The 143150-nt window shown below is 35.1% G+C and overlaps 11 protein-coding genes and 1 long non-coding RNA gene across 15 annotated transcripts in view; 5 read left to right on the plus strand and 7 right to left on the minus strand.

The window, feature by feature from the left end:
- LOC136810133 (uncharacterized) overlaps positions 1 to 2169 on the minus strand; it is a 3751-nt gene extending 1582 nt beyond the window's left edge. The window contains exons 1-2 of the mRNA XM_067066700.1: positions 1348 to 2169; positions 1 to 1098 (exon numbers count right to left, since the gene is read on the minus strand). The exon at positions 1 to 1098 is cut by the window's left edge and continues 1582 nt beyond it. Coding sequence (XP_066922801.1) covers positions 1 to 1098; positions 1348 to 1818 — 1569 coding nt within the window. The 5' untranslated portion in view covers positions 1819 to 2169. The remainder of the gene's footprint in view (positions 1099 to 1347) is intronic.
- A 6552-nt stretch (positions 2170 to 8721) lies between these two features.
- LOC136810142 (pre-mRNA cleavage complex 2 protein Pcf11-like) lies at positions 8722 to 24579 on the minus strand. Of its 3 annotated transcripts, XM_067066710.1 has the most exons (14): positions 24214 to 24565; positions 19431 to 19556; positions 19138 to 19332; positions 18764 to 18838; positions 17852 to 17974; positions 16407 to 16998; positions 14280 to 16364; positions 12449 to 12599; positions 11910 to 12093; positions 11590 to 11635; positions 11269 to 11384; positions 10993 to 11085; positions 10803 to 10835; positions 9263 to 9974 (listed from the first exon to the last, which is right to left on the minus strand). In XM_067066710.1, the coding sequence occupies exons 1-14, from the start codon at positions 24373 to 24375 to the stop codon at positions 9342 to 9344; spliced, it is 4614 nt and encodes a 1537-aa protein (XP_066922811.1). In that variant the 5' UTR covers positions 24376 to 24565; the 3' UTR covers positions 9263 to 9341. The 3 variants fall into 3 exon arrangements, with proteins under 3 accessions (XP_066922810.1, XP_066922812.1, XP_066922811.1); XM_067066709.1 differs by having other exon boundaries at positions 8722 to 9974; positions 14280 to 16998; positions 24214 to 24579; XM_067066711.1 differs by lacking the exon at positions 17852 to 17974 and having other exon boundaries at positions 8722 to 9974; positions 14280 to 16998; positions 24214 to 24550.
- A 1388-nt stretch (positions 24580 to 25967) lies between these two features.
- LOC136810143 (DENN domain-containing protein 5B-like) lies at positions 25968 to 50324 on the plus strand. Of its 2 annotated transcripts, XM_067066712.1 has the most exons (26): positions 25968 to 26074; positions 30705 to 30823; positions 31026 to 31138; positions 31425 to 32079; positions 32437 to 32624; positions 32772 to 33939; positions 34270 to 34350; positions 34788 to 34848; positions 35155 to 35248; positions 35416 to 35457; positions 35851 to 35964; positions 36197 to 36349; positions 37677 to 37730; positions 39215 to 39314; positions 39583 to 39859; positions 40283 to 40411; positions 40642 to 40763; positions 41210 to 41352; positions 41735 to 41786; positions 42243 to 42309; positions 45172 to 45290; positions 45554 to 45640; positions 45974 to 46050; positions 46858 to 46981; positions 47920 to 48088; positions 49816 to 50324. In XM_067066712.1, the coding sequence occupies exons 2-26, from the start codon at positions 30718 to 30720 to the stop codon at positions 49991 to 49993; spliced, it is 4473 nt and encodes a 1490-aa protein (XP_066922813.1). In that variant the 5' UTR covers positions 25968 to 26074; positions 30705 to 30717; the 3' UTR covers positions 49994 to 50324. The 2 variants fall into 2 exon arrangements, with proteins under 2 accessions (XP_066922813.1, XP_066922814.1); XM_067066713.1 differs by lacking the exon at positions 35416 to 35457 and having other exon boundaries at positions 25975 to 26074; positions 45566 to 45640.
- A 1121-nt stretch (positions 50325 to 51445) lies between these two features.
- Positions 51446 to 55120, minus strand: LOC136810134 (E3 ubiquitin-protein ligase MYLIP-like). Its single transcript, XM_067066701.1, has 4 exons — positions 54894 to 55120; positions 54573 to 54766; positions 53612 to 54031; positions 51446 to 53220 (listed from the first exon to the last, which is right to left on the minus strand). The coding sequence occupies exons 1-4, from the start codon at positions 54978 to 54980 to the stop codon at positions 52482 to 52484; spliced, it is 1440 nt and encodes a 479-aa protein (XP_066922802.1). The 5' UTR covers positions 54981 to 55120; the 3' UTR covers positions 51446 to 52481.
- A 2941-nt stretch (positions 55121 to 58061) lies between these two features.
- LOC136810167 (uncharacterized) lies at positions 58062 to 59961 on the minus strand. The gene is made up of 2 exons (XR_010847067.1): positions 59684 to 59961; positions 58062 to 58710 (listed from the first exon to the last, which is right to left on the minus strand). It is a non-coding gene; the product is annotated as an uncharacterized lncRNA (long non-coding RNA).
- An 18759-nt stretch (positions 59962 to 78720) lies between these two features.
- Positions 78721 to 80251, plus strand: LOC136810135 (uncharacterized). Its single transcript, XM_067066702.1, has one exon. The coding sequence runs from the start codon at positions 78738 to 78740 to the stop codon at positions 80172 to 80174; it is 1437 nt and encodes a 478-aa protein (XP_066922803.1). The 5' UTR covers positions 78721 to 78737; the 3' UTR covers positions 80175 to 80251.
- A 729-nt stretch (positions 80252 to 80980) lies between these two features.
- On the minus strand, positions 80981 to 97958 carry LOC136810136 (palmitoyl-protein thioesterase 1-like). Its single transcript, XM_067066703.1, has 8 exons — positions 97751 to 97958; positions 83942 to 84051; positions 83487 to 83614; positions 83140 to 83210; positions 82748 to 82941; positions 82510 to 82608; positions 81837 to 81908; positions 80981 to 81402 (listed from the first exon to the last, which is right to left on the minus strand). The coding sequence occupies exons 1-8, from the start codon at positions 97851 to 97853 to the stop codon at positions 81280 to 81282; spliced, it is 900 nt and encodes a 299-aa protein (XP_066922804.1). The 5' UTR covers positions 97854 to 97958; the 3' UTR covers positions 80981 to 81279.
- A 3500-nt stretch (positions 97959 to 101458) lies between these two features.
- On the plus strand, positions 101459 to 107550 carry LOC136810137 (serine/threonine-protein kinase dyf-5-like). The gene is made up of 12 exons (XM_067066704.1): positions 101459 to 101666; positions 102043 to 102097; positions 102265 to 102386; positions 102646 to 102725; positions 102853 to 102985; positions 104123 to 104294; positions 104562 to 104621; positions 104756 to 105244; positions 105387 to 105424; positions 105595 to 105902; positions 106166 to 106274; positions 106388 to 107550. The coding sequence occupies exons 1-12, from the start codon at positions 101566 to 101568 to the stop codon at positions 106398 to 106400; spliced, it is 1680 nt and encodes a 559-aa protein (XP_066922805.1). The 5' UTR covers positions 101459 to 101565; the 3' UTR covers positions 106401 to 107550.
- A 2551-nt stretch (positions 107551 to 110101) lies between these two features.
- Positions 110102 to 111821, plus strand: LOC136810138 (uncharacterized MFS-type transporter C09D4.1-like). The gene is made up of 2 exons (XM_067066705.1): positions 110102 to 110138; positions 110273 to 111821. The coding sequence occupies exon 2, from the start codon at positions 110284 to 110286 to the stop codon at positions 111724 to 111726; it is 1443 nt and encodes a 480-aa protein (XP_066922806.1). The 5' UTR covers positions 110102 to 110138; positions 110273 to 110283; the 3' UTR covers positions 111727 to 111821.
- A 1250-nt stretch (positions 111822 to 113071) lies between these two features.
- LOC136810140 (uncharacterized) lies at positions 113072 to 114226 on the plus strand. The gene is made up of 2 exons (XM_067066707.1): positions 113072 to 113291; positions 113631 to 114226. Exons 1-2 carry the CDS (start codon positions 113162 to 113164, stop codon positions 114146 to 114148), a joined length of 648 nt encoding a protein of 215 aa, XP_066922808.1. The 5' UTR covers positions 113072 to 113161; the 3' UTR covers positions 114149 to 114226.
- A 261-nt stretch (positions 114227 to 114487) lies between these two features.
- Positions 114488 to 126459, minus strand: LOC136810139 (26S proteasome non-ATPase regulatory subunit 13-like). Its single transcript, XM_067066706.1, has 16 exons — positions 126339 to 126459; positions 126051 to 126129; positions 125661 to 125695; positions 125452 to 125507; positions 124705 to 124748; positions 124357 to 124443; positions 123887 to 123982; positions 123496 to 123571; positions 123195 to 123274; positions 122903 to 122981; positions 118273 to 118319; positions 118043 to 118105; positions 117168 to 117248; positions 116024 to 116069; positions 115597 to 115667; positions 114488 to 114769 (listed from the first exon to the last, which is right to left on the minus strand). The coding sequence occupies exons 1-16, from the start codon at positions 126428 to 126430 to the stop codon at positions 114671 to 114673; spliced, it is 1131 nt and encodes a 376-aa protein (XP_066922807.1). The 5' UTR covers positions 126431 to 126459; the 3' UTR covers positions 114488 to 114670.
- Positions 126460 to 142272: 15813 nt separating this feature from the next.
- The window catches only part of LOC136810141 (uncharacterized), an 8229-nt gene continuing 7351 nt past the window's right edge, over positions 142273 to 143150 (minus strand). Inside the window, exon 6 of the mRNA XM_067066708.1 lies at positions 142273 to 142853. Coding sequence (XP_066922809.1) covers positions 142840 to 142853 — 14 coding nt within the window. The 3' untranslated portion in view covers positions 142273 to 142839. The remainder of the gene's footprint in view (positions 142854 to 143150) is intronic.

The following is a 143150-nucleotide window of genomic DNA, read 5'->3' on the forward strand; positions in this document are numbered from 1 at the left end:
TCTTTCACGGAGGATAACTTGTTTACAGAATACTATCAATGAAAGCGGTTGGTTTAAGCTGAAGTCTTTTGGCATTGGAGGGTTTTTCACTCCTTTGAAGTAGGATATTTTCGGTTGTGTTAATTTAACTTTAGAAATATCCTCTTGTTTCAATCTTGGAATATCAGGTCCGTCAGATTTAGCTTCAAGTTTCTTCTGAGTTTGGGTTACGATAGTAGCCATAGCGTTGGTTTGTTTGATGCCGTTTTGAGTATTAATGCTAGCATTAAAGTTATCTGAGATGGCTTGGATAAGTCCATTGACTGCGCTAAATTGGGACACATTTTTGTTTTGAGCTGCTGCTGAAACTTTGAACCGTCGAGTTTCCTGATAGGTGGAGCATACACCGTAACAGTGAAAATGATCGATTACTTCTCTGCTTTTAGCAACCAAAGATAAACCTACTTGGAGCATGGTAGGCTTTCCGAGAATCGTGCTTGATACAATGCTTCCTATCATAGCTGCAGGCAGTGAATGTTTTAACTTATCTGAAATTTCTGAGAGTAGATCAAGAAGTGTCTCGCTACCGTTAAAAATGTTTTCGTTTATTAGGGTGTATCGGTCGAAAGTTCTTTTCAAAGATTTGGTTTCCTTTACAATTCTTTCCGCGATCGATTTCATTTGAACGTGGTAGTCCTGCTCATCATCGTTTTCGAGTTTCAATATTGTTTCTGCTTTTGTCTTTAGCATAACTATCGTTGCAGTTCCTGGCGATGACAGCAAAAATACTTCGTCTTTCATCTTCTCTTTCAGTTTCAACATAAATCTACTTCTATTCGATTCGGTACCGCCATTATCAATATAAAGATTATGAATCTCAATCGAATTCCAAACCTTTTCAGGGTCACTCTTTAGTGCGGTAATAACATTTTGGAGAGACTTATCTGAGCTTGACTCATTAGCAGACATTCGCCTCGCAGAATCAATGCTTCTTTCATTTGTGAACGATTTGTAGCAGTTTACATGATATCGTCCATTAGCAGCATGCAAGTCTGATGTAGCTCCTTCCAAACGAACTCTTACTGCCTCACTTGTATCGTCTTTCCTCTTATCGCAAATCTGAAAAATCATGAAAGCAAAACTTGCTAAACATCTCTTCCTCTATATTCCCCCTCCTTACCTCACTCCACCTCCCCCTTCCCCCTCACCTCACAATCTCTCCATCCATCCTTATCCTCTCTCTTGGCATCTTTTCCTTGTCAATTTAACGTTCTTTCACTTATTGTCTGAAATTCGAAATTGTATTTCGTATTCGAAAAAAAAATTAATCAGAAAAGCAGAAATGCACATGTTAGAAATATAACATACCTCTAGTAAGGTTTCCTTTACTGTCTTCATTCCAGCTCCTCTGTCTGCTGTTCTACAAAGCATACCTTTATTCTTTTTCCATCGTTTTGGGTTCTTTGGATCACGTTGGACTAAACATGTGCTTCCACAAAATAGACAATGTTCATTAAAATCGAACGCAGTATCAGATCTCCTGGTCCGTTTTGCTGCAGGTTGATGGCTGTCTGAAGTTTTACGTTTATGTCTCTGAATATGGTCTGTAGATGTATACTCTAGAAGACATTCTTTATGAACAAATTTCATTGCTTCTCCACTAAATAAATCGAGGTTATCTTTACGTTTTCGACTTGCCTTTTTGACTATTGATAGTCGATTTTGAGTTAATTCCAATAATAATGCTCTTTCTTCTTTCTTCTTACAATTTTCAAGAACGTTCTTAAAGCAGCAAACTTTTTGAATTTTTCCTTCTTTTCCTTCTGTTTCTTCCTCCATTTTGATCTTTCTACTATTCTATTTTCTTTCTTTTTCACTAAAGATAAAAAACGACAATTTGACATTTGAACTCCATGAAAAACCCTCAACTTCTTTTCAACGTGATAACAAACTCAAATTTAACATTATAAAGGAAAAAAAGACTAAACTACTGGAAAATCTTTACTCACTTTGAGTACGTTTCTAGCTCTCACTACAAATAAAAGAGATTTCATTTCAGATTCCTGTTTCATATGATACACGTCTCGTGTATATGGTTAGAGAAAAACTTAAAACAGTGAAAACGATGACGTCATCATTTTCCATTTTGAGTCACATTGAGTACATTTTCATCGTTTCTCGTAAGCAGAAAAGTTGTTTGGTCTGAAATTTCCTTTCCAACGGTGTGTCACATGCCTATGTTCAAAGAAAAAATGAAAAAATGAAAATGATGACGTCATCGTTTTTGACATTTTTTCTCACTTTGAGTACATTTTTAGTTTTTGATGTAAGCAAAAAAGTTGTCGAGCTTGAAATTTCCTTTCCAACGGTATATAATATGACAATGTTTGAAGAACTTAAAATTTTCACATTTTTGGATTTTTGCAAAAATCCGCCATTTTGAAAAATCTGCCATTTTGAAAAATGCTCAACCTTAGAAAAATGGCACTCTGGCTTAAAATGATCCTAAGGGTCCCAACTATCAATTCCAGCAATAAAATGTTGTTCATACTCCATGTATAGGTTGTGCCAAATATCCTAACTTCAGCCCCTGACTAGACGGAGCCCGATTTTGGGATTTCGCGTTTGGGGGGGGGGCAAATTTGGGCCGGGTTTTTTGGACTTTGTGAAAAATTGGATCATTAATTTTTTTCTGATTTTTTGCATGAAAGTAGGGTAATATCGTAGGTAAAAGATGGCTCAAGCAGATTTTTGCAAAATAATTTTGTTGGCTCAAAAAACGCATGTTTATCTATAATAATCACTATTAATAAGCATACATCAATGTTCTTAGTCAAATTACTCAACTTTTCTATGAGATAGATGTTTTTTTTTGCTCACGAGGGCTTACTTTTGAAAAATATGTGTGTTTAAACATGAAATTTTGGTTGCTTGGCGTGTTTTTATAGAAAAACTGGCCAAATTCGATATTTTTTTATAAGCACATTATCAATTACTTAGGTATTAGCTTTTCTCGAGATTGGCTCTTTCATTTTTTATTATTTTTTGCACAAAGATGCATAATTATAAACCCTCGAATGTGAGGGAGCCTGATTTTTGAGAAAAAAAATGTTTTTGGGCAAATTTGGGCCAAAAAACGGCTAAAAAAGGGTTTTTTGGACTTTGTGAAATATTGGATCATTGTTTTTTTGCATGAAAGTAGGTAAAAGATGGCTCAAGAAGATTTTTGTAAAAAAAGAATTTTTTAGCTCAAAAAACGCATGTATATCTATAAGAATCACTATTAATAAGGATACATCAATGTTCTTAGCCAAATTACTCAATTTTTTGATGAGATAGATGTTTTTTTTGCTCACGAAGTCTTAAATATGAAAGAATGTTTCAAGGGCATGAAATTTTGGTTTCTAAACGTTTTTTATAAGAAACAAACGACTAATTTTAATAGATCGTCACTATTTGTGTTCTGAATGATTGTTTAACGGTCATGCTCACGTAGATACAATTATATATGTGTTAAATGAAAAACCAGGTAGGTCCATAAAAGTATCACTTGTTCTTTTAGAAATGAGGAACGAAGAACCGCCTTTAGAAATCAGTGTCAAACAACATACTTATCAGAATCTTGCGCATGCTTATTGATGGGATATGATTTCTTATCACTATGAAAATACAGTTGTAAATATTTTTGAATCTGATTGTTTATTTTTGTTAAATTTTAATAATATTTTTAGATTTGTGAATGAATGATAGATGTGAAAAATATTTAATGAAATTAACATTGTCATGTCAACAAATTCTCCTTCAAAGTCATGCAATCGTATTTTTTCGTGCGTTTTTTTTATCATCGTACTGTATTAACACTATTCCACAAGAAGTTGATTTTCATTTCTTCGTCATTTTCAATCAGTATTTTTAATCGGATTTTGAATTTTTCATATTATTCCACACTGGAATATCTTTTTAACCACTATCTTATTCGAATTCTATCAAAAGTTACAGCCTATTTTGTCTCCGCTGCACTCTATCTATTGTTATTGAGACAAACTTTAGGCCAAGTTAACCTTACTTAATCTACAAGAGTTTTGAAATTAGCGAAGTTCTAAGTTTTGAAGAAGTCTTATTTATCAGAGCGAGGCTTTTAAACTGTACGAAACAGGGTATTTTAGCAATAGTATGGCAATTTTTTTGGTATAAAACAAATAAAACCGTTTTTATCTATGAGCCGATTTTTGATTACTTCTCAACAAAGCCACCAGATATTTCATGTACCAAATATTCCCTAATTTTATACAGAATGGAAATTTCCATTTTCGTAATAAATATGTCGAATTGTATGGAGTGAGCTGACTTTGGAAATGAAAATTTGAATAAGGTCTGGAATTAAGATTTTTATGCCAACGAGATTCAGTTAGCCTTGTGTCTAATCACTTCGTCAAACTTACTTGAAAGGTTTTAAATACTTTAAGGGCAGAAACTTTCGCGTTTTTCGCGATTTTGATCCTTTTTTGCGAAAGTTTCTGCCAGAGGTAAGAATTTATACCTGAAAAACGCGAAAGTTTTTTTCGCGAAAAATAATTTTTCTTACTCAGTTTTGCACGGTTTGCTAAATTTTTGCGTGTTTTATGAGTTTTTGTTACCAAAAAAGGTTTGCAAAAGTTTTATCTGTGAAATTTCGGCTAAAACCATAATTAGCGAAACTTAAATTCGCTAAATTTCGCGACTTTTTGACTTCGCGAAACTTTCTGCCCTTAAGGGCTCTGACCATAGTGAATTTTTCATAATTGCTGTGTTTAAAATGTGTTTTCTGACTGATGTAACCAACAAAACTATGGCATGTTATACATTTTCTGTTAGACAAACTATTCCTGAATCTGAAAATTCAAAAATTGTATTGAAAAAATTTGATGAAGAAGAAAATAAAGACTTTTGCGAGGAAGAGTATTTCAACTTTGAAGAGCTTAGTTTCGGCGAAGAAAAAACATTTTGAAAATTTTTTCGCAGTAGATGGTGTATCTTTTACCGAACAATAAAAAATTTTGCGGAAAATTTTGTAAATGCTTTTTGTCTCAAAAATCTTCAAAATAGTGGATTTTCATTCAATTTTTCATCTGGATTTTGCTTAAAAAAACAGTCATAACTTTTGACACATCTTTTTAGAAAAATTTTCCGCAAAATTTAAAATAGTTCAATTCTTTGCGGACAGTTTGAAAAAACTTCGAAACAAAAAGGTTAATTACCCATTAAAACTTAGCACTTTTTATAAAAGAAGGTGATGCAACATATTATTAACGTCTTTTTAAAGTTCATAACGTCATTTTTGCAATTAAGTTCTTAATTACTCTTAAGGGATTTGATTAAAAAGCAATTTATAAAGGCAATTCTTTGTTAAAAGTGTTAAATAATCTAAAACATAACTTTCATGTTCAGATACTAAAATCAATTTTCCGACTATGGTCAGAGCCCTTAAAGTAAGTCAAAGCAATGAAATAAAATTGTTCTACTACAAAATAAAGTTAATCTTTATTTCCGTAAAACTACTACCTTATCAGCCCTTTTTATGCCGGCCCTTATTACGCCACAGCCTGATTTTGGGCTTACGCCAATTAGGGCCGTAAATAACGCCAAAATTTGCTAGAATAATTATTGCTATTTATGCTTCAATTTATATTAAAATATCATTGTTCAGTAGTAAACTGTTGAAAATTCCATTGAAAATCACTGATTTTTGCGAAGTTTTAGATATGGATAATTTTTGTCTTTAAATCATACCTAAAATCCTTTAAATTGAGAAATAATGATAAAAGATTAAATTCAATTTTTGGCCCTTATTACGCCAATAGCCTAAAAATAACGCCCATAAGGGCCGGCGTAAAAAAGGTCGATAAAGTAATCAAATTATTCTCGTCTTATTTGTGAAAACAGATACACGCACTCACAAAATTTGGCTTAAAATACTAATTGCAATAATGGGAATTCTTCATATCGGATGATGGATAAGTTGAACAAAAGAATGTTATTGAACAAAAAGAGTCACTTTAGAATGGACTAAGATATTTGTTTTTGGTATTTCAATAACATTTATCCGAAATGTGGACGCTTAGGCCAGTGTCCGAGGTTCAGAAAAGGCCTTAAAAATGGTTTTCGTAGGGCACCCCTTAGATCAGTACAAATCTTTGATATTATGCTCCTAATAGGGTGTAGAATTGACAAAAAAGATTTGCCCTTCGAATCTCCTGCAGTTTTCGAGTGAATCGATTTATTATATTATTTATCATATTATTGCCCCCGCAGGAGCGCAGCGACGAGGAGGCACTCATAGCTTCACGCATAGATATTGGACTGGAATCTCGAAATTTTGTTGTTTGTTGTCGCGCAAGCATCCCCGTAGTTAGTCTCTTCCGTAAAATATTCGGTTTTTTTCCGGGACGGTTGTATAAATATTTTCATATTACGTTATTATATGATATTACCATTATTACATATTACATGTTATTAGTTTTGATTTACCACTGAAAAGCTGAAGCGAGTGTTATAAATGCAAATTATAACAGGTGTATGATATAACACAAATTACAATATTTCTTGTGCAAATCAAAACAAACAAAATGGCAGACTGGTTATAATGAGAATATTCTTATAATGATGAGCTGATTCTTTGACTGGAAAAAGTGTTTGGTATGTCAAATTTAGTTTATTGTCTTTGAAACTGAATACTAACTACTGTAATTTAGTCAGAAGTTCATTTCAGCAATGATTTGAATTCTTTTTCCAGAATCTTTAAAGAAATTTGCTCAAGTTTTCAAATGTACAGTTGATATTTTTGTTCAAACTCTAATTTATTTTTGTCTGTTATTTTATTAATAACTACCTTTATTGTTTATTCTTGAGCTTTAAATACCATCATATGGTCGTAACTCGAGAAAGTCCTTCTTAACTTAGTAAAACAAGATACCGGCAAAGTACAAAAAAGTTGAATGATGTACGCATATGTACGTAAAGTTGAATCCAAATGCCAAACGTGGTTGAATGAATGTTGAATGTCAATCAGTAAACAAACTTTTTCTTTTGCTCTTCAAAATAATTTACCTCACTTAGAGTGTTTTTACTGTCTTTTCAGTGTGGTAAATCTATTTCAAAAACCTGAAAAAAGTTTGTTTACTCGTTTAACTTTACATGCGCACGTTCAACTTTTTCATGCAGTTGTGATAGCCTAAATAACTTACGCTCCAGTGGTTTGGTGAAATAGCTCCAATTCTGGCTTTCCAAGTTAGGAGAGACCTTCCCGAAGGCATTTAACACTGGTTAGACTAGGTACACAGGCAGTCATACAGAAACACCATAAAGTGAAAGTATATAGCTAGCTATAAACTCAAAAAGTCTAGCTTCCTGAAGGCACGTCTCTACATTGTCTGCGCTGCGATCATCTTACTGTCTTAATGGATTCAATCCTTTCAGCTTGGAGAAAAGATTGCATCATGAAAAAGTATAATGCACTTGAAAAGAAATTTAGGTGCATTTTAACTTTTCTCGACTGTACGTCTGAATGAAGCACAATGGCATTCCTTTATTTTTCTTTTTACCAACAACATAGAAGATTTTGCTTGAGAAGTGCAATCACAGCGTACGCAAGTGGAGCCCGGGTCTTAAGATTGGTTTCTATTTCACCCAATTTAAGATGGCGCAGAACTTTTTGATAAATTTTATACGCAGTATCCTCTTGACTATTGTTTATTAGGCAAAGTAGCAACAGAGAAATGTTGAAATATAGCAGCCAATGAAAAAAAAGAAGCTATTTCTGATTGGTTGCCTTGTTGATTTATTCACCGCTATATATTTTGCCTACAATCTAACATGTCTGCGGCATTATCAGAAAAGGTCTATTGTGAATAATAACCATCACATATATTGTTGTAAGAAAGAAACTGGGAGAAAAAAACAAACAGGGGATGTGAAAACCAGTAAGCTAATGATACCATAATTTTTGAAATATATTTTTGAGAAGCTTTTCCTTAAATTTTATCAAATTATCAAGCTGTATAGACCTTTTTTCAAAGAGGACGTCCTGTTGAATAATTATGTAGTCCAGCCATAAAAACAATGATAGAGCCATGCATAATTACTGTACCATGTATATTGTAATAATTATGCATGGTTTTATCATTGTTTTCTGCTGGACTACATAATTATTCAACAGGGTGGCCTCTTTGAAAAAAGGTCTGTTAATGGAATATAATTATTTTTTCAAGCATATGCCTCAATCAATTAATCAATCATTCAATAATTAAATCAATCAATTATTTTTACTACTTTAATCTTTAAAGCATTAAAAGCTTTAAGTGCATGGCATGATCTTCTGCGTGGGCATTTAGTGAAAGCTATGACTAGTATATATTATATTATCCAAAAATGGTATGGTTTGTTAACTTTCGATGTCCAAATCTCGAGATATTTTGGTTTAAATATTGAAAATTATCGATATTTTTTGCTGAGTCAGCAGTTTTTCAGCATATTTACCCACCTTAAAAATGAATTATCTCGAGAGGGGGGGACCTAACTAAAAATCGATTCACTCGAAAACTGCAGGAGATTCGAAGGGGAAATTTTTTTTGTTAATTCTACACCCTATTAGGAGCATAATATCAAAAATTTGCCCTGATCTAAGGGGTGCCCTACGAAGTGACACAATTCACTACCTCGGCCGCTGGTCTAGCTAGGGAGAAATAAAGGTGAGACATAAAGATGTAACTTTTATTAGAAATATATTTCTCTTCTTCTCTCTGTATAATTTCTGATTCCAGTTGCAGCAACAAAAACGCTGACTTTTTATTTCCATTTTCATAAAAAAAATTTAAGATTTTCAATAGTTTTAAAATGTTCCGAAATGTTCCAATTTCAATCCAAGTATGTATTAATCAATTTTCCAAACAAAAAATAATTGGGTTATGTACAAACAAAACAGGTAAAAGCGACATTGCAGTGTAGCCGAAATTCCTCTAAAAAAGGCATACAAAAGTTTCAGATCAACTTTTTGATTTTTTTTTCTCGCCAAAAACGAATTTTTACCTTCAAATAAAAACTGTTTTTAAAAACACTGCGTCGCATGACCAACCAAACTATTCTATACTCCATGTTTTTTACTTCTTTTGCCGAAAACATAAAAATGACCAGATTAGGAAACATAAGGTGAAAAACCATTGTAAAAACACAGATCAAAAACCAAAATCAAGTCAAGACATGAAACACCAGACAATAGGAGAGGCTTTTAATTCTTTAAAAAAGCCTCTCCAACCCCCAACCTCTATTTTTTTTATTCAAAAATCCCAACTTAAAAACATTTTATATAACCGTTGATAGTAGAATTACTACAAATTACGTTCAGTAGTTGGTGCGATGAGTGGATATTCAGGAGAGTCGGCTGGTAAGTCAATATACTCATCATTCTCTATCTTAGCAGAGTCTTTCATTTCTACGTTATTATCAAGAAAGTTCGTCCTTTTCTCTTCATAAGTATCCTTTTTTATTACGTTTTCATTGATGGAGTCTATTTCCATCGTCTCCTGTTCGTCCTCAGTCCCTGGAGGTAACGGCTCTGGCTCCTCGTTCTCCGTCCCAGTAGGGGCCGGTTCGAGCTCGGCAATATCGGGAATCGTTGGTCCTACAATATCGTTTTCTGTTCCTGGGGGAGGAGGTTCGATTTCCGTTTCCGTTGGCGCTGGTTCGATGATGGGTATTGTTGCCAAAGGTTTAATGTCAGAAGGCAGAGGATCCTCCTTCTCTTCGATTGGCTTGACATCAGATTTTTGTGGTGAAAGTTTAGAAATAGTTTTAGCTTTTGGCGGAGTAGGCTCTGTTCCTGGTGGCGCTATATCCGTTTCGGTTCCAGGAGGGAAAATGCCTTCCAAATCGTCTAATGGAGTGGAATCATTAAGTGAAAACGATTTCTCCACATTAGGCGTGGTAATAGTTGGTGTAACCGTCTCGTCAAGCTCTTCATCCTGGAAATAACAAAAGAACCAAATCAACCCCAACCCCTTTACAACATGAGCCTGATTAAAACAAACATGATTAGCCTTGAAAAGTAACTAACGTCCAGTAACGTCAGTATATTTGAATACAATAGGGAAAGAGGCATTGCTACCAACAAGAGATAGTTAAAAGGTTGGGCTATTCTAATGTTTAATCATATTACAAGTCTTTAATTCACTTAGAAGTATTAGGGTATTTAAAAGCAGTTGAGTTTACGTGATCTTGTCCCTAATGGAATACTTACGCTGTATCTAGCTATAAAAAAGAATTATGATATGAATTATTAGTACAGTAAAAAACAAAATTTGATATAAAATTCGACCATTCGACCATTCAACGAAACTATAATCATTGAGTGATACCATTACTGAGCCAGACAAACAAAATGAACTTCAGAAATTATAATTACTTGAAGAGGCGTCGAATCGAGAACGTAACTTTGCAATAGCACAAAAAAAGAAACTATTCATAAATTCATGTCACATTGAAGCGTAACTCCCTTTTTGATTCGTTAGTTGACACCCCAAAGGAAATGTTTACGTGTTGAAGTTAGAAAATTTCTGACCTTCTTTGAGAGTGTTAAACCAACAAATCAAGAAGAGACAAAGGCTTGGGACAAAATCAATTCAAAAATAAAACTAGACAATCAGGAAACTAAGAAAAGGTTAGGGAAGAAATTGAGAGACAATAAAATTGAATGTTGAATAAGTATATTTCGTTGTAAACAAGCGTAACAAATAAACAAACAGTAAAAGAGAAAGATGGATTGGGTAAAGAAAAATAAGAATTTCACTTACATGAACGTAGTCTTGGCATGCAACGTGGTAAGTCTGAACGAGAGAAACAGAAAACAATCACATTAGAACCAAGATTAGAATCAAGTAACAGAAATCGACCTTTATCGACTAGGAGAACACATATATCTTCAGTTTCACCATGATTCTTTCATAATTAATCAAATTTTGAATGTAATGAAATTGGACGAACCTTGTTTTTGATGCGAATGGCATCTTTGTACCTCCATTCTTCAAGGTCTTCGTCCCAGTACTCTTCTAACCGATCCATACAAACACCGCACATCTGAATGTTGAAAAAGAAAGGCTTTGTTAATATGCCAGTCTCACAGAATAATATGCTCAAAAAGAAAAGCAAGGTTAAGCGTGAGGAAGCTATCGGATTAGAGGAACACATTAATTGAAAAATATAGCAAACCCTAAAAATGCAGTAAAATAACATCATGCACCAGTGAAGAATTCTGCTTACCCCGCCATTTTCGTCTCCTTCCACGGGTACTGAAGGGACGAATGAATTCTTTCGTTTTCTCGTTGACAGGTGCAAACTATCTTCACCCTTCTCCGATTCGAAGAACACACTTTGAACTGAATAATGTAAGAAAGTGGTTAAGAGAACCCTAAACATATAGAACACCAACCATATCATTTGACTGCCATTACTTTTAGGTCGTTGTAATACAGTAATAAAGCAATATAATATTTTTTTCAGTTGATGTGTACAGTTAAATCCGCAGAAACACCACGGAAATTGAGTTTTTTAATATAATATATCAATTTTTTAAACTCTAACCTTTGCCATCCTTGCTGATCTTTGTTTCAGTATATTCGACCCAATCCTGTAGGAGAGAAAAAGAAAATCAGATCATTTCGCACTAATTTACCAGAATTATGAGCAGCCAAAAGTAGTAATCAATGTTGCGATCAAATGGAATGATTTAATAATTTTATTCAATGTCTAAACTGTCTGGCGAGGTGAACCTTATTTAATGTCTCAACTACCCACTGCCAAATATAAATTGTAATACTTTTGTCACTTTCCAAATGCCACTCAATTCTGTAGTTTTCAGTGGCATGACAAACAAAGGCAGTAGATAAGTTGGAAATACTTACAGATAAAGCAAGATACCAAGACCTCGACATGACTTTTTTGACACCTTCTTTTTCTTTTTTATTTTCTCTGAAATGCCAATCCAAGTGATCGCTGTATTGTTTTCGATGAGACTTAGGGAATCGTTCGCCACAAGAAGAACACTGCATACCGAGGAAGAGCTGATTCACCACAATATCTTGCCGTCTATGAAAGTCAGTAAGGTAAGCATTTAAGAAACGCCTACAGTACTCAGAGATATGTTATAAATTGTGCATTATAGAACTTGTAGCTGAGATTCATTTCAATTTGTATTTTTAACTGTACTGTTAATGAAGATATTCTCTATAGAGAATCTACAAATTAAATTTGAACATCACGAAGGTTCTGTTATCAACATGTCTCGATGCATATCTAGTAAACCTACCCTCGTATCCATTTCGTTTGAATTTCTTACGTTACAAATACAAAATAACCTACCACCATTCATGGCGCTAAATATTACTAGCACGAACTTTCAAAAAAGTATAGAGATAGAAATACGTAATAAATTTAAAGTTACCTCTTGAGTTCGTCGATACGAAGGGGTATCTCAGGCGCAGGAAGGTCGTCATCGTCAACCATTGGAGGAGTAGGTGACGGATTGCTGGTGTTGCCGATCAAACCAGTTGAAATCAACTGACCAAGTAGACTGTTAACGTCGAGTGCTGGAGCTAAATATGAATATAGAGTTGTATCTATATATTAATACTAATAGCCACAGTTTTTATTCTATTCTGTTTGTTTTTCTGTTTGTCGGTCCGTGTGTTACTTTCGTTTTCGCAATGTTTTTGTTGATAGAGCCTGGTTTAGATCTCGGCCTTTGTTTTGAAATCAAGCCCTATCTACATTAACTAATTTGATTTCTGCCTTTCCTTGTCGCTCTTTTTTTTTGTATATCTTTTCGAACGTAATTAACTACCCTATTTTTTTATTATTGACAGTCGAATTCTTTTCAAACTCAAAACAAAACAAGCTAGATGCTGAATGGACCTACCTGATGATGAAAGTTAGATAGCAATAAGGAGAAAAACGGAAACAATCAGTTTTATTGACAATCGAATCATGCTTGATGGTGGGAATTGCTATCAATAATGTTTTGTTTGTTTTTTGAGAATGTTAGGAAAAAGTCCAATGAAAATCTGCAAAAACGGCGATTTCCGGCATATTTCCGACATTCTCGGCCGGAAAAAAATGTTCTCAAAAAATCAATCTCGGTCATGTTTTCAGTATTGCGAATACGCATCTTTCTGCAAAAAAATCAGAAAAAACTAAGGATGAAAATTATAGAAAATGTCAAAAAACCGGTTTTCCGGCATATTACCGGCATTTTTGGCCGGAAAATAATGTTTTTCGAAAATCGGGCTCCGTCACATTTTAGGTGTTGTCATTTTGCATCAGTGTGCAAAATTTCATAAAAAAATATAAAGTACAGGTCGAGAAATTCAAGAAATACTGTCTTTCTGGCGAAAATAGGTTATTCCGGCGAATTTTAAATAGTTCCGGCTCCAAAAATCAATCTTATTGAAAATTGAAACATGCTTGATGGTGGGCATTGCTATTAATAATGTTTTTGAATGAAAAAACAACCAATTATAAGGAAAAAGTCCAATGAAAATCCAGAAAAACGGCGATTTCCGGCGTATTTCCGGTATCTTCGGCCGGAAAATTTTTTTCTCAAAAATCGGACTCGGCCATGTTTTGGGCATTGTTAATACGCATCTTTGAGCAAAAAATCAGAAAAAACTAATAATAAAATCTCGAGAAAATGCCAAAAAAAGTTTTTCCATCATATTTCCAGCATTTTCGGCCAGAAATTTTTTTTTCGAAAATCGGGCTCCGTCACATTTTGGGAATTGCCATTTTTCATCTTTGTGCCAAAAATCAGAAAAAACTAATGAGCCAATCTCGAGAAAAGCTGGTAACAGACGGACGAACGAACGGACGAACGGACAAAGGTTAATTTATAGGACCCTCCAGGTAGGTCCAAAAATCAAACAGTTATGTTATGACTGGTTGTTTTTACTCATTGCTTGAAGAATCTCATGTAGTGTTTTTTATTTCACTCCTCTATTTTGACATCAAAATTTTTCAACTTATTGAGAGCTCAGGAGAGCTGGACGGCACATTGAAAACGAGCGAAAAGAGAAAAAATTGATCGCACTCGAGTCGTCTCGGGCGACGCTGGAACGGCTATATAATATCCTTCTTTGTTGAAAATGTAATTGAAACTAAAATTACATAGGTTACATTCATAAGTTTTAAGACTTGTTTCAAGGAGTCTCGTTCCGACTTAAACAAATAAATGTAAAGGTAAAAAACGAGCAAGCTATGAGTGTGAAGTGACTACCAACCTTGGGGTGGAGGACCAGGTGGTTGAGGAGCTTCCATTTGATGTGGTATTGGACTATCCCGATGGAGCGGTGCCATTCCATTAGGTGGTGGTTGCATTATGTTTGGAGGAGGTCCTTCCATCATGTTAGGAGGTGGTCCTTCATTCATATTGGGAGGCGGCCCATCCATCATGTGAGGAGGCGGCATCTCTTGCCAGTGTTCAGGAGGTGGACCACCTTCCATCATCATATGCGGAGGGGGGCTGTTTCTCCATTGCTCCATTGGTGGACCATCCCAATGAGGTGGTCGTGGTCCATCCATGAATTGATGAGGAGGAGGCATATTACCATCATGGTCCATTGGTTGGGGTGGTGGCATTCCCTCTTGCATTTGAGGGGGAGGATGCATACCCATTTGATGTGGAGGAGGCCCGTCCATGAAGTGTGGTGGTCGTGGGCCATCCATGAAATGTGGAGGTGGACCACCAAAAGATGGTATTGGTCCTCTCCAATGTGGAGGTGGAAGTCCACGCCAATGTGGAGGAGGAGGTCCTCTCATCATACCAGGTGGTGGGTAAGGACCGTCAGGTCCAAATGGTCTATCAAAAGGTAATCGACGACGAAATTGCATTTCAGGGTTTTGGTTATTTAGGAATCTCTTTTTGTTGGGAGAGTAGGTTTCTTCATATTTCAAACGTTTACCAATCTTGATTTCCTTGCCAGCGATGCGCGAGGCGAGTTTATCAACTCGGTCTGCCAGGGCTTTATAATGATCAGATGACATCATTCGCTTTTTGTATTTTGTGTCAAATTGTCTGAAGACACTTTCCAAAGTGCCAACACTGATTTTATTATTAGGTTTTTCAGAATTACTCTCTAGGGTTTCTATGTGAGCAATATAAGATTCATAAACTTTCTTCTGCTCTTTCGCTTTATTGTCAAGTATTTCTTCATTTTCCGAATCTTTCCTTTTCCGTTGAAGGGTAAGTGCCTTTTCTTTCTCTTCAACAATTTTTTCAGTGTCTGTCTTTTTCTCCAACTGGCAGTAATATCTAGAGGGTGATCTGGCTCGTGATTTTCGTGATCTCTCTGTAGATTCTGCCGGAGTTTCCTTTGTTTTCTTTGAAGGTGGTTCAATTTTGGGATCGGATTGTTTTCGGTCCTTATCTTTATTCCCAATCCTGGTGGTTTTTTCAACGCTACTGTCCTTACTATTACCCTCTCTTGATTTTGGTCTACCTTGACGTTCAACAGAACTACTTGCATTTTTAGAATCAGATTTTTTGACAGCTCCTTGTTTTTCATTGTCTATTTTGGTTTTAGAGTCAGTCTTGGTGATGGGAGGAGATTTAATTTTAAAATTGTCATTTTCTGTTACATCTTTTAACTCCTTTTCTTTTCCTTTTCCTTTAGGAGAAGTAGATTTAACTGTTTCTTTAATTTTAGGAATCTTTTTAGGAGATATATTCAGTTTTATATTTTCAGTTGAGGTTGAGTCTTCAAGTGTGTTGGAAATTTTTAAGTCTACTTTCATTTTTAAATTCGAATTTTCTGGATCCCGTTTAGCTCTTTCAATATCCTTATATCTATTCTCATATCCTCTGTATCTCCTTTCTATCTCTTTCTTTTTAGGTTCGTTATCTTGTGGTTTTTGATCAGATTCACTCTTTACAGGTGGCTCAGTTTTAAGAGGGTCTTCCTTTGAATGATCTGTGTTTTCAGATTGAGTAGAGCCAGCTTCTTTAAGGTTGTCAAGTGGTGTTTCTTGTTTAGTACTATTGATTGTTGATGGTGTATCAACTTTTGTGCTAATTGTTGTTGAAGTTGAATTAGTTGTTTGGGTTGAAGGGAGAGAGACACCTTGGGTAGTAGTTGTGACGACTGCAGCAGTAGAAGTTGATTCTTGAGCACTGCTTGACAACATCTTCACTAATTGTGCAGCAATTTGAGCAGACTGTTCAGGAGCAATCGGCCCGTTAGCAACTGATTGCATTTGGTGCATTGCTGTTGCAATTGCTGCAGCTTGAGCAGCTATCTGCATGTCTCTAGAACTCAAGCCAGAGAAAGCAGCAGAAAATGGTGGAGGAGGTGGCTGGCTTGATGAAGGTTGATTTGCTTGTGCCAAAGGTTGATTTGCTTGTGCCAAAGGTTGATTTGCTTGTGCCAAAGGTTGATTCAGTTGTGCTTGTGGTTGGGCAGTTTGTATTGGTGGTTGACTTTCGACTGGTCCCTGAGAAGTTTGTGATGATTGTACAGGTTGTTCTTTAGATTGAATTTGTGGTTGCTTTGCTGATTGGATAGGACGTATCCTACCTTTGTCATTGCTTGAACGGTCTGTATTTCTTTTCTTTGGTGGTTCTGATTTCATAATTATTGGAGCAGAGATGCCAGCAGGTGTGGTGGTAGATTGAAGAGAGCCTTGCAAAGTTCCATCCCAATTCTTGATGGGGTTGATTGTTGTAGATTTGGAGGAAGGGTGCATATTCAACTGTGTTGCTGATACTGAAGACTTCTTGGCTTTTGGTTTCTTCCCGGCCAAATTGTTGACGATCTTATTAACAACCGATACAGCTGCTTTCTGCTTTTTGCTAGAAACTTTCGGACTCAATTTTACACTGTTGGAGGTGTTTGAGTGGTTGCTGTTATCTGGTTTGGGTGAAACAGTGCGAATACGTGGATCTTTATTGGGTTCTTTTATTGATTGTGGTTTGTTTGTATTGGCCTGTGGAGGTTGTTGCATCTAAAATGAAAGTTTTATTATGAAAATTGAGATCTGTGCTTTACTAAATTTGCGACTCCTGGTTTTTTATGAAATTTCAGTTCTGAATCTAAGGGGAACAGCTTTATTTTGATGTGTCATGTGACTTGTGATGTGACATGTAAAATTTAACCCTTTAACACTTTTTTGAAAATTAGATTGATCTTTTAGATTGATCCATAACTTCCTATCAGTTATATATTTAGTTGTCTTTTATTTTACTTTGATTATATTTTTTCTAAAATTAACAGTAAAAAAATTAGGCCTAGCTTTAAAATTGAGGCTCTCAGGGCTGAAACTTTTTACAAATTAATGTAGACAGAGGTAGCAACTAGTGCAGTCACATCTTAAATATTCTATATAAATATGGGGCCAGTACTAGAATGTCAGACATCATAATGTTTAGTGATGGTATATTTATATCATTTTGGTATTGTTGGCTACTAATATACCAAAGAAGTGGTAAATAGAGTGTCACTAAAATAGTCCTCGGTTAGAACATGAAATCTGAAACATTAAAATCTAGTAAGGCTCTAGCTTTGAATTACCTTAAAGGAAGAAATTTTGGCGGAAAGAAAATTTGGCTGACTGAATCCCGCCAAATTAAACATTTTGAAAATATGATTTCTTTTAAGGTGTTTTTGCTATTTTTTCGCTGTTTTGACGCCATCTTAAGGTTAACTTTTTAAGCGACCGCCAAATTAAATTCCCGCCAAATTTAGTTTTTTCGTCCATCCGCCAAATTAAATTCCCTCTGAAAAAACTTTTTTGGCCATCCGCCAAATTAAATTTCCGCCAAATTAAATTCCCGCCAAAATTTCTTCCTTTAAGGTACCTGTTGCTGTTTTCTCAAAATATCAAGTTGTCTCCTTTGATCAGCAAGAACCTTCTCTCTTTCCATTTGTTTCTGTTTCAGTTGCATTTCATGTTCTTCACGCTCTCTCTTTAGTTTTTCCATCTAAAACAATTATCAAAATTTTAACTTTCAACTTTTTTTAAATTTAGTTTCTTTGGCTGAACAACCAAACATTAAAGATTATCATGCAACTGCATTCAGTATGTTGTAGAGATGAATATAGTAGGCCTGATTTGTAACAAATTCAATAAAATCGTGCAAATTTGGAACAAAGCACCAAATTTGGATGAGACCAGATGAGACACCTGGAGACATGCCTGATACCCTATGCATTGATTAGAAGGGCAGCCCAGAAAAAATTTAAGGGTAGCCCTAATTTCTGGACCTATTTATTGAAAAAACTAGGCTAAAGCCCAAGGGCTCAATTTTTATGGAAATTTCAAACTCATTTTAGGCAAAAACCAACTATATAGAATCTGAAAGCTCTCAAATTTGGTGCTTTGTTCCATATTTGCACGATAATTACACCAATCAGGCCTACTAATAACGAAAACCAAGAGAAAGAAGTGAAGAGTAACATCAAAAGCATTATCATATTTAAAATCCATCAGTGAGAAACATAATAATTATGGCCTGCAAAACAGTCAAAAAGTGTAATTTTCATCTTTTAAAAAGTTTTCTTAATATGGTAAAAGATGTACTCAAAAAACATTTAAATTAGAGCCTTATTATAACCACAAACCTTTCTTTATTGCCCAGCCACAATCTTACAATATATCATACTGTATATGCAATATTTCATTTCCAGAGGGGAAATGGTGGTAGGGAAAAATGTTTGGAGATATTCCTGAGGGCAGTTTGGGAAAGAATTCTCTCCAAATAAGCTTTTACCTTTGCCTGCTCTTTCATTTGAGCTTCATTATTCCGAGAACTAGCATTCCTATCATTTGACATTTCCTGCTTTGGCTAAAATGGAAAATTAAAAGTAGAATTGTAAGATTGGTTTATATGGCACATAAAAATTATGGCTTTTTCATGTATTTCTGCTGATGAAAATATTTTGTATTATATATTCAATCTTTTTTGCAATAATGGACAGTGAAAACTTACCTAAATTAGGCATTGGATAAACATATAATGTTCAACACTAATCATATTCTGTTAAAACTATTATTAGAATATTGGGTGTGGTAAACTAATTAGGAGTAAAAGTGTGAGAAAGTAACCAAATAACCCAATAATTTCCAGAGCTCCAAAAAAATTACCTGCAGAAATTTTGGGTTGATATGAATCTTGTTTTGGTTTTCACCATTTTCAGGGATTGCAGGAGCTAATATAGGCCAATTGGGATCCGTCTTCCTACTTCTCACATCAATCTCATTCAAAGTTTTCACAGGAAAATATTGGGTCCAAGTTTTTCTCAATTTGAACAAAGACATCCTATTCCTCTCATCAGCTGCCTATGGAATTTAAGAAAGAAGCAAAATTTCTAACAAGCTCATTTACATTTTCAGAAAAATATTAAGAGTCAAAAAAGAGATTAACTTTGAGAACTTACAGTTTCAAAAACATGACAAAAAGTCTCCCCAATGACATTACAGATAATGTGGATGTAGTCTTTTCCAACATTCTTCAGGATAGAGTCAAGAAGATAGAGTGAGGGCATCTTTTTACCAATATCAACCTAATTATAAGAATATAAGACTGAAATTAACCTCAGATTGCACCATTTTTACTTTCACTTTCTTCTCTTTAATAATATATCAAATTTGATTCATGTGACATTTTTATTGAAAATAGGGTGCCAGGGCTCGAATTATAAATTTTAGGAGCTTCGCTATTTTTTCGAGCGAAGTGAGGTAAAAAAAGAGCGCCGCAGGCGAATTTTTTTCACTGTCTGCGAAGCATTTTCATTATTTTGCGATGTTGTTTAGAAGAAAATGCGAAAGTATCTTCAATGCATTTCTCGAGAAAAGCGAAGTAAGATTTGAAGTAAGAAATTATAGACAAAGCAAAGAATAGTGAAGTTTTGAAGTAGCAAATAAAGCAATAGATAAACGAATGAATAAAGTAGCGAAGTGGCGAGTAGATAAAGCAATAAATAAACAAGTGAATAAAGTTGCAAAGTGGCAAGTTGATAAACCAATAGATAAACGAGTGAATAAAGTAGCAAGGAGTGAGTTGATAAAGCAATAGATAAACGAATGAATAAAGTAGCGAAGTGGCAAGTTGACAAAGCAATAGATAATAAATAATTGAAAGAAGTAGCAAGATAGGTCAGGTGTTTTCTTATAATTTTTTAACTTCGCATTTTTGAGTTACGAAATCTTTTTCGGTCGCTAAATCTAAAATTCACTTCGCATTTTGCGAAGTGCGAAGCTATAATTCGAACCCTGGGTGCATTATACACTAAACAAGCTACTAGTGCAGTTTTAATGTGCCAAGTCATTAACGTTACACAATAAATGTCTTTGGGTGGTCCTGGAGTTTTTGCTGACATCAGCAATTACGTCTGATTACGTCATTTTTCAAACAAGTTTCCGCAATAGCTTTTTTTGACTTCATTTTCAGATATGGGTTGTGATGTTTTTCTAAACGAGTATGAAAAATGCTTTCCAACAGAATGTAACATGACATACTTGTGAGAAAAAATTTCATTTTAGCCTGGAACCTGTTCTGGTATGTAAAATACACAAACAGGTGCCAATTCTTTTAGACTGAGATTTAAATCCATTTTTGACCCCTAAACTACAATCGTGCATAACCTCATGCTTATACGCCTTTGTGAACAATTTTTACTCAATTATTTACTCAACTATACATGCTAAATGGACCTACCTTAATTCTAGAAGGTCTAAAGACCAATTTAAAATATTGATAGCTACTTGACTATTCCTATCACTGAACCAAGGCTAATCTGATTTTTGAAAACATTAAATTGCTTAGGGAGTTAATTATATTAAACTGGTCCTGGCCACTCCTTTACACCATTTTCGGTCTGGGACCAGTCCAATTGTTGAAATTGCCAATAAAAAAAGTCTATCGAAGCAATACACCTTACAAAACAAAACAAAACAGACGAGGGCACATTATTTTGTTGCTCCCTACCAATTAGTCTCTGGAGGTAAACAAACCAGTTTTTGTCTGGGTTTCCTTAGGAAAAGTTTGTTCTTTTAGCTTTTCTTAAGTTTTGTCGAACAAAAACGAGTATGCAAAATACTCTCTCAAATTTTAGTATGTTCTTTCTATTCATGAAAGGGTGCGCACTCATCAGGATTTTTTGAACAGAACAAGGAAGAATTTACCATAATGAACTTCAAATAACCCTAACAGTCTATGCTTAAACTCTCATATCAAGATTACAGGATTTGGAGTGCGGGCCAATTTTACTTTCATTTTCAATTTCACTTTCGATTTCAAGCCAACATCTTAAGAATGGGGTGCTCACCCATAGTTACAGGGGTTTGTGCAAAAAACAAACATAGAAAGTTTTCCAAATCCTCTATTTCGATTGAACCAATTAAAAATGAAACTTTTCTATGTTTCACTGTTTTTTGCACCAATTCTTCAAAATGAAAATATTTAAGATTTAAAGTTGTTCTATTATTCAATGATCTTTTACGGCACTTTGTTGACAATCTAACTCTCGCATCAAATTCCGCCTTAGGATCACGGATTGAAACAAATATATTAAGGGTGGGATTTTACAGCTGCCTGTCGTGCAAGGCACTGAGAGGCCACAGGTGCCAAAAAGAAGGGCCGTGTGAAATGCAGCAATTTCATTGGTGGAAATTTGATAAACAGCTGCGCTGGAAAGCAATCAGTAGAAGAAACCACTTTTGTTTTTTGTTGCAGATTTCAATATAAGCTTCTTATAGAAGAATTTTGTGTTGTGTCAACTTGTCAGCATTGTATACCTTATTGGAACTAATTTTCGCGGGAACTAATTTTCGCGGTCGAAAAAAAATATCCGGAAAATTGCAATTCGCGGGTTTTAATTTTCGCGGTTTTTTCCATTCTGGAATTTTCGCGGGTTTTAATTTTCGCGGTTTTGGCCTTTTTTGGACAAATTTCTTTCATTTTCCTAGGGATTTTTCAAATTTTTCGTTAAAATTGGAAAAAATTGTATTTCGCGGGAATTAATTTTCGCGGTTTTCAGCTCTCAAAATTTTTCGCGGAATCAAATTTTCGCGATTTTGACGAAAAACCGCGAAAAACGCTAAAATTAAAACCCGCGGAAATTAGTTCCAATAAGGTAGACCTTTTCACCTTTCCATCTGCCATCTTGAATTGTATGCAAAAATAGAGGAACGAAAAAGCCGTGGTTGGATTTAGTTGAAATGAAAAACATATGCAAGTTTACACAAAGATTAAAAAGACAACAAAGCATCTTAAAGAAATATCATAATCATTGGAACAAAAAAAGATGGAATTTCTTAATCCAAAAAGAAATATTTACAGAACAACAAAAGCATCTTAGAAATTTCTTCTTAAAGACATTGCATGTTCTGTTTTCATGCCATTAAAAACTTCCACCATAACGGAGTACACACATCAAAATTTCAAAACACGAAAACATTCAGCGGGTTCAGATCAATGTTTTGATTTGATCATTTGGTGGTTTTATTCCCAGGAGAATAATTTACTGTCAGCCAAATAAGGATTATTTTTGTACATTCCCGGGTGATTTTTCAGCTTAAGTTTATATCTAATGTTATGGTTTTTTGAAGTGCTTGTCAGTTAGTCACACTAATCAAGCTTTCAGAAAAACAACATCAATCATCTACAGGATGTATTTGCAACAACAAGGATGAGAGTTAGGGGTCACTCACATATCGATTTTTCCTGCAACTAACGTCATTGTGACACTATCTGAAGAACCCCCCCACCCCCCTTTCTTAGCGTCATTTACATAAATATACCAAAAATCAATGAAAGTAATTTTTCTTCTCTATTACAGATATTGATATTCCAGCCACATTGATTTTTGTGCTTCGTTTCGCACGGTTTTAAAACAAGTGGTTTTGACTTATGACTTTCACATTTGTTTGTCCCCAGACAAACGGTTGGCAAACGATATCATCCACCAGGATGCATCCTCTCTTATTTTCCCCCTATTTTCTACTTTCCTATCTTCTATCCTGATTTTCTGACTTTCTCTAGTGTTTCTAACTGTTTTCTAAGTATTTTTCTGAAATTTGCCCGTACCGGTGAAATAGGTCTCCAACCCCGGCTCGAACCACCAAATACAAGCAACCTTGGTTTACAAACCCAATGCCTAACCGCTAGCGCCAACGAGACACGGCAGAATGCTGTCATTCACAAATACTTATAGTGTGTAATTTACAGACCTTTATTAAGAAAGCTCCCAACCCTACCGGTGCCCCTACAAGGATCCCTACGGGATCCTAAGTTAGGTCACAGGGTACGGATGCCCCTAAGAAGGCCTTCGGCCTTATATTGTGACTCTCAAGCTCCAACCCTAACCCTAACTGATAATAACCGAACCCCCGTCTAGGTCCGTAGATTGAAAAATTTCACTTGCATCCTGGTGGATGATATCGTCTGCCAACCCAGACAAACGGCTCGTTGTTTTGTCATATTTATGTAGATGGTCCGTCAGCACGGCCCTTGTATATCAAAATACGGCCCATCTATTTTTTATTGTGGTATCTCTGTTTTTATGATTAGGGAGATAATAACATATTCCTACAAACGTAACGAAAGGGTATTGGATATCATCTCTGTTATATTTTATGCGTTTGAATTAAGATGGCAGGTGTAGCGAAGGATGGAATACAAAATGCTACAGAGGTTTGAAAATTGATATTCTGTTGATATTTCTTAGTGTCATAGGCTCTGACCCCCCACCCCCTCGCGTCACAATGACGTTAGTTGCAGGAGACATCAATATGTGGGTGACCCCTTACCTGAATCAAGTTTGCAAGACAATTCATTAAAACTTGAAAGTTTGAAACAAAATAAAATGTGCAGCAGCCAAAATCAACCAACTGTGTCTCTCTAGCTGTGGAGTAATTAGTTGTTCAAAAGACTGTCGCGTTTGCCAAAACAACTATTGATAAATGGATAGACTAGACCTTTTTTCAAAGAGGACGTCCTGTTTAATAATTATGTAGTCCAGCCATAAAAACAATGATAGAGCCATAAATAATTACTGTGTCGTGCACATTGTAATAATTATGCATGGTTTTATCGTTGTTTTTCTGCTGGACTACATAATTATTCAACAGGATGGCCTCTTTGAAAAAAGGTCTAATTCTAAATTGCCCGTATGTCTGCCATGTACTTGTTGTTATAAAACCAAAAACCTTGAATATTACCTTTTTAATTCTATCACAAATCACTTTAACAATGGGTGCTCCATATTCCTTATTTTCTTCAGCAACCATGGTCAATGCATTGATCAAGGGCTTGGAATTAAACGTCAAATCCTGAATTGCGTTTTCGTATTCACAAATGACCTCTCTTATTCGATCAGCCATGATTAGAGGTTGAAATAATATACAAAATAATATTATATACGTATAATTCGTTACACGAATAAAACTTTCAATCTAAATTCATCTTCAATGGGAAATTAATCACAAGACTTCCTCTTTTCTTTCAAATTTCTCTTCCAGTGTCGTATGTTGGGTCTGGTGCTCGTGAAGATTTCACATTTCACTGCCAGCCAGAGCTGAAACGGCAATTGTATTACAATGCATTGTGGGATATTTTCCCGAAGCGGTTTTAAAATTTTCCGATTATTTACCCGAACATAATATTATGATTTGAATCTCTTGAATTACTTTGCGTCTTATACTACAGCTAAACCCGACTGTACTGAACAACCAAGAAAAACATGGAAAAAACATGGGCAGGTCTAAAACGCCTAATACCTACTACTTAATACTTACTACCTAATACTTAATATTTACTGTATATACCTCAAAATTGCTCGAAAATACCTTTAAAATAATCAGCATGCCCAATTCGACCTAATCTGAAAATTTGGTGTTAAAAAAATTTCAGCTTTTTGTCTTATAACGTTTTGAAGACATGAAAATATTTTCTCTCTTTTTTTCTCTTCACTTCATTTTCCCGCGCTTTTTCTATAAAGTTTACAGACTACACACATTTTGTCGAGACACGCTTTTTCGTAGGAGAAAAATATTTTCGTTAGCTCATATTAGCTTTATTTATAAGAATCAGTCGATCTGAAAATTTAAAATAAGTAAGTATGCCCCTGTTTCATTGGAACAGACGTAACTGAAGTAGATGGCAGAGAATATTTAGACATGACTTGATTTTATCACAAACCTGATTTACAAATGACCCTTTCGAGCCAGAATATTGACAGGGTCGTTTAATATGGCCTTTTTAAACTTCATTATAGTAAGAATTATTAATGTGAATAAGATGCTTTAAATATCACTAGATAGAAATTTCTAGTAGAAAATGCTAAAAGAGAGATTTTTGGAGGTGTTCGTTGAACTTTTGCCTATTATTGACAAAGTGACACTATTTGACAAAAATATTATTATAGTTATTGAATATAAAGCCCTACGAGCCAATCTCAAGAAGTACTATGACACTACTTCATATGATGCAGATAATACAAAAGGATACAATTAATGACCTATATTTAATTTCGAAGAGCGTTTAAATAACGTTTTAGCCGATTGGATCTTTATAAAGGAGACAGGGGTGTATAAGAATAATTGATTTGAATATTTACATATGTTTTCTTATAATTAGATCAAAGTCATAAGAGAGCAGGAAAAAGAAAAAAACTAAGATAATTACCTTTTGCTTTGTACTTACAGTATATGGGGCGAAGAAAATATTTACTTTATAATGCAAATATTTAAATATTCTTTTAGATAACACATTGAAAGACTTTAGTTAAATATAAAGCAAAGACGTATGTGTTGACATTCAAATTTCACAAAACTTAGAGATTTCGAACATGTGAAGGAGAGTCAGGGCCTGGAAGTTCTGGTCTGTAAAGTATCCAAACGGATTAGGTAGTCAGTATTAAGTATTAAGTAGTAAGTATTAAGTAGTAGGTATTAGGCGTTTTAGACCTGCCCGAAAAAAACATATGATTCCATGAATATGATGATTCAAAGTACACGATAAAAACTTACTGTAAAAGTTTATCTGGAGGAAATGAATGATGAAATATTCAAGAAAAGAGAGGTATAACTGTAAGAATTTTCATAACTTACCTAGCAAGCAATGCCCATAAAAGAGCATTATATCTATATTTCCACATTACAGAAATTCATGATGCCATGGCGGCAGTGTGAAGGGAAGGTGCGTGTGACGACTGTGTGTGGAATATGTAAACCTGCCCTGGCAAAGAAAAGCCTATTCATGGTAGCCAGCAATTCTTGAATTCCTTAAACCCCTTGTGCCTTGAAACACCCTTGATTTTTCTCTACCCTTGAAAATATGACAGATTTTCTGCCTGAAGACCCTCCTTGCCTTGGCAGGACCCTGCCGACGCACCGGACTTATAACGAACACCGGACACACGAAAGTCCGGTGTAAAATTAGAATTTTTTTTACCACCGGATAATTTCTACACCGGACTTAAGAAAGTCGGATGTCCGGTGTCGGAGAAGGAAAGTTTTTCCCACCGGACAATCAAAACACCGGACATGACCAGTCCGTGGCGTCCGGTGTTTCTTAATTTTTTGTTTCATAAATGTCCGGCGTCCAAGATTCCCTGTATGCAACACCGGACTGACACCGGACTTATTGCGTCCGGTGTAGCAAAAGGCAAGGATACTTTTTGCCACCGGACAAATACACCGGACAGTCCGGTGCGTCGACAGGGTCCTGCCTTGGCTTGGTCTTGAGAAGCTTTGTTTCAGTGGCGGCCTTACCTTAAACTTTTGAAATGCAGAAACATGGAAGGGATTTCTGTTCACTACAAACTTTTCAAATGCAAAATTTAAAAGTCAATAGCCTAAAGTCAAAAAGTGCTGCATGAAGAAATTGAAACTAGCTATAGGCGGCAATCACCACAAATATCTTTGTTTCGCGTTGCCCGACCGACTCCTGAAAATTGAGTAAAATTGAGTCGGAGAGTAGGTAAATTTTTCGGACCTTTTGTTTTGATGACATTTCCTTTGCTCAAAAACTTTATTTTTGCCGATTTTTGTGAGCGATTTCTAACGCATTCGCACCATTTTAACTTTGTTTATTATTACGCATGCCATTACCTATGTGTCAAAGGTCACAGTGTTTAAATTTCATAATCTGAAACCACGCAAAACATACACCCGATTGGGCCTCCTGCTGCCTCAGTTAACACCCTTTTAACTTTTACCGCCTCACAGACCAATTTTAAGAAAACCCAAAAAATTTCTTACTACCAATCGACTCACTTTTTAAATCCAACGAGGACGCAAAATGAAGATATTTGTGATTGCCGCCATATAAAACAGTAACACCAGACAATTTCAATCGGACAGGGCCCAGGAACCAACAATGGAACCAGTTGAACCAAATTGAACGCAATCAACTTACTGATTGAAATAGTTGTTTGTGAGAATGCGACAGTTTTTTGAATAACTAACTAATTACACCAGCAGAAATGTTTTTAATTATTGTTTTGTCTTTTACAACACAGCCAGTTAGTCACACTAGCGTCCCGCCAAAATCCTTATCAAAGATTAAGGCTGCAAAAGCGCCATATCGTTTACCTGACTCTCAAGTAAAAAATTGCGCCACAAAACTTCTAAAGGGATTCATGAAAAAATAACCTGGGGCTTTTTAATGAAATTAACATTCTCAAAAACTATGAGAAATTGCCTAAAATTTGAGCCATAGATGAAACAATTTGAGCCAAGCTAACCTTGAGAACTAATTTGAAGATCAACTTCGCAAGAAAAAGATCTACGGGGGAGGCAGAACCCACCTAGACCCGCATACTGTCGGATAGGCTATTTCCTGGAAATTTTGCCGGACCTCCACGGACCTCCAACACTGACCCATTTACACGTGCGGAATTGTTTTTACTTTAGCGTATAAACAAGGCCTTAAAAATCGAAGTGTTGTCTCAGGAATTGAATGACAAACTTTGGTTGGTTGATTTTGGCTGCTGCATGTTTTATTTTGTTTCAAACTTTCAAGTTTTAATGAATTGTCTTGCAAACTTCAGTAAGCTTCTAACCCAGACTGTCCTAAACCTTCTTACCGTGGGGGGGGGGTGAAAACTAATGTTAATAGCTCCTGAAAATGATAGAGCTTTTGGCATACATACATTCTTGAATGAAACATGACTTTGCAAATGCAAAAGGTCTATCAAATACAGTTGTAGGACAATCAATCAAATACAGCCGAACGACAATGGAACCAATCAAATATTTTTCAGAATTTTGAATTTCAATTGTTCAATTGCATTAAAGATATCATCAATTCTGTTTGATTGAGATTGTCTGGATAAAAAGGGTAGAAAATAAGTAACTCTTTTGTTTTAGTTAGTGTGGGGGCTGGAGGGTCATGGGTGACAAGGCTGCCTAAGGGAGCTATTTCAATTGTAACAATTTTGTAAACCCAGCTAGCTCATTGAAACATGAAAAGACGCAGAAAGGCGCTCATTTATCATAGCAAAAATGGCGCCCTTTCACATGTACTATTGTATTAGACTCAAGATCCATACTCTCTAACCAGAACTTATACCACCTGGGCAAATATCCCATCAGAAGCTACCCAGTGAGACTATGGTATTTTTGACGCAATTTGAATTTGTTTACATTGGTTTTAAGCTTCAAAGTTTTAAGCCAAAACAAACTTTTCAAAAAACGAGCTAAAGAATGCTGAGCAACCCAAGCCCTGACCTGAAAATTAGGGTTGCTTAAAAAAAAGTTTAGATGACCACTATGTGGAATATGAGAAAGTGGGAGATCAGGGATGATGGTTATAGTGGGCAGCCCCCCCCTTTTAAAAATGACACCCCCTCTTTTTCCCAGGTTTAACTTTAAGTTCAACCCCCTCTTTTCTCGACCTTTTATGCACAAACTCTTACAATCTCTAAGTATATTCCAAGGTTATTAAAATGAAAAATACAATAATATGAATCTGATGGCAGAAATTACTTTTTAACAGATATATACAGTTTAAGATATTTGTTGAGAAATTCAAAAATGAATGGAAAACACTCTTTTGCAAATTGCCAAATCTTTCAAGCCCCCCTTAAAAAATTAACCCCCCTCTTTTTGTCCAAGCCACCCCTTTTATTTAAAATTTTCACAAGCTCCCCTCTTTTAAATTCAGTAAAATTCTCAACTCTTTTTTAAAGGAAGGGTGCCCACTATGATGGTTTGGATGGGATTTAACTGGAAATGGATTAGTGTTTGAGCGCACTTTTTTCAAGGGAGGTTGGATAGGAGGGAATACATGAGAATTGTACAATATGATGTCATTCAACATGTTTTCGTAATAGTACGGTATAATTGTGTAAAAAATTTTTAAAATAAGGGGGGACTCTTTATCAAGGACTGCAAGAATCTATTAAAACAAGAAAAAAGGGGACTAAAATTTGAAAATTGTTGATTGAATTTCAGATGTTATGTCTTTGGTTTCATTGATAATAATTCATGTTATCTAATATTAATAATATCTTCTTTCCCGTTTTCGTGCCCACTTTTAACAGACCAAAAAAACTATTATTCTCCCTAATTAGATAACGTTTAAGGTGTTTTGAGGGTGAAAAAAGTAAAAAAATTTCTTCGTCGCCCAACCATAGTGAGCGACATTTTTTCCAAAGTCTTGCCTCCCCACTCATAATGGCTCGTAGGGGCCATGAATCTGCATCCTCTCTTCCCTCCAGCTATTGTAAAAAATGTTTGCTGAAGGGTATAAAGATTTTCTTTAAATAGTTGGTTGACATCAATGATCTTTGACATCAATGATCTTTGACATTAATGATCTTTGACATTTGCAGCAGAGACTTATTTTTACAAGTTCTGTCACATCCAAAATCAATATCATAAGCATGAAATCTTACTTGTGTTTTACTGCCTACATTTTCTACTTGGGACCTCTTGCTTGGCCTAACTTAAACTAGGACTACAATCAGAAGATATTCCCAATTCAAATCTAAATAATAAAGATAATTTGCAACGCCTAAGATATTAAAAAAACACAACTGTTATACCAGAAACTGCATCTTTTGATTGGTTTTATTCATAAAAAGTTTTATTTGTATCATTTGATTCAGCTTATTTCCAATTTATGATAATTTTTATTTATTGAGTTTTATTTAGTTGGATATCATTAGGTATAATGTTGATGGCATTGATATCAAACCAATCCTTGTACTTTGTTATTGTCAAACTCTAAAGAGAAAAATCTGAGGGGGGACTCCTTTTTTTTATTTCAAGGGGGGACATTCTAACAAGGGGTACTGGTAATTTTTGTTCGATTTAAGGGGGGGGAGTTTTCTTTAAGGGCAAAATTGCATTTTAAGGGGGGACTGAAAAGGTAAGCAGAAACCATGAATCAATATAGCAACATCTTGGTGGCTTAAAGACACCAGCAAAGTGTCTTTTCCATATCTTTGTAGCCAGTTTGTCCACTCGACATTGGCACTTATAGGGTTAAATGGATATTGATGATAATAATAAAAAAAGTTTTAATTTTCTGTAATTTTAACCTTAGCTGTATTTTCAATATTTACTGATGATGGTGATCGGATGACACTGAAATATATGTTTTAAATTTTATTCAAATAAAATGAAAACGCTTCTGTGTTTTTTTTAACTTTACACTGAAAATATTCAGAAGGATCAATCAATTTAATTTTAATCTTCTATAGCCTTGTTTGAATTATGGCTGGTAGACGACAAAGTGATGTCACGTCTGATCGTTTAGTGGATTACTTTGTCATTTGTGGGCTTGATGAATGTGAAGGTTTAGAAGCAGCACTAGAGTCAGGTTAGCTTTACTTTTGACTTTTTCTTGTTTGTGACATGGTTAAAAATACTTTTAATTTCAATACAATTAATCTTCTTTTATGTCATTGAACTTGTGACAGTGAAACAAACTTTTTTTGTAGTTTGATAATGGGCTTGGAAGACAAAAAAATTTATTTTTACACAATTTCTTGAGTTACCTTTATAAATTTGTCATTTTTCAGGTACTGGTGAAAGCTCACTAACCCCATTTCAACTGTCATATAAACCAAGTGTTCTGTGGCATTACCCAGAAAATGATCTTTCAAATGTATTCGAGGCTGAAGGCATCAAATTGGTAATTGAATAATTTTGTTTTTCTACTGGTTTTTCTCAAGACGGTCTCAAGACGGAGCGCAAAGGTTTTTCTTACAACACATACTTTTTTCAGAATGTTATTGTCGTATTTGTGTGGTTTAGAGTAAGTTGATGAGAGCAAGGCTGCCTGAGAAATCGTTATTCTATCCAAATTGATTGTATTGTTACTCTTAAAGATTTTTTAGAGGGCTGACTAACAACAGTGTTGTACAGCTATAAAGCTTATTTTTTAACAGATAATAACAAATTATGTTCATTTTTTATAGCTCTGCATGCCCAGAGGCGTTTATTTCCGGAAATACATAACAAGGAATCAAAGAAAGTTCCACTCTTTCTTACAAACACGTGAAGATGGCACCAAAATTTATGGCTTTGTTCTAACCTTCTTTGAAGAGATTAAAAACACCAAGCTTCTGCTGGCAATGGATACACTTTTCAAGATGTTTGATCTGGAACTGCTGTCGAAATCCACTCCAGCTTCTAATCAGATACTGGATAGGAAAGAAAAGAAAAGGCGAAGAGTTCAGAGAGGACGAAGTGTCTATTCCTTTAATAAAGAAGTTGAACCATTATATGCATCAAAGTGTATCTCACTTATTATGAAACAGCCTTTTTTCACTTTAGCACATCAGCTGCTAGAAAACATCTTAGATATTGGTCTAAGTGAGTCAAAACAAAATTTGACGGTAGAAAGTTACATATACAATGCTTTGTATGAAATTCCATGCCCTCCTCCTGGTAGGTCGATGAAGTATGTTTCCACAGAAGGGGATCCTATTATCATCACAAAACCACTTTTAAACGAACTACCCTATTTTGATTATTCACTGAAAGAAGTCTTGATGACTCTAGGATATGAGAACTTGGTTGATTTATTCACATGTTTACTACTGGAACATCAAATCCTGTTTTTGTCTGGTGGTAAGTACTGAAGAAACTCAGTTTCATTAACAAAAATTGATTATTTTTCTTTAATTTGAAAAAAATTTGCTCTTGCAATTTTACTCTCATAATTATAGCAGAGTTTTGGTTTTCTTTTTGGCCATGAACATTATCCATGAGTTTTATACTACTAATTTGGAGCGAAATTTAGACTTTTGTGAGATTTCTTAAAATTACTTAGCTGTGGTGATATGACCTATTATAGGACTTTTATTTATTTTGCAGGAGTATTTGAAATTGCTGTAACATTAACTAAATTTTAAATTGAATATGATTCACTAAGTGTCAGGTTTAACGAAACAAGCTCAACTGTCAAACATATCTTCATTTTTTTAGACATTCACAAATTGATGTTGATTGCAGAAGCTTTGACGACATTATTTTTCCCGTTGTCATGGGAACATGTTTATGTACCAGTATTACCACCATCTTTATTGCACTATCTGGATGCTCCAGTCCCTTTCATAATGGGTTTGTACTATGAAACTGAAGAAGAGAAAAATCGATTTGAAATACCTTGTGAGGTAAGCCATTAGAAATAATTATACCAGTAAAGAGAGGACAACACTGACTACTATAAATTAGAAAAACAAATTTCTTCATTATGAATTCTCAAATGAATCGTAATTGTTTTATTAGAATATAAATGGAATTATTTTTTGTCTTACTAGGGCTCGTTATGTCTTCTTGATATTGATCAGAATGACATCCAACTTCCACAAGAGATACCAGAGCTACCCGGTCGCCAAGAACTGATCAAAGAACTCAGTGAAATTGCTGAGAAATTCAACATTACCCCTCCTCAAGGTTCACTAAGGTTACGTCATGAAATATCAAGAAGTCAAGAAATTTTAAATTTCAATTCGAGTGGGGATGACGAATCTTTAGTGATGTCTACCTCAGATCTGGATAACAGTTTCAACAGCTCACAAGGTGTTCCAACTGGTACCTGGCCACGCAAAAAGACTAATAATGTTTATGATCCTTCTGCTAAAAGCCCTCTCGCCAGTGATGCAAATGGAGTGGCTTCACCCATGATTAGCCCTCGACACACTGGAGGCTCGCCATCGTTGAAAGAGAAAACAACTGGTAATTGGGCTGGTGAAAGAACACCACAAATTCATTTAGACCCGTCTGCCGAGGTGCGTCTGAAAAGGACAGAATCTGAAGAATTCCTTGATCAAGTAAACGCCGAGATACAAGAAGATGATGATGATGATGAAAACGAGGGACTTGATACTACCACAAGTGATGTGGGAGCTGAAACGCCTGAAAAAGTGATGAACCCAAGGCTGGCTGCTGTTATGGCCATCGCTGAAAATGCTGGCATAAACACGTCTGAGATTCTTAAAGGACGTTATAAAAGTGCAGTAGAGCAATCCAGGCTACAAACAACAGACTTGACTAAAAAAGAGGATTTATTTGTATTTGGGAATCGTGCCATGACTGTGACGCGTAAGCAACAACACGAGAATGAATTCAATATAGCTGTTCGCGAAATCTTTGTGAATAGGTTTACTCAGATGTTAGTCGATTATGAACAGTTTGTTATATTGCCTAAGCAAACTAAGGAAGATTGGTTTAATAACCGAGACCAAATGCAGAACTTTGATAAAGCTGCCTTCCTATCTGATCAATCTGAAAGCATATTACAATTCATGACTTTATTTGTTGAAACTCAAGGCTTTGCCAGCCTTATTGATATGAAGATTATGGCACTGTGGGAAGATTGCGATCCAAGGCTACAGTATTTTGATAAAAGAATTGATAAATTGAAAGTGAAACTTGGGATCATCCGAAGCTCTGAATATGAGAAATGCACAAGTGTTCCACAAGCTAGTAAGTTTTGTTTTTTAACTCCTCCGTTTATCGATTTAAAGCAAGTTGTGAGTAGAATTTTAAAGAGTTTCTTAATAAAGAAGTGCTTTACTGGAGAGGCAAATGGTAAATTTAAATACAGATTCGAGTTTCTCTTTCTTCACGGGGCTACAGAAATGTGACAGTAAAAAAATACTAAAGGTCGCACAAGCTGATTTCAATTTATTAAATAAAGGCGATTGATTACTCTTCGCTAGAGCTAAATCGGGTGTCTTATATTTAGTAAATATGACTCTGAAATGGTATTGTTTGGCATTTTGTTTAATATCTATATTCTCTAATCTTTCATAGTTGATACGAATTTGAAACGTTGCGGTCATATTGATCATGTAGCATCACAACCTCACACCCTCAAAACACCCATCGAACGAAGTAAGAATAAACTCAAACTTTTTTTTTTAACAAGAAGAACCAGCTTAGGCTGAGCAAATTATGTACTGGTTTTACAAATAATGTGAAAAGAAAAGTATTTGGAAAATTCCTTTTTTTTAAATATTATTCTATAGTGAAAAAAATTGATTTAGGTGATCATGGTTGTATATATGAAGTATAAAAAAACCTGGGAATTGTATCAAAATAAGTTAACGATATCTGCTTTTTTAACGTGGCCCTTGATTTTATTAATTTATGCAATTTCTTTTCGTAATCTTTTTTGTTTGGTCCTGTTCTTAGACTCATTTACTTCAAGGCCTACCTTTTTATGGTCTATCATATTCGGTCATGTTTGATAATGATTATTTGGTAATCTGTCAATAATCCAGGCCAAGGACTAAAACTAAGACTAACAAATATTTCCTTTGTGGTTTTAGGTAAAGTGCCAGGATATTTCCCACTGCCCGTTAAAGCAGCATTGGTCGAAACGAAAAGGAAGTAAGACCAAACAATAATTTTACTTTTTACAGTATTCGAGGGCTGGTTTTGCACATCAATTTTGGTACTTTATACCAAGGCCGATAGATTGTGAAAATATTTTAAGTTGGCGCTAAATTATAGAGAGAGAAAAGTGACTCGCTTCCTCCTCACTATGCAAAAAGTACATATATACATAGCTGGAAAGTTAGTAAAGAAAAACAAACTGAAATTGATAGATTGAAGGGCACACGAAATAAAACACATACTCTATCATTCATTCATTCATATTTCTTCATACTAATTCTTCTTCCATTTGCGCAATAGAAAAGCAGGGAAAATCAATTGGAGGAAACGAGACAAGGCTCAACAACAAACGGAACATATCCAGCTCTCGGAAGCACTCAAAAATACTCAAGACGTAAAATTTTACACAATGTTCAATCTAATTTGCTAATCTGAATTTCTACCGCTCTAAGGTTTTAAGGTTGTTCTAATATTCGATAGAATTCTTTTTTTTTAATTATTCAGTTGATGCATCTAATTTATTGATTCTATGAAATCGTTTACCCAACATTTCATTCATAGGAAGGGCAAAAAATGAAAGAAAAACTTGCTGAGAAGGTTAAGGTACGTTTGGAATGATTAAACTGTTATCAGCGCCCCTGAAAAGAATTCCCATATTCCCCTATTTTGTAGAAGACTTTGGAAAAAGTTTTGGAAAAAGAAATCTGACTACAGAATGGAATACGAATGAAGTGTAGTGTGTACTTTCTCATTCCCAAAAAAATACCGTATGTTAAAGATTTTGAAGAGAGACGAAAAATGTTCCGAGTCAAGGTTTTGGCTGAACATTGGGCGAATTGATAAAATCCCCTTGAAGTTAATGAAATCATACCTAAACTTACAAACAAGGTTTTGTTCGTGTATGGCTTATTTATGGTCCTATCTTCTCTACACTAAATTCTGAAGAAGAAATGGATTTCCTTTGTATAAAGAAGTTTCGTTACCATCTTGCTACAGAAATATATGCAAGATTCGAAGATGATTACAAAAGACATGGCACAATCCTCAACCGTTGGTCACAAGACACTCTTCGCTTTTGCCGATAAACTACTCAAAGAATGCAAAATTAAGGTTTGACTCTTTGACTCGTTAACTCTTTTAGACATCGCCTAAAATTCAAACCAGCTTAAGTTCAGAACATTAATGCCCAGACTATTTGGTTCTACTTAGAATTATTTTTAATTACTACGATATACTCATGATCAAGAAGGTTTTCTTATCGGAAAAGCCCAAAAGTATAGGTATATAGGGAAAACTAGTTACTTGTGCATTTCAATTTATACTCTTTTCATCTTCATTACAGACGAAAAGACTTGTTGTCTTGAAGCTTGGTCAAGAAGCGGTTGAATTAGGTCATGCGGGTCCCAATAGCTCTGGGATTGAAGAGAACACGTTGATCGCTAGTTTGTGTGACTTATTGGAGCGTGTGTGGAGCCATGGTGTACAACTTAAACAGGTTCGAACCTTGGATATTTTAGTTTATGGAAGTTACACGTGTAGGTTTTTCAGTGAAAGACACCCCATTATCCACGAGCGCCGCCGCAAATTTTTTTTCCGTAGACGGGCGGAAATATCTTTAATGGCCGGAAATATCATAGCGTAATGGTCGGAAATATCATTTGATGGTCGGAAATATCCAAAACTATAAAAATTTGAAAATTTAATGTTCGGAAATATTCCGCGCTTTTAAAATTGCTTCTTCAGCAAAAAAATGTAAACAAAGATGGTAGTAAAGGTGGTGTTGTGTGGCCCACTTGTTATGTGTGCCAGACAAGCTTTTTAGGGAGAGAAAGTGGTAATGACTTTTTTATTCAAACACGACTCTTCGTTCTTTCTTGTCTTTTTTATATCCTTTCCTCCTCTAGCCGCCACTGTAAGGGTTCGATTTTGGAAGCCAAATTTTCCGCCGAACGTATGGTCGTTTTCAGATCGAGTGCCCCCCCCCCCGGGTAAGGTCTAGAACGGAAGGGTATCCAGGTAGGGTTGGGACTAGCTTTAGGGTGATTTGAGAGCAGTGGCGGCTAGAGGAGGAAAGGATATAAAAAGACAAGAAAGAAAGAAGAGTCGTGTTTGAATAAAAAGGTCAATACCACTTTCTCTCTCAAAAAAGCTGTCTACGTCTTGGGTGATTTGAGAGCAGTGGGGGCTAGAGGAGGAAAGGATATAAAAAAGACAAGAAAGAAAGAAGAGTCGTGTTTGAATAAAAAGGTCAATACCACTTTCTCTCCCTAAAAAGCTTGTCTACGTCTTGTGTAAAATACTGTATAGAACTAAGAAACAGAACAGTTCTCAGATAGTGTCCCAAACAGTCCCAAAAACTTAAAAAACTACTCTTGTCTGGCACACACAACAAGTTGGCCACACCACACCACCTTTGCTACCATCTTTGTTTACATTTTTTTGCTGATGAAGCATTTTTAAAAGTGCGGGATATTTCCGACCATTAAATTTTCAAATTTTTAGAGTTTTGGATATTTCCGACCATCAAAAGATATTTCCGACCATTACGCTATGATATTTCCGACCATTATAGATTTTTCCGCCCGTCTACGGAAAAAGAATTTGCAGCGCCGCCCTCATTCACCTTGTTTTATCAGACACTTCTAAACTAATACTAACTATTTATACAGTAGTAGTCTAAGAAAATGTTACAAGTGTTTGATGTGCTGAAATTGTTTTCAGGAATGGGACACGTTAGTCATTTGACCTTACTCTTCTTGACTATCTCACCTAAATATAATTACCCTGGCACTCCCAATTACAGTTTCTTATTTATTTTTCAGCTTGAGTTTGGTAAAGAACATGCCAAGTCAAGATTTGTACAGCGAATGAGACAGGTATGGTTTGCAAGTCCCCCATTTTGATTTTTTTGTGAAATATCCGTCACCTCTACTAATCGATGTCATTGTACAATAAAGATATTCTTTTTGGACCTACCTCCGGGTGCCCCGGTGGAGGTTCTATAAATTAACCCATGTCCGTCCGTCCGTCCGTCTGTTACCAGCTTTTCTCAGGATTGGCTCATTAGTTTTTTCTGATTTTTTGCACGATGATGCAAAATGGCAATGCCCAGAACGTGACAGAGCCCGATTTTGGAAAAAAAATATATTTGGGCAAATTTGGGCCAAAAACTACCTAAAGATAGGGTTTTTTGGACTTTGTGCAAAATCTGTCATTACTTTTTTCTGATTTTTTGTACAAAGATGGAGGGCAAGATTCTCTAAAGAATGGCTGAAGTGGTTTTTCCCGGAAAATTCTTATTCGCCTTAAAAAACGGATTTTCGTATTTTGGGGGAAATTCCCTTTAACCAAATAAGAAAATATAGCTTTTCTCAAAGTTGACTCATTATTTTTTTCAGATTTTTTGCACAATGATGCAAAATGGCAATGCCTAAAATGTGACGGAGCCCGATTTTAGCAAAAAAAATATATTTGGGCAAATTTGGGCCAAAAACTACCTAAAAAAAGGGTTTTTTGGACTTTGTGCAAAATTCTGTCATTACTTTTTTCTGATTTTTTGTACAAAGATGGAGGGCAAGATTCTTTAAAGAATGGCTGAAGTGTTTTTTCCTGGAAAATTCTTATTCGCCTTAAAAGATGGATTTTCGTATTTTGGGGAAATTCCCTTTAACCAAATAAGAAAATATAGCTTTTCTCAATGTTGACTCATAATTTTTTTCTGATTTTTTGCACAATGATGCAAATTGACAATGCCCAAAATGTGACGGAGCCAGATTTTTAAGGAAAATTTTTTGGGCAAATTTGTGCCAAAAACAGCTTAAAAGGTTTTTTGGGTCTGAATGGTTTAAGTGATTTTCGTATTTGAGGACATTCCTTTTTACCATTTTACATTATTCAACACACAAGCTTTATTTTTCCATTCTGAATTTTTGTACAATTATTGTCACTTTTTTCTTATTTTCATCTGATGTTAATCATTAGGTAGGTCCATTCAGCATGTTGCTTGTTATGATATAGAAAGAAGCTGCGCATGCGTGCTTTGTATGAATGCCCCGACCATAATCCTTCATGAATTAAAGGGGTCTCTCAGGTTTGGTAAGGTTGTGTAATTAAGTAGGAAATCCGCCATTTCGGAAGAAAACGTTTGGCCTGTTAGAAGTGATTCCTTATGCAAGTCCAGTATGTTCTTCCTTGTCGGTGCGAATTGCTTAACTTAGCCAATGCAATGGAAATACGGCAATACATGAACGTAACCTTCAACTCAGCTGGCATTTTTCTGTCTTGATTGGACTTTTTTTTTATATTTTATTTAATTTTCTTTTTTCTTCGCACGTTCGCCCACTTCACTTCACATCATCAGTCGAAATCTGCACTATGGTCACACTTGGTTGCATTTTATCAACGAGAAAGTGAACGCCTTGCTGCAGTTTATGGTTTAACTGATATGGAAAACTTAATGGGTTAGAAATTCTATTTATGATTTTTTTCCGTTTTTGCATCCTAATTGCACCGAATAGCATTCTTAACACACCAGTATTCGACAAACGATTCATCTGACTGCATTGAATTTTTACTCAGACTTTGAGGCGAAGCCCTATCAAAGAAAACAGTCGTCCTTTTGATTAACATTACTTTAGCTGTTTATTTCTGAGAGTAATTTAAAATATTTGCCTATTATTTGAGTGTTTACCGAATGGGGAATTTTTTGACTGCATTTTCTCTTTTCAGACGATGTCAAGAAATTGATCATTGAACAACAAACAGCTAAACAGCAACAAGCCAATCGAAAGCCCACAACTTATGATGTACTCAGCGAAAACTTCAGTCGAGCCATGCGCAGCCGAAGTCCTGAACTTGATGCTGATATTCGTATGAACCGAGGACACGACCGTTTCTCGGGAGGAAGCCGAGCAATGTCGTTACCGACGACTCCAACGATGCCAAGCATTGATTCTCGTCGACAACAAGAGTTGGTAGCTCGCTTGGATTTCCTCAGTAATCTGAAGTGAGTTTCTCATACTACAGTTGACGCTCTCTAATTTGATTATCAAAGGGAATCGAATTATCATTGATTAAGGGAGCGATCGATTATAAAAGCGTCCGTTATGAGAGTTTCTTGTTGAGGGTGACTTTCAATAATATCAAATAATGGAGCGTATCGAACAGTACAACGTCGAGTTAGAGAGCATCAAATTAGAGAGTGTCGACTGTAATCGCATTGAAACAGGAAAATATACGATGCATATCAGCATTTTTTAGTACCATAACCCACACTCTTGTAATTGTTTCACCTTCTATCCTTATTGATATCATCATCGTTCAAGATGTTTTATTTAGGTAGTACTCATTGGTAACAGGCATCGAATAGGTCGGTGGATTTATCACATATATCATACTTCCAACGAATTCGTTTGATTGTTCATTTCAGGACTGTACTTGACATGAAAGAAATCAAAACGGACACAGGCTACGCAAGAGCATGGACCAGGCTGGCTCTTGAAAAGAAAACACTGGCAAAAGAACTTCGATTGTTGTTAGGGAACAAGAAAATTTTGAGGTACTTGTTCGCGGTTACCATCTAGGAGAAATGAGAAATTATCCATCTGTTAGTGTAGAAGAATTGGCTATAATAAGTCGCGTCAGCTTTTTGAGATGGTGCTATGGAGATTTCATGTTACATCTGAACTTGCGTGACGCCGTGATGCATTAGTTTCCATGCATAAAGTCGTATGGAGAGGCGAATCTTACATCTCACCTTGAATTAAATTTTCTATTTCTTTATTGTAGTACGCGTTACAAAGACTATGCTTTCATTCGAACTGATGATGAGATCGAACAATTTTTATTTCACCTGCTCTCCTTAAATGCTGTGGATTTCTACTGCTTCACTAATGGATTCAGTAATACATGTGAGTAGAAGCACCAATATATGCTAATTGGTATATTTTTGTCATAATTGAAATGTTAAAAGTCGGTTGTGAAGAATATCTTTTGCGAGACTTATTTTCATAGAAACAATGAAGTTGAGTGAAAATTATAGAACATTTTAAAAAAATTTTTTTTTTCACTGTTGTTGCTTCTTTATTGGTTTAAACTCCGAGAAAGATTTTATTCAATCTTTTTCCTATTCATGATATGCATCACTGGAGAGTATTCTGAGAACTTTTAAAGTTTTCCATCCAATACATCACAAAAACAATAGAAAAAGTGACGTATTGGGTGGAACAAAAACAGAAAAGTTGCATTATTTCGTGAAGTCATTGTATATCATGAATTGCCTTGGAGTCCTAAGACAGATGTTGTGAATGAAATGAAAGTTGGCAATCTAAACAGATTCTTATTCTTTGTATTCCAGTGATCACGTACAAAGTACAAGTGGTGATGGGTAAACAAATGGGCTCCGCTACCACAGCTAATTGTTGGCTTAATTTGGCTGGAAAATCGGGAAACACTGGTACTGTCAACATACCGAAAGGAGATTTAGAATTCCGTTTTAGGGTACGTGTGTCTTGATTATCCTTTAGAAATTTCGTCAGTTATTTTTATTTCGAAATTTAACCAGCAAGGATATTTTAGGTTAGGTTATTTCAGGTTAGGTTATTTCAAGTGATTTTAAGAATGCTACTGTTTAATTCAAATGTAATTCTCAACTTCAGTTGAGCTAGAATCTCAGAACGTCTATCCTTAGGTGTCCCTTTTAAAATGATAAGATTCGACTGAAAAAGTGTGTTTTTTTCATTCATTATGAATTTTGAATTTTGGAAACAAGTTTTTCTCTGTTGTTTCAACTGGACTTATCAATTGTTTGAAAATATCGAAGTCATTGCTTTACGCACATTCGACTTTATATAAATACAGTCTTGCTTATTTTCTTCTTCAGCATAAAAATCTTGGTATTTTGACAGCACTTCGTATTGGACATGACAATACAGGTATTATTGCAAATGAATATTGATTTCAAAAATGGTCTACCAATATTGTTTTTCCTTCTTATAATTCATCAAAATGACGGGAAGCTATGCAAGATATCATGAAATTGGGTGTATATGATGCTTGTCAATGGTTTGAAAATCTAAATGTCTTTTAAAATAATATAATTTAGGGGAAGGAAAATTGTTTTTTATTTTGCAAGAATTATATTTATCGAATTTACCTTTTTTTTCAAAATATTTCGCTGAATTTTCCCCAATTTTCACGAGCTTTTGTGAAACATGTGTCATATGACCTGAATTTATAATCATCAACCCTAAAATCCCTCCCAAAATTATTTTTTTATCAACTTTTGACAAAAATCTTCCATCCTAGCCTAACATCTTCTTGTGTGCAAATCAATTTTGATCCAAGATAATTTCCACTCGTTAGTTAATGTTACTTCTCCTCTTTATCAGGTATTTCAGCTGGATGGTTCATTGAATTCGTTGCAGTGATGAACGAAGTTACTGGTCACACTTACAAGTATGTCATCGTTCATTTTTTGTTTATAACCTTTTCTCCCCTATGCGCGACATTTCGAGAAACATTGTGATAAAAATGCATGGCCTCTTCAAACTTTGATAACTTTCAACATCGTCATTAGAAATGGTTCTTTAATATTTTTTCCTTTCATTCAAAATTGATGTGCATTTTGGGAATGCACCATTATATGTCGAAATGTATTTTTAAAGAGAAACATTCTGATGGAAATCGGATTGAGTTTAAAGCCCTAGAAGGTTCTAGAGAGGAATCTTAAACCTTTATCAAGCAAGAAAAAGTGAAGCCTTGAGATTTGCGCCGCATTTAAAATGGCGGATTGAATCTAGCCCTTCGAATTCTGGTGATGGGTTCTCCTACTTTCAATTTGGCGTTTGTGTGAAAACCATGCGGATCACACATTTTGGATGGGAAATAAGTGGCTTCGTTTCCCATCCAAGAATTTCAAATCTTGTCCCTTCGGGGCTTTGAGATCAATGGGTCTACAATATATCTCGGAAAAAGGGAATAGGAAAATAACTCAATGAGGAATAAATTCATTACGCCAAATGTAGTATAACCGTTATCGTATATAAGGAGACTCGTATTTTATCTCTCAGCCAGCATTCTAAAATTAACTATCAGTTTTATCAAATGTTGAAATGAATTAACGAAACGAAACGCATAACTCAGTGTCATGCTGGTAAGACATTGCATCTCTCCATGCGCCTGTTTTGCTTTCAGTCTGAAAGTTGTAGGCGTTATCAAACGTCATGTGACGTCATGCTCATAAAATAGTTTAGCTATAATAAAGAGAACAAGGCGTGTACGCTCTCAACCAGTTAGCTAATCACCTTTCTTTATGCTAATTGTATTGCTTTTAGGACATTTTAATCATTGCTGTCAGCTTGAATGCAAAATATTTAGTTATTAGTGAGTTGAAGAAAGGCAAAGGTGTGACTGATTCTGAGGTTTCAAAAATACTTATAATAAATAATAAATACTACTCTAAGAACACAAAACTAAAACATACTTGAATGAAACTAAATTCAATATTGTACTTATCATGCGTATTCCCTGACTTCCGGTTAGATTCTACCCCCTTGCCTTAATGGGAGGTCTATGATTTGGCTTAAGAAAGGGGCTCCGAACTATGAAGGGGTTTTGATATAAGGGGCGTATTGCTACGAAATATAACGGTAAAATATACATTTACAAGGAGGGGGTCTAAAATATCATTTGGATTTTCGTAAGGCGCTGCAATCCTACAAAAGTCTAATAATTACGACTTTTTCTATTTTGTATTGTTTAAAATGTGTTTCTCCTGGTTAATCTAACACATTATACCGAATTTTTCTAGCCTTTCCATTTAGGCACGTCCTAAGCTTTGTTGGCGTCATAACAAATATATTTTCATTATAATGCAATCTCAAACCATTTTGTAGTTAGCCCCCGTTGTATTAAACTACCTTAAGGGAAGAAATTTTCGCGGGAACAAAATTTCGCGGTTTTCGCGGATTTTGCCTAAAACCGCGAAATTAAGTTCCGCGAAATTTTACAAAATCGTCAATCCGTGAAATTAAATTCCCGCGAAATTTAATTTATTTCACGCATTCCCCCAAATTCGTACTCTTTCATGCCTTAAAACAGGTTTTTTGCTTATTTAATAACGCTTTTGACCAAAAATATCCTGCAACCGCGAAATTAAATTCCCGCGAATTTTTCGAAAATCGATGAACCGCGAAATTAAATTCCCGCGAAAATTTCTTCCCTTAAGGTATGTAAAATCATTAAACCACATTAAAAGGGGATTAAATAGCCCTCGATGATGGCATTTTTATTACCCATTTAAAAAATCATTCGAACATGTCTTTACATGCATTTATACTGATGCTTCGGCCATCATTACATGATTTCATGATGAACGACATCCCCTCTAGAAGTAATGGAAAATGTTTTACTTGCTCCTTCAAAAACCTGACAAGAGTCCCTGATTTTTCTATACTTATTTTTATTCAATTAGCCCCAGGGGGTGTAGAATCTACCACGCCGGTGTTCTTTTGTTTATATGTATTTTTGAAACAATTTGAAACTTTCTGACTTTTAATGAAATCTTATTAAGAGTACTTGTACAATTTTTCATAGGTCGTCCAGATCAGGTTTTTTAAATTTATTGTGAAACATGACATAAAACCCAGCTGTTAAAAGGCTTGCCTATGGTTGGAATGCTAGTATATAGTGTTTTTTAGTTATCTAACCAATGCTTTATAAAACCCCAAGCTATTTACCACAAAGGTTTTATTGTAGCATTTTGAAAATACTTCGAATACTTTTTTGCTTCGTAAAACCTTCTTATCTAAAAAGTTTATCTACGATAAAAAAAGAGCTCTTGCAAAATATTTTCCACCTCATATAACGGGTCTTCTTTTATACTGTTCGCCTCAATTTTTCTACTTTAATCCGACGAAAAGTCAATACAAAAAGTCTTATCTCGATCTCTATGACTAGACATGCTTATCGCGGTAGATCGGAAACCTTGATTTTTCGCAAGAAAATTGCTGAGAAGGCCGAAATTAATTTTGCCTTATCCTTGGGACTAAATTAAATCCTGTGATACGATACTTATGATGTGATGATTGTAAAATCTCGATATCTGTGAATTATGATCTACCCGCATGGATTTATGGGCCAAGAAATTTCATTTTGTAAATCTGAGCCTAATGACAAGGTCAGATAGAAGACCAAAGCAAAGTATTAAGAATCGTCTAAACTTCATAATAGAAACAAGTGATGCTCAATAAAATGATGCAAAATACTACAAAATACTTCGGGATTGCATATTAATTTTTGTCTTTTCTACCTCGTCAGATTTCAATGTGGGCGTTGGCTAGCCAAGAACCAGGACGATGGGAGCACTGAACGTTTACTGGTTGCAGAGCTATTGAACGTCAAGCGAAGAAATGAACGAAAGCAATCATCACACCAAAGTACGTTATTAAATTTTTTAATTGAACTTCGGGGTTTTTTTCTTGATAATGATTCCCATCAGTTTTCATTTGGCTTTCTCGTTTATACACTCCTCCTATTTGAGAGAGATTGTTCAGCTCTAAGTTATCAAGTATCCCAATTTACTACGTAGAAGCATGAATATATGTTCATGGTAGGAGATATCTGATGCTTTCCAAAGAGCACGTAAAAAGCTTGTAATTTAAAAAGGTGTAATTTCGATGTATGATTTCTATTTTCCCAGCCTTGTATCTAGGAATATCAGATCGACGAGTCGAAGAACAACAAACTCATCGTTCCTCCAAAAAACTTAACATATTCAACAAAAAAGGTAACCTTGTACCTTTCTGATAGTTCATAATCTCTCACAAAAGTCTCAACCTTGTGAGACCAACGAATCGAGAGCGCTATCCGAATCAGAAAAAGCAAACTAAGGAACTGTGTTCAAGTATTGTTGAATTTTTGATTTGCGTAGCCAGGATAAATTGTAAAATTGTAGAAGTAAGGTGCGTGGGGAATTATGATTCTATTGAACATAGTTAAGTGTTCCTTCGTGTTGAATTTGGTTGTAATTAGATTCTTCCTCCCTCCTGTGTCACTCTGTCACCAAATGAAATTCATGTGATATTTTTTTAAATCTTAATTCTCCTCGACTTCCTTTCAGTGACGTCAAATGACATTCAAGAACGAGTGGCAGATTCTGTCAATAACATGGTCAAATACTTCTTCAAGAACAGTGACGTAAGCTTTCTATGACCCTCTTTTATTGTGCAGACATTAACAAGTTGAAATACTCCTCTTGATAGTAATGACCACATAATCACTTAACAGACAATTTACACTTAATATCATTTCTTTTATAAGAACGTAATCCAAAAAATATACCTTCTAATACATTCCTACAAAATAGTCTGTGATAATATGGCACATATTGAGTGGCTCTGTTAACTGAAGCCTGGTAACATAATGAGCTAAAATGAATTCCTTTTTCAGAGACCAGTTTGGAGAGAATCTACTATTATACAACATAATATTCTTACATTCAAATATCTTTGACAAGTCATTAATCCTATCCTTCATTCGGTTGTCAGAACGTTTATTATTCCTGTTTTTGATGTTTACAAATATAGATCTACTTTTTTTCTTCCTGTTTTGACAAACTTTCTGTTCTGTGTGGTTGACATAAACTTTTTTCCGTTTCGTCAATCATTTCCTTTCTACTCTGCTGGAATTCTATCCAAATTTTGTACACTGGGCATTCTTTTAATTAGAGTCGTACGTCTTCTTTCGTATAACTCGGAAACCCCGGCATATTTTAATGTACGAAAACTGAAGGTAGCGAAGAGGTCGAGAGACCTTGCTTTATATACTGGTAATATATCTAATATATCAAAATAAAACCTTGCTTTCAAACTACGTTGTCTAGATATCCTTGTCACCAAAAATTTATTGTAAATCTGAAAACTGTAAATCAAACAAAGAAATCGGCTGTTATTCTCTCATTCCACAATTTCCAATAATAATTTATATCCCCTTGTCAAACCACAGGAAAACATGACCAAACTGCTGTGTGGTAACGAAGGTTTCTGTCAATCCATTGAGCTCGTTTTCAAGTACGGATACAAATCAAGTAAATTCTTTACCAAGAAGCTATTCGTTTGGGATTACATAGGTAAGTACGGTCATACTCTGTTTAACAACCAATAGGCTTTCAGACCTTTTCAGACTGGTTGGTTTTTATATACGGATTATGGTATTGTTTTTTCATTCTTTCTTCATTTTACAGTTATTTTTCGTACTGTAGGCTCTGTTTTAAGTAGAATAGACAGCAAAATGGTGCATTTTCTCACTATTTTTTCACTATATACTTGGCATTTAACTACTCAGTGAATGTTTGGGACTCTAAAACTTACACTACAAATGTATTATCGCTGTCGCGCTGTATACATTACACGATCAATTTCTCGTGAGTTTGTACTTTAATGAAATGGATTTCTAGCATGCGTTTATCTTTCAACATGTATTTCTATTTTCCTGCTAAAACCTTCAGATTATAGATTCGAATCTACTTCCTATCTATAACCCACGAGTTTTTGTATTCTTCTTTTCCACATGTAATTAGTTCCCATATTAAGCACTCTGACTCGATTGTTAGTCTTCTACTGCAGTGATCTCCCTTTCAAATGACGATTCATTCTAAACTGATTACCTGATTTCCGCATCTCCTTATCTTAGACTTCCACTTTTTTGTAATCGATATATTGATACGGTGATTATCGCTATTCACCACATGTTAAAAACAACATTCCTTTTCTTTTATTCTTTAAAAAACCCCTCTTTAGAATCTGGTTAAGAATTAACTGAAACTGTTGTCAAATTTAACTTTATGATAACTGGCTGCGTGGCAGGCTTTAACCAATTATTCCCCAGAATTTCCTGTTTACTTTTTCAATCCTCGTGCATATTCGAAAGTGACGAATTTTACATCGAGCAGATGAATTAAGTTTTCAGCTTAATGGGAGGCAAGAAACATGTTTTGCCTCCCCCCCCACCCTCGAGATTTAGAAGAAAAAAATGTTTGACCTCTCTTCCCTTTTTGATTCTTTTCAGAGCGAGTTCACGACGATTTTCTTAACAAGAAGAGTGAAACGGCTTATCTGGAGTCAACACAGCTGAACATTCGGTCCTCGTTTTGCATCACCGTTCAAACGATCAATACTGCTGCTCTCTCCATCGGTAAAGATCAGAAATTCGAACTGTTCATTTGCTTAGGACTGAGGTAATTTCATTTTATCATAACCATTTCAAAAAACAATTTTTGTACTTTGAGAAAAACAGAAGAGCGGGAATTCTCTTATCGTCTTTTTCAGCAAAGTGCAAAGTTTTTCCACGTTGGAGTGATTTTCGCCTTTTTGGCCCAAAATTCCGAAAGAATTCAAGAACCTGGGTTTATTGTTGTGTAAAGAATAATTTCCGTCTGAGGCGAAAAACTTTGTGTTGAACACTGAGCTGTATAATAAACTATGGGGTCAAGAATTAAAAATTTGGGTATCTTAAGAGCGAAAATTTCAAAACTTAAGACCTTAATCTTCCAAAGATGCGGGGTATATTTTATCGCAGAAAATTCATTGATTAATAACTGAACGTTGAACTCTTAAAGCTTATTAACCTTTGTTGAGGCACAAGCACAATGAACTAAAAAAATCCCGTTTGTATCGAGTTACGTAAAAAGTGTTCAAATAGTAGGTGAGCTCTAATGATTCTAATGTTTATTTACATAACGTTACATGTCTGTCATCATGAAATGGTGAAAAAGGATACACGAGCCCCTTGTTTATTTCTCCTTGACTTGTTCATTTCGTTGGTCCTGCCTTCTTTCAATCATCGCCAATACCTCTTCAATAAGACCCATTTGATATAAGATACCTCGATGGTTCATTTAGAGACTTTTGATTAAAAGTTTTGAATTTCTAGTTATCTTTGGACCCGCATATTATACATATAAATTTCGAAATTCACGTGAATTCGTGTGATTTCTAATTTGACCTAAATTAATATTTTAGAATTACATACGAATCGTTCTTAATATACACAAGCTTTGAGTTTATAGAGTTTGTAGATGTAGATAAACTTAATACGTGTTTTTACCTATATTCTTACATGCCTGAGATAAAACAACGAACCGATTGGATTTATTGACTTTTCTGCTTTTGATATTCTTGTTATTTGCATGTTTCTATGTCTCTGTTGACTCTCGGTCTCTTCTCTGCAAAATCTTTCAACATTTGCTTGTTTGCGGCTTGAAAACAAGCTCTTAAATAGATTGTCGGTGTTTGTTACCCTCAAATATTAGAAGGTCATGATAAAGCTCCCTAAATGGTTCTTTTGAGAACGAATTCGATAGCTTCTGCTTGTAATTCATCTGTTAGCTCGTGTGTGATTTTTGACTCAAGAACCCTAGTCGTAGGCGCAAAATCTAAATAACAAAAGTCCCGCGTTATCGTGGTTCTTACACCAATGCTGGATTTAAAGTAAATTCGGAGTAAAACCTTGCATTAGATTTTTTAATGACTTTCTGCCTTCCTTTGATGCACGGTAGACCCCCTGGTTATTCGTGCCAAGGGAGATGGCAATTTTATTCAATTCTACTGGGAGCTCGAACATATGAAAATCTATTTTCCCACCTATTAGATCTTACCTTGGATATCCGAAAGTTTGTAATATGTGGGGGGGGGTCTAATAACTGGGAGGTTACCGCATTGGCAACTCATTGCCCATTTATAAGCTCATTAGGGACTTGGCGAGTAAATGAACCCTCTCCCAGGTCAATTCTATGCCACGTAAGGGGAATTGTGAAGTCAGTCCAAGTTATTGACTGGGTGCTCATTTAAAGCGCGTCTTTAGTTGCGCAAATGGGCCCAAGAGCCTCATGTAACTCAAGCAATTGTGATTTTGGTTTGAATTTTTCACAACGTTGAAACCCTTGTTTTTCTCCTTTATTTTCAGAGACCATCATTTACAGAGCTGGTTCCGCCTGCTGCATGATTCGAACGTTACAAATCATATGTACGAACAGAACTCTTTCTTCCGTGATGGAACGCTATTGAACTTTCTGATAGAGGTACTGGAAGCGTTAAAAGAGTTTAGTGTTGTCCTAGATAAGTCTATAACGCGTGGAATATAATTGGCTAGTGAGGTCAAATCTTGGAATATTAGTGTTTGAAGAAGCCCAACCGTAGATTCTGATTGGATAGAGTCATGACCATGTGAGATATGAATGATGGAACATGTCTCGTTTTAAAAATGATAAATCGGACTATCAGCGCCATTTTAGACAGCGACGGATGATAAAAAACAAGATAAAACTATTTTTTATACTTTACAGAAAACCGTGGGGGTGTTTTTCTTTTTTCTTCAATCAAAATTTGAAATTGAAGAAAATATATCTTATCAACTATTTATGATGTCAAACAGCTTAACGTACCAAATATATTTCTTGTTTTTTATTAGTGTTACTTTTATATTGGTCCCTTAAAATCACCATAACAATACACGTTTTTTTTATAAGAACAAACTATGTAAGAACATAAGGCTACGATGCCCAGAATGTTAAGAACAAATTAAGAACATTTTAGGGCTTTGTGGACTCGAAAAAAAACCGATTTAGGAAAGTTAGTAAAAATGATCACAAAATGTGGGAAAATGAGAACATCCTAAGAACATTTTGAGGCTTAAAACCCAAAATGTTAAGAATATCCAAAGGCTTGAAAAATTTTGGATGTTCTTATAAAAAAACGTGTACCGTTTGTGAAGTTTTTTTTCCCTTATCTAGAAAAAAACAAAGATTTTTAGAGCACTAAGCATTAGTTATGCAAAATAAGCTACTTTGCTTTGAAACCCTCTACTACGCGGAACTAAACCCCTATAAGATCAGTCAAGGAAAATTATGAACTTCTATGACTTTCTATTATAATGATTTATGGTCCTATTCACGTCATATGGATGACACAATTGACGTTAAAACTAATAATGATCGTTAAAGCTCGTTTCCTCTGTTGAAGAAGAGGACTTAATGCTCACATTATAGGACCTTCGCAAAAGATTGTCATTCTACACAATGCGGGGGACCTTAAGCCTATCTCAATCTTCCACAAGCGCGATTTTGTTTGCTAGAATATGGTCTGCTACCAATACCATGCTCTCCTGTAGTTTGTACAACTTTTTGCATTGTATTTTTAGAGTATATGGTAGACTTACCATGGTCTAATATTTTGAACTTTTTATTGTGATACATTTTTTTAATACAGCATTAATTTACGAAATATATATTCGGCTTTTTATAGAAGAGAATTTCACTCGTTGATTTTGTTATGTAACGTAAAAAAAACTAATCTAGGTGATTTTTGCTGAAATTAGTAAACCAATTGAAAAGATAATTTTGAGAATACAATTCAATCGATCAAAAATTTTTGAAAAAGGAATACGTATAAGATTAAACATGTTTCAGAGAGAATTATTTCTGACCAGTGCGAAAAGAGCGGACTTAAAAAAAACGGGGAGTTTGGAATAAGTGGGTGGAAAAATTCTTAAATGGGAAAGTACCATGGTAAAGTGGATAAGTTAAATAAGGACAACGTTGTTAATGTTTCGATTTTATTTTTCGGTTTTTGAAAATATGATATTTTGAAACGCAGGAAAAAGAATTCTCTCAAGTGTCTTTCATCAATACCCTGTATTTTTTCCCTTGATAGAACAAAATTCTAAGAAGGAAGTCAAATTATTTAAATGCACTTTTGACAGGTGAAAGTTTCTCCAATCAGATGAGTTAATAAATATCGCAAAACCGGAGCTTTTAAGGCACTTGAGAGTAACAATGAGGAAAAAAGCAAAAGTATGAAATAATATTTATCTAAGTACAATTTTATGGGAAAAACAAATTTTCAAAATAAGAGAAAATGAAAAAATTATTTCTACTGTTGCAAAAAAAGGGCTATGAACTTAAGTGACCATAAAAAAAGATAAAGAGGCCACTAGAAATAGAAGGGTGATTTTGAAAAAAGGGAAATTTCAGAATCTAAGTATAAAAAACCCAACAAAATCTACTTTGAAAATGAAAAACAACGCCCGAAATACGTCATTTTATAAATTTTTATGAGAGTCAGCTATATTTCTCAAATTGAGAAATAAATTCGTATCGACTGAATTCAGCTGAATCGGAAAAAAGAGAAAAAAATCTACATGTGTTGAAGCTCATAAATCTTTCATTAAGTTTCAAAGACGACACTGACAGAACATTCAAGAATCCAATCCTGAAATTTACGATCAAATAGACCAACATTTTCAATATACACATACATAATTCATTAGCTAAAAAAAGCTGATGAAATTTGAAAAATAAATTTCATCTCTATCTCTGTCTTTCTGTCTGTCTGTCTGTCTACTTTCAGTTAAATTACTAAAAAAACACGATATTTACTAAAAATGAATCTTAATAAATTGGTCCCAGCTAAAACCTGGATACCCTACTAAGGATTTTTATTAAAAATTTTAACACTTTACAAATAATAAATTTACACTACTGTACTTCATATTTACAACAAGCTTCTAGAATTAGTTTTTTTTTTTATAAAGACAATAACAATAAGAATGAACAGAATAAATTTCTGTAGCTTTCAATCATTTGAAAAGAAAACTCTTTGGGCATAAGTGATTTGCATCCGACATAGAGGACATTCACGACACAAAGTTGCACAATCCACACAACATACAACATGGCCACAAGGACAAAACGCAGTGGAGACTTCAGAATCCATGCAAACTTGGCATACTTTGTTCTCCAACAGATTTTCAACAGTTTCACGTAATTCCTCCAAAGACAATTGTTTAACGTTAGCATCTGCAGAAATCAGCCTACCTTCTTTCTTTTTGTGGTCTTTCGTGAAAGTTATAGATTCAAAGCTTTGAGACTGAGGTCTTCTACTGTGAGTCTCTGGAGCTTCGTCAACTTTACTCAAACTATATACACTTTTTCGATTAATATGACGGTCACTGTGATAAAATGCTGATTGACGTTTCTTATCAGGGGCATTCAATATTGACCAGGCATGATCGTATGCTTGACGCCTTGTTCGAACAACATCAAAAAGGTATAATCTGCCTCTCTCCTGACGTGAAAAGACCGAAAGGATTCTTGCTACTGAGGTCCTGGAACATTTCTCAATTACCGATTTTTTAACACTGTTGCATTGATAGAATGAATGAAACTCTGTAAATGTCCTGAAAAGATTGATTGCTTGTTGATTCTTACGCAAAAGAAAAGTGGAATGAACATGATCGTCTTGGTTACTTCCATGCACAATAGTGAACTTCTTGCCTTTATATGATACAGTTGAAATTTCATCATAAGGAATGCTGAAAGTAAGAAAATAAAGCTAATTATTCGAAAAATTCTTCTGAGAACCTTTGTAAAATTTGTCATGTACCTAAAAGGGAACTAATTTTCTTGGTCAAAAAAAATTCCAAACGTTCGCATTTGGTGGAAATTAATTTCCGCAGTTTTGCACTATTTGACACATTTCTTTCATTTTCCTAAGAAGGATTTTTCAGGTTTTTTGAAGAAAAACAACCAAATTTGTAATTCACAGGTTCTAATTTTTCTGGTGTAGTCAAAGTAAAAATGACAAAAATGAGTTCCCTGAGTTCCCTGAGTTCAAGGCACCAAAAGGCGATTCATAATTTTGAATTTTAAAAGACGTTTAAATGTCAAAATTAACTATTCAAGTTTTTAATTTAAAATACTTACAATTGGACTAAATTCTCTTGCTCAGTTTCTGATAGAATTGATTTATCTTTGTAGATTCTGAGGCCATCATGACGAACACCAAGAATAAGTTGATCTGGATGTTCTGCTACTGAATTCACATGGAAAATATCCATTCCATAGTTAGGAAGGTCCCCAAAAATTTTGATGAATTGGATTTTAGCTTCAGATGAGGTCACCATATCAAGGTTGAGATGTTCAGTTTCAACGCTTTTTTGTAATTCATTAGACCATTTGATTGAGGGTAACAGTTTTGAGTATTCTGGCACTGATTCTGCATTGAAATCTCCATATTTCACTTGTGCAATGAGAGCTATTACTTTGTTTAGTTCAGGTTGACCAATTTTGTCCAATAAATCTTCATTTAAGAGTTGTTGGTAGATTGTAGAATAAAAAATGTCCCTGAAAAATAAGATTAAGATTACATCAGTTCGGAATTCTTTTGTTATTATGTTCAGGTTTGAATAAGAATTCCCAGTTTTCTGGTTTGATGATTTTTGAAGAGGAAAATAGAAATGACTAGTTTTGTACCGTAAGTTGGTCTAATGTCGACATCCATTTTCTAATTTCGACATCCTTCTTTAAAAGATATGAATGATAGGAAGGTCGGAATCACTGAAACTTATTTTTTTTTGCTAAGCAATCAGTTGAGGAGTCCATCAGTGATTCTGACCTTCCTATTGTTCCTATCTCTAAAGAAGGATGTTGAAATTAGAAGAGGGATGTCGACATTAGACCAACTTAAGGTATGTATTGTCACAAATGGTTTTAATAGTCACAAGTCTTGTCAAATAACAACCGCTCTTTTAAAGCAGGAATTTATTTAAGAAAAAATATCGAATCAGATCAGGCACAAAAAGTCAACACAAAAGCAACACTTCAATTCTAACACTCACAAGAAAAGGGATATAGGACTACCAATTCTAATTTTCAAGAAAAATACCTTGAAATTTGTTGTTGAAGCTCTTGAACATTAACAAAATATTTCACTGTGAGTTGTATTCGATGTGGAGCCCTCCCAGTGAGCTGTTGTGATAGTTTATTCCTGAGATTAAGCCATGTATTGACACCAGTTGATGGGTTGGTATACTTCAAGCCAAAGTAATCCTTTTCGACAAGGTTAATTCTTGACGAGATCTGATAAAAAGAAATTAGATGCATTGCTTATGAGATTTTCACAGCAAGACACAACACAAACAAAAATATTAGAAGGTCAGAATCATAAAATTATAACAACAACAAACTATGAAAAAATATTTCTTACCATATCAAGACAATCAATCCCATAGCTTCCCTTAGGTAGTATAAGCTCGTGGATTGTCCCATTGGGCTCTGAAACGAAGCACCACATCTTTCCAATCTCTAAGCTGTTGTTGAGAGTTGTTGTGGATTGATATTTTCATGTGTTCGGTTGGTGATTTGAGTAGGAAATGGTTTTAGAAAAGGTTGTTATGTGTGTTCCACATGAGAAATTTGGAATAAAGGAGGAATTTTCTCTTTTGTCCTCGGATTTTCAATGTTTTTTTCTAAATGGAATGAAAGTAACTTTACAGATGGGGGTTAGTCCCCATATAACTTTATGTCATCAGTAAGATTATCAAAATACAAAAATGTATCTGAAAGTTAAAATTTTTTTGGTGAATATCACTTATGGATGTTTTTATAACTTTTTTATTCTTTGAATCATATTGCATATTTACATAATGTTTAGCACATACAACTTAAACCCCCGGAAAAGTCTACGATATCATTTTCGCCCGCGCGTGAGCGCCGCGTGCAATCATTCATGTTGACGTCGTTTTGAGACGTCGTACGTCATTTCTTTTAACGTCACCAAGATTAAAGTGGAAACAAGAGCCGCAAAGAAAAACCGCAAGGTTAAGAAAAAAACTGTCGCCCATTTCGCGCGAAAGTGGAGACCGGGCCTTAATATATACCGTGAGTATCACAGCGCGAATAAATTCGCTATGGCTTGTTTGTTCTGGTGTAATACACGTATTTCCTATTAGCGGATTCATGTAAAAAAGTCACGAAAAACGTCGAGAAAGTCTCTGATTGGCTGAAATATTGCATATACAAGCATATTTTTCAAAATGTCCAGAGTATGAGGTAATCTTTGCATGCCTCCGCCAATCAAAAGTTTGTTTACTCGACGTTTTTTCGTGACTTTTGCATGAATCTGCTAATAGGAAATAGGTGTATTGTTTTGTTTGGGTCAATTGCCGCGCTTACAAAGCTTATCTATTAATAATACTAAATTTGATGAAAAGATAAAAATGGTCCGCAACGCAAACCTGGAAAGATTGCGTGGATTTATTTAATCCGAATAATCCTGAGATTATAGATCTGACCTGATTGATACATTTTTTCCAGGACTTTCACAGTTTTCCAGAAGTTCTTAAATACTGAATGTCGGGAAGTCTCTAGTTTTGTGGACCGAGCAACCCCAACCCTATCCAAGCGTTATCCTTATTGGTATTGGTGGTGTCTATCACAATGTTCCCATAGCACTCTACCTGGTGAAAAGTCTTTTTCTACTGCGATGTAAGTACATAGTCTGCCAATGGATTACATAATATAAGAAGATTACGTTCTTTGCACAGCCCTCGGGTAAATATTTAGACATCGGAAAAGATTCTACAATGTGTTTTCAGGTTTGGTTATAAGTTGTGTATCTTCCGTCTTTCTTGATGAAGAAAGCGTTTGATTTTGTACAGGCAAACCCCCCCCCTTCCTTGCATAATTGTGAAAATCCTGTAGCCTCGCTGTAGCCTATATAAACCATAGAAATCTCTATTGTGCCGTCAAAAACTTAGTATACGGTTGATCCATCATTAGCAGAACGTCAGAAAATGATTTCATTTGGTTCTTGAATTTCAAAACAATTGCATTGACTTTTAAAGCCCGTCTCTACTTGCTCGCCCTGCGATGCGCGCCCTGCGATCGCACTTTTTGGCTTCAAGCCTTTTTGCTTGGAGAAAAGATTAAATCATAAAAATGTAGCGCGCGCTCGCACGCCTGTTACGTCAGATCGCACCAATTAAGTTGCTTTATTTTTCTTTTGACCCATAGCTTGGAAGCTTTGCTCGAAAAGTATGATTGAAGCGCGCGCAAGTGTTCCTTGGCCGGTCCCTTTATCCTAGCAACATAACGTCTCAGCAACGACGAAATGTCCCATCTCAGAAGGGGAATTCAAAAGAGATTCCGAAAGTATTCGGATATTCATCTCAAACTTGTAGTAAACAGAGATGAAAAATATGAATATACTACTTTTCGTATTCCACTTTATACCTCATTGCAGAAAAGTAAAAGATACACAGTAGCTTACAAGTAGTGTATAATTATAAACTGTAATATTCATAGTATGTCGTTAAACATTCAACCCCCGAGGGGTGTACTTTTGATAGAGTGCACAACAAGGGTCTTCTTTTTAGCTGGATACACTGTAAGGGTGTGTTTGAAGACTGCTGAGTTGAAAGTCTGACAGTAAAAATCTGATATATCTTTTTCGTTTTGACTCGTACACATTTTGATTTGTTTTGCACTTTGTGTCGATCTCCCAGGCTCATTTATAGGTGGCTTCAGCAAAATAAGATATGAAATCAAACTACCTGTAAGGGTCAGAAACTTTCGGTAAAATGCACTGTAAGGGTACCTTTTTACTGTTTAAGGTCTGCACTGTAAGGGTCCGGTTTTGAAAGCCATTTTTCGCGACATATACCGTCGTTTAGTAATCGAGTACCCCGGGATTCAACCAAAAGATGTAGACTCAAAACAAATACAAATTTACCCATTTGGCTTGCACTTAGAATGATTCAAAAATATATTAGTACTCCTTAAGTCACGCACATTTAAGATAGATATTGAAATAGAAAGTGAAGTTTCAAACCCATTGTACCTCAACTTCTAAGACGAGAAAAACGTCAATTCTGTACGTCAAATATCACAAAAAAGTCTCTTGACGTCTCTGTCCTCTTAAAATTCCAACATATTTTTTGAGAGCTTTCGATTGATATAATAGTTACGGTATAAAATTTTGTTATTTTCGTCATATTTTTGGGTTTAAGCTTTAGACTGGTACGCCTGTCGGGATGGAACGGTGTCATGCGGGAAAAGCGAGCGTAGGAGTTATGGTAAGCGTATAAGAAGAAATTTTGTCGGCGGCAAGGGCTGAAAGCAGCCTCTCACCAACTTTTGCTCGTTCTCCTACGCTGCTCATATTCTAGCAAACGTTTGTCGCCTTTATATATGTTTCCACCCTCTGACATGATTAATTAACAGAGTAGTTTGCTACTCTAGTTTAAACATTGTCTGGGAAACGGGGGAAACGTCCCATATTCGGTTCCGGTGCGCAAGATTGTGGGTTCAATTGCTCAATCCCCGGCCTGGTCATACTCTTCAAACCTTAAATGAAAAATTTGGAAATTGTTGATTGGTATTGCGTCATTATATTTTCGTCGATAAGCTTAGTAAAATTTTAATTATACATAGTTTTTAAAGTTATTATTTCACAGGGCTCAACTTTTATTGCCAAGCTAAATTTGAGAGACAGATATAAAATCTGAATAACTCCTTAGGCGTAATAAAGGTAACATGAAAAAATATTTTTACACAGAGTTATTCTTAAAAATCCACAAGGTTTATATAAAAATCTTATTTCCGATATACTTCATCTTCGATTTCTGAAGAACTGGCGTCTTCGTTTGAAGTCAAGGCTGCGTTAAGTGCGTTTTGTAGACAATATTCTTCAAGGAGTTCTAATAGAGCTTTATACTTGGTGATTGCTGATGTATGACTTGATTTCAAGGCTTGGACGTCACTTTGTAATTTGTCAATAACATAACTGCCAGCTTCGTTCTTTTCAAGGCCAAAATTGGACGATCTAAGCAGATGTTGACAGATTTTTCGTGAGCCTCCAGCTTTTTGGAGAAAGTTTAATATCTCATTATGTGGCGGTGCAGCTTGACGTTGGCGGCTTACGAACTTGCTACGTTTACCGATACGGAAATGTGCTTGACAATTTGCCAGTATAACGACAAGTATACAAGATACAATTAGTTTGGTGTTCATCACAATATATCCTATGAGAAAAAAAGGAGGACAATTTATGTTTACAGCTTATGAACGGATAGCTTCATTTGGAAAGAATGAAATTTTTCGAATACGGTACCCTAGATTAGGAAGTATTTAGTAAGCCCAGCGATATACGATGATGACTCCCGGCGTTCGATTCGGCTGTTTAGAGAGTAGAAAATGTAGTTGTTTAACGGATAGTAATTACGAGAAAATGTAAGAGTGGTAAGAGTTTGAGACTTCAAAACTTTGAAAATCACTTCGGCTGTAAATCTCATCCACGAATTATTTTGTGTCTTAGATGATTTGTCTGAGAAAAAAAAATGAAAAGAAAATTTGTTTTCGATTTTCACCAGTTTTCAGTCTTTGAACTTTTAGAGCTATATTTCTTGTAATAAATTTTAATGAAAATAATTGCCCCGGATAAATTTTTAAAACAACTTAAAACAACACCAATAATTTGATATTGGCTCAGCAAAATTTATCCCGCATCAACAAAATTCAAAAAGAAAATATTATAGGAAAATTTTGATTTGCAAGCAGGTGAAACTTTCGTCGATTTTGGGTAGTTTTATGAAACGTAAGTATTTACAGTTGATAAGAGTTTGTAATTTGAGCCAAATTTATTTTTTATTGTTATAAACTGAACTACTTATGCATAGGTACTGGGTAAGTTACGCGTTCAGACAATCCGATCTTTTCTTTAAGCATTACGTCTAATTCTTTCAGAAAAATTTATCAAAATTTGGTAAATTTTTGAAAGGAAGATTATTTGACTAACACTGCATGACGCATAAAACCTCTAAAACAATTTTCCGCTCGAATCCATTGGTCATGGCAACAGTTTGTGGTGTTGTATTGATGATGTTTATTAAAAGTAGTGAAAAGTGGTGTGCACGTATTTCTCAGAAATATCCACAGGTCTTGGAGATAAAATGGGCAAACAAATTTCGCCAGAACCAAAAAAAATATAAATCTTACCTGCTGAAGTAAAATATTGTATCCAAAAATGTTTTGATTTCCCTATGATGAAAATTTGAACTGAATTCTTTTTTTCCCTGTTTTGTTACGTTGAAGTTTCACTCTTTATATAGGTGTAAGCATAAAGCGGCCAATACCCCGGAATTGGGAGTTTCAAAAGAGAATAGAAATAATGTAAAGCTTGACATTTCAATATTAATGAAGGGAAACTAAAGAGCTGGAGATAATTGCCCCTCAAAATAAAAAACACAGAGATAAGAGTACCGTTTTTACTTTAAACATTTTCGCTATTTTTTCTTTATTTTGTCAAAGTGGGTGAAACAAAACCTCTACTTTCACAACGATAATTGCAAAGTCAAACGTCACCATTGAAAAGTGGGTTTTAACAAAAACACGCAAGAATATTTGACTATAAAGAAAGGATTTTTCGATAGTAAAGTGAAGAACAAAAAGAAGATAAGAAAGGAAAAATTGAAGCTTCCATTTTAGCGAATTATGTATCCCCATATAGTTCCCGCTTTATAGCGAATTCTTTTTAAAGCAAATATTTTGCCGACTTTACCGCCAGTCCATCCTCAATGACGCATGTGAAAATGATTCATCAGGAATCATCTTAAATCTTGTAATTTTTGCTCAGATGAATTCTATAGGGCTAGGGATCTAAATGTGATAGAGAATTCCTTCTACGTTATTTTTTTCTCTGATTTCACACTCAATGTGCCAAAAAAGCAGGCAGGGCCCTCTCCCTCCTGAAGAAGATGGGACAACAAATCTATCCAGGTGAGGAAAATACAAAGTGTCGTCCTAATATTGAAAGCTACCTTTTTGGGAATGAGACTAAGAATTTACTAAGAACTGATTCTTAAGAAGTTGTAATCTTGTCCATTGGAACTTGAGTAGTGAAGAAAAATCAAATCAAATCATAAAACATGCCCAATGATATTAAGGGCTCTGACCATAGTCAGAAAATTGATTTAGTATCTGAACATAAAAGTTATGTTTTAGATTCTTTAGCACTTTTAACAAAGAAATGCCTCTATAAATTGCTTTTTAATCAAACCCCTTAAGAGTAATTAAGAACTTAATTGCAAAAATGACGTTATGAACTTTAAAAATACGTTAATAATATGTTGCATCACCTTCTTTTATAAAAAGTGCTAAGTTTTAATGGGTAATTAACCTTTTTGTTTCGAACTTTTTTTAAACTGTCCGTAAAGAATTGAACTATTTCAAATTTTGCGGAAAATTTTTCTAAAAAGATGTGTCAAAAGTTATGACTGTTTTTTTAAGCAAAATCCAGATGAAAAATTGATGAAAAACCACTATTTTGAAGATTTCGAGACAAAGAAGCATTTAAAAAAATTTTCCGCAAAAATTTTTATTGTTCGGTAAAAGATACACCATCTACTGCGAAATTTTTTTCAAAATGTTTTTTCTTAACCGAAACTAAGCTCTTCAAAGTTGAAATACTCTTCCTCGCAAAAGTCTTCATTTTCTTCTTCATCAAATTTTTTTCAATGCAATTTTTGAATTTTCAGATTCAGGAATAGTTTGTCTAACAGAAAATGTATAACATGCAATAGTTTTGTTGGTTACATCAGTCAGAAAACACATTTTAAACACGGCAATTATGAAAAATTCACTATGGTCAGAGCCCTTAAGCTTTTTCGTCAAAATCTCGAAAGGCAGGAAATTCTCATCGGCTCAGTCAGATCTATAAATTGAAAACGCGCTCTATAAAACCGAAGATAGTAAAAATGAGCAGTAATCGTTCAGAGAGATGACAGCAGCCTACATCGGGTGGTGAGCCAGGGATGTAATGTGTATTACCTTGGATAAAAAATCAATGAATAGATTTCAATAGATAGACGTTTTGACCTTCTCTGGCAATCACAGTAAAAAAATTCCAAATCACGTAATTACGATAGAGATAAAGTGTTTATCACGGCATCACGAAAACTGGTCGGGGGTCTCTTTCATGGTTAATGGATTTTGTATAACCTATCTGATACACCTGGGAGGGGGTACTAGGGTTGTGAGCTGACAAGAGGGGGTGCCGCCCGACTTTCAAACTTTGGACCCTTACCGGGACTAAAAAGGAGAAAACAAAGGAAAATTTTGGGAATTTTACGACCCTTAACGGGACAAATTTGACCAATTTAAAGGGTAAAAAGTTGAAATTTTTGGAATTTGGAAGTCCAAAGTGAGTTAATACAGTCCCTGGTACTCGAACTTTTCGAAAAAACTTTTATAATCGAAGCTCACCAAAGGAAAGCGAAGTTCTTGCCTTGCATGCTAGACGAATAAACTTAAGTGAGACTAGAATATGGTAACTGAAGAATATTATTATATATAGTGTATTATAATCTACCCGTAATAGTTATAGCAATATAAAACAAGACGACTCAGAGTCGAAAATTTCGCAAAGTCTTTGATTATTCATAGACAAAATAATCATATTAAAAACGACCGGGGAGTACTAGAGTTGGAGAATGTCAATTTGGACCTGAGAAAAACTGGCTCTAACAGAGAATAAAGTTACCCTTACAGTTACAGAGACAAGGCGAAAATGTGACTCTTAGAGCACATTTTCAAAAAAATTTCTAACCTTTTAGAGGTTTTTATGACTTTTCAAGTTTTTCGTACCTTAAATAATTCAGAGACTTGGGAAGGTTAAAAACCAAACCTTGTGTGCATCAGCACATACCTGGCACCTATTTATGCCTAAGTATCCCCCCCGTCACCATTAATAGAGTGCAATAAATAGAACGGGGCTAGAGCTTTATTGTCAACCAAATGTGAACATTTTAGTCATATAGATTGTTCACCTCTAATGAGCCCCCCCCCCCAGCGGCACCCCTAATCACGCCATCACGCAAAAAAAAGTCCCAATCACGCCATCACGCAAACCGCTGGGGGCCTCTCTAATATATCATTCCAATTCTAACGGTACATAACTTTCTACTTTAATATAACTTGGTGCTGAGAATTAGTTTGAAAGGTAATTAAAGTATCTACATATTTTTGAGACGACAGACTTTAATGACGGATACATAATATATACTATCTCAATAAAACAAAATCAAACACAATCAACTTTGACGGGCATTTATTTTGCTGATGCCTTGAAAAATAAATATAAAAATAATTTAATTTTTTTCAAAATATTGCTATTAGATGAGGCCCCCCCAGCGGACCCTAAATTCACGCATTCACGCAAAATTTTTTTGCAATTCACGCATTCACGCAAGTTTTTCTCAAAATTCACGCAAACCCGATTTTTTGGGAAATCGGGGAAATTTTCGGAAAAATCGGGGAAATTGTCAAACATTTCTACACATTTGGGTGAAAAGCCAGTTTGCAGAGTCTGAATTATCAGAGAAGTCGTTTGTTTTTGTTAAGTAGTCGAGAGTGGGGCAGACGTTAGACATTGCAATCTACTATAAATGGTAGAATGCCCTCGTATACGAGGCGCCCCAGCGGAACCAAAATGGCAAGGCTGCTACACTCGAGATTTTTCGACCGGATCTGGTCATGCACTTTTGAAAAACTTAACTCAGTAGTGATTTTTTCCTGTACACCTGACTATAAGCACATTAGCTTAAAGCGCTACGTAAGTTTTTAACTTTAATCACATGCCATCACGCAAAATATTTTATTCTTCTAACATGTCACTGTCGTTTAGAAAAGGTGAAACTTCTCCAGTTAAGGTAACGCGATAGTAAATGAAAAGATATGCGCCGCAGGCGAATTTTTGTACAAAAAATATCTTAATCATTATCAAAAATAGGTCAAACAAACTCCAGGGTGACACCATAATGCTTAGCTAAGGGGTAAGGAGGCGCAACCATGGTTTGCGCAGAGAGGAAATTTTTTGCATTTCTGTCACCTCGCGGTTGGCTAAAAATGCTATCTTTAACACCATTGAAAAAGAATGTAGTCTAAATTCGTTAAGAGGCGAGGTACGATCGCTTGATAGTTAGCAAAATGAGGTAAAAGGATGAACATTTGTTGCGAGCGAAGCGAGCAAACAAAAATTTTAAAAAGAATAGTTTTAATCAGGGCTCGCGTCTTGATTTCCTAACGTGGAGGGGCCGAAAACATAGTGACTAAGGGAGGCGCAACCATGGTTTGCGCCGACAGGGGAAAATTTCTATTTTCACACTCTGATGTGCTTAAATACGACTCCATTTCAGACTGATTTTGCCAAGAAATGAGGTTCTCAAAAGTCTGCATCATGGGTATTAAATATTTCTTTGAATTAAAAATTTGTGGTGAGGCCTGACTAAACTATACATGTTTTTTTTTTTTACAAGCAAATGTCTGCCCCTACATCAGGCTCGCATTATGCTTAGCATTCTATTGTTCTCAAACAATAGAGCCATTGTTTAGTGACCAAAAACTGAGCCTGCATATGCTTATAAACGTTATGCTTATAAAAGAAAAAATATGTACTAATATGCACTCAAAATCTCGAACAAACGTGCCACGTTCTGCAAACTGGGTGAAAAGGGAAATTCCCCGAGTTCACGTAAAAAACAGGGCAGATTCACGCATTCACGCAATAGAAAATGGATTTTCACGTTCACGCAAGTTTTTTTAATTCACACATTCACGCAATTTTTTTTCAATTTTCACGCATTCACGCAACCAAAAAAGCCCATTCACGCATTCACGCAAACCGCTGGGGGGGCCCCTTAGATAAAAAAAACTGTTTCAAGGCTCGAAAAGCACAAATTTGGAATATGACATAAATATTTTAAATTTGATGGAAATTAATTTAAATTTTTAAGGCCAATTTTTTTTCTGCAAAAATGTTTTACCTTAAAGGTTTGTTACTGCTGTGTTAATTGCCTTGAATCCATATTATTGAGACGTGGAGTTACATATTTTTTGAGAATTTGTTGATTGACTACCCGGGGGGGGGGGGCACTCGATTTTGAAAACGACCGTACGTTCGGCCAAAAAACAGGTCTCTAAAATTGGACCCTTACAGTGCAGGAAAAATTTGGCTGAAAATTGACCCTTTATTGTGCAATTTTTCGAAATTGTTTGCCTTTCAGGGCAAAATTTTTTAAAATTTCTCAAATTTTACCTCAAAATTTGGTATTTTCCCAAATTTTACACCCTTACAGTGCATTTTTTCCCACTTGCTGACAAATCAACCCCAACCCAGTGCACTTGGTGCACTTGTCCTGAGATATGACCTCTAAAGTCCAAAAAATGACGATTTTGATGACGTCAGCATTTTTACTGAGATGGATAAATTGGAACGTCCATGAGCTAGTCATGTAGCCCTGATCATGGGCTTTCAGAAAAATATATGGTTTAGTATGTTTAAACCAACTGTTGGCGAGATGTAACGATTTTAAAATCGAAAAAAAGTGCTGACTCAGCAAAAATAAGCGTTTTAAACGATTTTAAAATCGTTATATCTCGCCAACGGCTGATCTAAACATATTAAACCATATACTTTTCTGAAAGCCCGTGATCAGAGCTACATGATGAGTTTGTCGATGTTTCAATTTATTGCTCTCAGTAAAAATGCTGACGTCATCAAAATCGTCATTTTTTGGACTTTAGAGGTCATATCTCGGGATCACGTGGTCCAAATCTCAAAAGTGACCCCATTTTCTTTATCTACTCATCGAGAGGAATCTCCCTGTCTAGTTATTTTTGACATTTGAAAACAATTAAAAATCAGTTGTCAAGGGTCCCTTGATTAATTGTAGAAAAAAGTACCATGTCCGCCATTATGGATTTGAGGGTGTTCCCATCTTCATGGGGGTGGGGCTTCTTTTTGGTGATTCCTGACATATTTCTGGACCTCTGTGCAAAATCTCATCTCTACGCCATTTTTCTCTGGGTAGTTATGCAATTCTACCTGACTATAATGTAATTGAGCCTTCCTTAATGTCATAATTAGCATAACATTATCAAATACCTATCAATTACTGTACGTTGGTCTAATGTCAACATCCCCCTTCTAACTTTGACAACCATCTTTAAAGATAGGGATAATTGCAAGGTCAGAATCGCTGATGGAAACCATTTTTCTTTCCTTAGCGATCAGAGAGGAAAATACCTTTTGTCTATAAGTCATCCCAATCTTCCTATTATTCCTATCTCTAAGGAAGGGTGTCGGAATTAGAAGAGGGATGTTGACATTAGACCAACTTACGGTACCAGAACCAATCGATATCCAGTCAATTGATTTGTTATCAATGTGTCATCGATTGAAAATGAATCAATTGTTTTGAGTGGGAGTCTGACACTGTATAAAAAAGTTTGTCTTTAGTGTTATATATCTGATCAATCAAAACTCAAATCCATTGTACAATCAGTATTCAAGCAAAGTTGATACAAATTTTCCAGTAAGATTTTGATATTGACTTCAACAACAGTCTTGCCGTTTTCCCTCGCATTCATTTGGGTTGACCCGGGTGAAGGCTCAATCACTTTTCAAGTGAACCGCTGTGAGTGGGAATCCCAAACTTTGACGCCTGCGTAGCAACCAAGCAGTTACATCAATATGCCAAAACATTTTGTTCAACCACCTTCACTTCAAGATAGGCCACCATAGAATGAACTTCCTTTTATAGGATGAACCATATTCATGTGGCTGTCAGCCTTGCACTCCATCGCAGAGGCTAATCAATTTTAATGACTTTTTTGACTAATGACCAAGTTAAAATCTTTTTAATTTTTTTATATTTGAGTATCAAAAAGGCATGCATTCAAATAATAAAGGTCTAAAATTTTTCTCTGGGCTACAGGTGTTAGTAAAATATCTCAAATAGGCTCTGTGATGGAGTGCAAGGCTGAAAGCCACGTGAATATGGTTCAGCATCCTATAAAAGGAAGTTCATTCTTAGCCTAGAGATCTAAGCTAGTTTGATTCAGTCACTTGGATAAATCTGATGGTTAAGTTGTGACTGAATAACTAGCTTAGGGACAGTAAACTCGGTAACTTATCAACTGACAACAACGACAATTCAAATTTCGCGGCGAGGGATAACGTAAACTCACATAATTTGCATAATTATTCGTCGTTGACTTAATTCGTTTCATATCAAAAATATGAAATCACACCACACACAGAACATAATATCAAACATTATTTAGAATTTTTTTATTTTGTCTTTTTTTCTATCTTCTGATTGGCTCTTATTGTAAGATTAGATAAACAAACTCTCCGTCTTACAGTTTATGCACTCCTTTTGTAAAATATAAAATGAAATTCTATTGTAAAGTGTGCCGATGGAGAGCGAAGGAAAAATTTGTTCATTTTTTCAAAAAGTTATGTTCGTGTTTTGGAAAAGTCAACAAGAGAGACAAATTCGTTTCTTGAGTGATAATTTTGTGATTTGACATAAAAGTATTTTGTATGATTTTTACAAAGCTCATCGTAAAAATAGCCTTCAACAAAATAAATAAAAATTACTTTAGACTAGCAGGCTAAAACACCGTATACAAAACAATGTAATCAATCCCCCCCCCCCAAAAAAAAAACATTATCTTGAGTCTTGAATTCGTAAAGCTGTCACTGAAAATAAGCACCGACCATTTTATGTTCTTCGAAAACGAAAGATGTCACTGTCTGTAAATTCGAGCAGAAAGTCTCAAATTCATTTTAACAGCAAGAAACCACAACCAGTCAAAAACCAAGAACTGTCTATCATCTATCCATTACAGTATAATACAATCCAATCAGAATACAGAACTACACCATAGGATCTGTACAAGTACTCTCTCTTATATATTGCCACATACGATAGTCAATGTTCAATCACAAATCTTTACTTTATTATTTGCCATTCTGGAAACAAGCAACTTTTGCTGGGCTGTCTTTACGACGAATAGCATTCTTTTTTCTTCATCAGTTCAATTCTTCCCAAAAACAAGAGAAGCACTATCAGTTCGGGATCAGGTCTTGAAAACTTTTTCTGATACAGTATCCAAATATATCTCTCAGCTCTCTCATGGTAATAGTCTCACATCATAATATAATCGAAGAAAGATCTTGCATTCAATGAGTCCCACCTCTACTCGTTTTCTGATAAAATAATTATAAACTTTTATCGCTCACGAAAACTCCCGATTTTTTACCACGTGACCCACTCTGACCAATCAGAAGCTCACCGAATCCTGCGTTCATATTATGAACGCGCCCTTTCCCTAAGCCAGTATTCCAAGGCAAACTTAAAATCCGTAAATATAAAAAATGTAATAAATATAATAAAAACGCTATATTGCCATAAGCCGTGTGTCCTAGCCTTGTGAATACGGGCTTAGTTAACTAGGCTAGTTCATTCTATGGTGGCCTATCTTGAAGTGAAGGTGGTTGAACAAAATGTTTTTGGCATATTGATGTAACTGCCAAGGTCCAATGACCACTATCCCACGAAGCGCCAATCCAACATGCCAGACTCTCAATCGATACAATCGATAACTTTTTCCAATCGATGACTAATCAATAAATAATCAATGGATTGGATATCGTTTGATTTCGATAATTGATAGACAATCGATAATCAAGATTTTATGGGAAGCTCGACTAGCTATCAATTGTAATTGTGATCGATTTTCCATCGATTTATTATAAAAGATGTTCGATATTGATCACAATTGACAGCCAATCGAGTCCAATTGATTAAAAAACTAATCTATTATCAGTTAGAATAGTCTTGATTATCGAAATCGATCGACATCCAATCAATCGGTTAGTTATTATAATTAGTCATCGCTCATCGATTGACATTGATTGAGTCTGGAAAATAGTTAGCCTAGAAATCTAAGCTAGTTTGATTCAGTCACTTGGATAAATCTGATGGTTAAGTTGTGACTGAATAACTAGCTTAGGGACAGTAAACTCGGTAGCTTATCAACTGACAACAACGACAATTCAAATTTCGCGGCGAGGGATAACGTAAACTCACATAATTTGCATAATTATTCGTCGTTGACTTAATTCGTTTCATATCAAAAATATGAAATCACACCACACAGAACATAATATCAAAACATTATTTAGAATTTTTTTATTTTGTCTTTTTTTCTATCTTCTGATTGGCTCTTATTTTAAGATTAGATAAACAAACTCTCCGTCTTACAGTTTATGCGCTCCTTTTGTAAAATATAAAATGAAATTCTATTGTAAAGTGTGCCGATGGAGAGTGAAGGAAAAATTTGTTCATTTTTTTCAAAAAGTTATGTTTTATGGAAAAGTCAACAAGAGACAAATTCGTTCCTTGAGTGATAATTTTGTGATTTGACATAAAAGTATTTTGTATGATTTTTACAAAGCTCATCTTAAAAATAACCTTCAACAAAATACTGTAAATAAAAATTACTTTAGACTAGCAGGCTAAAATACCGTATACAAAACAATGTATGTAATCAATCCCCCCCCAAAAAAACATTTTCTTGAGCCTTGAATTCGTATAGCTGTCACTGAAAATAAGCACCGACAGTTTTATGTTCTTCGAAAACAAAAGATGTCATTGTCTGTAAAATCGAGCATAAAGTCTCAAATTATAAAACAACAAGAAACCACAACCAGTCAAAAACCAAGAACTGTCTATCATCTATCCATTACAGTATGATACAATATCATGTCATGCAATCCAATCAGAATACAGAACTACAGCATAGGATCCGTACAAGTACTCTCTCTTATTATATTGCCACATACGATAGTCAATGTTCAATCACAATTCTTTACTTTATTATTTATTTGCCATTCTGGAAACAAGCAACTTTTGCTGTCTTTACGACAAATAGCATTCTTTTTTCTTCATCAGTTCAATTCTTCCCAAAAACAAGAGGAGCACTATCAGGTCGGGATCAGGTCTTGAAAACTTTTTCTGATACAGTATTCCAAATATCCATCATAATATAATCGAAGAAAGATCTTGCATTCAATGAGTCAATGAGTCCCATCCTCTTCTACTCGTTTTCTGATATAATAATTATAAAATTCTATCGCTCACGAAAACTCCCGATTTTTTACCACGTGACCCACTCTGACCAATCAGAAGCTCACCGAATCCTGCGTTCATATTATGAACGCGCCCTTTCCCTAAGCCAGTATTCCAAGGCAAACTTAAAATCCGTAAATATAAAAAATCTTCAAGCGCCGAAAACGCTATATCGCCATAAGCCGTGTGTCCTAGCCTTGTGAATACGGGCTTAGTTAACTAGGCTAGAAAATAGTCAGGCAGCTGAGGTCACATAAAAAAGTGCAGTAGCTACAAAGTTTGCGAGCAAACTTTAAACAGTTGTTTTCAATAGATACGACCTTTCTGAACACAAAATCATCAACCGGACAGTTTGAAAATAATTACCGGACGCGTCCGAAAATATTTTCGTATTTGATGACGTCACAAGCAAAATGAAAATTTTTATGAAAAAAAGCATAGACATATTATATACCAATCGACGCGTTTTTTGACGTAGATTAAGAAAAAGGTCAGTAACTATGTCTGAAAGTTTGAAAATAAAAAGTTAAAAGCTTCCGAAGTTTTGATGACGTCATATTTACACTTTCTTTAGGATCGATTTTCTCGAGTTAGGTTGAGAAATCATATATATCCACTTAAAAGTCTTCTATATCGATTTTTGAGAGCTTTCGAATGGCGGTCTTAGATTTCAATTTTGATAAGTTTGAATTTTTGATTTTTTTTTCGTCTCGGACAGGTAAAATTGTACCGTGAGTATCACAGCGCGAATAAATTCGAGCTGTGAAGACAAAGTTTTTTTTTAATACAAGATCTTGTAGAAAAACGCTCGCTCTTTGAAAACTTGACCTCTGATACTCAGGGTAGTAAAATTGACGTTACGGACATAAAGGAAAAGCGTTCTAACTTTTTATAGCAAAATTTTCAGATATGGTTACTGACCATTTTCTTAATCTACGTTAAAAAACGCTTCGATTGGTATATAATATGTCTATGTTGGTTCTCAAAATTTTTTCAGTTAGCCTATGGGCACGCATGACGTCATCAGGTACTAAAATATTACCGGACACGTCCGGTAAGTAATTTCAACAACTCCGGTTGATGTTTTCTAGATATTTAGGTTGTATATTTTCAATTAAAAGTGGTTTGGGATTGTTCGCACCCCGTCCAATTTTTTTGTGACCCCAGCTGCCTGTCTAAAAGGCCGATGAAATTTATATATGAGTTTACCGTCGGCCGCCCGCATCTCTAAAAAGCACCCGCATGAATATTTTCAAAATTCATAAATTTTTTATTATTTCCATATTTCTTTACAACTACTGTACAACCTCTATCTTTGTTAAAATCGTCTCTACGCATGTTTACACGGGTAAACAAAGAAGATTTATTACAGAAAATGCTGCCGCCCTCAATCCTACAACTGCAGTGGGCGTCCCTCCATATATCTGCCAAACCACCCTGACCGCCATTTTAGTTTTTTGCAAAATCTAGCGCCACTGTAGCAATCGATCTTTATTTTTCGTTCGCAAAAGATGCGAAGGGTTGAAGCGAAGCAAAATTTTTTATTTTGAGAGAGCATGATTGGCAGAAATGGTGGATAAGGTGCTGTTGGGAATAAATAATGAATAATGAATAATGAAATCATGCCGCATCTATTTTTGGGTAAGTTCACGACGGTAAACTCATATGTAAATTTCACCGGCCAAATGACAATTAACACATCAAAAGGTAGCTTCTATCACTTATAGATTGACACCCCCTGCTATGAATTCTTCTGTGAAATACTAAGTGCTAAGTAAACGATAATCTTTCTTACAACACAACCTAATCAAATATCAACAAATAATTCTACCTGTAAAAATGAAGATCATACCTGTCTGTTGTGTTTGTCTGTATTTGTTGTTGTGTGAAGTGATGTTCAAGGGCAACTCTAATTGTAAGATTCATATCACTTCATTGGTGCATTTACTAACTACACAAACATAAAATACTATGCTAAAACAAATATAAACCTCTTTAAGTACTCTAAAAACATCAAAAACATGATAAAAATACAAAAATCCAGAGCAAATCTGACAGCATGATCGAATCCGCCATTTTAAAAAACAAGAATGTTTACGAATGCTTGGTTCCACCTACCTAGCACTTGCGGACTGGAATCATTGAATTTTATCTTAGCGAGTGAGTCCATATTTTAGAATCTTCGAGAATGTTCTAGAAGTTTCAACTACTTTCGTTTTCTAAATTTTTCATTACACCGCCGCCGCGAAAGACGATCGTAATAAAGTCTGTCTCGAAATAATTTGCAGCTGGAGAAAAAAATGGCTGTAACTTTTGATAGAATTCGAATCAAGTTTCGGTTTTGTGCTTGTTAAAAAGATATTCGTGAGTGGAATATTATCAAGTAAAAAAAATTGAGAAAAAAAGGAAAATGAAAATGAAAAATGAAGAAGAAAAAAATCAACTTCTTGTAGAAATGTGGTATAGTTATCATTTTCACAGGAGTGATTTTTCAATCTTAGATCATTATAATTGTTAAAAAATTTTTCAAAAATATTCATTCAATCAAAAGATATCAAACAAAATTTATTGCTGGTTGACTCTATAAAGTACTAAAAAACGACAAAAAAAACGAAAAAACCTGCCTTTTGTCGATCAACCAGCAATAAACTTTGTTTGATATCTTTTGATTGAATGAATATTTTTGAAAAATTTTTTCACAGTGATGATGAATAAAGATTGAAGAGTCACTCCTGTGAAAATGATAGTTATACCACATTTCTACAAGAAGTTAATTTTTTTCTTCTTCATTTTTCATTTTCATTTTCCTTTTATTTCTCAATTTTTTTACTTGATAATATTCCACTCACGAATATCTTTTTAACGAGCACAATACCGTAACTTGATTCGAATTCTATCAAAAGTTACAGCTATTTATTTCTTCAGCTGCAAATTATTTCGAGACAGACTTTACTTTCGCTATGCGAAATTAACAAGTACATAATACAGACTATTAGTCAGTCACATAGCCATGCTCCGCCTGGAAAAGGACTCGAATCTCTGTTTTTTTTCGGTTTTCGGCAGCTTAACCCTTACAGAATCTCAGGTCATCGGCCGATTTTTTTTAATCGACGCCCAAACTGCTCATTTTGGGCATTGTATTTTGGGCCTAAAATCTACGTTTTGGCCTAAATCGAAAGTGTCTATAGTCTAAGAACAAGTCACTATCTAAGAAATAAGCCCAAAGCCGAAGAAAATTCGCAAACGAGTTTTGTGTCGAAAAAGAGTTTACCTTTACAGTCGGTAGAGTTTGCCAGTCTTCGAAACTCTCCCGCCGATTTTTTTTCTGTATACCGCTATAACGCGATACCGCCATATTTTCCCGCCTTTATTATCACTGTGAAACGGACGATAAAATCGCCTAGTACCTAGAATACTGTTTAACTATAAAAACGGCTCCGTGTAGAAGGCTCGAGTAACTCACCCTCCAACTCAATCAAGGGAAAAAGAGTTTCGGGAATTTTTTATGATCTCGAAAACCTCGCGATTTTAAATTTTGAGAATATCGTAAAGAAATTCTCAAAACTCTCACTTTGTACAGCAGGGTTAGCTTTTTGCCTTCAAAAAAACAGGTGGTTGAAATTTGCTGACTTAAGATATTGTTGAATGTGACTTAAAACATAAATTTCTGGTGATCCAGTCATCGAAATCATACCTATAACCATACCATTTTCGCTTAGTTCGAAAATCTTTATAAAAATCTTACTGGGCAGCTGGGTAACCAAGAAATGTAACAGGTTTTGGGCCATTTCGGATGACAGTCCAATTGAAGAAATTTCAAAATCAACCCTATATTTGACCGATATTTCAGATAAAAGTGTCCAAATTTATTTTTGAAAACATTTTCAAAATTTTGTTTGCTGGGTTTGTACTAAAAATTGACGTTAAAATAAATGAGCCCCAAAAAGGGTCCAAAATATTTTTCAATTCAGTTGGGGTCTTTTCAGTTGGTTCTTGGACCCAAAAGGAATCTCAATGCCAATTTAACTGCATATCACTTTTTTCAAGGTTAGGGCGCTGTTCGGTTACACGCTTCTTTTTTTATAAGAATGGTGTTTTTTCATTTCATCATGGATATTCTTAACTTTTTGGGGAAAATCATCCTTAAATATTCTTACGGTGTTCTTAGCTTAGGATCCAAATACAACCTAGAATTAACATGTACATCAATTAACATACATAACTGAAGCAAAAATGGCATTTTTAAAAAAGGTTTGAGCCTCCCTGGGGAATAGTTGGCAATTTACAGTTAAAAATTCTCTAAAAGGGTCATTCTATGGTTCAGTTGCAAAATTCCATGATGGTGATATTCTTAGCGTATTCTTAATTTTTTGCTCAATTTCATCATGAATATTCTTATAAGGTATATTCTTATTAAAAAAGCGTGTATTTTAAGATAAATCTACCAGACTAATAAGAGGGTCTGCTTAAAATACAACGATAGATATCGTGATGAAGGTTTCACTTGATAGAAAATGCATCCTAAACAGTTTCATAAAAAGTAAGAAAATAACGAAATCGGGTTTCAAAACTAAACACAAATACTCGTAGTTTCGGTTCATTTTAGATATAGCCATATGGCAAATGATGTAAATGAAAATTTGCTGAATCTTGCAAAACGGGTTTGCTGAATCTTGGAAAACGGGAACTGAAGGATAGGGGTGGAAGTCAATGCAATGAAGTTCATTGTGTTGCAAAGACATGCCCACGTAAGATAATTCAAAAATTTCGATGAAAGTCTTTAGGATTAAAATCAAAGGTAGCAACTTTACGTTTAAGTCTCTTCAATGACGAGAAGTTCATGGAAGCAGCACAAGTAGCCTGGTAGCTGTACTTTCAAATGGATATCTATGGTATCTAAGGTATCTACCAACGTTTCAACAAAGTATTTTATTGGTAAAAATTTTCATTGGGTAAAAAGTGGCAAAAAATCACTTGATGACCAATCTTTTAATAAAAACTTGTTTTTTAACCGACGAATATTTTTACCAACGATTATTTTATAATTTGACGACGATTAATTTCTACAAGTGAATATTGTTCAAGAATACTTTTTTTTATCTACAGCGAAAAGACCTAACAGCAAATGAACAGAAATTCAATGATTGCTCAGTTTGTCGATGTTAATGTTTCCTGACTTAATATCTCGGGAAAGGTCGACTTTACTCAATATCTCGGAAAGCTCGACTTTACTCAACACACCTGGTAAAAAAATCGTCGGATAAAAATATTACAACATTTTATAGTTGGAATCAGAGAGTTGGAATGTCATTTTGTACCAAAAATGAAGTTTTCACACCAAAGGATAAAAGTGCATTTTTTATTTCTTTGGTTTTCATTTATATTTTCTAAAATATTTTGAATTATTTTTCTTAAAAGTTTTAAATCATCATTCCAATGATTTATGATTCCACTTTTTTATAAGAACCGGTAAAATCAGGTTCAGCTGTTTCTTTTTTATTTGACACTATGATGAGCCTCAAATTGTTCTTATCATGTTCTTATTTATAGGGTGTAATTGAGGTATTTTAGGCTTCATATCAAATTTTTACTACTTTGACCCTTGAATTGCTTGAAATTGAGCAATTTCAGGCTCAGTAATGTTCTTAAATTGTTCTCCTTTTTTGGCGATTCTGAGCCTCATCGTTCTTAAAAATTGTTCTTATAAAAAGTGTATTTACTGTAAATTGAAGTATTCGAAGTCTTGAAAAAGGAGCAATCCAAGGTGGCCAAATGGTATAAAGATGGAACGGTATTATCATAAAAATTGGATGTGAAATTTTGAACGAAAGTAATAAGAAAAACTTAGGTCAAAGAAGAATTTTGAAGCGAATAAAGCCGGTTAAAAGGATGTAGGTACTTTTTGCCGAAACGACTACTCATAACGTTTTATATTATTAGTTTACTGTAACGGAAAAACTCTTTGCCAGCGAAAAATTGTTAAAAATGTAATTTCTATTAGGTTTCTATCAAACACTTAAGATCAAACTACTTTTAAATACCAATCATACGTAATTTATCAAATTGGAAAAATTTTTAGTCAATAAATACTTTTCGTCACTTGCCTTCATATTTTAGGTAAGGTTTCCCCTATGTAGTTTATTTCCTTTGATGTTGTTGTCTTAGACAGAACCAAAAGAATATTTTTTAACGGGGCAAAAACAATAAAATAAAGAGAAAAAGTGAGAAAAAATAAAAACAAAAATAGTTTTGAAATTATTCGTGAACAAAAAGCAAAACCAACGCAAAAATGAAGAAAATAAGTCCCTTAAGATAATAAGAAATAAGAGAGAAATTATAGGTAAAAACTGCGGGCGATCAGTCAGCAGGTGAAATCATCTATAAACAGTGTAAAAGGAAGATTCCATTGCATTTTAGGCTAAAATAAAAACCTTCACTTATAAATTATTGAAAATTCTAATTCCCGAAAAAGCCTTCTCAAATTTCCAAAAAACAACAACAATATTAAGATTGAAATGCTAAACATCAGTGTATCGTAATACTTGAAAAGAGAGATTCAAAAATACCATCTTTGGTCTTAACATGGCCTAATAAAGATATACCTTTTGGCAAAACTAGTCATAATCCTGTTTTTGTAGTGATCCAACACAGTTTAATTGCCTGGAAAATTTATCTTGAAAATTTTATTGACAAACTAATGATGGGAAATGCAATCAGAGAAGTGTAAAGAGATGGAAAAACAGCTTCTTGAAAACAATGGAAATACGGCTCGTCATGTACCAGGTCCTTTGCCTTTAAAGGAGTTTGTTTCGGTTGATGGATTTCTTTTGTTGTCGATCAAAAAACTCTGCATAATTAGCGTGATGTGGCGGAATTCTTTTGTTTCGAGTCTAATTATGCGTAAACTTTAGGAGTTTATATTTTGGGAACACCTCACCACAAGATATCTTTATTTTCTTTTCCCGGAGCTCGACAAAATATTATTGAAACAATTCAATATCATTATGATGAGAATTTTCGGGCAATAAAATGGTGTAAAATTTGTTACTTCACACTAAAAGTTTAGAGAGCAATCTAAAAAAAACGAAAAACGCAAATCCACCTTTATGATTATAGCATATAGAAACCAGCCAGTTTTTAGGACGAGTCGTCTTTTCTTGAACTTTTCCTAATGAACTAATCAAAGTTAAAACAAAAGATGCAATTGAAGTTGAAAAACATGTTAAAAATATGATAGCAAAAAACAACAACAAAAATTTGAGTATTTGAGTATTTCAACATTATGACCAAACATGTTTTTTTATAAGCATTGCACTTGTAAGCATATCTAGGCTCAGATATGGGGAAAATTAAGCATATGGCAAGCATTACTTGAGCCTACGAAAAATGTTTTTTTTCTGATTTTGGCTTTTTTTGGCTGGTATTTTACGGATTTTCAGTATTTTCCAAAATTTTTGCTTTGGATATAAGCATCCCTCAAGCATTTTTTCAGCCTTATTAAGCTTTCGACTTAAGCATCTGTGAGCCTGTTTTCGGATTTTTGTATGCTTATAAAAAAAAACATGTAATAGCAATGTGTTTGCGGAGGTGGTATCTGCACGTTTCCTTAAAGGCTTCATTTTAAGTAGGCAGATGAAGAATGAAGACATAAAGATATATCAGTATAAAATAAGTATACATAAGTTTAAAAACCATAATTTGGTTAATAATGTTTGGTAGGTAGATGAATGCGGGAAAATTAAAGGCAAACAAGAGGTATGTTAAGCTGCTGGCATCCACTAACGGACTCGTGCTCCTATACCACCTGGGAATTTGTAGGGGTATGCGGGTAGGTATGGTAGTTAAGTAGGTAATACACAGGTTGCAAAATTAAAGTCAAACCACGCTTTTGCTCGAAATTTTTATGTGCTTGGTACATGACATTTATTTCTGATTGGTCCGAATTTATTGACATTAATAAAGTTATCAGCTGTAAGTTGTGTTACTTGCACATGGGAGTAAAATCACGTGAACTTTTTCGAGTAATCACATGTTTTGACTGCATTGATATAATTTTGCAACCCCCCGTGTATTAGTGAAGGAGGGAGGTAATAGTAAGAAAGTCAAGTTAGTAAATAAACACGATAATAAAAATTGGAACGAGAAGTGGGGGCAAATACAAAGAATGAAAAGTCGTTTGAAGATAACAGCTTTCACGGTTTTGTGAGTAAGAATGTTCAAAAATAAGACCCATTGAGGATAATCTTCTCAGGAAAGAGAAATGCCTGAGATTGCAAATATTCAAGGATACTTTGTTTTCTAGTTGTAACCACGCATAAAAAGCTTCATAAAAGAAAAAATAAAGTACAAATTGAAGAAATCCAGAGGCTGGATTTAAGGTAAGGTAAGGTAAGAATATATATATTTTTGGTATCAGAAGAACGCTTTTTACACTTCTCAAACCACGTAGAATTTTCTTACATGATACTTAGCACTGAAACTATTTTCCTTTGACAGAGTTAAAGGCCCGTTAAATTGAAAATAAATCCGTGAGTTTATCACAGAAGTCGTGGGATTTGTCATACATTATATACGAGACCAGGTTTCAACGTCAAGGCAAGATGTTCGAAACTAAAGATGAATCTCTAAGGACTTTAGAATCTCGCTTAACCCCAGCTTAAAATTATAACATTGGGTGGAAAAATAACTCTAGACCGCACCAGCCCCCTTGCGAACATTTATTTTATCAATTATTTAGAGATGTTGTGGGTTGTTTATCATTATTTTACGACGAAAAAAGTAAATGTAGTTTTATAGGCTATATTTATGTTTATAATATAATATAAATATATCCACAGACACGTACCTTGTTTCTAATATGATATAAAATTTTACGTAGTTCTTGATATTTTAGTATTTAGACAAGACCAAATCGATTTCGACGTTAAATGACATATCAGCTACTGTCAATTGAAATATTCCTGATTGTTTCCCATTTTACAAGAGATGCCTTCACTGCAGCCAATATCTTATCTTTGTATTGCTTATAATTTTAGAACAAAAAATAGTTAGATCATCAACAACAACAACAACAAATGATGAACAAGACTATATCCAATCCACACCACGATCATTCTCACCAACGTATTTTTCAATCCAACACAGGACTACACCAAAAGGAGATTCTACTGCTCATCCCGATATGTGTGATTGCAGTTTTGGAAAACGTTTTGGTTTGTGTCATGATCTTTCTCTATCGAAAGTTACGGAATACGACAAATATCTTCATTTTCGGTTTATGCGTAACGAACTGTTTATTTGCAGGTGTATTGCTACCCATGCATTGTTTTCAAAAAACAAACGAGGCGTATCTTTATTTAACCATAATAATCATCTTGATCTACATATGCAACTTGACAGGTGTCACTTTGGAAAGATACGTAGCCGTAACACGTCCTTTACATTACGTCAATATAATCACGAAACCTAGAGCAATACGTATTGTACTTGCGTGCTATCTTTTACCTACCATCTATTGTTTAATTCCAATGGCTTGGCAATCAGTACAAACGTCTCTTGTTCATAAAGTCTACATCACTTTTACCTTGGTTGTTTTCCTGATTCTCCCACTAATGTTTATACTTGTTGTCTACGCAAGGGTGTACCAAGAAACACACAAGTTCTTCAAAAAACATAAGGCACTTTTCTTTGAAACATCACAGTCGAAAACAGAGAACCAAGCAGAGCAGAAAACAGAGACAAATTTTCTTGAAGTCACTTGCTTCTTCTTGTGTATATGCAATAAAAATATTGCTGAGAGAAGTTCAGTTCGTCATCAAGGCGATTCGAGTTCGTTAACAAATTCGTCGGAATGTGACTTATTCATTGAGAATGTTTCACCGCGAGATACTTTTCAAAGATCCAGTTTATACAAACATGTCCTACAAATATCGGCTTCGGATTCTCAAACTAACAGCACAACTAGCGCCACAAGTCAGATCACCACAAAAGTAATTGAGAACAATGGGTCAGAGAGTGAAACTGAGGTTTTCGAACAAAGCATTAAAGAACTAAAATGCAAGTTAAAACAGAGTCGTTCTTTTGATGGACCAAACACAAGATGTCCAAGCAAAAAACACAGAAGCAAAAGTGAAAACCATTCACCAATTTCTAGTCGGTTAATAAATAAATCAAGTAATGCTACCAGTTTAGATAGCTTTAAAATTAACTATTCGAGAACATGTAAAAAAGCAAAAGCGAAACTTATTGAATTGAAAGCTTCTTCAGCATTCGCTATGGTTTCTCTTACATACATGTTTACCTGGTTACCAGTTGTTTATATGACTTTCTTGGAGGTTATTGATCAACTACATCATATCCCAACTTGGATGAGCACCACTTCAGTATACACCATCGGCTTTGGTGCAATGATGGATCCGTTGTTATATGGTTTCCTGTTAAGAGACTTTCGAAAAGCAATAAATAGTACTATCAAAAAACGAAAGAAATCAACAGAATGGTTGACGAGATGAACTTTTTGGGTGATTTTTTTCGTAAAAAGATTTATTTCTCTTTTGTACGTTTATTTCAACAAATTTCCCGATTTGTTATTTAGGCTTTTTGATTTGTTTTGTTTTAATGTTTGGATGTTTTTATTTAGTTTCGAAAAATTGTATGTCGCAAAACTAAAGAAATAAAAAAAGAACTATAAAAAAGCACTTCCGGTTTTTGAATTATTTTGATTTGAAATTTCTTTATAAACAATAGAATTACATGGAAACGAGGCCGGGCTGTATGTTTTAATTTTTATAAGGGATTTCACCGTGAACAAAAACAGTCATAAAAATTGATAGAAAAAAGCTTTAGAGCTCAAATTTTCAGCATGCACTTGTCTTTATAGGAGGAATACAAATATATAGTTTTCAATATGGTTTGAAGACCTTCGAAAAATACCAAACAATCCGGTAAAAGGTGTATTCGATTGCTAAAATTTATGCTCAATTTTATCATTACTGGGATAAAAATTTCCCCCACGTTGACAAGTTCGCTTGCATTTTATTTTCATTTTACTGTTACTGTAGGAGAACAATAAAACAGGTTAGGAAATGTGAATCAGTATGTGAAAACACAAGTCAGGCTTCTCATACCTACGTAAGAGGGAAATCGAGGATAAGTAACAAATATCAATATTCATTTCGACGTGGAAATCGAAAAATTGATCCTTCAACAAAAAAGTTCGGCCTTTAAACTGATCGACTTACGTAAATATAGGCAGATATATCCCTTTCCAGTACCCTCGGATCATTCAAAACTGAAAAATATAATCTGGATAAACGTGTTCGTTTCTCATATCAAAAAATATCATTTTTATTTTGATTCTTGAAATCATATGAGGTAATTTACATGAGCTTGGGTGAGAGTGAAAAAAATATATTAAGGTATAATAAATCATTAAGAAAATGCAAAAAAATTGAATACACAAATTATTAATTAAAAAATTATGAACTAAAAAAATCATGAGTCTGAAAGATCAGTAATGCCAAAACCCAATTTCAAAAATGCTACTTTCCATGAACTCTTTTGGGGTCATTTTATCAGATTATATTCTTAATAAGTCTGATGTAAAATAAATTTTATTTAATTGAGGAAAGGCATGATTTGTTCATTGAAGAAATCTTGTGAGAACTGAAGATGATTACCTTCTGCGGTCAAGAAATGAAGTTTTCCAGCTGCATCCATTTCTTTCAATCCTAATCGATCCTATGGGGGGAAATAAAATAGAAAATATCAGCCGTTTGAATTAAACCTTTGTTCTTACCTTAAAGCCATCTATACCTACTCTCGGGTACCTAATAGCCTGGGGGGCTAAAAATTTTCCACCCAGGACATTCTTATTTCAACCCCCCTCTGTTTATTGATTTTTGGGAACATTTTTTTGAAAGTTCCCCTCTTTTTCCCTAATTCTGCTGTACTAGCCTCCTTTTCGAAAAATTTCCAGCTAGGACATTTTTATTCCAACCCCCTCCCCCCACCTATTAAGTTTTGAAAATTTTTCCAAACCCCCCGGCTATTAGGTACCAGAGATTTAATCAATTACCTTCAACTGTAAAATCTTCAGGTCCTTCTACTCAAAGGACGCTGATCCTTAGTTAGACATGGGCGAGAGTGAAAGAAAACGATATGGATATAAATACCTCGGTGTAAAGAGGACTTTCTTGCAATTTATAAACTTCTTTTGCTTGACCAGGCTTGTAAAATCCAAACCACTGAAAAGAAAGAGAATCAGATGCTTAACATATCAATGACCACGTTCTAACTTTATTCCTAATCACGACAATAGTATACCCCATAGTAAGATTTCATATTGTTATTTTTATGATGACTTTCATAAAAATTTAAAAATTCTGATTTTATAAGAGAGCTTTAAAGTATTCTTTTACAGATAAATGATTCGATATAAAGGAGGGGATTTCATTGTTGGCGGAGGAGCGGGATAAGCCAACAAGGTGGCTGAATTTGACGACATTTTCGAAGGAATTTCGGAAATTGGGTCCCCTGTCGGAGTCGGAATTTTGAACTATTTTAGTGCGGAAAAACAGAATTTAGTAAAAAGTTTTGCAGAATTTCGGAATTGGCGAAAAATATTTAAAATACCCGGAATTTTTGACACAAAACCTATAATTTCAGAGGAATTTTCGGTGGCAGAATTTTGATTCCTTTATAGACGGTTTGGCGGAAACTGGGGCAAAATTGGGGCGAAATTGCGGAATTCACAGAAACCCCCCTATAAAAAGATTTCCAAACCAACAGCCTGATTCCTGGTTTGATTAAAGTAGATCATTTGATGCAGTAAATAAATCTCTATACCTCTGAGTCTCTTGGATCAACCATGGTATCTTTAGAGAATTTAACCATTACAAAGTTCTGTAATTTCATCAAATTTGTTTTGTAATCTGGATTGACTTTCTGTTGAAAAATATTTTTTAATAGGTTGTTTATAACTCAAGATACGACTTTATACCACAGGGCGTTAAAAGTCTTTGGGGCCAGAGGAAAAAAAAAGATATTCCTTAAAACTCATTTTGAGTAACAAAAATAGAAATACCTTTTCTTGATTGACATCAGCCAAAAACAAGGAGACATTTCTATATTCAGCTTCATTCAAAGGATCGTGCCAGTATTGAGCTTGAACCAAATGTTTTTGTACGTAAGATGTGTATGCACCAAGGTTCAAGAGTTTTCTCATGTAATCACAAAGGATAGATGCTTCACCAGGACATCTTGGAAATCCATACACACCTAAAAAACGAGTAAAAGACTTTTTTGCCAAGCTACTTGATAACGTCGTCGGTTGATTAAAATTAAACTTCTGCACCAAATTTCATGAATTAAACCCATTTGAATTATTGTTTCTACTACAGTAACTATTCATTATTTTCCTATTATTTTGATTTAAAATTCGAAGCGATTTGAAGAAACTTGAAAAACAGGTCACACCTTGATGCTGTCCTCCAAAAGAGATTAAATTTTTCATTGGTGGATTTGGACATCTCTGGGCAACTGCTCGCCTAAAATATAGAATGAGTTACTGAATTGAAGGAGGATTTCATTTAGAAGTGTAAAGTTTCATAGATCCTCCTGACTCATTATCAGATCACAACAATCAATTGAAAATCAGAGCTCAAATAAAAAATTACTGATTGTCCATGATTAATCAGCAATGAACCATTGCAGAAATTGTTTCAACAGCCTATTAGCATTAACCATATACCATGAAAAATATCACAACTGCGATAGCTCTGTCATCAAAAGATTTGGTTAATATTGACATTACAATTACATACAGAAATTGTCCTCCTTGAGAGAATCCCATAGCATGATATCCATTTTTTAATTTCTCATCAGATGCAAGCTTGTCACAAACTTGCTGCACTTGCTCGTCTCCACCCATTAAAAAGCCATTCTCAGTATCCTTAAGTAAAAAATGATTTTGTTTCGTAAGAATACACTGTTTTAAAAAGAAAATGAAGCAAGCATATTCTAAGATTTTATTCAAAAAAAATTTTCTTTAATAAAAATCATAATTCAACTTAAAAACAATGCCCTAAAACAGGAACTTTTAAATTGTGCAAATAAATACTGGTAAAAATAAAAATCATAATTATTTTTTATCGACAATCAGTCACAGCTAAGAAATTCAGCGCTACCAAGTCACTTTTTCATAAATTAATTGGCAAGTTTTGTGGAGCAAATACTGCTTACAAGTCACTAAAAGAACATAATATTTTCACATATTTACCTCCACTACACTGTTTCCAATCATCAATGATCTAACATAGACACCAGGTATCTTTTTCTCAACCATCTTTTTTATGTTTCCCATACTGAGAGGATTGCAGCAAGAATCACCTGATGTAGGAAAAAATTCCTGATCAGTCATAACAAAAATAGAAAAACCATATAACTATAAAAATATTAGTTTCTTTTTATTTTTCATTTTTATTTTATTTTTTTATTTTTAACACTTTCTCCCCTTGAGGTCAGATCTCTGATCTTCACTATATATACTTTGGTCACAAGATATAGACCTTTTGCTAGATGCCTTTTAAATAGATTAATATAATATCTTATTGAATTTAGCTAAATTTTGAGTAGAAAAAGCTTTTTATCAACTTAACTGAGACAGAAGAACTTTCCTGCTGCTTTGAACGCTGATCAATTTTGTGGGTAAGGGGCATTTTTAATTGTAGCCTATGGGAATCCAAACTAAAACTTTGTTAATTAAGTGACTACAGACTGATGCTGTGGGATATCATTTTCACCCACAATCAGCCATTTTTTCTAAGAAATGATAGAGAGAATATAAAGAGAATGATTTAGTAACACCTTGTTGATAGCTCAAAGTCTTCAAATATTTCCTGTTTGGACCTGTGCATCATAGGGTCCTCCAGGCTTCAGGTACCCCCAAAAAATTTAGGTACCCCAATCATTTTGGTACCCCCAAAATTTTTAGAATTCTAAAGTTGTTATGATCTTATACAAGAGGATTGAGACAGATAGAATAGAGACTGTAATGAGCTGTTCAGCTTTAGGTCGCCATCTTGAATGAGAAAGACTAGATAATAATATAGCTATGTACAGGGAAGTAGATATACACTAAGATGGTTATGTGCAGGTAGAAACGGGACCAGCTAGGAAGCTGGCTCTTAGAGCTTAGGAGAGTTAGATAGCTAGTCTATCATAACATATAACATCCCCCTTTCAAGCTTAAAAGTTCCTTCATCACCGAGCTTGGTGACTGAAGTAAAATAGACAGAAGTAAATTACAGTTCATTTTGTGACGTAGTCCCTTAGGTGTTTGGGAGCTTTAAGCGTACGTCCTGATGTACTTCTGGGTTGTGGTGGTTCGTCTTCATCTTCCATGAATGGGATGGTAGCGTCGGAATCGTAGCCATCATTGTCGATGTTAGGTGGTTGTTCGACAGGGTCTGGGTCGACGAGGCTACTGTCGTCATCACTGTCATGTTGGGATGGAATGACAGATTTAGTCTTTAGGATGTGTTGACGGTTGCGACGGAGTGTACGACCATTTGACATTTTGATGTGGTAAGATCGAGGTTGGTTGGCTTTGCTGACGATGGTTCCTGTGCGTGACCAGCTTTTGCCATCATGGATGCGGACGGTGTCTCCTGGGCAAAGCTCTGGTTTGACATGTTGAGTTGTGTTCGGTTTGATGGTCTGAGGCTTGTGTTGACGTTTTGGAGCTTTGCTGGTGATGGTGGGTAGGAGCGTTCTTGGTGATCTGTTGAACATGCGATCGGCTGGAGATGGTTCACCGATGTTGGATGGAGTGGTACGTAGGGCGAGAAGAGAAAGGTTGAGATCTTCTCCCGCTTTGTGTGCTTTTTTGAGAGTCCGTTTGACGGTTTGTACAGTACGTTCTGCAAGACCATTGGATTTTGGGTATTCCGGACTGCTTGTGTTGTGATTGATGTCCCATTTGTCACAGAAGTCGTTGTAAGCTTTGGCTGAATATTCAGGTCCGTTGTCGGAGACAATTTCTTTGGGAATGCCATAACGTGAGAAAATGGCTTTGCTATGGGCAACGACGGTTGGACTTTCTGCATCAGGTAGTTCACTGATATCGAAGAACTTGGAGGTGTAGTCGACAATTAGCAGAAATGTTTCTGAAAAGATGGAAGAGGTCGGTTCCAACTTTGGTCCATGGCGTTTCTGGAATGTCGTGTTGAAGGTGCTTCCGGACGTTGACGGTTTTGGTACTCTTGGCACTGTTGACATGTTTGGGAGAGGTTTTCGAGTTGACTGTTGATACCTGGCCAGTAGACGGTGGTGCGGGCACGAGCTTTGACTTTAACGATACCGGGATGTCCAATGTGGAGGAGTTGAAGAATTTCTCTCTGCATGGATCGAGGAACAATGATGCGTTGTCCTTTCAGGATGAGATCGGAGTTGATGCTAAGTTCGTCTCGGATGTTGAAGTACGGTTTAGCAGCTGGATGGATATCTTTGATTTTGGGCCATCCTGATTTGATGTAGTGTTTGATATGTTGAAGTGTTTCATCATTGGCGGTTTCGGTTCGGAATTGGTCAAGTCTCTTGTCGCTCATCGGGAGGTTTGGAATAACTGAGTCGACGAAAGCATTGAGTTCTTCAATAGGGATTTCTGAAGTCGTGTCGGATAAGGCTGCGCGACTTAAGGTGTCGGATACAAACATTTTCGAGCCTTGTTCGTAATGAAGAGTGAATTTGAACTGTTGCAGGCGGAGTAGAAAACGTTGGATTCTTGCTGGAGCTCGATATAACGGTTTGGTAAAGATAGATTTCAGTGGCTTGTGGTCATTGAATACATCAAAATTTAGTCCGTAAATGTATTCTCTAAATCTCTCACAAGCAAATACGATTGAGAGTGTCTCTCTTTCTAGTGGACAGTAGTTTTGTTCGGCAGGCGATAACGAGCGAGATGCGAATGCGACTGGATGCCATTCGTTTTCGTGTTGTTGTTCTAGGACGGCTCCTAGACCGAGTTTTGATGAATCTGATGAGACTCGGGTCGGGATGTTCGGATTGTAGTACTGGAGAACAGGACTGGATGTGACAAGTTCTTTCAGTCTTTGTACGGCATTACGTTGGGGTTCATCAAATGTCCAAATTACGTCTTTTTCGAGGAGAGTGCGAAGAGGTGCAGTTTCATCAGATAAACGAGGAATGAATTTGCCGAGATAAGTGATCATTCCGAGAAAGCGTTGGAGTTCTTTGACGTTTGTTGGATCTGGCATGTTGAGAATTGCTTCGGTTTTTTGTGGATCAGGCGATGTTCCGTCAGCTGAGATGAGATGTCCGAGGAAAGTTAGCTGAGTTTTGTTGAATTGACATTTGTCCTTTCGTAACTTAAGTCCTGATTTACGGATTTCTTCGAGAGTGGCTTTGGTACGTTCTCTGAGTTGTTCAAGGGTGTTTCCCCAGATGATGATATCGTCTTGGGCGTTGACAGCTCCTTCTACGTTAGAGAGAATGCTTGCGATGCGAGCTTGACAAATTTCACTTGCTGAGTGGATACCGTAGGGCATGCGGAGATAACGATAACGACCGAAAGGTGTATTAAAAGTCAAGAGTTTAGAGCTTTCTTCGTCGAGTTCGATTTGCCAAAATGCATTTGATGCGTCGAGTTTTGTGAAATAACGGGCTCCGGACATTTGAGATAGGATTTCTTCAGCGGTGGGTAGTTTGTGATGGTGACGTTTGATGGCTTTATTGAGATTTAGAGGATCAAGACAGACTCTGAGCGCTCCACTAGGCTTGTAGGCGACTACTAGCGAAGATACCCAGTCTGTTGGTTCAGTCACTTTAGTTATAACATTTAGATCAGTCATGCGTTGAAGTTCTTTCTTCAGTTTTTCGCGCAGAGGTATTGGTACATTTCGACAGGCATCGACTACTGGTGGTACATTTGGGTCGGTCACAATGTGGTACTTGTCTTGGAGGGTACCAAGTTCTCCAAAACAGTCATTGTACTCGTTGACAAGATCAGAGGATTCTGTGTTGAGAGTTTCTATGCGTTGAATTAAATCTAAATCACACGACGTTTTCAAGCTGAGGATTGGTGATGCATCTTCCTTGGTAACGAAAAACATTGTTGGTGTTGATCCATTACGGTGTTTGATGCGAAGAATACATTGACCTGCTATAGAAATGTCAGTTTTATTATACGCTGTCAGTTTATACTTCGATGGTAAAAGTCTGGCAGTTTACGAAGGCGTTTGAAGGTTGATATCGGAATGACATTAGCTCTGGCACCGGTATCGATTTTAAATGTTATTGGTGTGCCATTTGTGTTGAGGTCAATGAGCCAATCTGGGTGTTTTGTGGCTGTAGGGTCGGAAATTTGATCGATTTCGGCTGTTGATTCTACTTTGATAGCATCAACTTCTGGTGGAGTATCGTTGTTGGAGAGTTCAATCGATCCTAGGTAAAATTCATCCTCAGATTCAGATTCAGAGTCGGTAGCGAGTTCTGGGAGTTGAGGTTCTACGTGGTGGATTTGTTTACGTGGAGGTTTTCTATTTCGTGGACCTTTGGATTTGTTGGAGTCGTGGTTTCCCTTGGATGATTTAGTGCAGCATTTGGAAAAATGTCCTTTGGATTTACAGTTATTGCACAACTTGCCGTAGGCAGGACATGCTCCTCGATGGTGACTACCAGCACAAAATTTACAGTGTTTAATAATTTCCTTACTTTTAGAATGACGTTGGTCGATATGGTTTACGTCTCGTTCAAGTGGATGGGACGATGATGATGGTAAGGGTAGGTCATTTTTGTGGTGGATGGATTTTGTTTGAAGTTTAGATGCTTCTGAAGCTCGACAGTTTGAAAGTACTTTTTCAAGAGTTATATCGTTTTCTCGTAGGAGTCGTTCCTGTAGTTTTTTGTCTCTGAGTCCAATGATTATCATGTCTTTTATCAAAGAGTCACGTAATTGATTAAATTCGCAATCTTCACTCATCTTTTTGATACGTGTGTAAAATTCATCAAACTTTTCGTTTTCTGTTTGACGAGTGGTGAAGAATGAAAATCTCATGAAGGTCAAATTTTTCCTTGGTTTAAAGTGATTGTCGAATTTTGTAAGATGATGTTGAGTTTCATCTCATCACCTTCTTCAAATTCGAAAGTGTCGTAAATTTCTTTACATTGCTTGCCAATGCAGTGGAGGAGTATGGAGGATTTCACCAGATCAGGCTTGGTTGATGATTCTGTTGCTTGCAGGAAGATTTGGAACGATTGCTTCCATGATTTCCACAGTTCAGCATGGTTGCAAGTTGAATCCAGATTAAGTGCTTTTGGTGCTTTGAGGCTGTCCATATTGACAAAAATATTACCACCAAATGCAGGAGTAGGTTCTTCTGACTTGAAGTCAATGTTCTGACACCATGTTATGATCTTATACAAGAGGATTGAGACAGATAGAATAGAGACTGTAATGAGCTGTTCAGCTTTAGGTCGCCATCTTGAATGAGAAAGACTAGATAATAATATAGCTATGTACAGGGAAGTAGATATACACTAAGATGGTTATGTGCAGGTAGAAACGGGACCAGCTAGGAAGCTGGCTCTTAGAGCTTAGGAGAGTTAGATAGCTAGTCTATCATAACATATAACAAAAGTAGCCCCCAAACTTATTGTTAAAAATTAAATAAAGGATTTTCTGCTCTTTTGTCATTCCTGGGAAAATACTTCCATGGTGGGCATCATTTCTTTTTCAACAAATTCAAGGGTTTCAAGGGTAATTTTTGACTAATTTTCCAGGGTTTTAAGTTTTTTTTTACCGCAAACTTTCAAGAGTTTCTAGGGTTTTTAGTTGATCTTTGATAGTTTTAAAAGATTTCAAGGAAATCTGTTGACAATAGGAGAAAGGTTGAATTTTCATCTCTCGAGGTTGAATCCTTTCAAGGGTATAAATCTTGCACCTCAAGGGTCCCCAAAATAATATTGATTTTTCAAGGGTTTCAAGGGCTTCAAGAAAATTTTAAACACAAACAACAGCCTGCGCCCCCCTTTGTGAAAATGTAGGTACCCTCAAACATATCAGGTACCCCCTAAATTTAAGAATACTTCCAGGTACCTGACTTTTTTAACAGTTAGTCACACTAGCGTCCCGCCAAAATGCCTATCAAAGATTAATAGTGCAAAAGCGCTATATTGTTTACTTGACTCGCAAGCGAAAAATGCGTCGCAAAACTTCTAAAGGGATTTATGAAAAAATAACCCAGCGCTTTTTAATGAAATTAACATTTTCAAAAGCTATATGAGAAATTGCCCAAAATTTGAGCCATAGATGAACAAATTTGGGACAAGCCAACCTTGAAAACTAATCTGAAAATCAACTTCCCAAGAAAAAGATCTATGGGGGAGACGGAACCCACCTAGATCGGCGCACCACCAGATAGGCTACTTCCTGGAAATTTTGCCGGACCTCAAACATTGACCCATTTACATGTGCGGAATTATTTTCACTTTAGCGTATAAACAAGGCCTTATTAAAAATCAAAGCGCTGTCTCGGGAATTAATAAATGACAAAATTTAGTTGGTTGATATTCTGGCTAAAGTTTTAATTAATTGTCTTGGGAACTTGAACTTTATTCAGGTAACTCTCATCCTTGTTAGCGACTCCAGAAGTCATGCAACTTTCATTGACGTCAAACCAAATATTTAATTTTTTTGTGAACTTTGAACCCTTCTAACTTTTTTTCTATGTATGCTAAAGCGTTCCGGTTTTTACTAAAAGAAAGCCCGTGATCTTAGCTTTCCACGGTATATAACACTGTGGACATGGGCTAGAAAGGAAATTGGTAAATTGCAGAACGTTTTTGCAACATTTAAGAATTTGAATTCCGTGGGAGAAAAAATATTTGCAGCTGTTGATGAACAAATGTTTCTGGAAACGGAGGAACAAATAGTTGAAGACTGAAACTTTGTATGTTTATCAGAAAAAGGGTGAGGAATTCAAATTAATCACAATCGCTAATTCCAGTTCTTTCATTTTCATGTAGTTTTTTCACTTTTTTGCTTCTATAGCATGGGAATGTCCCAAAAAAGTTCTCCTTTCAGAAAAACTTAATCTTTACTTATATATAACTTTTTGTTCCTCCATTTCCAGAAGCCCCTTGAAAATGGGTTCTACCACCTTTTTTGACTCGTTTCAACCTTTTCCAAGCTACTGTGAGAGGTCCTAAATCCGACACCACTGCCTAAATCCGATGGGGTCTTTCAAAGATACAAACTAAAATAAAAACAAACCTTTCACTGTGACGCAACAAAGATACCAAAGTGTCAACTAAACTCAGAGATTTGATACACTGAACCAATTGAACCAAATAACAATAATTGCTTCTTATAACAAAACATAATTTTTTATTGCAATATGCAGAACGTCACAAATGACAACAGTAGTAACAGCATCATAAAAAGTAATGAGATGTTTTGATTTTCCAAAGCACACGAAAATATAAAATGAGGTCTGTGTACGAGCGTGCTCATTTTGAAACGTTACGTAATCAAGCCTGGTTTTTATTACTTTACACTGGCACTTGGCTTGATTGTGGGCCTTCCATAAATAAACATCCGGACTTATGGGTGGTAAAGAGGGCGTTGATAGTTGCCGCCTCATTGATTTGATGTTTGTTTTGTTATTCAAATTAAGTGCTACCGCATCCGCCCTTTTTTCAACTTTGCGCCATTTTTGCAATTTAGCCTGTTTGTTTCTTGATGGAAACCAGCCCAAGTTGTTTCGTATTTATCCCGCACAAGATACTTTTATTACAAAACTGTTATCGTTCCCCATTGTTTTAAACATGAGCAAATGATCCAGAATAAAAGGTAATTATTTTTACAACTCACACTTTTTAATTACTTTAATTGACATCTTGACGTTACAGCTATCTTGTTAGATGTTTTGTTTCGAGAGTTATAGCAATAGTTTACTGTTCAACTTGGAGAGGGAATGTTTGTAAACATAGAATTTTTTTTCATAACAGTTATTTGGGGGGTCGGAATTAGGCAGTGGTGTTGGATTTAGGACCTCTCATGGTATTTTCTTCAAAAACAAAAATAAAACAATGCAATGTCTTCTTTTTTCAAAAAATGATATTTCTTTCATTATTTTGATAAATATACTAAATATATCTTACAAATATTTTCATATGATGATAGTCTAATATCATCAAAGAATCCTCCCTCTGAATTTCAGGTCTCTAGCTACACTAGAAAAAGAGATATGCTAAATTAAAGAAGCATGACCAGGGGGGGTCGGTAGTAAAATCTCAGACATAATGACGTTTACTACGGTGGTGGTGTGACGAAAAATTTAAAAAAAAATTTACTACCCAGGGTAGTTAAATACTAAAATGGGTGGTATCTATGTGTTAAATGTTGAAAAAATTTTACTACCTGGGTAGTTAAAACTGGTAAAATTAGCTAATTTTGGCTATTTTTGTAATTCTTTTAATTTTTTGGATGACTTTTCTGAAAAAATCTGAAAATTTTTATAATTTAAAAAAAAATTTCTGTTGGAAAGTTGTTTGCTGCAAACAAAAAATTCTCAAAATTTTTTGTCAGTATAAAAAAAACTTTAATTCTAAGGGCAAAACATTAATTTTTGTACTAAGTGAAAAATGTGTCACAGAAATAATCATTTTTTAGCTTTTTTTGTAAAATCAGTCCTAAAAGCAACAAAAAAATAGGTGGTCTCTATGACAAATTGTCCCAAAAACTACCTCTTCCAAGAGTCTGGGTGGTGGTATGTAAAAATTCATAAAAATCCTTTTACTACTCATATATGTCTGAGATTTTACTACCGACCCCCCCCCCCTGGCATGACTGGAAAAATCTTTTTTCTTTTTTGACACATTTTTCAAATTTTTCCAAGCTATTTTCCTAACCTTTTTTTTGACATTTTTAGTCAAATTTTCGACACTAAAATTTGAATATCTTTACAGCCACTTATCCTCTAGAGGCCTATGACCCCTCATTTTCTTACTTTTTCAAAGCTCTACAAGATAGGATAGGTTTCGAAAATAAATATTAAAAAGTTGAAAAATCTTCTGGAGTTGCTATGTTGTTTCTAATACATCCTGTAGATGACTGATGACTGATGTTGTTTTTTCTGAAAGCTTGATTTCCTAGTGTGACTAACTTTTTTTTTTGAGGTATCCCCAAATTTCTGGGAGGGGGGAGTGGACCATATGCCAGTCTGGAAATTGCGGCTTGTGCGCCGGATATCCTTGGCGTAGATTTGAGGTTTGAGATCTGCTGCCTTCAACACGACCCACGGCATGGCCCGAACATGTTCGGGCCTCCTGATTAATACTTTTTAAAAATGGCCCGCGCGGGCCCGCCCAGTTTCGGACCATGTTTGGGCCAGATTTTCGAAAACTTGCTACGATCGCGCGTGTAATTTCAGGACCCAATATTTATATTTTAAATTCCTTATTTTAGCAAACAAATTTAAAAATCTTCATCTTTATTCAAATATATATTGTTCAAATATATATATAAAAGTTAATCATCTATTTTCCAATTAAGTTAGGAAAATTATTAAAAAGAATGATTTGAATCTTACATAATATGGTCTTCTTTTTATTCTTCATCCCGTTCCCTTTTCTCATGGTCTTCTCCTATTCGAAGCAGAATTTTTCTGGATCGTTTTTTGTACTGTTATACAACTTTGTGAATCAAACTGGTATTTGGAACTTTGAATTTGTCTAATGAAAATATTTAACAATGGATGATGATAAACCAGGAAAGGCAAATAAAATTAAATTCTACTATTCCCATGATTAAGTAAGTTTACTTTTATGCCTACACTATTCCCATGCTCAGTATGTTCTAAGACAGTCAAAGAAGAAGGTAACTCTATATTCTGTGACTCCTGCAAACTTTGGACTCACCTAAAATGCTCAGGCTTAACTCTTGCTGAATTTCAATTTTTATCTACCAGTCCTAACGACTGGTACTGCCCCAAATGTCTCCTTGGGGCTCTTCCCTTTAATCTCAAGTCCCAACCTTCCCTCTCTGGTGCCCTAAACCCTAAACTTATTGATGTTGCTCGTAATCTTCACCTAATTTCTGACCACTGCCAAAACAACTGTCTGGACCTTGATAATCTCATGGCTGCTGACTGTAAGTACTACAAAACTCCTGACTTCCAGAAACTTGCCCGTGAAAGCGGGCCCTTCTCTTTTTCTTCTCTTCACCTTAATATTGCTTCATTAGCTCTACACATAGATGATCTAACCACTCTTATTTCTAAACTCAATTTTAATTTTGATGTTATGGCGATCACCGAAACCCGTATTTTGAAGGGGAAAAAACCATCTTTCAACTTCAATCTTGAAAATTTTCAGGAACCAATTTACACGCCTACAGAGGCTTCTGTTGGTGGCACTATGTTATACATTTCGAAAAATTTCTCTTTTGAACCCCGCAAAGATCTTGACTCTATGTTGTATTGCTCAACCCTTCTTGAATCTACTTTTGCAGAAATCCAGCATCCAAACTCTACTAATATTATTGTTGGATCCATCTATAAACACCCTCTTTTTTCGCTTGATGAATTCAATAAACTTCTTGAACCACTTTTGAATAAAATCAACAAAGAAAATAAACAAATTCTTTTGCTAGGTGATTTCAACATTAATCTTTTGAACACTTCTTCTGATCCCAATATCTTATCTTACTTGAACAACCTTGGATCACACTTTCTTATACCTAATATTTTTCTTCCGACTCGAATTACTGACCACTCCATGACACTTATTGACAATATTTTTTCTTCAATTTCTGAAAAGCGTACCTTTTCAGGAAATTTGCTTTATTCTATCTCTGATCATCTTCCTCAATTTCATCTTGTCTGTGGTCCCTCTGTAAAACCAAAGAATGAAAAAATCTTCCGAAAGGACTGGAAAAACTTTAAACAACAAGATTTTATTTTTGATTTTCTTAATATTGATTGGGTAAATAAATTATATCGAATAACAGATGTTGATCAAGCTTTCAAAACCTTTTATGATCTTATCCAAGACCTTATTGATCAACATGTCCCAACTGTTGTTGTGACCAAACGCCAACAAAAAACTCGGGCTAAACCATGGATCACCCCCGGAATTATTAAATCAATCTCACAACGTCAATTTTATTCTAGAAAATATATTCAAACCAAGGACCCTATTATGAAATCTTTTTACTATCAAAGATATAAAACATACAAAAATCTCATAGTTACTCTTACACGTAAGAGTAAGAATAATTATTATTCCAATTTTTTCTCCGTTCATGCTACAAATATTTTGAAAGTCTGGGAAGGGATCAGAGATATCATTGGATCTGATTCCAAATCTTCTCCTTCATCTGTTCGTGTCAATGGCCATCTCAACTCTGACCCAAACGTTGTTGCCAATGGCTTCAATGACTTTTTTACTTCTATTGCAGATACTGTCCGTTCCAAAATTGGTCCAACCAATCGTCACTTCTCTCACTATCTCAAAAATCGCATTAGGAACTCTATTTTTCTTGATCGTGTTAACCCTGCTGAAGTTTTACTAACAATTAATTCTTTATCCTTTAACAAATCATCTGGCCCTTATAGCATTTCCCCAAAAATTCTTCGTCTTCTAAAGTTTGACCTCTCTGGACCCCTTTCTTTTCTTTTTAACCTTTCATTTGAATCTGGTTGTTTTCCCTCAATGCTTAAACTCTCGAAAGTTATTCCTGTTTTCAAAAACAAAGGCTCTCCACTTGAAATATCTAATTATCGCCCTATATCTCTTCTTTCCAACATAGAGAAAATTCTTGAGAAACTTATGTACTCTCGTCTTATTACTTTCTTAGATTCTCATCGAGTATTTTTTGAGCGCCAGTTTGGTTTTCGTAGATCTCACTCAACCATCCATACCTTACTTAATATCGTTGAACGTATTCGGAAATCTCTTGATGATGGTAACTTTGTGTGTGGTGTTTTTGTTGATTTGCAAAAGGCTTTTGACACTGTTGATCATTCTATTCTAATTTCAAAACTGGACCACTATGGGGTTAGAGGAAAGGCTAATGACTGGTTCAGATCATATTTATCTAACAGATCCCAGTTTGTCTCTATTTCATCCAATAAATCTTCTATTAAAATAATCCCTCATGGTGTTCCACAAGGCTCTGTTCTAGGACCTCTCTTATTTTTAATCTATATTAATGATCTTCACAATGCAATCTTTTCAAGTGAAACTTTTCATTTCGCCGATGATACCCATATTTTACATTTTAATGATGATCTTCTTTCCCTTTGCAACAGAGTCAATCGTGACCTAAGATCCCTCCAAACTTGGCTCAAAGCCAATAAAATATCCCTTAACGCTGGAAAAACTGAATTTTTAATTTTCAGACACTGTCGAAAAATTCTTCCTTTTGTTCCTTTTCTTAAAATTGGAGGTAAGAAAATTTTTCAAAGTTTAAATATCAAATATCTTGGCGTTTTGATTGACATGCACCTCAACTGGAAAGCCCACACTACATCTTTATCAGCTAAACTTGCCAGAGCAAATGGTATTATATCTAAGCTCAGGCACTATGTTTCAACAAAAACCTTAGTTAACATTTATTATGCTCTTTTTCATTCTCATCTTCAGTATGGTTGCCAACTCTGGGGTCTTACTGACAATACCACCTCCAAACCTATATTTATCCTTCAAAAGAAAGCCTTACGTCTTATTACTTTTAACAACTCTCGATGCCCTTCTTCTCCACTCTTTTCTGATCTCAAAATTCTCAAGATTTTTGACCTTGTCAAATGCCTTAATATATCTTTTGTCCACAGATTCCTAAATAACAAATTACCCTTTGACCTTCTGGAGTTTTTTAACTTTATTCAGCTCGATGCTGAAGACGAAAACACTCAAAGTACCAGAGGAGCATGTTTGAAACTACTTTTTGTTCCCTCCTACAACACCATTACCTTTGGGAACAAATCTTTCTCTAAGTTTTGCATAACACATTGGAACAGCATGCAGCGATCTTATCCAAATATTACCCTGAGCTCATCTGATTTCAGTTTTGTTAAATCTCTTGCCCTTACTCACTGTCTTGGGAGATACTGAGCACACCCCTCCCCTACCAAGAAAGGTTAGCAAACTTTCTTTTAATTTATTTTTCATTACATAACAAAATTCTTAAAAATATATAAATATTTTTTTTACTAATTTACAATGTGTTATAAACGCAATCTGTACTTAGGTGGCCGCATCTTTTTGATTAGCTAGACTATAAGGCGGTCTCCTTCCATATATTTTTTGTGCATATCATCACTTGTATCTTTTCTGTAGTGTTAAATGGTAAATAAATACTTACTTACTTACTTACTTACTTACTTACTTACTTACTGATGTTCCTTTAAAATAAAGACATGATAGCTAGACTTGTTTATTGGGTATTTTTCTTTTTTGTTTGGGCCGATTCAATAATACTTTTTTGTGGCTCGAGCATGGTCCGAACAGGCCCGAACATGTTCGGGCCCTGCCGTGGGTCGTCCTTTAACTTTTCCCAGTTAAGTCACTTACAAATTTCATCAGTCCAAAAAGTAGAAACATGTGAAGAAAGGCTAAGACCAAAGCAACCACACAACATTCACCTTATTCCCAATCACCAATTAAATGCTTCGACGAGAAAAATGACTGGTCACGTGACGAAAGTCAGCAATTTTTCCCTCCGCCTTAGTTGACTCCTTGCTCCACCCATCCTGCCCTGACTTGCTGCGGGGCTTGGAGTTTCAAAATTAGAAGGTCACGGCTCAAAACCACATGTTTATTCCGTGCGAAAAGAAGAATTTTGAGGATTACGAATCGAAAGAACATGGGCATGGCGGCCATGGACCAGTGAAAGTATTTACTTTTGAAGAATTTTTTTGGCCGCTAAGACGTAGGGGGGGAGGGGGTCTGAACCTTAACGGCCTCAGGTCGTTAAAAAAAGGAAAGTTGTTTGTCGACGGCCCCTTCTTATTGAAAAAAATGAATGATGAATGAATAATAAAAATGAAAAAAAAATCTTTCTTACCCATCCCATGCCAGATCACAACAGGAACAGTAACATTTGTAGCCAAAGAGAGAGTGCCAACTACCAAATGAAAAAAACATAAAACACCAAATACCTTTGCCATTTTGACTTTGAGTGGGTGTTTGCAGCGCTGCTGTTTGAGCTTGTGTTGGGTTGCAGAGAAAATTTTTAGAGATCTTGTGACCAAAAAGCACTTTCGTTTTCGACTATAACTAGCCCGAAAACATTATTCTTAGGAAACTAGGCTAATCGTTTCCACGGTATGTCTCGCTGCGTCAAACTTTAGAAAGTTAATATTCGAACTTCCAGACTGGGGTGGGCGAGATGTAAACATAAAACTCTCATTTATTTCGAATCGAAGCAAGAAAGAAAATGAAAGGGGAATCACACACCAAAGACTCCAAAAACAGTTGGATCATGAATTATTCATTACATTATGAGTACTATCGTATTTTGATGACATGGATACACTGATTGAGGTTTCCTTGGTAAGCACTACTTCAAAACAAAGATTGAAAACTATCTTTTAATGATCATTTTGAACTTTTTAAAAATCTGACAATTTGAAATTTCCATTTTGTTTTCAAAAAAAGGGTTCTTGTCTGTGTCTGTTTTAGATGGACTTTTTTTTTGGCATTATCTTGAGCTTGATTTTTTTATTATCTCTCTGCATTAGCCCAGGGGGTACCGTCAACTGCTCCAACTTGGGACGGAGTGTACGCAACATGGGACTTGTTGGTTGATATCTGGCCTGAATTTTTACTTAATGTTAATTAAATCTAGGACCCTGCCAATGCACCGGACTTAACGAACACCGGACACGCGAAAGTCCGGTGTAAAATGAGGATTTTTTTCCCACCGGAAAATTTCTACACCAGACTTAAGGTAGTCGGATGTCCGGTGTCGCAGAAGTAAGGATATTTTTTCCCACCGGACAATCAAAACACCGGACATGACCAGTCCTGTGCGTCCGGTGTTTCTTAATTTTTTGTTTAATAAATGTCCTACGTCCAAAATTCCCTGTATGCAACACCGGACTGACACCGGATACTTTTTGCCACCAGACAAATACACCGGACAATCCGGTGCGTCGGCAGGGTCCTTTAAATCTCTTTGACAACAAATTTGTTTTGATAACTCCACCAAGTTTATCAATCATACTTTCTGTCATAACATGTCACAATAACTTTCACTGATAGCATGCCCTTTTTAACTTTTGTTTTCATTCAAAATGACCGGCTGAACGTGGTTATTATCAGTTAAAGGGTTTGGGTTGGAGCTTGACACAAGCATCTTTTGTGATTTTCTCTTAATGTAGTCTGGTCTGTAGTTTGTACAACAGAACTTTGTATTTAGTGAGTTTCGAATCCCACCGTTGGCGATCTTTCGGTAAGTCATTCAGTCAGTTGGAAAACATAGAAAATAAACCAGCTGCGTTGGAAGGTCAGCCCAATAAGCTTAAAACGATTAGAAGGAAGTACAATCAAGAAACCTAATTCATTGTTAAAGTCAAAGAGGTTGAAAAGCTCATTTTGGCTGAAACTTCAGACGAAAAAATGTTTAACACAAAGTTGGATTTGTCCAAAAGTGGACATGGGATAGATGTTGGAATTTCACCTTTGGGGGGGGGTACTAAGTTTACGAGGTGACGGGTGTCCGAGCCAAAAGTCAACCCTTTGAGAGACAAAATTTTGATGATTTTGGGACCCTTTGAGAGACTTTCCTAAAATTTTGGTAGATTTTTTCCAAATTTCGGTTTGATTTTCACCAAATTTTGGTCAAAATTTCTGGAAATCGTGTCCTTTTTAGAGAAAAATTTTCGATTTTCGTGATTTTGGGACCCTTTTAGAGACTAACTTATGAATTTGTACCCCTCTGAAAGACTTTTGAGGCCTGCAAAAAGGTACCCTTATGGTTCGCATCCATTTTGCCTAAGTAAACCCCCCCCCTCCGGGAAATTTCACCTAAATCTGTTCGTTAGAATGTCTTAAACCTGTTCGTTATTCTCTGAGAAAGTATATCCGAGGCGGTCGCTTTAGATGTTCACTGTTCACTGCAGCTTTCGTCACATTTGTCAGATTGTTTTAATTGATGTGTTGAACTAAGTAGGCCCCTAGTATAATGTGAATGAGTGCATTTTATATTGAGGAAGCTGCGTCGAAAATTCCGTCCAGTTTCGATAACTCAATCAAAAGTTATGATGATTCCAAGTCTCTGTTAATGTTACGCCACACTTTGACGTTCATTTCTCTGCTTTCTTACACACAAAAACTCTCTCCAGACAAGAAAGCCTCAAAACCAATCATAAAAAACTTTCTTTTATACTGTCTATTTATTTACAATGCATCAGCTTCTTTCAATTTATTGAATAAACAAAAAATTTTAATTTTTACTACTTTCTTCTTTTATATAGTGTTCTTTTATTATTCTCATAGTGACGTGTTTCTTTTCTCTTCCAATAGAAAGTATTTTTCGCGCCAAAGTTTTACCGATAACTTGTTTTCCGAAAATAATCCGAAATCAGATTTAAAAAATAAGTCCAAATGCGCTGCGGATGGAAAAAAAATCGCGGAACCGATTTGAAGGGTCACCGGGGCTGACCAATAACTCACAAAGACCCAGAAAGTCAGAAAAACTATGAACAAGAGACTGGAAAGTAAGAAATAAGTCCAGATATGTCTTCCGTCTTAATGAAGAAGCCAGCAACCTTAGGTATTTTTATGACATGTTATTTTCACATCAGCCTATACCAGGGTATATTCTCTGTGTTCAATCAATAAAGTACCTAATCGACCCTTTTTACACCGGCTCTCATTGGTGTTATTTTTAAGCTTGTGGCGTAATAAGGGCTGGTGTTAAAAGGGGTGGCGTAAAAAAGGCCAAAATTTTGCAATTTTAACCTAAAAGCGGCATAAATTTTTTATCATTATTTCTCAATTTAAAGGATTTTAGGTATGATTCGAAGACAAAAATTATCCATTGCTTTATTCCATATTTAAAACTTCAGGGAAATATTTAATTCATGATATGCACCACTGCAATTGCTTCACGAAATTATGCAACTTTTCTGTTTTTGTTCCACCCAATACGCCATTTTCTCCATTGTTTAAGTGATGTATTGGGTGGAATATTTTAAAAGTTCTCAAAAGACTCTCCAGTTTTGCATATCATGAATATATTTAAAAATCAGTGATTTTCGATGGAATTTTCAACAGTTTACTACCGAAAAATGACATTTTAATGTAAATTTTGTCATTATTTATTAATTTGAAGCATAAGTAGCCATTTTTACAAATGTTGGCATTATTAACAGCCTTAAATTGGCGTATGCCCAAAATTAGGCTGTGGCGTAATAAGAGTCAGCGTAAAAGGGGCTAGTTGATAAAGGTAGATAAAGATAATAAGATAAGGTAGATAAAACCTGGGGTGGAATAGAATGGGGATGAGGTTGCAGATTTACTCTTCTTAGGTTTCATCTCTATTTTCTAAATTTGTTTGACTTGTTTTCTGCAGAAATTATAGTGCTCTGAATTACAGTATCTTTTCAGCGGTATATATGTTATATAATGGGAAATGAAGTATTTGTTGAAAAATGACAAGTAAAACAAGGATTAGTGCACAGTTAAAGCAAATGGACTTTATAGCTAAATCAAATAGTGTTCTATCTAAAATATTTTTAACGCACTTGATTTTAAATGATTTTCCTTATTTTCAAAATTAACTTAAAAGTCTGTTTATTTTAGATGACATTTAAAGTAAATTGTTTGATAGATTGTGCATTAGTATATCCCTGATTTGCTGAGAATTTGATAATAATGCACAGATATGAAACGCTCAAAACACTGGGAGATGGAACCTATGGTTCTGTCTTACTGGGAAAAGCCCATGACACTGGAGAGCCAGTAGCAATAAAAAAGTAAGTTATTTTTGTATATCCTTGATTGTTTTAGATTAATGCTAATCCATACATATATGAAGGTTGTTCTTTTGTATTATTACTCGTCACTTTTTAACAACAAAGCGTTTTAAATTAATGGTCTGTATACTATATATGTAATTTTAGAAAAAAGACATTCCAATTTCATATAGAACAAAGAACTGACAAAAGTACACTTTGTTATGCTGGTTTGCTTTGAAACTGCAATGCTTTCGCAAGCTCTGCATTTTTTTTCATGGGAATTTGGACCTCCTCAACTGTTACTGTTAACTTAGCTTTAAATGAAATGCTGATTGCTCTAAGACTAAGTTACCTGAACCTGCTTCTAATTAATTTTTACACCACTCTATTTTAGAATGAAAAGGAAATATTACTCATGGGAGGAATGCATCAATTTAAGGGAAGTTAAGGTAATGAAATTTTTTTTATTTAAAATGAGAGCTATGGAATTTCTAGCTTTCTCTTTTTGAAACCTCTCTGTCGAAAAAATTATACTTTCCTGTCTCTTGATAATAAAAATTTTTAGAATAAGTTTCAATAAAATTTTTAGCATATAAATTTTCATTACAAATTTTAGAGTTTACGAAAGTTGAGTCACACCAATTTGATCAAGCTGAAAGAAGTCATCAGAGAAAACAACCAATTATTCTTTGTCTTTGAATATATGAAGGAAAACCTTTACCAACTAATGAAAAATAGGCAAGTGTTCTGTATTATTTTCCACTGAGACTTGCTAAACAAAAAAAGAATTTGAATATTCTGAGTAAAGTTAAAGATTTACTTCTTCCCTTTGTTGCTTCAAATTTCAATGCTCTGCTCTATGTAAAAAGTCTTGAAATTTCAGGCTAATTTTAGGATTAACTTTGGAGCTTTGATTGCTGCAAGTCCATGGAACAATGGCCTTTTGTAAGAGCAAAAAGGAATTTCATGATTGACTTACTTCTCGACCTTCTTATAGGGACAAATTATTTCCTGAAACAACAGTGCGGAATATAATGTATCAGATTTTACAAGGATTAGCATTCATGCATAAAACAGGTATAAATTTTTTTTCACCTCAAAACAAAACTTCATTTTTATGTATTTTCTGTCTTTATCATCATTGTTATAAATACTAGCTCAATAATGCAAATGTTTTTCAAATGATATCAATTTTAATGTTTAGGTTATTTCCATCGTGACATGAAGCCAGAAAACCTGCTGTGTAGTGGACCAGAAATTGTTAAAATAGCTGATTTTGGTTTAGTTCGGGAAATCCGTTCAAGACCGCCGTATACTGATTATGTCTCAACAAGATGGTACAATTTTCCTTTTCTTTCATTGATAAACCAAATTGTTCCAAATTAAGAATAAAAATTATATTGAGTCATTGGGGAAAGAAATAGACCTTTATCATGAATTACGTCAAAAGCAACTGCTTCCTCGCTTTCAAATTATTTCTATGGTAATTGAGTCCAAGAGGAGTTCATTAAGAAGTTTACTCTATTTATAAAAGTAACATTCGGAGACTCAAGGGATTTAATCACCTTGGTAATGGTTTTAAATCGAGGCAGTCATTGCACTCAAAATAATTTATGAAAAGGCAAACAAGGAATTATTTTTGGACCTACCTCTGGGTACCCCAATGGAGGTCCTTTAAATTAACCCATGTTCGTCTGTCCGCCCGTTCGTTCGTCTGTTACCAGCTTTTCTCAGGATTGGCTCATTACTTTTTCTGTTTTTTGGCACAATGATGCAAAATGATGATTCCTAGAAAGTGACTGAGCCCGATTTTTGAAAATAGTTTTTTGCTCAAAGATGCGTATTAACAATGCCCAAAAAATGGCTGAGTCCGGTGTTTCAATTTTCAATAAAATCTGATAAAATTGATTTTTGAAGCCGGAACCGTTTAAAAATTGCCGAAACAACCTATTTTAGCCGGAAAGACAATATTTATTGAATTTCTCGAGCTGTACTTTATATTTTTTTGTGAAATTTTGCACACTGATGCAAAATGACAATACCTAAAAAGTGATGGATCACGATTTTCAAAAAAACATTTTTTTTCGGCCAAAAATGCTGGAAATATGCCGGAAAAACGGGTTTTTTGGCATTTTCTCAAGATTTTATCACTCGTTTTTCTGATTTTTAGCTCAAAGATGCATATTAACAATGCCCAAATCATGGTCGAGTCCGATTTTTGAGAAAAATTTTTTATCGGCCGAAAATGCTGGAAACATGCTGGAAATCGCCGTTTTTCTGTTTTTTGATTGGACTTTTTCCTTATAATTGGTTGTTTTTTCATTCAAAAACATTATTAATAGCAATGCCCACCATCAAGCATGTTTCAATTTTCAATAAAATTGATTTTTGAAGCCGAAACTATTTAAATATTTTTTCACTGACCTTATCAATAGACTTATAGAAGACATTATTATTTAAATTATTTGTTACAGGTATAGAGCTCCCGAAGTTTTGTTACGATCAACCAATTACAACTCTCCTATTGACATTTTTGCTTTGGGTTGTATCATGGCAGAATTGTATACATTGCGTCCTTTATTTCCTGGCTCAAGTGAAGTAGATATGATATTCAAAATTTGTTCAGTTCTTGGTACTCCAAACAAGGTAAGATTCATGATAGCTGCAATAAACCTTTTCAAAATTAATAAGCAAATTAACATAGACAGCTTTTATGATAATAAACTAAATGAATAAAATAGCATTCAAAACGACCACGTGGAAACCTAAGATGATATTCTTACTGCAAGAGTGACATCGATAAATACTCAGAATTATCCGTTTTATCAGTTGCAGAGACATTCCTGCATTCCATCTAATTATTATTATTGCACTGTTTTGTTATTAATGAGTCCATGTTTTGTTCTCTTCTAGAATGACTGGGAAGAGGGTTATCAATTAGCATCCAAAATGAACTTCAAATTTCCTAAAATGGTATGTATTACTTTTTTGATAACATGGTCAGATAACAGAAAAAAAGTAGAAGACTTTATCCAAAAATGCGGAACTGTGAAAAATCTTATAGAATCTTCCCTGATCTTCCCTATATTTTTCAATGCATATTTTAGGTATCGACTCCATTGAGGCAACTTATACCGAATGCTAGTCAAGATGGTATTGAGATTTTATATGCAATGTTGGCTTGGAATCCACAACAAAGACCTTCATCACAGAAATCGCTAGCGCACAAATTTTTCACAGTCGGACAAAATTTACATCGTTCACATAAACAGAAAGCAAAACCGTTGAAAGCCGAAACAGGGCTAGGTGAAAGAAATAACACGAACTTACAAGAGACTGTCAAACCCATCAATTTAAATATGTCTTTAAACAAAAATTTGAAAAAGAACAATATGGATAATAATGCTAGTGGTGGCAAATTTGACTTTGAACCCAAGAAACCAGAGGGTCCGAAAAAATCTCAAGAGCCAAGGAAACGTTGGGGTTCATCCAATATGAATAACAAACAAAATGCTGCCGCTACTAAAGATTCAGTTGACGAATTCGATTCTATTCTGGATGGTTTGGGAAGTAGTACAAATAGCTTCAATAAAAGGGTAAGTCGTGGATGTTATTTTAATTTCGTAAGTTCATTTTACTTGGGATCTATATAATCTATTCTTTACGAGTTATTAAATCTGCTAATTTTTAACACATTTCATTAGTTTATTCAATTTCATGGATCTTCTTTATTTATAGCATCCTATCAAGAAAAGGGATACCATGGAATCAATAAGGTAATTTTGATTGAAACTTATAAGCTTCTCCTCTTTATAGGTCATGGTTTGTGAAATTAGTCTAACGAAATCTAACTAAGTAGAATAGTCCCATTATTGACATCTTCTTTCGGAAGTGTTGGAGTAATTTCAATTTCACGAATTCACTCACACTCTCTTCACACTTATAGTGATAAAGAGAAAGTTTTGGGTGGATTTCAAGCTTTACCAAGTATTGGCAGTGGAAAGAAACGAACGACACCAGGTAGCGCTAAGGAGCATTATCTACAAAAATCACGTTATTACCCTGGAGGTCCAAACGCCCCCATTAAACCGAGTATCGAAGGACGAGTCGTGGATGCTGGAAGTGGTCGGAAATTTGTCGAATTCACATCCGGTAATGTTCAACCCAACATGAACTCAAGATACATGGGAGATATGGGGCAAGGCACTAAACTACCTACCATCAAGAAGAAAGAAAGCTCTGATAGATTAGCTGGTAAGTCCCTCTTTTAGATAATAATGATTTCAGTTTTAAAGTTTTGAAGTTTACAGATACATTTTTAAGAATGGCTAGGGGAAACCTTTGTTTAAACTGAGTTCATTTGAATCAGAGATTTTGTAAACTTTTCTAAACAAACCTTAAATTGCGTCTCATGAAAGCCTTTGATCAATTTTGGTAATTTTTTACCAAAATACAACACCTTTGCATCGTTCGTGGTGGATTGGTTAAAATAATCTCATAATTTAAATATTTCATAGGTGGTGGTGCCATCTGGAAACCTCCTGCATTGTCCAACAACAAACAACGATCTTTAGGTCATATCTCGAAACCATCTATGGCTATTGGAAGAACTAACTGGAGTAATAAGTGAGTAACTTTTTTCGTCGATTTTTATGTTATTATCGAAGGACTTCTTAAATGAAAACTTTTGAGGAGCAATTTCTTAACAATGATGAATTTTTAAACTCTTCTTTTTAAAGGTATGGAAAATGAAATTATCAAATTCAACATCTTGGAAGTTTACCTAAAGCTTATAATATTTGGCTTTCTTGAAACGCCAGACGTGATGGAAAGGAAAGATGATTTAGAGCTCACTAAAGTATCATTCGTGTGTCAGGGCGTGACGCCCCTACCATTGGGACGGAATTGCCGAAAGAAGTTATTTCTTTAAGGAGGAGCTATAAACAACGAGTATTATGATGTTCGAGTCAAAGAGATTGTGAAGACTTTTAAAAAATGAATTATTTTTTTTGAAAACGACAAAACTAAAAGTGAAAGACATTAGTCAACAAAGTTGTGCATAATATGGTGCATGTATTTATTTTTTGTCAAATGGGAATCTCGAGGAAGGATTCTGTTTTAGTTATACGTTGCATTTAAACCCATGTAACGAGTTTCAGGAATTTTCGTAGAACATCTTAACAATCTCAGGATAATGTTAGAAAAAGGTTCTCGCTGTTGATATCATGATGAACAACCCTTAAATTTAATTTAATACCTAATTTGAATTCTGAAATTTTCTGATTCGTCGTACCTGTAATTTTCTTGTGCTTTAAAAAAAGTTGTAAATATTGTGATTGTAAATAGGAGTTTATTTTAGAGCAAATAGGGATTTCATACACACAACAGAATAACCTGATGAACTTATCATCTGCTGACCCATTTACTAATCTGTTTTCGATTGGAATTTCAATTCGGTTGCTCCAGGAAATTGAGGATTTCGAAACTTTATATTTGTTTATATTCAGACACGAATATGCTGTTAAGTCCACGGGCTTATTGTAAGGGTTAGTCGAATTAACAGGAGTGGTACTCAGAAGAAAATACATGAAATAGGGGGATCTTAGGGTCACAATATATATTTAGGGTCACAATATATAGAGTACTTCCCTTCACTTTGGGTTCTTTTAGTGAATTTTTCGCCGTGATTTTTGAAATGAACGTGCTTTATCACTTACTATATCACATTTTCCCTTTAATTTATTTTTAGTTTTTTTTGCTTAGTCCTTTTTCTGTCACATTCTTGCAACTGTGGAATGTAGGAGAGAGGAGTTTTTATATAAATAAGCATGGTGTAAATATTTTATACTGTTGGAATGAACGCTTATTATTTAAAGAGAATAGAGACTTCTTAAAACAATTATTTAATTAAACTTAATTAATTTTCTATATTCTTCTTTCTTTTGCCAGAGTAAAAATTTTGGGTTTCTTAACCTATTTCCAACGGTATATAATATAGTCTAGCAACTGCCAAATATGAGAGATAGAAGTTTTTATACGCCTTAATCGTCTTTATTTAGATATCTTTTTCCCCATTTTGATCAAAATTCTACAGGACTATTCCCTGATTAGACAAATCATCATGGAGTAGAATACACTTTATAAGAATGTCCATGATGAAAATGGCCAAAAAATTAAGAATATCGTAAGAATATCACCATCATGGAATTAGGCAACAAAATCTAAGAATGCCATTTACAGAGCAATTTTAGCTTCCCCCAGTACTGTAAGGCTCAAAATCACAAAAATGCCATTTTTGCTTTTTAAATGAAAAAACACCATTCTTATAAAAAAAATCGTGTACGTTGACAACGTATCACCAGAGACAATAAACCTTATAATTATCTAATTATATCAAATGTGCTTGAAATTATATCTCATCGAAAAGAAACTTAGTGACAAAATCTGTTCTAAATTTTCAGAAAACCCTAAACCTTTGATATAAAGATTGGACTGTTTAGAGAAGACAAGTTTTGTACCCTTAGCGCTGGCACATAACCCGAGCTTTTTGCAATGTCCTCCTAATGTACATCATATGATTTTGTTGTTCTTATAAAAAAAAGACATCTCTTTGATTCACTTATCAAAAGATAAATTATGGTCGTATTTCGCAATTATTGATCAAAGATCTCTGAGTCTATTACATGTGTTCTGAACAGGTTGAGCTTAGTTATTTGTGTCGTGAATGTATGCAGTAGCATGAGTAAAGTTTGTATTTGTAAGATCTATGGCTAAGGCAATTGTATTTTTTAAGATTTCCTAGTAATATTTCTACATGGTGCACTAGGAAAATAGAAACACTCTAGTTTTGTTTTGTTTGTTTTTTAGGATGAGGCTCAAAAACACCCAAAAAATCACCAAAGCTGTGTCTGGAATAACTAATTTCAAGCAATACGGGTTTAAAGTAACAAAATTTGGGCTAAATTCCTCTATTTTGCTAAATTTTACTCAAAGGGTCAAAAATTAAGAAACAAGGGGCATGCTTTCTTGATGGAAAATCATTCAGTGTGTTGTTGTTATGCTATTTTCAACCAAGAAATTATAAGAGACACTCATTTCGTACCTTTGCAGGGAAAAAACTTTGAAAAAGTAAGGCGAAAATAAAAAAAGTAGTGTTTCCGGAAACCGGCTGGGTGAAAAAAAATATTTTCGGACCCGGCCGCAGACTATGGGTTCATCTATATGGTTCATCATAAAGAAAATCAAGTTGACCGTTCAAGCTATCAAACGTCGTTTGGTTAGATAATCCCGCTTTTGTCCACTCAAGTTTTGTTCGTTAGTAGTTGATACATTAGTATTCAGGGCTTTCTTCATACTGTTTGTACATAAAAGTTCTTTAATAAAGTTATTTCATTGATCTTAAGTTATCAAAAATAGCAATAATAAATTTTTTTTTCCGGCCGGCCGCATGAGATCTTTTTTCCTTCACTCGCATTCCGGAAACACTACATTTTTTTAATTTTCGCCTAGGGCTAGCCGGATAGATTTGTGAAATCTAGAAATCTAATGTGAGAAAAACATCATTAGACAAGAAAAATGAAACAAAATGCTTACAGTAATACGAAATTTTCAATTAGGAATATTTTTCCAAAACTGTTACTGCAAGAGCTAAAAGTAACAAACATTAGACTCGAGTGTCTCGGTGTCACTATGGTATGAAAATCTTTTGAAGGCACGTGGTGGCAAGGTGGTTTTTTTTGTGGTTGAAGTTTGAATATTTCCGGTGTCAACATTCAATTTCTTATACACAACACATCTTTTGCATCTTTCTCACAACTTGAAACGTCATAACGACATATAATTGGCAATTAAATAGAAGAATCTGACTATCACAAGAAAGTTTTAAGTCTCTTTTGGGAATTGGATGAGTCATTTTCGATAAAAAACGCAATTAAAATGTTTTGAAAAATCAGTTAATCAGGGAAAGAGAGTGAACAATAATATCATTACTGCGGACATAGCTAGAAAATGAGAAATCAGCAAAAATCAGGTACAGGCCGAAGGCTAGAAGTCAATCTCTTTGGTAGGATTTGAAGCCAACAAATCCTACCAAAGTTGCGCGGCCTTGAGCGGCTCGGCTGGTTTTTACACAAATGACAGATTGAAACTAAAATTTACCACTAAATTTCAAAAAAAATATCAATCGTAAACAAAGGAATTGCTAGATTCAATCTGTCGTCAAAAATACGGTGCATTTTTTAAGGCCTCACTTTTTCTTCCCTGAGAAGGGTTAGAAATTCTACTCTAGCCCTTCGGGCTTTAAACTCAATGTAATAATCCCTTGTTTCAACCATTTTGTTATTTACAGGCAAGTAGAGAGAGTGCGTGTCCGATGAAAGGGCTCCCCGATCGTTTTTGAGTAACAGATTCTTAGATTTAGAAAGGTGGGTCTAATTCCCAGATTTTTTATTTAGGATTAGAAGAAATGTCAAACAGGGCCAACAAGTTGTGGTAAGCACTAAATATCATTGTTTCCTTATATCTGGCATCTTTACAGACATTTCACCGCATACATAATGAAGGATCTTTGGTGCACAGACTGACAGAGATCTCGTTTTTTCTCATTTCATCTTTTCTACTTCTAGTACTGTAAAAAATGTCAACAGCAAATGACGAGAAAGAAAATCTTATGAATTCAACATCAAAAGATGTAGACGAAGGCTCACCGAGACATTGTCACAAAAGTCAAACATCGCTCAAAGTCTACCCACAGCGTTGGCTTATGTTGTTCATATTTTCACTATGTACGACTCTAAATGGTTTCATGTTTTTGGGCTTAAGCGCTGTCGCCAATGTAGCTTCTGCATATTATAACGTATCAACTGTAAGCATTGAATGGCTGGCGAATATGGGAGTCCTTATTTTCGTTTTCGTTTCGCTTCCAGTGGCTTATTTAGTATCAAGATATGGTGTTCGTATTGTATTAACTGTGGCAACTGGATTGATGGTACTTTGTGCCGTATTTCAATATATTGGAGCTGGAAAAGATGGCTACACTTATGTTTTGATAGGACAATTCTTTTATGGTGTTTCATACGGAAGTATAGTACAAATTCCAGGACAACTTTCAGCAAATTGGTTTGCTCCTCATGAGAGAGGCATGTCAACAGCCATAGGGGTTTTAATGAATATTTTGGGAGTAGCTGTTGGATTCATACAACCCTCTCTTATGATACCTGCTAGTAATGACCTAACTATTGTGGCTATTGGAATGGAAAACTTTTTCAAATCCAGGCTTATTGTTGCACTTATTATTTTCTTGGTAACATTGATCTTGTATAGAGAATACCCACCTTCACCACCTTCTATTATTCCTGATCGAAAGAACTTAACTTTTTTGCAATCGCTGAAAATGTTGTACAAAGATGTTAATTTTCAAATGGTAGCACAAGCTTTCGGTATCAACAGTGGATTGCTTTTAGCTGTAGCTGTTGTCTTGTCGCAGCTTGTGGTCTGGAGACACGGAGCAAGTCCAGCAATTCAGCATTTTATCGGATGGACGGGTGCCATGGGCGATATCGCTGCTTGTGCTAGTATGCTAGTGGGCGGTTTTGTTCAAGATCGCTACTCCAAGCACAGAGAGCTAGCAATTGTTTTGAACGCTGGATCATTTATTTTTTGGTTAGTATTTGCATTGGTGTTAACGCTATCCAACAATCTTTACATCTTGTTTTTGTCGTATGCCATTTTTGCTGTTTTTAGCATTCCATATTTTGGATCTGGGATTGAACATATTGCAGAAATGACGTCCCCTGTACCAGAAGGCACCTCTAGTTCGATTGTGTTGATTTTATCAAATATATATGGTTTCATCACAATTTACGCATTCGGTAAATTGATAGAGAGTGGATTCCCTTTAACTACAATTTGTCTGATCTTGTTGTTATATCTTTTATCAACAATTTTTGTGACTTTCGCAAAGACTGAATTGAAGCGATCAAAAACCGAAAGTACTTCCATTATGATTGAGTTTGATTGGTCAGACGATGAGGTGGACATTGATGGCCAGAATAAGGTGTTTTTGGATGATACACCTTAGGTAAAAAGACAGTAAACACCTTTTAACCCACTCAGCACCCTGGCGGAGGGGCGGAGGGTAACTATCAGACCTTTCAAGGATAGTTTTTTCTAGTGTACTGTACACCCTTTATATAATTTAATAAATTTTTTTATAATTAGAAAAAGATTTTGATATGGAAGAGAAATTTCAAATTTCGATATTTTTTAGTTGGTTAGGATATGATTACGAACCGTCCAATTGTTCAATAATTGATGGTTACTTTTCCAATCAAGAATAGCCGTTTGCTTTATCATGACGGGGCTGTGAACTGGTATGGAAAAGGAGAAGTTTTGGACTTGCAATGGTTTGGTCTGCTCCAGACTGAAGAGTTATGCTCTTATCAAAATAGGATCCTGCATAGTCATCGAGTCAGTGTAAAAACGGACTTTTTAGTAGTTGACCCTGTTTCTGTCACCATAGGGATCGTTTCTTAGCACACAAATTTCCGATGATAAAGAATTTAAGGTTTTCATCACCAGAGACGACTTTTGACCGATAATTTTAGTGGGTCTGAAGGTTCTACAATGTACCTTCAGCTTCAAATGATTCATTTTCATAGATTCGATAAAAACGAATTTCTTATATTGAATTCAATAGGCTAGGCTCGAAAGAATTAATGACCGGCGTTAAAAGAATTTTATACACCCCCTTCTCACAGATCCGGCAAGATTTTTTCAGCCAGTGGGGATATAAAAATAGCAGACTGAAATTCGATGGGGATTGATATTCCCACAGTATTCATGGCTGGAAATAAATTGAAATTTGTTATTGGAAATTTTATTGTTTTCAAGTTACAAAATTCAATAGGGATGGAAAAATCAGTTTAATAATTTGCAGTGAAGATTGGTTTATTTGATGGGGGATAATTTTCCACCGGGGACGATATTTTGGCCAATTTATTTAATGGGAAGGGTTCCCAGTGGGTCTGAGAGAAGGGGGTGTTTTTATCGCCCAAAAGAAATAAAAGCAGCTTTACTTTTGTGAATCTTAGTCAATTTTTCGTACTGGATCCATAGTCGGGAATGAAGGAAGCCCTACTCCCTCAGTTCACGCCCATTCGTAAAATCACACAGTGGTGTATTCAATGAATTAATATTAAAGATCAAAGTATTTTCACATCAATTACAATTTCATACAATCCATACAACAACTCAAGCAACTCATTCAGGAAAGTTCGATGATTTCATTCTTCAGGTGGTGAATTATTTATGGAACGTGTCCCAAATATAGATTGTAAGTATGAAGAAATAATATCATTTGAAAATGAAAACAATTCATTTTGATTCGGTCATCAAATTGGCGATAAGAGTTTAAAAGAGTGGAAAGAGAATTAATAAAGTGTGTTTTTCTAGAGTTCAAGTTCAAGAGAAAGTCAAAAGGGTAACGTCTGATTTGATTTCAACATTCGATTAAAATGATTCAAATATTACATAACCAGCGAGCAGCAAAGAAGAAACAAAGTGAAAACAAGGGAGGACCAGCAGAATGGGGTACCCCCAGAAGTGTTTCTCATTGCAACATGGAAAGAAGATCAAGCATCACAGGCAAGAAAATAGTTTACCATGATATTCATGACGTAATATTTTTTACGGAAACACTCAGGTTTTTGTCATTGGTGACAAATATTATTTATGTTAGAGAAAAACTGTTTAAAATTTGCCTCTACTGGAAAATCCAGGGTGTTTCTAACGAAAAATTATGGAACGTACGTACTAGGAATATATAACGGACTTGACTGTATATACCCCCTTTCTCATTTATCCTCAAGAAAAGCTTCACCAATCCAAGACTTTTTTGTTAATTCAGTATATTCGTCTTGTTGCGAAGAAAAAAAGACCTGAAGTATATCACCTACAAAACATTTCTGTGTTTTTATCTTTCAGCTGGGGGAACCATTTGGACGCCGCCTGCTCTCGCATCAAAATCAACGGCCACTCGCCCACGACCATCAAGCCTAAGTGACAAACATAAAACCAAAGGCAACGAGAAACGAAAGCCAAGAGTAACAAAGAAAGAACGATTGGAAGATTATGACAAAAATAATCAACATGCTTATATCGCTGTTACTAACGAAGATATTATTTTGAGGTCTACGCTTAACGAACATAAAGCGATGAATAAAAAATGCACGGATATCGTAAAACAATTTGACGGGGTTAAAGACCTAATCGCGCAACGAGTAGCTGAGAAATGTGCGGCAACGACATCGAATATAGTTGTAAATATCGATGATCATTCGAATGATATTGAAAACGAAAGTGAAAGTTGTTGTGGCGTTGATTGTGGAGATCATGTGGAAACAGTCAATGTTTACAACGAAGCTGACATCGATGCTTATGCTTGTGAAACGAGTGAATGTGAACTCAATTGTCAAATGGAATGTGTCGGTATAGATAGTTGATGAACGGCGAGGAGCTTCTACAGAATTTGGTGTCAAGAATTTCTTTGCTTCATTATAACTTCTTTTACAAAAGGAAGCACAAACTTACCCCAAGAATCTCGTGTGAAAAAATCAAAACTTAAAAGCTCAAAATAAAATAGTCAGATATGTTTTTTGGATTGTTTGGTAAATAGATGCTGAATTAAAATTTGATATAACCAAGAACGAATTTTTTTTTAAGATTTGATCCGAAATGTACAAGAAAATTAAAAGAGAATCAAAAGGGAATCTTAACATCAGCATAATATGATCTCCAAATATCACTTCGATTTTTCCGAAAATATTGACAGATATGATACGTTTTGTTATTGTTTTTAGAAACCATTTTACATATATTTTTAAAAAATTCATTGACTTTAAATTATCGTATGTAGATTTTCGTACATAAATAAAGTCGTAAAACAAAGTATAATACATTATGCGAGGAACAAATGATGAAGAAACCTTCTTTCCATTAAGAGTCATTCGTTGAAAGTTGATGCTTCAGTTGACCATCAATTCAGGGACTTGCTCTTCAACGAGGTATACTGAACTCTTGACTTTCTCTCCCCATAGACCGATCAATTCACGCAATTTACCAATCTTGTGTTAAAGAAAATGTTAAATTATTCAGCTAAAGTTTGAGTCAAGGTTCTTCAGTCCACTAAATCGGACCGGTTGGTATCATAGAATACAGAGGGGTCCAGTCCCCAGCTTTTTTCAGGGGAGCAAGGGAAAATAAGCCCTCACCTTCACATAGCAAAATATCGAAGAAATTTTGGATGCAAATTGTCAATAAATTCATTGCGCGGCAGGCAAAAAGCTTTTCATGAGGGGTGAAAACCTTCTCCACAGCATAAATTTTTAAGTAATTCAAAATATTTGTAACCTATAAGCTCTGCCATCAGTTCTACTACACAACACTCAGCCCCCACCTAGCTAGCCCCCAGTTTTTTTTTGAAATATAAAGCCCCCAGTCATACAAAAATGGTTTAGCGACCCTTTAAGCTCAGGGGGGAGGGTGCATTCTATGTCGGGTATAACTTTTCAACGCTATTCAAATTTATTCAAGAATTTAGAAAATGCATTTAGCTCTTATGCTGACAAAGAATAAACAAAATTCCTAAAATTTGTGCTCGCACAGCGCGGAGGGGGGGGGGCAAATTGTTCTTTCTTTTATTTAAAAAAATGCAGTGTAAGCAAACCAATGTTAGAATCGACGTTAAACTATCCCCTAAACCTTTAAATTATATGTTAAAAGGCTGAATAAAGCATGAAATGTGTCCAAAAAACGACCGTCCGAATTTAAACATGATGAAGTCATTCACATTTACAAATATAGAATTTCAATAAATAATTCAATAAACACAATCATAGAACATTGTGGCAGGACGAAAAAAGAGGAAGGAAAAACTTAACTATTCACTTACTTGATCTTTGTCAAGAACTCGTGGTTGCACCCAAGTGATATGTATCATCTTTTCAACTTCATCGATAGTTCCTATTGAAAAACAATGATGAATGAAATGAAACTATTGGGAAATCAAAAATGAAAACCAAAAATGGGTAATTAGCTTATCGTGGCTTGCTTTCTCCACTATTTGTACTAAGACCCCCAGCTTGACCCAATAAACTAAGCCAAGCGTAATTCTCGTGATCCAAGCCACGATAAACTTTCAATATATCACTGGGGCGATAAACTCAAATTTATTTAAATGGGCAAACAGTTTTTCGAATCATAAGAGAGCAAAACGATTTTCATGCTTACAATATGTAAGCATAAATCGAGATCAACCAGAAGTCACATCTAGTCTAGGGCTCCTCTTTTGCATTTTGTCATCAACTAACAAAACGTACCTTTTATTAAGCCAAGAGAAAGTGCTTTCATAACTAGAAGTTCGACCTAAATACAAAACGAAATAATCATAATAATCAGTGGACTATAACCAAAAAGAAAAGTTCACTATTCGGCCCAATTTACACGTTGTTTCAAGGCTGAACCAGGGGGGGGGTCATGCAGTTATTATATAAACACTATGACACTTACTACCGTGGTGGTCATATAAACCAAAATTTGGGAAAACAGTTACTCCACCAGTGCACTAACTGCAACATGGGTGGTGCCTTAACATGAAATTTGGAAAATCAGTTATTATTTTGTGGAGTACCTGTTAAAATTTTTTCTTATCTCTGCAAAGATTGTGAAAATTTTTCTTATAAAAAATAGAAAATTTTTTTCTGTCCTAATAACCTTAAAGATACTCATAGTTCTCCTAATAATAAGTGTATCCAGCAGTATCCAGGTGTATCTGAGTTTATTTTTCATAATTTGTGTTCTCTATCTATTCCAAAACATTGTATTTTTCCTTACTTCTTTATTTACCAGTCGGGTTACCAGTGCAAGAGACACCTACTAAAGCTTACTAGAGTGTACATTGATTGAAATATCTTGAAACATTGAGAATTTACTGAAACATTTGAAACATTTTAATACTATATTTCTGTTCTGTTAGTTAGGGGGAACACCCCAAGGGTTAATAGGTTGTGTTGTTTTTATTGTTTACATTTTACATAATGAAACTTCGCAAAAACTAATTCCACTTACCTTGCAAAAGACCATTTCACTTTCCTTGGTAAAAGTCCTGTTTAGACCTGTTTAGATTATCCGAAATTTACATCAAATCATGCTGGCTCAACATGCTTATCGTCATTGTCTGTCTTTTGTTGGTTAAAGGGGTGGTGTATACCTTTTCAAGGTGTGAAATCAGTTACTCCACCGTGGAGTAACTGCAAGGGTGGTGGTGTCAGCGAGAAAGGTCAAAATTTTCAGTTACTCCACCTAGTGTCAGGGACTAACTGCATGTCCCCCCCTGGCTGAACAGAAGTCTTTCAAATTCTGGCATTTTATACAGCCCTTGGTTTAAATAGAGGATCGAGCAAAAAAGCAGCGGTAGATACTTTTTAATCAGGTCAGCCGTAAAAGAACAATTGGAAAGCAAACCTCGTTGACAGGTAATCGAGTTTCTTTAGCGACTGCATCAAATGAAAAACTTCGGTCGGTCGATTTCCTTGAGAATGCCAACTATAAAAAGAAGATTCGAACTTAGAAAGCTTTTCGTGGTGAAAAATACACTAATAGATCAACTGTTTCTCCAAATCACATAATTTATCATCAACATGAAAAATATAAGCAATCTAATTGGCTAAAAACGCGTACATAAATGCTGTATTTCATATTGTACCGTACAAATACAAGGCCGCGTTCCAAAAAGGGGTCTGGTAAGCGAGAGATCGAATTTTAAATTTCTTGTTGTATCTTTTACCGAAATTTATTCCAGAAATGTTTCGTTTCCTCTCAAATCACAAAAAAGTTGTCAAATAAGAGTGTTTTGATCTTTTCATGAGTATTCGAATCATTTTCGAATGTTTTGATGTTGATTTCGCCAAAATACAGGAAGTAAAAACAAAACAAAACATAGAGAAAGGCAAATGGAGAGAGAAAGTTGTTTGTTGATATTTTTCAAGTTCACAATAAACCAGCTATCACACTTTCACTCGTACAATATTGGATATATTTTTCTCGCTCGGAGTTTTGTATATTTTCTCAGAAAATAAAACGAAAATTCTGAACTCGAAAAATATATCCCATATTGTACTCTGTACCGTGTGATAACTATTACTTATCGTCCACCTCTAAGGAAAAGACATTCTCGTATATTTCTTAGATATGCGATAGCGAACATCCCTTTTTGTGAGCATAAAATAAGTTTTTTTCTCAATAAAAAAAATAACAGCCAAATAAATGATCGCAGTTCTCTCTTTTTAAATGAACAAAAAATGAGTCCAGTTGCTGCAGTTCAGAAAGATTTAACTTGCCTCCATTAAACAAAGAAGTGTGATCTTTTGTAGTAAAGCGGTCTCGTTGGCTGCAAGGTCCGGCTGAAATTAAATAAAGTGATGCTCGAGTTGATGATGTATATATTGGTTAATATTTCAAAGAACCGAGGCATTGGAATATTTTCTTTTCGAACACACTTGGCAGACAATTTCAATATTAAGTGGTTGGATAAGTTTATCTTATTCAAAATCACTCAAAGCTATTTTACCTGTTGAGCCCATTTGCTTTTCATATCCAAAAACTTTTGAATGTTACCTGGAAAGAAAGAGAATGGGAATTAGTGAACAGGTGGTGTCTATTAACCTGAAAACCGTGGCGCCAGAAAAAGTCAATAAAGATTGTCATCAATGTCTCCCTCAAAGTCATGGAAAGCAATCTGTATGCTAAAAATTGAATTGACCATCACATTTCAAATCCCAATCTTATTTATCAATGCAACGACTTCTCAACGGTTAGACGCTTTTTTGAAAACTAACGTCAAAAGAGTGAAAATAAATTAGTTTTTCTTAAAATTCTCACTCAAATTAAAAAGAAGTGAGCTGATTTTGGCTAAAGAAGATGAAGGAAGCTGCGCTCGTCGTAATGGTGTATCTCTTTCTACATCAAATGGGAAGAAGCCACGAGAAATCGAGTTTTAAAGTTCAAAACAAAGACTTTTTGACTCGACGTCAAAATCACAACAACAAACGGAGGTTTTGTGCACCGATCCATCTGTACGCAAATCATTCGGCAACATTTCGACTCCTCATCTCTGGTGACATCGAAACTAATCCGGGTCCGCTCGCGTGTCCTGTTTGTGCCAAAACTGTCCGTAAGAATTCGTACCACTTGGAATGCAAGGTTTGTCTCAACTCGACTCACGTAAAATGTATTTATAAAACTGTAAAAAACTTCTCAGACAAACACAATTTATGGACATGTCACGACTGTCTGCTTACTGAATTACCGTTCAACAATGTCGATATAGACTTTCTACTATCAGACCCCTCGACCGTCAATGATATCCCAGCGCAACAAGATACTCAAATCCAGTTGGATTTTCTAAATGCCAACCGAAACAACTACAGCATTGCGCACCTTAACATTCAATCTATCAAAAATAAGACTGCCCAGCTTGAAGCTATGCTCCTAAAACACAAGTTCGATATCCTAACAATCTCTGAGACATGGCTCGTTGACAATCCTGCACTCATCCGTCAACTCAACTTCTCCGGTTATCATCCTTTCAGTTACAATAACAGAAATGGTAAACGTGGTGGTGGCGTCGGAGCCTACTTCAAAGACGGCATCAAACATCGCCCAAGAACTGACATTGACAAGAAAGATACAACGATCGAACACCAGTGGTTTGAAGTGAAGGGAAAGAAAAGTCCCTTTCTTATAGCCGTTTTCTATCAACCAAGTTCCGAAGACGTTGACAAACGTGCTTGGCTTCAAAAATTCGAAACATTAATATCGTACGTTCACACCATCTGGTCTGATCCAATCGTGATTACTGGTGATACAAATATCGATCTCCTGAAAGAGAACTACAACGTTGCTGACGAATATAAAGATACCCTCGATCGTCTCGGTTTACGTCAACAAGTGAAGAAGCCAACCCGGAAGGGAAAAACCTGCATTGACCATATCATTACCTCATTCTCAAAAGTCATCCACGATGATGTTATCCCATGCGACGAAATGAGCGATCATGATGCTGCCTTCGTTATATGTAATCTACGCAAACCACGGTTTGAACCCAGATATAAATTTATTCGAAATGAGAAAAACTTTGATTTAGCAGCATTTAAAACAGATATCCGACAAATACCGTTCAATCTTGTTTACGCTTTTGATACCGCTGAAGAAAAACTAGACATATTTAACAAACTTTTTACCGATTGTCTAGACCGACACGCACCCCTCATCAGGCAGAAATTAACGCGTCCACCAGCTCCGTGGTTAAAAGATCTCAACATCAGCGAGAAGCAAAAGGAAAGAGACTATTTACGAACCAAATGTCATTCCCCGCAGTCCGAGCAAAAAGATTGGGATCTGTTTCGTAAAATCCGAAACGAATTAAAAACTCTTATTCGAGTAACAAAATCCAGTTTTTACCGACGCGCACTATCCTCCAAAAGACCGAAAGAAGTATGGTCAACCATCCATCGCATCCTGAAACCATCACCACAAAAGATATCCGCTGAACCCGATACACTCAATGTCCACTTCAACACAACAGCCGGGAGACTTCTTAACTCAAAACCTAAATCAGAGCAAATCCTTCATCAACTCATCAACGAATTACCTGAACAAGACAATCCATTCGACATAAACGAAGTATCCTACGCTGACGTTCGTAAAGCCTTATGTAATCTTCGAAACGACTGCTCAACTGGCCATGACCAGATACCGTCGAAATATATTAAACTCGCCATCGATGAAATCTGTAGTCCCATTTGCCATATTATCAACTCTTCCATTCGACAATCCGTCTTTCCTAGCCAGTGGAAGATCTCGAAAATCAGCCCTATTCCTAAAATTGAGTCACCCGCTGATCCGAGCGACTACCGTCCAATCTCCATATTACCGATCCTTTCAAAAGTATACGAGAGACTGATTATGACACAAATGACAAACTATCTAGAAAGTGAAGAACTATTATCAAAACATCAATCTGGTTTTCGAAAGGGTCACTGCACAATAACCACCTGCATCAAAATCAAAAACGACATCCTGAAAGCGATGAATCGAGGCGAAGTCACTCTTGCAGTTCTCGCTGACTTTTCAAAAGCATTTGATACAGTTGATTTTGAAACTCTTATAAAAAAACTTCACACACTACGATTCTCAAAAAAGTCACTCTATGTTATCTCCAACTATCTGAGCAATCGACTTCAGTACGTACAGATCAACGACAAGAAGTCATCCATTCTCACAGTTACTAATGGCGTCCCCCAAGGAAGCATACTTGGACCCATTCTCTTCAACATTTACGTGTACGACATGGCAACAAAAACCACCGCAAAATGTGTTCAATATGCTGATGACACGACTATATATCGCCACACCAAACCAAACGAGCTTGAAAATTGTGTCACTGAAATGAACTCTGATATTAGCGTAATTGAGAAATGGTCGCTGGATTCGAACTTGATATTTAACGCCAGAAAAACTAAATCGATGCTCTTTGCCACATCTCAAATGGCAAGGAGGCATAATTTTGAATTCGAAATCAAGTCAAATAACGAAAATGTGATTGAGCGTGTTCCCCTATTCAAGCTGTTAGGAATCATCTTCACCGAAAACCTAACATGGAATGAACATGTCAAAAAAATCGTCACTAAAGCATATGGTACGCTGAAGAGTCTATCCCTCATCAAACGATACTTACCATACCGTGTACGACGCCAATTGGCAGAATCTCTTGTATTGAGTAAAATAGACTATGGTAATACCGTAATTCACAACGCACCACAATATCTATTCAGCCAATTACAACGAGTCCAAAATGCCACAGCTAGCTTCGTCCGGAAGAGCTACTCTCGCAAGTCTGACGTAATAGATATGAAATGGCTACCTGTCAAAGAACGGACCGAATACAGTCTGGCTAAACTTGCGTGGAAATCAGTGAATATGAATGACTGGCCCAAATTCCTCCCTATGGAGAAATATGTGCAAGCCAAGACTCGAACGGATGTAATTGGTGGAACTAAATTGCGTGAAACCTGTAATGTTAGTGGTTCCTTTGAATCTGAAGCTTCTAAAATGTTTAATGAACTACCTGTTAACTGTCGTGACTCAGATAACTACAAAGCCTTTTGTCAAGAAACAAAAAAATATTTTTTCGACAAAGCCCTAGCTAGGAGCTTGCAGTAGTACCTCTTCTACCAACTGTAGTCCCTGCATCACTACTCGCTATTTCCTAGCTGGTGCTTTCTGTGTTATATTATTATTTGTTATATTTATTAGTTTTAGTCTAATTCTCGATTTGATTCACGCGCCATTTTAGTTTCAATTTAATCTTGACTTCAATTCTCCAATATATCGCTACTCGTAGCCTTGGTTCTCTAGTCTCCATTCTGATCTTAGATTTAGCCCATCTGTTCTTAGGTACTTAGTTTGTATTTTCTTCAGTACATATGACTTTATTATATTTCTAGTTCTATGAAGTTTTTTTTCTTTTCTATTTGATGTTTAATTAGTTTCAATTAATTTAATTTAGATAGTTGATAGCTCACTTATTTATGTCATAATACTGGTCGTGTTTTGCAAGGTCCAGTACACTTTTACACAGCCTTCGGTTTGTAATCTATGCTAGTTTTGCTCATTCTATCTTATGCTCTGTCGTGATTCTATCTCACCGAGTTCTTAGATCTATTTTGTCGCTTACTTTACCTCTAGCCACCAATAGTACTTGAACCTTAGCCTAGTCTAGATTATAACATTATGTTAGTATTTTTTTTTTAAATATATTCGTTAATTTTTTATAATAGCACACATTGCGATGGCCTCAGCTAGCATACTCAGATACTCGGATTTGTTTAGGTTTTAGTCTAGCTCTATCACTATTTACATTTTACCCCTCACACTTCTCAATCCTAATCTTCTATTCATCATACTAGCCCACCGCTTCGTCCCTACCTACTTGTCCGCACAAGGCCCCAATTTTTCTTCAGTATACTATCAGGATATTTTTTTAATTTTTTTTCTAGACATTGCACATATATTATATACAGAATTTTCAGGTGAAGAGCCAAATGTAAATTTTGGAAATGACAGAAATATATCATTATTATTATTATTATTATTATTATTATTATTTATGATGATGGACGAAAGATAACAATACTCACCGCTGTTGAATGCGAATAGAACATCGATCAACCAAGCGTGCTCTGTACCCTTTAAGTATTCTAAGACATCGTGCGCTAGCTATAAAAAGAAAAGGTATTGTAAATGTGGCTTATCTTATGGGTAGCTGGCTGTTTGAAGAAAGAAAGAACGCCTGCTTCAATTTCAATTTCAATTCAATACCTAATGCTATCAAAAATTGAAATGGATATAAAATTTGTTGTTGTTGTTACCTCAATAAATCTAGAAAAACAGTTTCGGCCAAAAGATGTGAATAAACAACATTTTACATACCAATTCTCCGAAATTGTAAACTTCATTTCCCAATAAAGCTGCCAGTGATAAATTGAATGCTCTTTGTCTTAGTTCGTCACCTTTCATAGAAAAAAAAAACAGAAACTTTTAATTAAATCAAAGTAGTGTGTTCTTGTCAATAAGTGCATTAAAAAATACAAATGCATTGAACGAGGCCGATTACACTTACTGTTTGCTTGAGCTGAGCGTTAAGATTTACTAAATCATGGCGCAATCAGCTGTTGTTATTGGATAAGTGGATAGGTGGTGTCCCAGCGGAAAATATAGCTATACAATATACCTTTCAATTCTGTTATATCTAAACATCCCAAATATCTAAGAGCGTCTTTGTAGAATTCGTTGTATGCTCCAACGATCTAAAGACAACCAAGAAAACGAAATGTGAAATCTTAACTTGGTGGGTTTCTATGCAGCACTGTATTATGGAAAATTATCAGCATGTATGATGAAATTGAATCATTTCTGGATAGAAGCATAATCAAATAACCCTATTCTAAAAAGATCTCTAAAGATAATAAGAAATAACCCGCACCTCAAATTGAGGAGAAGTGGAATTCAGAGTTGGGGTCATCAGGTTTTAAAGATTTTAAAAGCTCCAGTGCGTTTTCTTGTTGAGAACTTCTGGGAAAAGGGAAAAGCCGAATAAAGGATAGTGTTATGAGGTTACATACTTTACTGTAATTACTGGATAAATCATAAAATCGTGCATGAACTGTCGTCACTCCATCCAATGTATCAAGCAACGTTTCCGCAGATTTGATCGCCTCCTGAAAAGGTGAACAATTTTAAGCTTTGTTCAGTCTGAATTTTTTGAAAAGAACAAACTGAATGTATGTAATGTAATGTATAACACCAGAACTTTTTCCGTTTCTCTATTATCTATTTACACATTTTGAAAATGGAAAGAGATCCTGACTAAAATCCTGAAAGACTTTACATCAAATCGTCTCCCACACCAATGCCAGTATTGGGTGTTCGATAATTATTTACCCAGTAAGGACGATTTCTAAGAACTAAAATATGTTTAAGTAGTTTGACATTTTTTCTGTCTCAAAACATTCATCAGTGGATACAAAGTGAAAACAAGAAAAACTAGGGTTATTATGTGATAGGAAAGTATTCAAAGTAGCTTCCATCGAACCTTTGTCAAATCCAATTTATTGGCTTTCAAGTGAAGTGAACCTTTTGTGATCAAGCATAACACTTTCCCTTCTACACAAGTTTTTATCTGAAAGAAGAAAAAAAAACAAGATTCTGATAAAGAAGATTAATTTCATGCAAATCTTGTAAAACTGGCACCAATTTTTTACTCTGTTCGAAAACAGTTAAACCTAAATTATATGGAAACCATCAAGAGAAGAGATGTGCTTTGATTGAATTGGGTTCCTCTGATATGCTAAATTTTTGAAAACATTCAAATTCCAATTCGGAATTCTCATAAGCCCAATAATGATTGACGGGTCTGTTTTTAGTCATAATAATTATATACCTTTTCTTCGACTTTGCTGAACAACTCTAATGCCTTTTCATATTCTAAAAATAGAAGAAAACTTATCAAAGCATTTTCATTCCAAATTATCATTAACGATATCCTTGAATGCTAGTTAGAACTTTAGAGCGTAAAATTATATTTTGATTAAAGGTATTTTTCTCTTTTTGAGAGGCTATAATTCTGTTTTTTCCAGATTGAGATAATCAACTTTTAAGGTTTCATTTGCTGATAGCTTTGCAACAAAAATGTCTATTATTTTGATATCATAGGGTTAAAATAGGACTTAAACTAATGTTTTAATCAAAAAAAGAAGGGAGGAAATAAGACTTAACATCTGAATCATAGACCCCCTTGAGCTTAGGGAGGGGGTGCAAATATATATATTTTTTTATTTTGGTGCTATTTCTTGAAACATGCTGGGGTCACTTTGATAGTGGGCTATGTTTTGAGTAGGCTGGAGTAGGACTGAACTGATAATTAAAGTAATTTTCAATTTCAAATAATTTTGAAAAATCAGTTTTATCAAATTTCTAATTAATATACCTATGCTCATAACAATTTTGCATGATTTATTATAAGGCTTCATGGTATATTTCTGAAAAATATAATCTATAATCCTTCTTTTGTTGAATTGTAAAATAAACCACTTTCCCAAAGGAATTTTTTGTCAAATTCTCAAATGAGAGGGCATGGTATATACTTAATTTTCAAAAGAATGGACCTAAGGCAATTCAATAATGATACCTTTAACTTCACCAGATATTACAAGCATAATTTCTGTGAATGATAAGGGATTTATCCTGAAAACAATGAGTAAAAAAAATTCAAAACAATGAAGATTTTAGACAACATGTTAGCTATGCAAGAACTACAATAAAGTTCCTATTTCTCTTGGCTCATAATGTGCTGCTGTAATTCCAGGAGGTTTTTTAAAGTAAAAATTCAGTGTTCACCTGTGTTCGATTGTTGACAGAAAATTTTCATATAGCTGAAAAAACAATGAGAATATTAAAAGGTGATCTTTTTTTAAAAGTTTTACTCTACAAGTCCCTGCCATCTGTTTGACTTGGAAGATTCTTCCTCATTAAAAAATCGAAAGCTGTATGGTGACGACCAAAGAATCAATCATTATTTAAGCAATAACGCATGGACCTGGTCAGAAACTCACACCACACACTGAGTAGCAAAATAATCAAATTGTAATAAAACCAAAGTTCTGACCGTTCAAAAATTTCTTCTCAATTTTGGAAGAATCTTCCTTTTCAGTAGTGTAGTGGCAGGGATTGTCTATTGGAGATTTTTTGAAAAGATTGATCTGGCTTTTTTCTAAAAATTGTACGTACCTCTAACAGTCCACCATTTTGTTGAAAATGTTCATGTTTTACGAATTTCAAAAGTTCTATGGTAAGCTCATGATATAACCTGAGAAAAACAATTGAGGAATGAAATTAATTAGAGAGAGAGAGAGATGAAATGCTAGGAAATCACTAAGCAAGAGAGCTGGTAGCAAATGATGTAGATTTTGATAGTATTTTTCTCTCATTATAATACAAAATAATCACAGCTTAAGAAAGAAAAAGAAAAAAGTCATAGACATAGTATATAAAAAAGCAAATCATAGTGCAACTTACTTTTTATCATATAGTTGTTCCAAATTTACCCATTGTTCAGCTAAAGGTCCAGAACAAACTCTGCTAAGGTAAACTTTTGTGTCTTCTTTCATAGTTTCTTTTTTTATCTAATGACACAAATCATTTCAGAAATTAAAAATATAGGCTTATAAGTGAAAACCCTATGGACTGGAAAAGGTGAACAAGAAGCCCCCCATACACTTTTTTTAATTCTTTAGGAAGAAGAAGACCTATCTTCATAATTTTATATGCAAAAGAAATCTGAATAAATTCTCTTGAATTTAGAAAAAAACATTTATGTATACTAAAAAGTGTTTCCTGCCTGGGGATATAAAAATTGGAAATCCTGTTTTTGTTACTGCTGCACACGTGAGCCTCAACCGTTTTAATTTAATTCTTTTGGTCAGATTCTCAAGAATTAGTAAATTGTGATTAATAGTGAATTTTATTGCCAAAGATTCATATTCATTTTCGTATAAGTTTTTAAACATAGATGCTTTTTTGACTTTAATTTATCCACCTTTTTTTTTTTTGCATAAACCATTACCAAGATACATCTTCTTGTCTGTTTAGAATTTGAAAATGAAAACTCACTGGTGCACTTCTTTTTGAGGCACGTCTCCTTTTTTACCGGGGGGGGGGTGTAATAAAATCTATCCAAAGTGCTAGCAGTATGAAATTTCCCCCCTCAGTTTAGACTAAAACTCCTATCAAGATTACAGGATTTTGAGTACAGGCTGATTTCACTTTTGCTTTCAGTTGTTTCATTTTCGATTTCAAGCCGACCAATCAAAGGAGCAAAATTTCAAAACATTTCTCTGCTCGCAGCTCTACTCTACCAAGTAATTTTGGCGAGTTACTTGCCGACAGAATCGCGGGTAAATGAAAGAGCGTGGTTGGATAATAAAAAATTATGCAAGATCATAAATTTCAAGATGACAGGAATTCAGACGTTTCTCGATGGCTGCTGGACATGTAACCGCAAATTTAATAATGATATTAAACAATTATGCATGACATCACTTATGATTAGGAGATATATACATTTTACCACCGCCAAATGATTTTGTAAATCAGTTTTGTTTTGATTTAGCTTTGTATTTTAAATGACCAGCCAGGTCATTCATTTGAGTCCCTCCACTGATGCAAATTACCCGACTTCACAGTAAGTCTATAAAAGTTATTTGTTTTTCAGTGGAAAAGTGTTTAAAAAATCAATTTTTGTGCTCAAGGTTTGTTTTTCTTCGGAAATTTTTGTCTTCAATCTTAAATAGATGAACGAGTATGATGACCGACCCATTTTTCAAAAACAAGTGCAAATTAGGATAACTTCGGCCAATCTCTCCTAACTAGGAGAGTTTGTATCCACATGGCTTGACAGCAGGTTTTAGGTGCCCCCTAAGAATTCAGGTGACCCCTAAGATTTAGGTAAGAATTAAGCCAATGAAAAATTTTTTTATAAGGAACACATTTATAAGGAACTCGAGGCTGAAAATGGTCCAAAAAATAAGGAATTGTTAAGGAACTGCTCAGGCTGAGAATAAGAAAAAAAGTTTTAAGGAATCCAATTTTTGCGAATCCAAACTTAGCAGCTATGTAAATAAGGAACTCGATAAGAAACTTTGAGGCTGAAATTCTCTGTAAAAATAAGGAACTCCAGGCTCAGAGCAAAGTTAAGGTTCCTTATAAAAAAAACGTGTAGTTTTAGACAGAAGACATTCCATAGTGAAGTTTATGATGAAAGAAAAACAAGTTCAGAAAAAAATCACCAAACATAGACATGGAATCTAGCCCCAGGTCCATCTGAAAAAACTTAGGTGACCCCTAACATGGTTAGTCCCCCCTAGCCATAGGCTAAAATCAGGTACCAATTGCTGTTTGACCATTTAGGGTTCCAGCCATGTTTAATCCTAATTTGGAGATTTAGGTATCCTAGATAGGAGAGCAGACACTTTGACCTGAATTTTTAAGGTTACCGCTTCGATCCGCGTTTGGAAAACTATGCAAACCTTTTCTTCATCGAGATTCACACCACTGACCAAAATTTCAAGTAATTTCTCTGGGCGGGTTCCTCGAAAATTAACATCCTTAATAAATAATCTGCCGTTCAGAGCCTAAAATTTTGCGACCAAAAGTTAAAGATTTGTTTTTCTTTTTACGGAACGGCCCGCTACGGTCCGAATTTCAAAATGGTAGCTGTAAAGAAGGAAGGGGCCTGGGTGATTTTCGCGCGAAAAAAGCGTTCGCAAATGCTAGTAAGCACATTTGAGTGGTTTTGGGCTATAGTTTTGCATTCTGCCAGCCAAACTCGATGAAATTCAGTACACTATTTCATTTTGGTTTTTAGTATCCTAATTAGGATGTTGATTGCTATTTTGGATACTTTTTTGTATCCAATTTAAGATACTCTCCTAAGTAGGAGAGATTGCCGAAGGTATCCTAATTTGCACTTGTTCTTGACTGTTGGAAGGTTAGAGGAATGTAAACATTGTCAATTTTTTTCTTTCCTTTAAAGAGAATGATTTAGATATTTGAACATGATATCAATGATAATTTTATGGATCTCTCCTGAAAATTTCACAAAAATTCATCAAGAGGAAAAGAAGTTATATATGATTAAAAGAAGTTCTTTACCTACCATTTCTCTGCTAGGTTTCCTTAAGAGAACCGGAATTTTACCTACTGCTTTTTTTTAAGGGAAAGAGCGGTCGCTAAAATCAAAACAATGGAAAATTATTTGGACGTGTGCTCAGTCGACACTACTAAAACGGTATTTGTGCACCCTCTAACTTTCGCACATCTTGTAATGGCTATAGGTAAAGAGGGCAAAGAAACCTGTGGAATCGTAAGTTTTACTTATTTGGCCATTCCAGAAAATTTTTGTTACCCCTCGTCGGACGACGTGCATTTTCAATTTTTTTCTAGCCTTGGAAATAATTTTTCTTTTCCAGTGGTGGTCAGAAATTCCGATAAAAATCCATGTACTTTTGCAAAATGCATTGGAAATTCCACTCTTTTTGGCGTTTTTTAATTCAATTGCCTTGGAAATTCATACCGTGAGATTGGGTAACTTGCATCAGTGGAGGCTAACATGCTAGCCCTCAAATGAATGACCTGTCTGGTCATTAAAATACAACTACGCAGCTTCGCTCAGTCAGGACCTCATTTCACTTTATCGATATCACGCAAACGGGAGTGTGCGCTAAATAATCTTGGTTTCGCTTTTGATTTCAAGCAAAGGTCTTAGCAACAGGGCGCGCGAACATAGCAACGGGGCTGGGTAGAAAAATCTAAACATAGAATTCAAAAAAAAAAACGATCATCGTATAGAGCACTAAAAAATACCCCCTTTCTATGTTTAGTTTGTTCTACCTTAGATTATAACTGAAAATATCTTCAAAAAACCTTTGTCCGCTATCAGCACGCGCGGTAATCTTTGCCCGCTTCAATTCTTAGATAATGAATAAGAGAGGTGCGCTTAGCTAAGCCGTGCTCGCGGGCGATAAATTTATGTTTACTTATCTTGTATATTTTAGTGGTATTTATTCAATGAAAAGGATGTTGACAAAATATGCACGACGCTGACAAAATATGCCTGAATATGCACGGCATTGATTATGAAATCATTAAATATGTCAATGTCGATTCAACGCCCGTTAAAGAAAATAATTTGTAAATAGTTCTTTTTATCTTGAAATTTAGAAATATGAACAAAAAAAGAATCAAATTTAATATTTGTTTCCTATCTAGATTATATTAGCGTTAGAATACGGTAAATTTTCACGAAAAATATTTCGCGATGGCGGTACGCCCAATCGCGCCCACGGGAAAGTTCCAATTTTTAATTATCGGGAAATCAGGGAAACCGGTTCACCACGTGGATAAACGTACGGAATGAAACCTGACAGAAGGTTTTCAACCAGATTTATTCAGATAAAGCTATAAGAGGTTCATTACTTGTGGATTTTAAAACCTACATAAGCAAAAACGAAAGTTGTTGGGAAGGAAAGAGTAAACGCAAGACAGAAGGTTTTGTTGTGTTGATCAGGTATGTTTTTATTCTATCCGAACTAATGTTAAAAAAGACCAAAGAGGTCCTGACTGGCTTCCCTCGCAGCTCTACTCTACCATTTTTGTTTTGATTTAACTTTGTATTTTAATGACCAGCCAGGTCTTTCATTTGAGGGCTATGCATATTAGCCTCCCACAAGTGTACAACCTCTAAATTGCTGAGTACAGGAGAAAAAAAATCAAAATTCAAAATGGCAGCCAAGCCCACACTGATAACTATCAAAAATCTTCGTTTTTCAATCAGCTATTGCAGCTCAATAAATCAATGAAATAATTTGAAATAAAAAGTAAACAAACCTTGAACCTTTCATGAATCCAAATGAATAAAAGTATTCATCTAAAGTGAAGATTACATTTCAAAATAAAACAATTTCCAAACCAACCTAAAGTCAGTGCCTGCCAACTAAAAATTTCTCTGCGGGGTCACTGGCAAGGAGTTACGACTTCAGACTTTAGATTCCAATTCTTGTATAGGCTGCAACTACACTGCCAAATGATCTGTATTACAGATACTTCCAAATGGGTCAATAAGTTAAGAAAATGAAATTATCATCTAGCACAGGGGTTTTGTTTTTAAAAACAAACTTCAAAATAAAATTGTTAATGAACTTGTTACTTAAAATATCACTTACTTACATAATTTAGTTATGATATAACACCCCTTTCTTAAATAAATGGCCTCTTAAAGTCTTTTATGTTTGCCGCAAGAAGTTCGGATCTTTCCCATAATGGCGGTCACGAGGGAACGGAGCATGTCTTTGAATCATTATTTTTTGTTTACTTAACCCACATTGAGTCCCATTCAAGTTTTTTCATGTACCCTTATTGAAATTTTTATGTCAAAATTCAGCAACACGGTAGGGCCAATACCCTGGGGGACGGAAATAAGGGCCGCTTTAAGGTTAACACACGCGCGCGCACATTTAGTTGGCAAATTAAGATGGCGACATAAGATTCTGTTGATTGCCGACTTGATTCATCGGGATTTACTAGATCTTAAAAACCCGACAAAATATACTACTGACCGACCGACTGGATTTGAAGATGTTTTAGGACCCAAATGGAACATATTTTTGATTGCCGCCTTAGTGAGATTGACCATTTTGTTATTTTGATTTGAGCGGGCGAAATTTCTGTACAAACCAAAATATGGCTTCGTTGGAATACCGGTTGAAACACTTGTGCTCCACTGATCCAGGGGATGTCAATCGAACACAATAGACCTTTTTTTAAAGAGGCAGTCATGTTGAATAATTATGTACTCCAGCATAAAAACAATAATACAGCCATGCATAATTTTTAAAATATACATGATACAGTAATTATGCATGGCTGTATCATTGTTTTTATGCTGGAGTACATAATTATTCAACATGGCTGCCTCTTTAAAAAAAGGTCTATCGAATTCGATTGTCAATCGAATCAATCGAACTCAATCGAACTCAATCGAAATGATCAATCGAATCGATCGAACCCAATCGAATCGATCGAACCCAATCGAAGTGATCAATCGGACAATCGAAATCAATCAAAATCGGAAAAAATGTAAAATTTCGATTGGGTTCGATTGTCCTATCGATCACTTCGATTGAGTTTGATCGGGTTCGATTGATTCGATCAATCATTTCCGATTGGCTTAGGCTTACATCTAGGCTTACATCGTCGTAGCGTAGAAGGAATAGAAGAAGATTTACCTTGTCGGCCCATTTTACGCCGGCCCCTTTTACGCTGGCCCTTATTACGCTACAGCTCAATGTTTTTTATTTTAAGCCTGGCTCTACAGACCCCTAACACCGGCCCTTATCACGCCAGCGACGAAAAGAAAACGCCAATATAAGAGCTGACGTAAAGGAATCCGATAAGGGTAGAAAGGAGACGATCACAGCGTTTATCGTTTGGACTTTTTAGTCCTCAAGCACAAAAAGGAAACTTAATCAAAGGCAATCCAATTCAATTGAAACCAATCGAACTCAATCGAATTGATCGATCGAATCAATCGAACTCGATCGAAGTCAATCGAAACCAATCAACCGAGAAAAAAAATGTAAATATTCGATTGGGTTCGATTGTCTGATCAATCACTTCGATTGAGTTCGATCGATTCGACCAATCAGTTCGATTGGTTTCGATTGAGATAGATTGGTTCGACAATCAAAATTTTCGATTGACATCCCCTGGACTGATGCAAGTTACCCAATCTCACGGTACATTTTCTTCTCTTGCCTTGGAGATATCAAATTTTGGTGAAAACTTTTGCCCTCGAAAATCCTGTGTCGTCCGCCCCCCTGTTACAGACAAATTCTGGAATGGCCCATTTTAAGTGTGCATTTCAGCTGAACATGTTCAAAAATCTGAGGCAAAATTTGGCTTTTTTTTGGACATTTGGATTCTTGTTACATTTTTATGAATAAAATCTATTGAAGTTTGGTTAGATGTTTGTTTTTTTGTCAGTCCTTTCAAAAAATAAATCCTCTTTATAAATATATACTTTATTCAAGACAAGTTGACTACATCTGAAACAAGAGTTAAATTTAATCAAAAACAAAAAAATGATAAAAATGTAACAAAGCTAAATTTTGAAAAATGATAAAAGCTTTAATAACTTGAGTTATAGTTGTCGTATTGCTCTGAAATTTTCAACATGGGTAGAAGGGGGTATTCTAAGCTTATTTCCAAGAAATTAGCTTCCAATACAATGAAATGATAAACTTGTAACACTTTTTCTAGCAAGAAATGGGCAATTTTATCAATCCATTTTTTTGAAAGATTTATTGTTTATGACAAAAAAACTCAAACTAAGCCCTTCATAGCATTCCAACTATCGATTTAAAAAAGTTTCAATTTTCTTTATCAACAGGAATAAGATAAAAATGTAACAAAAAACATATCACTATGAAGATGCTGAATTTTAGGCTAAATTAGATAGGTTTATCATCAAGTGAATTTATACAATGTATAATTGTTTATTATTGAATGATATTTTGTGAACTGTTACTTCAAACTTCCAAACTGAACTTAAAACTAGGATTGAGACATAAAAAACATAGTTAAATCCCAAAAATTTGATAAAACCGTAACTATATGAAAAGATTTGGAACTTTATAAATATTGTTACATAAATATCACTATTTTGTCTTTTTAAAGGCATCTGATTTAGAAATAACCTATTCAGGACCCTTCACTTACCAAATCAACATATATTTTTTAAAGAGAAGATTACTTTCAAGTACAAAATCTGATCGAATTGTAACGCACATAGCAAACAAAATTTTCTAATATCTCAATTATAAGCTTGCCAGGTTTTAACTATTGAAAATAACACTTGAAAAAGTTTTAGAAAGTTTTTACTGCTCAAATAGTGTAATCAATAGTTATCATATCATATCACCTTTTAAATAAAAAATTCCCTAAAAAAATTATATAAAAATTTGAAAAACTTATAAAACCGTAACACATATATTCGGACGGAAGCTTGAAAAACTGACGGGTTGTAATACAATTTTATCATTTTTTGTGTCATTGAACTAAATTCAAATTCACTATAATTATTTTAATTCAAAACATACATCAGGGGGGGTACCAAGTTGTGGTACTGGACAAGTGCCGAAAAGTTGTACTTTCTTGTTTTTTAAAATTTTTCTAAGACCACAACCACTTAGTACCCTGGTACTAAGTTGAATTTACCCCTTAAAATAGGTATACCACCCCTTAGTACCCGGTACAATCTTGATATCACCATTAAGAAATGACACACCACCGTTAAGTACACTGTACTAAGTTGATTTTCCCCTCAAAATAGGTATACCACCCTTTAAAATTCCTGTCAATTTAGGTCAAGTCAAATATCATTTCAAGCAAATTTTCTTAGGACCCTCCCGGCGCTCCGGAAACTTCCGGAGTTTTCCAGAGAAGCTAAAAACAGTATTTTTCCCTCCGGAAAGCTCCGGAGCTCTTCCAGTGCTTCCGGAGCAAGTAATTCTAAACACAGTTCTGGAGTTCCGGTGCAGACCAATCGCCGAAAATGGTGCTCCGGAATCTTCCGGTGTTTCAGAGCACAAAAAAAAACAGCACTTTTTGCTCCGGATGTTTCCGGATCGCCAGGAGGGTCCTATTTTTTTTAATGAAAAGAAAAAGATTCAAATATAAACAAATTTATAACAAGCTTGTCAAAGAAATCAAAAAAACTACAATAACTTAGTCTCGAAAAAATGAGAAATAAGAATAGCTAGGAGAAAAGCTAAAAATAGTTTTAAAACTACCGGGTGCAGCAGAAAAAACTTTGGACGTTTGGCGAGCCACTGAGGCCGAACAAAGTCTTGTTTAGACTCAAAACCACTTTTATTAGAAAGAGGACATGCTAACTTAAATTTTGCGGTATAACTTTTTAAGTTTGGTCAAGTAGTTGTCAAGTTATAAGCTTTTGAAGTCAAAATTCACTTTTCGAAAAGTGTAAAAAACACGTAAAAAAAGGTGTATTAAATTTATGCAAATAATGAAAAAATAGCTCAGTATTTGACTTATTTAACGACTTTTACAACATAATTAATTGTTAAAATACTTTTAAAAGCAGTTTTCGTTTACAACATAGTCAGTTTTTAGTAAATAGTCAGTTTTTAGAAATATTTGAAAAAAATTCTTATCGAAAACGCTTAAAAATGCTTAATTTAATACCCTTTTATTACGTGTTTTTCACACTTTTCGAAAAGTGAATTTTAACTTCAAAAGCTTATAACTTGACAACTACTTGACCAAACTTAAAAAGTTATACCGCAAAATTTAAGTTAGCATGTCCTCTTTCTAATAAAAGTGGTTTTGAGTCCAAACAAGACTTTTTTCGGCCTCAGTGGCTCGCCAAACGTCCAAAGTTTTTTCTGCTGCACCCGGTATGCTCATCCAAAGGTAAATGGAACAACCATCCCAAGAAAATCCTAGGAACTTATAAAGTATACTATTGAATTAAAATCTCTTCTGGCCCTGCTGGAAGTTTCAAATTTCATCAGGGGCAAAAAGAACAACACAAAAAAGTTAGCAAAACATGTAATGATAAACACCCAGGGGAAAACAAAAACAAAAGTTTGATAATTTTCTTGCATTTTCTTAAAAATTGGATAAGTCAAGAGAAAGTGAAAGAACATTTTTTGTGATTTTGCAGGACTTTGAGTAGCCTGGATATCCAGCCCGTAAACTTTTTTTGATTTTGATATTTCTTATGTTTACGGTCTGGTTTACCTAGATCGTCTGCATTCTCATCTGAGGATGATTATGCGGATATTCTGATTGGTTTGTTCAAGCGAATCAGAGATCTGAATGGTGGCGCGCATATAAGAAATTATGCGAGCCGACTTGAAGTTTTCGCCTAAGTATTTGGATTGACCGCGCGGGCGATCAGCAAAGCGCGTACACTGCTTTGCAAATCTCCCTGATTTTTCTTTTTCGAAGCAAATAACAATAGAATACCTAATTATCTCCCTTGGGTGTTTGACCACGCATCCAAATAAAAATAACAATAATGGTAGGGAAGAAGTGGGAAGATCAAAACATGGGAATTTTTAGATGTTCTGGCTGTTTTCTTTTCATACTTGCTTAGATATTCTTGTTTAAATCTTCTTAATATGACTTGGTTGCATCCTGTAAAGAACTAAAGGTATAATTCTTTATTTTGCTTCAATTCTTCTTTTCTGTTTGCCAATTTTGTAGTGCTGTTTGGATTGGAAGTTTTGTTTTCATAATTTTTTGTCTCCCCAAATTCACTTTGCACTTTCTGTCCAACATATACTTTCCACCACACTGTCTATATTTTATGGTCAAGGCTGCCATTCTAAATTGATTTATCACTGCTGGGGTACCATCTTGAAATTATGCATATCATTATGTGCATATATTTATTTGCAGCCATGGGGTCCATGCAGGAAAATCTGTCAACAGGGGTTCACCTGATTTCTAGGTGAACCAAGCTCTATAATTTTAGAACTTTGTCTGGCTGAGGTAAAACTTATTTTTTCTAAAATTTTGAGCTTGGATATCCAGGCTAGACTTTGAGTAGCAAATATTAACTTGATGCCTCATGTTTGGTATTGAGACCACCATTTAGTCCCTTGATACAAAGTTGCAAAAATGTTTTTTTCAATTAGGACCACCACTTAGTACCATGTACTAAGTTGTTTTTTACTTACCTTATCAGACCACCACCCGGCACTGGCCCCCACAACTTAGTACCGACCCCCCCCTGCATACATCATAATAACTTACAAACATTGGTAAATCACTGTTACACTGAAAAGGTTGAACGAAATTGTCATTATTTATACAATGTTACATTTTTATCAATATCTTGAATTCTACCTATGTTACGCACTGGCTTGAAGACATTGGGACTACCTAAATAGGTAATTCTAACCAATTAAGTGAGTTATTAGCAATGAACTAACTTATTATTACACACATGAGATAAAATAGTAACAAATGTTATTTTTTTATCATTTCTCTGTACTGAATGATAATTTTGACATTTTGACATTTTGACAAAGCCGTATCATTTCAAATATTGCAGCGGGTCTTTTCTGAAAATTTCAGATCCCAATGTTGAGAAATGTCAATTTTATAGCAAAAAATCGATTTTAGTGAATTTTGAGATGTCCAATGCATTGCCTCAGATTTTTGAACATGTTCCAGCTAGCTAGATTTTACATCCCAGAGGCATATTTAACATGAATGGAGGTTCCATTTTATTAAAAGAGCACTAAGACGAGATTTCTACACGTTCTGAACGATTACTAATTCGCGCACCCTTTAATTTTCGTGCCAAACCAAAGCAAAGCAAACCAAAGTGCACGAAAATAAGCCTATTTCATGCACCTTTTATTTTTGCGCACATATTCTGCACAGAAAAATAACGTGCACGAGAATTAATGGAATTAAGGTGTGTTGATCTGAAGATTCTACTTACTTGCTGAAGTGAAAAACTTTGTCAAGAAAATTATCGTCGCGCAGTGTGTGTTGTGGAAAATTCATAAGCGAAAATGAACCCAAAATGACAATGCAATCTGAACCCGCTACTTGGCTACCATTTTGTTAACTAGCCTAGACACCGAGCTTTAATTCTCCTGCGCATTACTCAACAAGAGCTGCAAAGACAATAATTAAGATAATATGAATATGATGATACGCACGATGATAGAATTAATTACCTCAAAATTTTAAAACCACAACAAGAGATTTTAAATGCTCTAACTTAGGCTTGCAAGGTAGAGTTTCAACTCTGGGAATCAAAAAAATAACAATGAAATAAAAGTGGAAAGAATCGCCATTCTCGCTCGAACCAGAGGAATGTAAAGAGATGGAAAAACAGCTTTTCTGAGTACCCATTAATCTCTCTAAAAAGACTTTTAATTTTGAAGATTTTTTTTCAATTTAACGACGAATGATTTTTGATGAATTGTTTACTGCGATACATTACCGAAAACATTACAGAAAGTATCATAGTGTATAAATATTACACTATGACGGCAAATGATTCTCTTCAGCGCGTATTCGACGAGAACAAAAGTAACCAAGGAAATCATCCGGAATCTTGGAAAGGTCCTAGCAATCAAATCGCGCAACTAGCAAAAAGAAGCCGAAGCCACACGAAGGCCCAACGACATAGCTATGATCATCTCTACTGATTATCACAAGGCACCGTTTCTTCTAAAACGAATTGGAATTGACAAAACACTGCTTCTTCAAAAACAGACATGCAGCACCACGGACAGCGACTTGCTAATGAACTAGATATGTACGAATGTAAATAATGATGTAATCTGCTTTAGCTTACAGGATATGTGCCCCATTGAGTTTAGAGCCCGAAGGGCTTAGAGTAGAATCTCTAAACTTTCCCAGGCAAGAAAAAGTGAAGCCACTTATTTCCCATCCAGAACGCACCTAGAACGCGCCGTAATCATGACGACGGATTGTATCTAGCGGTTCCTTTGTTTTTGAATACTGTATTTTTTTAAATCTAGCGATAGATTTATTACTATAATTACTTTCAATCCGGCTTTGTGTAGAAACCGCGCGCGGGCGTTCTTGTTGGGAAATGTGCCCTCGATTCATTTTACATAGTGATGTGATTGAGCCTCGCTAAATTTCTTATAGTTCGTTTTTCAAAGAAAGCTTAACTGTGGTGCTAACCGTTCGAAAATATTGTTAAACTCATCGACCGTAAGAGACCCTTTTAAAAATTGTATGAACATTTTCCATGTATGTATTTATGGGAAAGAATTCATGCAGTTTTAAGAAACTCAAATCTTAGGCTTATAGATTGAACTTAGTCTTGATGAGATCCTCGAATTTCTCTTATAAAAAAGCGCGTATAAGGACATTGCAAAATTTATTCAAATCATTTAAACAAAAGACATTTTGTAAAACTTCACAAAATACGTCCAAAAATTGTACATGGATGAGTAGGTTCGGTAACAGTAAACTTTCTTTTGTACAAAACGAAAAAAGAAAAACGCGGAAAACAAAAGTGTTTGTTTCAAAATATTGCTATAATTAGGTTATGCTCAAAATGTGATAAATTGAGAATTGGCATTTAAAGTGGAGACCGAGAAGGAAATGAGATGCAGACTATGTTATATTCATATACTGACACAGAAACCAGTTTACTTCGTCTAGCTGACCTTGTTTTAAGGCATGATGATGTTTAAACACGTGCTTTGGGTTTATATATTCCTACTAACGCCGAATGACTTTTTAAACACAGTGGAATGCGAAGATTCAAAAAAGATTTTAGCTGCGGAAGGGAGAGAAGTTGTCGTACAATTTGGTCAGGATAACGATGGTGGAGTCAAAGAGAGCAAACATTTAAAAGGAGTTATAGTACCCCTTGGTACAAATTCTCCGTTCGCTAAATTCCTATCTCTAAATAAACGGAATAAAACTGATGGGATGGAGAATGATCATAATAAGAACGATTCAAAATTGAATGATTTATCAAAAACTGTTTTGTCGAAAGTCCAAGATCTACATGCTCAGACGAACATGAGCAAGGACGTATCGTCGAATAGTACATTCGCATCCAATGGTTTTAGAAACGAAACAGAGAAAGTGGATACAAATGCGCCAATCTCAGGACAAGATTGGAATTCATTGCTAGCAAATCTAATATCCAGTTCAAATCCAACCATTAAGCGAGGCGATAAAGGTGAAACGGAAATCAGAATCGAACTAGATACTAAAGACTTGGATAGATTTAAGCAACGACCAATGGTAAAAGAAACCAAAACATCGAAGAAAAATAATACAATAACAAGAATGCCTCCTTTACAAATGAATCGGACGGTAGATTCAACTTTTCAACATAGAAAATCAAAGACAGGATATGGTAACTTGATAGAAAAACAGAAACAGATTCTCGCAAAGAAAGCCAAAGCATTGAGCAAAATGGCGAAACTTGCAAGTAAAAACTTAATCGAGATCAAAAGGTTGGAGCTTGAAGCAATTCGCCAACAAAAGAAATTAGGGGAGGCACAATCAGAGCAAAGTGACAACAGACAATATTTTATCCAGGAAAAGGAATTCAGTTACGATGATTATGACGGGTACAAAGATATTGATGGTTTCGCATCTAAAATCCCACATGACGCTTTGGCTATTTTTGAGAATAAACATACAGAAAGCTCATCGAAACCTAAAGAAAATATCGAGTTTAAAAATAGTAGTTCACTTGGACAAGAAATATTTAATGCTACCAATGTCATTGTAACGCATCAACATAAAGAAGAACCACAGATGTTTCAAGGACCACATGCTTTATCCTTAGTGGGTAATTTCATACCAAGTGCAGTTGTTAAAAACCCGACCTCTGCAGCTGTAGAAGAGGCCCCCGCTCCACCACCAATTGTTCCTATCACAACTACCACAACTACTACTACTACGACCACAACCACTCCATCACCACCACCACCACCAGCTCCACCTCCGCCACCACCACCACCACCACCACCACCGCCGCCGCCTCCTTCACCGCCCACAACGCCACCACCTACCACAGCTACTACAGGAATTGTTCCAATAACTACACCAGCGTCAATTGTTAACACAACATTATCAGAACTTTCACCAAGTCAATCAGATCTTTTACAAAAGAATCTAGATACTGTATCTTCTCCATCTGCGTCAAGCTCTGGAAATAGTCAAGTGAATCTAGCACCATTTGAGATGTCATCAAGCAGTCCACAACAATCCCCAAGTGTTTCACAAACCAAAGACGAACAACAGCCGAAAGATGAAATGCTGGCGGGAGACAGTATCCCTGCTTCCCCAATGGTTGGTCAAGAGTACCACCCAACTGTTAGTAACTCTAGCAATCCAAATGCAAAAGCTGTGGTAGCACCAGTCGACAAATCTCCAACAAATTCTAAACCAAACGTAGTAAGCCAAGATAAAAACATTGAAATTGAGAACAAATTAACAAATGGTAAACACCGTATTAAAATTTTACTTTTAAACGAAGATGAAGATAAAGTTCCAAACAAACAGCCAACATTACATATGTTTAAACCAAAAAATGTGTTTGAAACTGGCATCAAAAAGGAACTGTGTTCAGGAGCCGATTATATAAGATGTCTAGAGAAGAGTAGTTCAGATAATCGTGTTTTATTCCCAGACGTTGAGAGATCGTCACCGGAGATGTCAATGGAAGGACGTAGATTCCATGGAGCTCCCAGTGAGAATGAAGATTTTAACTTTATGAGAAGCTATCATGAAAAACCGTTCTTTTTATTGAGTAAACCTCGTGAAAGAAATTTGTATGGAGATAGAGATAATGAGAACTCGTATGAGCACGCCAACAGTGCACAAGATGCTAGTAGTAGAACTCTTTATAGAGATGATCAGAACTCATATGAAAATGATCGAGAGCCCGGCGAACGACATTTTTTGAGGACCGATTTAATAAATGCACCTCACGATGTTATTGTTGAGAATCGCAATTTCGAAGATGGTAATTATCATGCTGAGGAAGGCAGGAGCCAACATGATAGACTTTATTCAAACGAAATGGAAGCTCAAAATATGGAGTTTGCTATACAAAGCGCAGCTGCTGATGCAACTCAAAAAAACACTTTGAAATCTTTCGCAACTGACGAAGCAGCCTCGTTTAATGGAGCTGTTAAGAATGGCGAGGAGTATTATTTTAAACGAAACCAGAAACTAAACTGGAGAAAAACTAAAGAACCAAGAATGAAGAATAATCCTTCGTTTAACACATCCAAGATATAAACATAGTTTAGTTAGGTTCAAAAATACTACTCAAATGTGATTTCTAGAGTTACTGTAATTAGGAATAAAGAAACTTTAAAATTTTCTATCGAGCACTTGATTACTGCTGAAATCTTTTTAATCATAGAAAGCTATAGGTCATTTTTAGAAAACCAAAAATTATAAGGCTATCGGTTTTCTTTGGAAAGTTTGTTCGAAATTGGCATAGCAGAGGAATAAAAATTGTAAAAATTTTATTAAAAGTTCTATTGGCGAGAATTAATTTGGCGGGCCAGTAATTACTTTTATTTTGGCGAAGTAGCAAATAATTTAATTTTGGCGAGAACTAATTTTTGCAAATTGTGTCAAAATTCTCCAAATTCGCCAAAATTAGTTCAGCTGACAAGAGATGCATCCCTATTGGTAAATTATATAACATTCCACTCGAAAATAAAATTGGAAACACTGCCTTCCACAACCTTTTTAACTGGAGAACAGTAGACAATAAACCTATGAAAATTTTGATTGTAATTTTTACCCCCTGCATAAAAAATATTGGTTCCAATGAGGTAACAAGAAATGGGCATCATCATTATTATTATAATTATTGTTCACGCGAAGTAAGATGTCGATTCATGTTATATATTCATTTGAATTTTTTTCAAAAAATTGAATTTCGTTTTACTACAAATTAGCAGGGAGGAAAAAATGGTAATAAATAAAAAGCTAGCTAAGTTACTGATAAAATTTGTTGGGTAAGAAAACCTATAAGTTAAATTGTGTTAATACAATATAATAATTATTTGGGGTTGCATATTTAAAATATTTCAAATGGTCCAAAAATAATATTTTATTTGACGTTTATTGAAAGTCATTTTGGGATTAGTACCCTAAACAACAACGAATTCGTCACCAAAGCGTCTATGATATAACAATATGCTGAGTCAGCAATTTTCTAAAAAAATGTTGAAATTCTCTACTTACAAAATTATTTGGGATATTGGTTATTCAGGGGGTTAAGGGGCTATCACTGTACACGAAAATATTGATACAGCTGTATTAAAAGTTATTATTTACAAATTTTGTTTGATTGTGTTTTTAAACCCCTATCTATCTATAAAAAAGTCATAAAAGTGGCCTGCTTCTCCGAAAGATTGATTAAGTTGTCTCCATTTTGATTTCGACTAGTTCATTGTTCAACGTCTAAAATAAAGAAATAATAAAGAATGGTTAAAAAATATACCATTTGTCTTGTAGAAGTATCAGAGAAAACCCACATTTTGATCATATTGATCAATCATCTGAAGTCATAATTATCCCAGCAAATGATTAAATAAATCAGACGAATTAATTTCCCAGTGGACTCCCAACACAGATATTGCACCTTTGCAAAGAATTGCTCAAGTTTGTTATATACTGGTCACCCTCTTCTCCCTCTGTCATTTGTAGAGGAATTCTCCGAAATATGCCGAAAAAAAATTCAAATCAAGGTAATTCTAA

This window comes from Clytia hemisphaerica, unplaced genomic scaffold, assembly GCF_902728285.1.
Source record: "Clytia hemisphaerica strain Z4C2 unplaced genomic scaffold, Clytia hemisphaerica genome assembly, whole genome shotgun sequence".
Taxonomy (NCBI): domain Eukaryota; kingdom Metazoa; phylum Cnidaria; class Hydrozoa; order Leptothecata; family Clytiidae; genus Clytia; species Clytia hemisphaerica.

What these genes read in the sequence shown, in the direction of transcription:
- LOC136810142 (XM_067066709.1), bottom strand. Translation starts at nt 24,375, where the DNA reads ATGGCTGATCGAATAAGAGAGGTCATTTGTGAATACGAAAACGCAATT. An exon ending in TTTGTGATAGAATTAAAAAG is followed by an intron (nt 19,557 to 24,213) that starts GTAATATTCAAG and finishes TCTTATAATTAG; the next exon opens with GTTGATATTGGTAAAAAGAT. An exon ending in CTTGGTATCTTGCTTTATCT is followed by an intron (nt 11,636 to 11,909) that starts GTAAGTATTTCC and finishes TCTCTCCTACAG; the next exon opens with GATTGGGTCGAATATACTGA.
- LOC136810143 (XM_067066712.1), top strand. Translation starts at nt 30,718, where the DNA reads ATGGCTGGTAGACGACAAAGTGATGTCACGTCTGATCGTTTAGTGGAT. An exon ending in TGATATGGAAAACTTAATGG is followed by an intron (nt 39,315 to 39,582) that starts GTTAGAAATTCT and finishes TTCTCTTTTCAG; the next exon opens with ACGATGTCAAGAAATTGATC. An exon ending in AAAGCAATCATCACACCAAA is followed by an intron (nt 45,291 to 45,553) that starts GTACGTTATTAA and finishes CTATTTTCCCAG; the next exon opens with CCTTGTATCTAGGAATATCA.
- LOC136810134 (XM_067066701.1), bottom strand. Translation starts at nt 54,980, where the DNA reads ATGTGGTGCTTCGTTTCAGAGCCCAATGGGACAATCCACGAGCTTATA. An exon ending in CTTCAACAACAAATTTCAAG is followed by an intron (nt 54,032 to 54,572) that starts GTATTTTTCTTG and finishes CTTATTTTTCAG; the next exon opens with GGACATTTTTTATTCTACAA. An exon ending in CAAGAGAATTTAGTCCAATT is followed by an intron (nt 53,221 to 53,611) that starts GTAAGTATTTTA and finishes TCTTACTTTCAG; the next exon opens with CATTCCTTATGATGAAATTT.
- LOC136810135 (XM_067066702.1), top strand. Translation starts at nt 78,738, where the DNA reads ATGATGAACAAGACTATATCCAATCCACACCACGATCATTCTCACCAA.
- LOC136810136 (XM_067066703.1), bottom strand. Translation starts at nt 97,853, where the DNA reads ATGGCAAAGGTATTTGGTGTTTTATGTTTTTTTCATTTGGTAGTTGGC. An exon ending in TTTTGGAGGACAGCATCAAG is followed by an intron (nt 82,942 to 83,139) that starts GTGTGACCTGTT and finishes CTCGTTTTTTAG; the next exon opens with GTGTGTATGGATTTCCAAGA. An exon ending in CTGATGTCAATCAAGAAAAG is followed by an intron (nt 82,609 to 82,747) that starts GTATTTCTATTT and finishes ATTTTTCAACAG; the next exon opens with AAAGTCAATCCAGATTACAA.
- LOC136810137 (XM_067066704.1), top strand. Translation starts at nt 101,566, where the DNA reads ATGCACAGATATGAAACGCTCAAAACACTGGGAGATGGAACCTATGGT. An exon ending in GATTATGTCTCAACAAGATG is followed by an intron (nt 102,986 to 104,122) that starts GTACAATTTTCC and finishes TATTTGTTACAG; the next exon opens with GTATAGAGCTCCCGAAGTTT. An exon ending in AAGCTCTGATAGATTAGCTG is followed by an intron (nt 105,903 to 106,165) that starts GTAAGTCCCTCT and finishes AATATTTCATAG; the next exon opens with GTGGTGGTGCCATCTGGAAA.
- LOC136810138 (XM_067066705.1), top strand. Translation starts at nt 110,284, where the DNA reads ATGTCAACAGCAAATGACGAGAAAGAAAATCTTATGAATTCAACATCA.
- LOC136810140 (XM_067066707.1), top strand. Translation starts at nt 113,162, where the DNA reads ATGATTCAAATATTACATAACCAGCGAGCAGCAAAGAAGAAACAAAGT. An exon ending in AAGAAGATCAAGCATCACAG is followed by an intron (nt 113,292 to 113,630) that starts GCAAGAAAATAG and finishes TTTATCTTTCAG; the next exon opens with CTGGGGGAACCATTTGGACG.
- LOC136810139 (XM_067066706.1), bottom strand. Translation starts at nt 126,430, where the DNA reads ATGAAAGAAGACACAAAAGTTTACCTTAGCAGAGTTTGTTCTGGACCT. An exon ending in GAACAACTATATGATAAAAA is followed by an intron (nt 126,130 to 126,338) that starts GTAAGTTGCACT and finishes TGTTTTTCTCAG; the next exon opens with GTTATATCATGAGCTTACCA. An exon ending in TTCTCTTGGCTTAATAAAAG is followed by an intron (nt 115,668 to 116,023) that starts GTACGTTTTGTT and finishes GTTTTTCAATAG; the next exon opens with GAACTATCGATGAAGTTGAA.